General features: G+C 37.5%; 2 protein-coding genes across 5 annotated transcripts; one reads left to right on the forward strand and one right to left on the reverse strand.

Annotated features, from left to right (window-relative positions):
- Positions 1-5010: 5010 nt before the first annotated feature.
- Positions 5011-33813, forward strand: PITRM1 (pitrilysin metallopeptidase 1). The gene is made up of 27 exons (XM_080339511.1): positions 5011-5065; positions 5500-5602; positions 6824-6930; positions 7899-8050; positions 8416-8530; positions 8631-8727; positions 9108-9268; positions 10725-10851; positions 11041-11129; positions 11677-11805; positions 14026-14139; positions 14552-14648; positions 17475-17609; positions 19585-19723; positions 20812-20928; positions 23327-23459; positions 24085-24205; positions 25012-25088; positions 25395-25560; positions 25685-25785; positions 26806-26926; positions 27733-27804; positions 29014-29126; positions 29655-29780; positions 31034-31179; positions 32773-32875; positions 33464-33813. Exons 1-27 carry the CDS (start codon positions 5019-5021, stop codon positions 33555-33557), a joined length of 3102 nt encoding a protein of 1033 aa, XP_080195637.1. The 5' UTR covers positions 5011-5018; the 3' UTR covers positions 33558-33813.
- Positions 33814-34697: 884 nt separating this feature from the next.
- Positions 34698-83683, reverse strand: PFKP (phosphofructokinase, platelet; the record flags this gene model as incomplete). Of its 4 annotated transcripts, XM_080339826.1 has the most annotated exons (23): positions 34698-35073; positions 35593-35698; positions 36348-36447; positions 37839-37950; positions 38890-38951; positions 40074-40238; positions 43983-44135; positions 50323-50475; positions 51411-51498; positions 51923-51993; positions 52855-53001; positions 58014-58083; positions 58783-58847; positions 59422-59547; positions 59920-60012; positions 61468-61563; positions 61998-62106; positions 62201-62245; positions 62973-63138; positions 65684-65873; positions 68213-68290; positions 74954-75027; positions 83599-83683. In XM_080339826.1, 23 exons carry the CDS (start codon positions 83681-83683, stop codon positions 34920-34922), a joined length of 2508 nt encoding a protein of 835 aa, XP_080195952.1. In that variant the 3' UTR covers positions 34698-34919. The 4 variants fall into 4 exon arrangements, with proteins under 4 accessions (XP_080195952.1, XP_080195954.1, XP_080195953.1 ...); XM_080339828.1 differs by lacking the exon at positions 50323-50475; XM_080339827.1 differs by lacking the exon at positions 43983-44135.
- Between the last annotated feature and the right edge of the window lie 60496 nt (positions 83684-144179).

A 144179-nucleotide genomic window follows, 5' to 3' on the forward strand; every position in this document is an offset into this window, starting at 1 on the left:
ATAGCATTAAATTGCAATTTGGAGGCACCACACAAGTTGTGCATGAAGTTCTGCTTAACCGCTGAGAACTGAGGTGTTGAGCAACTTTCCACTCCTATATTTGTGATATTCTGTAGCAACAATTTTCAGTTAATGATAACCCTTTGTAATATCCTGTTTCCTAAAAATAATACTGATGTCTCTTTAGGTTTCCTCACTTATGTGTTTGCATAATATTACAGAACAATGTAATTTTTGCCAACCTTGATCCAAGCACTATCTCCTTTCCATCTTCCTCTCTCCTTCCTCTCCCTGAATTCCTCACAATATTAGTAGGGGAAGCAATTAAAATATTTAAATCTTTTGATAAAGATGCAGGAAAAGATGTGAAGAAGGGAAGTAAAATAATTTGAAATGTAAACTATTAAGCAAGGTTTTCATCTTGACTGTAACCAGGCGTTCTAGTTTGAGATAATCCTACAACATGGAAGCACTTCTGATGCACTGCATCATCCCAGGCTTTTAGCAAGACACGCAATTTGCCTTTTTTTCCTTCTCTTAAATCATTGGTTCAGAACAAACCTGCTCCTGGCACTGTGGCACTGGGAGGTGTCCTCCTCTCTGACAGCACAATACAAAGCAGGGTTTGCACACCCCAGACTCCATCCTGCATGGGGTCGCACAGCCCAGTGGAGAGCTTCTTTGTACCTTGTGGGATCTCTTTGAGATAAATTGTCCAAAGATCACCACACTGAACATTGCCTTCAGTTTCCATTCCATTTCCTACTGTAAAATCTTTCCAAGGAATATTTCCCTCTCTTTTACGCTACCATATATGCATTTAATAATCTTCCATCTGCCACCGACAGGAGTCCTGCTAATGAGCAGACAGTCTCTGGGATACCCCAAGTCTTGGTTTCAAGCCATTTGTGAAGGTGGGAAGGAAGCAGAAAAACAGCAGCAGCAGAAACATCAGCCTCTGTCTCTGCCTTTTCCATGCAATCTTGTCTGGAAAAAAGCATGGACAGATAAATTAGGAGGTGTGCTGAGACCTGACGAACTTTTCTCTCCACACGGCTTTGTAAAATACTGATTTCAGTGACTCACTCCACATTGGTTGACACCTGTGGTGTAAAACCACTTGCTTACTAATCTTTTCTTATTGAAGAGAATACACTCAAAAGCAGGAGTGCAAATAAATAATTTTGGGAACAAAACTGGCACACAAGCAAAGGATACTGGTAGGGCTCAGTGATGTTCAAGGTAACAGCTGAAGCAGGGGTCACGCTCATGTCCCCTCAAAACCTTACTCCTACCAGACCCTCTCCCATGAAGATGATGGGTGGTGATGGCAGGGAACCAGGGAAGGGAAGGGACAGCATCTGGGATGTGAAAGTTCTTTCTTCTCAACTCAGTGGCTGCCACCCCGTTATTGCGTACTGCCTTCATAGGCCTTCAGAAAAGGGTTGACAAGCAGATAGTCCCCTCATTATTTTGTCCACTGACAAAGCACAATTTCTGAATACCAACTGTATGCCCTTGGAATTTCTGTCTTTCAGTAGACCTTGAGCGTAGCCTTTTTTCCTTTAACGTCTGCTGAATTTCATAAGGAGTTTTATGTTGTTTTTGACAAGTAGTACAGAGCTGTGCAGAAAATCACTGGTCTCTCCCCTGGGAGGGTGAAGCAGACACAGAGGAAATAATTTTTATTAACTTTAGCCCTGAGGAAATCCTAGAAGAAAGGTGCAGGCACAGTCTATGCTCTGTGCAGGGAGAAATGATGAAATTCAAGAATGCTTGGTAGGCAACAACATAGAAAATATAGTTATCCAACTGTAACAAGCATCTGCTATGTATTTTTCAGAGATTTCAACTTGGCAAAATTTGGGCCTTATTGTCCATAAGAAAAGACACACTTGAAAAGCGGGAAGTGAAACATCTTAGTTAAACACACAGCAGCATTTTCATTCCTAAACAGTTTTAGTTGATTATTTTCTAAAAGAAACAGCTTGTGTATGCATGGGAATCTTTAGCCCACTTATTTAGTTTAGATAAACTTGTGATTGAAAACAAAAATCTTTTGAAGGAAAATAACACTAAGTAAAGGTATCTCTCCAGTCAAACACTGAGGACTAAATTGTCCTCTCATTTTCATCGGTGGAAAAGCTCTTTGAAGTAACTACAGTTACACAGAATTTGTTGCTAAATAACTGATAGCAAAATCTTGTCACAGTAATCCAAATGCTTTTATGTGATTTATCAAAACAAGTCGACCAAGATCATAATTTAACTTTTATACTTTTACATGGCAGTAAGGTTTTTCTGAATTATCCTTAAGATGCAAAACTTATGTTTACAAAATTATATATATTTATGCATGTGTGTGCCTGTACATTCACAAAGAATATAATATACTAGTCTTACATTACCAGCGCAGCACTAATCTTACACAGTGAGAAAATGAAGAAAAAAAGTATAACAGATCAGTTTCTGTTTCATTTCCCATAAGAAAAGCTCTGATGTACAAAATACATCAAAGACAGTAGGTGAAAGAAAAATGTTTTTAAAGTTGTCTAAGGGATAGTATAAAGACTTCCATTTTGTGATTAAATTTAAGTCTAGGAATGATGTTCGATATATTTTGAAACTCTGCCCACTTAGATTGGTTAAGTTTGTGAAAGGTTGCCTGTCAAACGCTATGTCAGTGATAAAAAACAGACAGCCAGTAAATCATCTTTCCAATATAAACACCATCTAAAAATAAATAAATGTCTGCAGCAGAATGCCAGCCTGATGTTCCATAAAGATGAATGTTATAAACCATGAAGCAAACTAAATATTGATGACAAGATATCTGTAAAAAGAGACAGTAGCTTATGGTCAAATTAGTAAACTGTTAGTAAAACCAGGGAACTGAACAGTCAACAGAAAAAACAGCAGAGTCTTTTAAGTTAAAAATTGCAGCAAGTTAACCCTGCAGTGACCAACTATAAACCACTGAAAAATATCTAGAGATATTTGAAAATTGCACTGTGCAGTGCAAACTCACTCAATGTGAGTCTCAGAAGTACTTCTTTTCATATGTTTATTCTTTTGAGAACATTGTTCAGTATATGTTTGTCATTGCTTGTTTTTAGCTTGGAAAAAACATAGAGTTCCCATGAGGACTGTTTTTTTTCATGATGTTAGAAACATGTAGTTTCTGGAAACATATACTGAAAAGAAACACATATTGGAAACAGCTCCTATCAAAGTGGTGAGACTTGGTTCTCATCTGAAGCAAATATAGAAAAACAAAGGACAAAAAGGAGGTGAAGTGGTAGAATGCAGGGAGGAAATAAGGTAAAATGAAAATAGGGAGCAAACAAATTGCATTTGCTAGTACACAGCATCTAAGCTTTGCATGAAAGTTACTGGACCTTTTCACTAGCCTTAAAAAAGAATGAGAAAGATATGTAATTAAGATAGATGACAGGTGATATAGGTTAACGCACAACATCCTGGTTTTAACTACAGCAAGTTATTGGCTTTTTTATTCAATTTAAAAATTAATGAAATGGGAAAATCACATGGAAAACACAAATGAGAAAAACAGAGGAAATGAAAGGCGCTGGAGCAATGAGGAGTCACGCAGTGAGCAGGGAGGTGGAAGCTGCACGGCAGGGCCGGGAGGGCAGGAGGGCTGCGAGAGGGCTGAGTCACGCAAGGATGATAAATCCCTGACGTGACGGATGGCAGGCGGCAGCGGGACGCAGACAGCTGCACGGCAGACAGCGACGAGCAGGAAGAGGTCAGAGATGGTAGAGACAAAAATTCCCGGGATACTTTAAATTCCGTTTTTTTTTTTTTCATTTAGCATCATAGCCAGAGATCTGAAGACAAGCAGCATGAGATGTGTCAAGCACCTGTTGTTCACTCTGCGTTTGTTTAAAATCCCACATAGTCTCCACTTTTGGCATCAGGCCTCTTAGGTCTAAACAGGCTCTCAGGTTCAGGAGTGAGGGATCTGCAGTTTGGTGGCCGCACCTCCCAGGTTCTGGTCCTCTGGGAAACCTCATGAATACGCACTATGAGATCACTTATCAAGCCACTATCTAAAAATCATTTTAGTTTGTAAAATGGAAGCAATAAAAGCCTAGGCATGGAAGTACAACGTACAAGCACTTTTCTGGTGGGTACCATGACATCCTGCAAATCTTCATTGGGGTCCTCGCTATGACGTTTACTGGGAGAAGATCTGTGCCTGCCAGCTTATCTAAACTGTGCTGCCCTGTGTGAAACGTCTTGTGCGGATGATAAAGGCTCTCTAGAGACACCATTGCAGCATTAAAGCCCAGTTTAGTTTCCCTCTTACTGCTGGTTACTTTGCTCATCTTCCTCACAAAATTTTTGCATAGAAATGTTAAGATGCATTGGCCAGGCATGGACAAGGGGAGATGCCAGCCATTGAAACACATTTATCTCAGATTCTTTTTTGTTTGGTTGGTTGGTTTTTTATTGTTTTGTCATTGTTGTTGTTGTTTGGGTTGGATTGGATTTGTGTTTTGTTTTTTGTTTTGTTTCTTTTTTTCTTATTATTTTTATTTCAAAAGGCAAACAACGGGCTCCACCAAAAGTTCATCCCTTTACAACCAACAGAGCTTTTGATTTCCCTGGGAACTTCCTGAACAAGCAAAGGCATTTCCCAAAGGTCCCACTCCACCCCCAAGGTCAACCCTCCCCAAAACTAGCATGCTTTGGGGTCGTGTTCCTGGCCTCGGTCCCCTCCGTCCCTCTTTGGGTCCCGCCGCCCCCAGGGTCTCTCCGAGCAACCGCCGCCCCTGCAGCTCGACAGCTGCTGCCACTGCTGCCACCGCGCCCCCCGGGCTGTAGCGACCCGGGCCTGCCCCACCGCCGTCCCGCTGCCCCGATCGGCCGCCGCAGCGCGGGGCGGGCCCGGCCGGGGCGGGCGGAGCCTCCCCCGCCGCCAATGCGGGCGGGGCCGCGGCGCCTGCGCCGGTCCGGTCGTGCGGCCCGTCCCGCTACCGAGGCGCCCAAGCATGTGGAGCCGCTACCGGGCGGCCGGGGGGCTGCTGAGGCGCGGCCGGTGAGGATGGGGAGGGAGCGAGAGGGAGCGGGCCGGGGTCTCCGCCAGTCTTTTCCCCGCCGGTCCTTTCCCCGCCTTGCCCGGCCCCTCCGCCGGGGAGGCGGCCCGTCCTCCGCTGCCCCGGAACCCGCCACGGGCCTGGGCGGGCTCCGCGCTGCAGCCGGCTCCTTGGCGCTCAGCCGAAGGACGGTAGCGTTGTGCTGTGTCGCTGACGGGGACCAGGAGGCCCCGAGCGGGCAGCTGGGAGCCCCCGCTCCCCAAGGGCCCCTGGCTGGAGGCCGGCGGGACGCGGGGCTGGGCGGTTGTCCGCCCGTCGTCCCCTCGCTGCCTCCGTCCCAGCGCGGGGATGGGGGACCGAGCGGGACGGGGTCTCGTTCGCGGCTGCAGCACCGCTGGTGGGGGTGTGTTTGGTTTTAAGAGAAATGTTATTTCAGGTCTTTAGTTCAGAAGTCATGGAGGTGGAGGAGCGTTCCGGCTGACGAACGAGTGCTGCGGTACCGGGTGGGCGAGCAAATCCACGGGTTCACTGTGGAGCAGGTGAGCGTCTCCCTTTGCTTATGTTTCCTTTATGTTTGTATAGATAATTTTCCCTTGGTTGGAAAGGGCCTGAGTGAGGCCAGGAGTCTCCACATTAAATATTTGCATAGCAGCTCTGGTTGGTCAGTTAAAAAATGATACAGTAGTTACTTGTAGTTATTCAGGTTGAGAGAGTTGGGGTTGTTCAGCCTGAAGAAGTCTCTGGAGAGACCTTATTGTGGCCTTTCAGTACTTAAAAGGAGCCTATAAGAAAAATGGAGACATGCTGTTCTGAAGGGCCTGTTATGACAGGACAAGGGGTGATGGTTTTAAACTAAAGAGGGGAGATTCAGGTTAGACATGAGGATGAAATTTTTTACACTGAGGGTAATGAAACAGGTTACCCAGAAAAGTGGCAGATGCCCCATCCCTGAAAACATTCAATGCCAGGCTGGACGAGGCTCTGAGCAACCTGATCTGGTTGAAGATGCCCCTGCTCATTGCAGGGTGGCTGGACTGGGTGAGCTTTAAAGGTCCCTTCCAACCCAAACTATTCTATGATTCCTCTGCAAGCGAATTCTTAAGGTAACAGTAACACATATTTCTATGGGGAGCTAACTCTCCTAGCGTAAATAATGCACCCCAGGATTTTGTGTCTGCTACAGATGTTGAGCATTCACTGTGGTCTTCTAGAAATCCTGACAGGTAACTGAACTTCACTGTGTGCTGTTTTGTGAAAAACATTCAAGTAATAGTTTGTTTCCTAATCTGCTTTTGATACCTTTGTTAAGAAGCTGCAATGGAAATATTATGTGAAACTTCTTTTTACTTTTTTAAAGAAAAAAGCAGAAGCAGAGAGTCAAGATAATTTGCAAAACATAATTGCTAGTGGCAGAGCTAGTGGTAGAACTGGTTTCCTTGGTTTTTCTTTTGCTACCCAGAGCACTGACATTTGAATATATGCCTTTTCTTTGTATTTCTGATCAAATTATTCTGGTCTTAATGTCTGTACCAGAAGAGTATAGTTCTTTGGTTGTAGTGCATTTGAATTGTGTGTTTTTTTCAAACTTTATTTTCCATTTACATATTTTATTTCCCCCACAAATTATAGGAAGAAAGAATTTAATACTGCGTATGATGGTATTATGTACAGAATCAACAAACTGATCATTGCTATATCATCCATGATTTATTTAACCTAGTTGCAGTCACACTGTAACACAGATGTTTTCCTCAATGCAGGTGACAGCTGTTCCTGAGCTGTTCCTGACTGCAGTGAAGCTTAGTCATGATGGAACAGGAGCCAGATATTTACATGTGGCACGGGAGGACTCCAATAACCTGTTCAGGTAAAACATTGATGTATGTATATAAATATATATATATAGCACATTCCATCTCAGCATCACCTTGTGGTTTCTAAATAGTAATCCAGATTCATAACTGGATTTTTTCTGTGATAACAAAGACGATTGCACTTCCTTTGTGAGACTTCCTTGGAGTTTTACATGTTGGAACAGATATCATGAGGTCCGTCGTTCAGTCTTCTGCTCAAAACAGGGTCAGCACTTAATTCAGATGAGGTCTTCAGACATTTGTCCAGGTGAAAATTTCCAAAGACTGAGATTCTACCACCTCTCTGGGCAACCTCTACCCAATGTCTGGCTGTCTGTATGGTGTTATCTTTAATATCAAGTTGGAACCTCCATTGTGTCAATTTATAAACATTGTCTCTTGTCCTTCCCTTGTGCATATTTATGCAAAGAACCTGTTGTCATTGTAAACTCCTTGTAGGTATTGAAAGGCAGCTGTTGAGTCCCTTCATCTTTCCTTCTCCAGGCTGAATAAGCCCAGTTTCCCCAGCCTCTTTTCACAGGGCATGTGCTCCAGTCTCTGACCATTTTTGTGGCTCTCCACTAACCTCCTACGAATTTATTATCATCTCTTCTGTATTGGTGAGCCTAAAATTGGATGTTCCAATAAATTGCCTTATATTTGCAAAATATGAACCATTTCTTTTAACCATAACCTTCCATGAAGTGGTTTTCTGAGCCTTTTGGCTGAAAAAAGAAATGTGTTTAGTTATGTGCTGAAAACTGCTGTCCCATCTCCAGAAATAGAGGTGCAGAGGTTGTGCATCCTCTAGAAGACTGGCTGCACATTCAAGAGTCTAAAGAACTTGATAACTCTATATCCTGCTGCAAGCCATGTTAGTTAGACAGTGAGAATGTTCCCATAAATCTCAGCTGCAGGCAGGAGGTGAGTAGACTTCTCAGCACTAACAGCCATGTTCCTCTCTGTGCTCTCTATCTTGCAGTATCCAGTTCCGAACCACTCCACTGGACAGCACAGGGGTCCCACACATCCTCGAGCACACTGTGTTGTGTGGTTCTCAAAAGTATCCTTGCAGAGATCCATTCTTTAAAATGTTAAACAGGTCACTGTCCACTTTCATGAACGCGTTCACAGGTGAGCGCAAAGTAAATAATACAACTTAAAATGTATGAGTTTTTACTGCAGCAGAGCTGTCTGTTGTCTCTCCTTAATTTCCCTCTGGAGAACCATTATTATTAAGTGTGAATGTTGTGAGTGAGAGATTAAAAAACTAACAAGGCAAAGCAACAAAATAGATCTTGTTCATTTGGCAACTACAAAGTCCCAGTAGAGCTGGTTCTTACAGCAGTGCATTTAGTTATTTATATGTATTGCAAAAGCAAAATTTTCATGGTAAAATAATTGCAGTGTTTGAGAGATGAGAGATTAGATATAAATGAGGGCAAAATGCGTCTCAGACTTTCTAAAATTCTGATCTTTTTGTGTTTATTTATGTGCAGCTAGTGATTACACGCTCTATCCATTTTCAACACAAAATCCCAAGGATTTTCAGAATCTCCTCTCAGTGTACTTGGATGCAGCTTTTTTTCCATGTTTGCGTCAACTAGATTTCTGGTAAGATGTGGACAGGTTGAGCTGTATGCAAACCTTAAATTAAAAACCAAAACCAACCCAAAACCTTCAGACTCCCAACACTTCTTGTTAATTTTTGCAGGCAAGAAGGTTGGAGATTAGAACATGAGAACCCATCTGACCCCCAGACACCCCTCGTCTTCAAAGGAGTTGTTTTTAATGAAATGAAAGGGGCATTTGTAAGTGTTGTGAATTTTGTTTCAAGATCTTGTACTTGGTGAAGTGGCTGAAGCTGCAGGTTATCAAGAGTATTATTGCACCAGAGATTTCCATTTATCCTTTGTGAATTTAAGTCCTTAGTAAAGTCAGCAATCTGTTACATGTTTATTCTTAGCCTGTTGAAAGTTTGTTTACATTTATGAAATCACCTTTCTAATGGATTTTATTGTATAATTTCCTTTTAAATTGACATACTGTAGGTATTTTTAGCCAAGTGCATGGGACTACACAACAAAATGCTTATATGAAGAGGGGCTCTGAGATCTTATTATTGAAGACCTTTTATTTTTAAAAGGTGTTTTGATGACTTTTACTGAAATGTATTCTTTTTCCTCTTAAGACAGATAATGAGAGGATATTTGCACAGCACCTGCAGAATAAAATCCTTCCTGATCACACTTATGGTGTAGTATCTGGTGGAGATCCATTATGTATTCCTGATCTCACATGGGAGCAGCTTAAACAGTTCCATGCTACGCATTATCATCCGAGCAATTCCAGGTATCTGGTTACATACCCTATTTCCCGAAAAATAAGACAGGGTCTTAACATTTTTTGCTCCAAAAGATGCTTACTTTTTTACAAGTATAGCTGCCTGGACCCTATTTAAATTGACTTTTTTTTAATGAACTGTAGCTAGGGCTCTTTTTTTTTGGAATAGGGCTTACATTTTGAGCATCCTCAAAAATCATGCTAGGGCTTACTCTTGGGATAGGTCTTATTTTTGGGGAAATAGGGTAGTGAGTTAAGAGTCTGTTGGTATTTTTGTGAAGGAAAACCAGCGATACAGTGTTTCCACGTGTATTTCCAGCAACTTCAATAACCTATACACTCCAACAGGTAAGACAGCATTGAAGCAAGGAATTTGCTCTAGGGAGAGAAGTGAAGGGTGAGCTGAAAACCAGGGGCTACAGAAAGAGAGATGGCTGATTTTTCTAGAGTACGTCTGCCTGCTTGCTTATGGGGATTTGTTTTGGGGATTTTTGTTTACAGATGATTTGCCTTTAACTCATGGGTTCAGGGGAAGTGGAACATATTCATAAGTATTTGGCAGTAATGTTAGGGAGTTAAGGTACAAGTAATGCAGATGGGTCTGGAGATTCCTGTTGTCCTTGAAGTTAACACAGATTAAGAGTTATAAAAAGAAGTTACACATGAATGGCTGCTTGCTCCTGAGTCACACATTACTGTATCAGGTACTAAATAATGGATATCCATTAGACTCAGATACTAATTCTGTTAATACTGATAAGGTCTCTAAGCTAAAATTCAGCTTGCTTGAAAATTTGAAGGTGATATGGAGGGAAGTCTATAGTATCATTGTTTCTGTTAATCTGGTTAATTCACTGGAATATCAGCTTGTGTCATGATAGTGAATTTATCATTTTTTGTTTTTCTTGTCATCCCAAATATTCTGTTATACCTATGTTTATATTTTAATTGGGGAATAATATTTACATGAGACATACCTCATCCTCATATTTAATCCAGCGAAGCCAGTGACATTTCTTATAGATATGGGAGTGCACTTTGGTAGTCTGACCCACAGAACCAGCTATGTTTTATAGATCAATTGAGATCATCACATTTTATGCATTATGTGTGAGGCTCCTAAGAATTTCATCTTCTGAAACTTTAAAGCACTGGGATTCTAGCTTCAACTACCAATATTTTTTCTTGGAACATTGTGTTTAGTTGCAGCAATATACATTCTTTTTGTGGACTCCAAAGCATGAAACAGAAGCTGAAAAATGTGGGATTTTACCAGCAGATCTAGGGGGTTTATGTGTATGGCACACTGGTAGGCCTTTAACCTAGGTACCTTACAAAGCATGTTCCCTTCTTGATCTAACTGAATCACTGGAAATCACATTAAATTTGGAATATAATAAAAGCTTTTACTGTAAATTAAATGTAAAACCTGGCACTTAGTCCCAATCTTTCATTTGAAATGCAGATTTTTCACTTATGGTAATTTTCCACTGGAGCAACATTTGAAACAAATACACGAGGAAGCACTGGTAAAATTTGAAAGAATTGAATCAAATACTGACATCCCAAGACAGAAAATCTGGGAAAAACCTGTAAGTAAAAGCTGAGCTATGATGATAACCTTTGTGTATTTACTTATGAATATTGAACTTAAGAGTATCTGTAAAATTATTTGAAATCTTTGGAAGAAAGATGATATGAAGATGCAAGCAGTCATTTTTTTATTTGTAACTTGTGCTCTGAATTTAGTCTGCATCAAATATATTTATTATACTTTACAGAGAGAACACAGTGTAACATGTGGCTTAGACTCATTTGCTGCCGACCCTTCCAAGCAGACAACTGTCAGTGTCAGCTACTTGTTGACAGAGTAAGTGTATCAAAATGAAAGTTCAGAATCAGAGTCTCATTTTAGAACTTTTGACCAAGATACAAGTGTATTTTGTGTCGCCCAATCCCTCTTTATAAATGTCATCTTGAAGTTAAATAATGCCATGGGAAAGCTAGACAAAGCCTCCTTTAGTAGGTATAAGTTTAAGTACTACGCAGAATTTTTCTTATCTTTAGCAGATAGTTACAAGGAAAATCAGCCATTATCTTACAGAACTGTTCTGTGAATGCCAGCTTTCTGTATTTCAAGATCCTGCCATGTCCAAGCTTTTCTGTATGACCCTACTACTAACTAACTATCTATCCTTGCAGCCCAATTTAACTTGCTTTACTGCTAATTATAATTAAGTTGAAGACTCAGAACCAGTTCAGTAAGGTTTGGTGCATTGTTCATAATTGGCAATTATTTCTCCCATGCTGCCTCTCTATTGTTTTGTAGCAGTAATTCATCTGAAGTGAACTTGGTGATGTTGGGTGTCATATATTCGTAGCTTGATGTTTTTTAAGGACTATTAATTTTTTTCCAGTATTACAGACACTTTTGAAACATTCACGCTAAGCTTGTTGTCTTCACTGTTGGTTGATGGGCCAAATTCTCCTTTCTACAAAGCCTTGATTGAGTCTGGTGTTGGTACAGATTTTTCTCCTGATGTTGGGTAAGTGTTGAAATTTATATTTCATCCCTATAAGCAATATTAGAAAAGTTACAAACCACTATTAAGTTGGGAGAAGTCATCTCTCATACAGGCAATTTATACCAGAATAGTCTTATTTTAACATTAAAATATCTTAAGAGTTTCTACTGATGAATTGTAAAGCATTCCGAAATGTAATTTTGGCTTGTCAGAATAATTCGATAGAAGCTATGTTAGTTTAAACAAAGTTGTAGTGTTTAAAGCTTATCACCACAAAAAATGGGTAGATGAAAAAAACATTGTGCCCTGACTTACCTAGGGTTTCCATTTTGGCCATTTAATATTAGTCAGAAGAGTGTGCTAGCTTTTCTCTGTACTGTGTTACCTTTGCTTTTTTGATTTAATTCCATGATGTAGTAGTGGGTAAGAGTTGTGGTTTAACCCGGCAGGCAGCCAAGTGCCACACAGCTGCTCGCTCATCCCCCACCCTGTGGAATGGTTGAGAGAATTGAGGGGAAAAAAAAGTGAAACTTGTGGTTTAAGGTAAAGACAGTTTCATAGGACAGAAAGCAAAAATAACAATAAGAGTATACAAAACAAGTGATGCATGGTGCAATTGCTCATCACTTACTGACCGATGCCCAGCTTGTCCCCAAGCAACAATTGCCACCCTCCAGCCAACAGTTTATATAGTGAGCATTATGTCATATGGTATGGAATATCCCTTTGGCCAGTTCAGGTCACTTGTCCTGGCTGTGTCTCCTCCCAGTTTCTTGTGCACTTCTTGCTGGCAGAACATGGGAAGCTGGAAAGTTCTTGACTTAGTGTGAACACTGCTTAGCAACAACTAAAACATCAGTGTATTATGAAGGTTATTCTCATGCTAAATCCAAAATACAACACTATACCAGCTACTAGGAGGAAAGTTAACTCTGTCCCAGACGAAACCAGGACAGTATGTTTGGCACAGATGTGCTTTTGTTTAATTGGGTGCCATTAACTTGCCATGGCCTTGGGACAAAAGGGTATGTATGTCTGCTAAGGCTTATTCGAGCTGCAGCTTTTGCAGCCAGTCCTCTGAGCTGGCCCTGCTCTGCAGGCTGAGGACAGAGGTGGATTCTCTTCACCCAAATACAGTCTCAGCTGCTCATTGTAGTTTGCCTTGATTATGTGCAGAAAGAGGCACTTTCTGGACATGATTCATCTGACTGATTTTAGACTTCAGGGTGACAAAAATCGTGCCTTTGTCTCTACTGAACCGTCTCTTTGTGGAGACACAAGCCTCCTGCAAGTCCTGTGTCATGCATGTCAGTGCCATGCAGACATCTTGATATCACAGGTCATGGCAGTAGAAATCCATGTTTAGACACTGAAGGAGTGATTCAGTTGTTGGATGTTTTGTCTGCTGAGCCTTTTCTGGGTTGACTATATTAATACGCTGTTGGACATACAGTGAGTTTGCTTTAATTTGCCTTAGTGGCTGTGCTGATGCATCATTCTAGAAGAATAAGTTTCAGTCCAGAGTCCAGAATTCAACACCTGAGTCTGCCGTTGAATTCCTTCTGTCATTTTTAAACATGGAATAGTGGATGTTTAGAATAGATGAGCACCTCTATTTGTTGGCTTTGGTTAGAATTGCTACATGTGTGCCGTATTTCTGCAAGTGTCAATTTGTCTCTCTAAGGATGAGCTATTATGGTTAACCCCATTTGACAGTTTGAACAATATTATCTTTCCTTTTTTATTTTAAGTTCTGTTGAAAATAACTGCAACAAACATGGAACACTTCACATTCACCACTTAGTTTGCAAATACTTCTTCAAATGTACAAATTTAAAAGTACCGTTCCACTCATCTGCTTAAGTAGAATGTATGTGTTTGGTGTTACAGACAAAATTTTCACCTTAAAGAAAGAGTCTTCATTACCTGAAAATACTCGCAGATGAATAAGAAGATGGACAGAAAAGACTGGTTTTTCTTCTGTAACTGCTTTTCTTTCTCTAATACCATATGCCATGTGTTCTCTTAACAGTGGCTACTACTACTGGAATTGAAAAAAAAATGCTTTTAAGTTCCATTTCTTGCCACTTTGGTAATTATTTTTCTTTCTATCTAGCTTTTAAAATCCTGTGTGTGTGTATGTGGAAATGACAGGTGGTTTTCCCCTTCTTCTGCCTTTGCTGGCAGGTTTAATGCTGAAATTCTAGTACTTGTCACTGAGTTGAATATGTTTTATTCTAGATTTAATGGCTCAACAAGAGAAGCTTATTTCAGCGTGGGTCTACAGGGTATTGCTGAAAGAGACATTGATACTGTGAAACAGATAATTGCTAGAACCATTGATGAAGTTATAGTGTGAGTAACATTAAATTTTTGAGAATACTTTTAGTTCTTTCATAAAGTCTTGCAATTAGATATTAATAATATAATAATATACAAGCATTTATATGCCTTAAAAATTTAGTGATATTAAAATAAATGCACCAAATAAGCAGTAATATTGTTCTATACTCTTAAAACTTGCATCTGCTACTTCCTCTGTTGCAATGTGTTCAGCAGCATAACCTTTGGGAGTTTAATGATATTAGTGCAGTTTCACTAAGTGATACTTCGTGATAAGATTATTTCATATCAGTTTTAATTCAGTGTGGAATACATTATGTTGTAATTCTTCCTTTATCAAGGTTGTAATTAATTTTCATAACTTCACTCTAAGTGATCAATGTTAATGGATATGGTTTCCTTCTCTCCTGTCCCCTTCTCAAAGGAAAGGATTTGAGGAAGACAGGATTGAAGCTCTACTTCACAAAATTGAAATCCAGCTGAAGCATCAGTCTACGAGTTTTGGACTTGCCCTGACATCTGTAAGTCTGTATGTGTGCCTGTTTGTGGTGGTTTTTTTAGGAATGCATAAGAAATCTACTGTCTACGTCTTTACGAAATATGATATTGATATGTAACACTTTCACTTAAGGGCTTTTCCTTTGTCATCTCATGTACATCTTTCTTCCTTTTTTTCAGTAGCCTTCAAACTATTGCTGGACTCCCCACTGTAGGACTTAATCAGACAGTGATCCTGTTGTCTTTACCTGAATAGTAGCTTTGATTGCATGAGCAGCGATTGCTTCTGTAAGAGAGGCATGCCATACTGGCTCTTGGAACTGTATGTTTTGGCAAGGTGCCTGTGTATTTTTAAAAGTCAAATAGGACTGGGTTTTTTTGTATGGAATTTAGGGTTGTACTGCTGTAATGAAATGTTAAGATTCACAAGTGAAATATACAGTAACTCAATTCTTGGACTCAAATTTTGGTATCAAAATTTTTATACGGAGCGGTTACAGAAAGCACATTTCACAGCAGAATGTGGTGTCTGAGAATTCTGCAAAGCGTAACTTTGGGAATGAGTTAGCCACAGTATTTACAGTCAGGCCTCACTGAGAGATCTTGATAGAATGGACCGCAGAGCAATCACAAGCTGTATGAAGTTTAAGAAAAACAAATGTGGATTCTGCACCTGGGGTGGTATAATCCTGGATATACATATAGACTGGGGCATGAGGCTGGAGTGCAGCCTTGCAGAAAGTGATCTGGGAGTTTTGGTTGATGGTAAGCTCGATATGAGTCATATAAAGCCAAAAAGGGCCAACCATATCTTGGGATACATTAAGGACAGTATAGCTAACTAGTCAAAAGCAGCGATTGCCCCAAAACACTCCATGCTAGTGCCGCCTCACCTCAAGTGCTGTGTGCAGTTTTGGGCTCCACAATGTAAGGACATAAAAATATCAGAACATGTCCAAAGGAGTACAACAAAGATGTTGAAGGAACTAGAGGACATGACTTATGAGGAGCTGCTGAGGATACTGGGTTTGTTCAGCTTAGAAAAGAGGAGGTTGAAGCCTCGTTCAACTCTCTCATGATGGGGAGTGAAGCAGGCAGTGCTGGTCTCTCCTGTGTCCAGTAATAGGACATGAGGCAAAGACTTCAGGCTGTGTCAAGGAAGTACAGAATGGATATTAGGAAGAAATTCTTCACAAGACGAGTGGTCAAGCATTGGAACAAGTTCCCCAGTGTACTGGCAAGAGTTAAATCTCTTTATAGTAGTTTGTATGGGGCTGTGGTTTTGATTTCTGCTGATTATGGTGCAGATAACACAGGGATTTTCTAGTTACTGCTGAACAGTGCTCACACAGCCTCAAGGCTGTCTCTGTTTCTTATCCCACCCCACTAGCAAGCAGGCTCGAGGTGCACAAGAGGTTGGGAAGGGGACACAGCTGGGACAGCTGACCCAAACTGACCAAATGGATATTGCATACCATATGATGTCATGCTCAGTATATAAAGCTGGAGAAAGAAGAATAAGGAAGGGGGGACATTCCAAGTGATGGTGTTTGTCTTCCCAAGTCACTGTTAGGCATGATGAAGCCCAGCTTTCCTGGGGATGGCTGAAGGCCGGCCTGCCGATGGGAAGTAGTGAATGAATCTCTTGTTTTGCTCTGCTTGCCCACTGCTTTTTCTTTACCTGTTTAACTGTCTTTATCTCAACCCACGATTTTTCTCACTGTTATCCTTCTGATTTCCCGTCACGTCCCACTGTGAGAGGGGTGAGTGAGCTGCTGCATGGGGCTGAGCTGCTGGCCAGGGTTAAATCCTGACACCAAGGACATGGTAATGGCCCTGAGCCTGTCTGTATTCAAGAAGCATTTGGACAACAATCTTAGATATATGGTTAAACTTCTAGGATGTTTACTGAGAACCAGCACTAAGTTGCTGTACTGACAGAATGGAAGCCTCAAATAAGTGATGACTACTTTTATTTCAAGAAAATTAACTCAAGCATATTCTAAAAGAATTTCATTCTTTAAAACACATTAGGGAGTTTCCACAGAACAGATAATAATAGATATTACTGAAAAAGTATGGAAGATTTGTGATACCTGCTTGTAACTAAAGAAGTAAGAAAAGATAAGGTGGTCTTGATAGTTCAAATACATTTGTTTTCTACGCACTTTTAAAGGCATTTTCTTCTAAATGTCCTGAGGTTTTTTAAATTTCCTTTGGTTTATTTTTGCCCATTCAGACAGAGTAGAAATGGAGAAAGTTTTGACATCTTGCCCTGTGGTGTATTTGAAGAACTTTCAGTAGCGACTTAAGCAAACAATTGTCTCAGACTAGAGAATAAATCTAGAATAAAAGTCCTTCCAAAAGAAGTATTCTGGGAATATTTCTGGTTATTTAGTACTTTTTCTCCAAAGTTTCATCAGGGTTACATGTTTGACATACAATAAATGGATAGACTATAAAGTTTATATACTACTCTGTCTCTACCACCTGTTCCTTTTTTCCTTCCTTCTTGGGCTGAAAAATGGTTTTATTTTAAATAGGAGGGAGGAAAGAATATTAGAATAGATTTCCAGAATACAGATATACACACCTATGAAAAATAAAAAAAGTTTGGTACAATAAAATTAGAGAAGAGAATGGGGAGAACAAGGAACAGAAGATGATGGAATAGTCCTTCAATCTGAACGAAGATTTCAGCTTTTTTTCCCTTCCAAGTCTATTAGAACTACTCATTATATGTCTACTATTCAAATATAAATGGTAAGGTGGTTTTGAAACACAGATGCTGGCAGTTATAGAAATGCAGATGGATTGTCCTGCTTACCTAATTATTTTTTCCCATTCAGTATATAGCTTCCTGCTGGAATCAAGATGGGGATCCAGTGGAGCTTCTGAAGATTGCAGATAAAGTGTCTCGGTTCAGGCAGTGCCTTAAAGAAAATCCCACATTTCTTCAGGAAAAAGTTAAAACATATTTTAAGGTAGGAAAACCGATGGAAAAATATCTGTAGTATTAATTTTTAAATCACAATTTTGTATTTAAAATTAAGCTGAAGTCTAACTTTTATAATCATACTACCTATTGTAAGTTGTAGATGAACAGCAGAACTTTGGAATGAAGCATGTTAACTATAAATAGTTGAGACGAAAACTTGTCAAAATGGGCAAAATTCTGTGGCTGAACATTTCAAAACATACATATCAGAACATGGATAAAATACTAATGTTTTACCAAACTGATGCCTCATGCTACAGGGGGACACATGGGTGTCTCCTAATGAGAAACCCAGATATGAACAGAGAATTCTAGACTTAGTTGTGTGTTCATTTGTATTGCCATAGCACGATGTATCTCTTTTTCCTTGAGAAGACTTCGGTTATAAGTAAGATTGGTCTGGTGCTCCTCATGTTCACTGAACTGCTGTCTGAATTTTGCTGTCAGTGTTGGCTGATAGCTTTCTGCTCTTTTTCTTCTTTTCCTCTCCGTAACTTCTGCTGGAGTTCTTCAAGAACCAAAACCAGTAAAGGCAGTATAACACTGAATAGTTCTGAAGCCTCAATTACCCAGCGCCAAAAAGAAAAAATCCAGTGATAACAGTGTAAAAATGGTTTTGTTTTGGATTTTTTTTTGGTGTGTGTTTTCTTGGTGTTTTGTTTTGTTTATTTGTGTTGTTGTTGTTGTGGTGGTTGGTTTTTTTTCTTCTTCCATCAAATAGTTCAAGTTGTTTTGAAGGGCAGATCTATTACAGGTAACTACCAACCTGATATAATAGTGAGTAAATGCATATACTCAGAAGCAAAAAAAGACAGTGGTGTCAGTTGAAATCTGTATTTCCTAAATGCATTATTATTGTCTGGATGTAGTAGGGAGCTCTTAAGCTTTTGGTTTTTGTAGGGGAGAAAAACAGGTGCAGTATTTTTCGAATGTCCTTTACCATGCATTTCTGCTGAGAGTGCCAAGGCAACACCTTGACTCAATAGGAAGTAACGAGAATAGCTGGATATTCTTGTATCAGAAGGTTATGCACTGCTGTATGTCATGCTTAGAGGTTAATAAAGCAGGAAGACAGGGAGCATGGGAAGGAATGCTGTTCATCCTCTCCATTTTACTATGCCTGGTTAATTTTGCATTTCCATCTTCCCTCGGTAGGCAATCGGGTTTCCAGAGTCTTTTCACATAAGCAGGGGGGAGATAAAGTCATAAAACAGAATCCAATTACATTGTCGCAAACTATTGGCAGTGTCTGTCAGTGACAGATGTTGCTTCTTGACTCCTACTTTGAAATGGGCAATTTTTGAGGTCACTATCTTTTGAGTAGCCTCCCAGAATTACATAAAATGGAAGCTGCTTGAGTAATTTTGTTATTAAAATTCCACAGTCTGGTGTCAACAAAGAGAAATTCAACAGCAGTTGTGACACTTGCATAATGCATGGAGTTCTCTGGCAGCCAGACTGATGTAAAGCGTTTCTGAGCAGGATAAGGCACGCACGTTTGATATCGTGTGGGATCTCTCTGCACTCAGGCTTGGGCAGGTTGAAAGAGATGTTTAATGAAACCCTCCTGCATTTAACTAGATTCCTCATCTTGGAACAGTCTCCAGATAAAACCTGCGGCATGCTGCTCTATAGCATTTGTACAGTTGTTTAACCTTGATTTAATTAAGCTAATGAGTACTGTGTGCTGTTGAGGGATTCTTGCTCTATACTAAAATTTCACATAAGGTTGTTCATGCTTGTTCTTGTGGTAAGTTGCTCTTTTCCCCACCCTTGCAGCAGACTGTTCTGTGTGAAATGGAGAGTTTAAATTGCCTGTTTGTCATACTTTCGATAATATGCAAGCCAAATGATGCATAGACTGTTTGTATCTACTCCTGCTGAAGCAATAATCTGAGGCAAAACAGAAGGAAGTTGCCCTCAAAATTAATATTGCTTTGTTTTGGGATATATTTCTGCAGGATAATCCACATAGACTGACCCTGTCAATGAGTCCAGAGAAAGACTACCATGATAAGCAAGCAAAATTGGAAGCAGAAAAGCTGGAAAAAAAGGTCAATGCTCTTTCTGAAGAAGAAAAAACCCAAATCTTTGAGAAAGGTTAATGTGCTTTTTCATGTTTTTATTTGAGTAACTGCTTAAGAACACAGCCAGTTTTTTAGCTGGTGTTCTGTAGAATATCTTAAATTCTGAGGCATTCTCCAGAATTTGCTCTGAAAGGGATGATTTTTTGTTGAATGTTTGTGGTATGGGGCTATGCAGTGCAGTGTTTACACAGCAGTGTATGACTGATATATTCCATTAGTTTTAAGACTCAAAAATAGAATGATCATTGTCTCCAGTAGGGCAGAAGAAGGGAAATTGTTTTAAAATGTTGATCTGCATATTCTTTTACACTAAATACAAGATTAATTCCACCATTTACCTTAAAGCTGTTTATTTTTGAGTGTTTGAAGTCTCCTTTGTGCTCCTATAAAACTTACATTTTTGTAAATTAATTTCTTTTATACTTAAAAAGCCAACTATAAATATAATGTTGTGTTCAAATTATTCTGGACAAAATCTTGGAGACCCTGGGCAGTCATCTAATTTTGTGAAAACAGTGATCTAGTCAGAGAAATCCTCCAAAAAAGTGACATTAATCTTCTGAAGCTTTGGTACTGGGTGGGAGATAGGGGCGCAGAAAATAAGATGAGGATTTCTACTCGGGAAGATAAATTTGAGAGTGCTTAGAGGTGATCAGATAGAATCTGAAAGGCTGAAATGTAAAACTAAACACAACAATTTAGCTGCATCAGGGTAGTGAATGAACCCTTGAGTAAGAACTGGGGGAAATGAGCTGGAAGGAAGCTTCTTACCTGCAAGGTCTGGGTTACCTGGGTTGGCCTTCACAGGGCTGGGTGACAGGACTGACAGATGTCAGTTTGTCAGGGTTTAAATTGCATGTTACTGTAAACACGATGTGAAGGGGGAATGGAAGGAGAATTTACAAAGACAGTGTTCTGTTTGCTGTTGTGATGTGATAATCTCCAGAATCTGTTTCAGGAAAATATTTGGAAGAACTGTTGATAGAAAATTCTAAACTTGAAACTCCTGTGTTTGTCCGATCTGCATCACCTCAGTAGGTTCTGACAGCACTTTCACTAAAAGCAGAAAATGACAAACTGGTATTCTGTTCTCCTTACTAGGTTTGGAATTAATTGCTCTTCAGAGCAAACCTCAGGATACCTCTTGTCTCCCAGCTCTAAAAGTGTCTGACATTGAGCCCAAAATCCCATTCACTGTCCTGGAAACAACGCTCGCAGGTTGGTTTAACTACTAATTCATCCTCAAAAGAGCAACACTGTTGGCTTGAGTGAGACTTTGTTGTGACCTATGCGACAACCTTATTGTGGCTTATGAGAAAGATGTGGACAGGCTTCTTAGTAGGACATGTAGCAATAGGACAAGGGGTGATGGTTTTAAACTAAAGGAGAGGGGATTCAGGCCACACATAGAGTCTTAGAATGTCGTGAGTTGGAAGAGACCCACAAGGATCATCAAGTCCAACTCCTGTCCCTGCATATGACAACCCCACAGTTCACGACACGTGTCTGAGGGTGTTGTCCCGTCTTGAACACTGTCAGGCCTGGGGCCGTGACACCTCCCTGGGGAGCCTGTTCCAGTGCTCCACCACACTCTGGGTGAAAGAAACATTATAAAGTAATTTTTTTATAATAAGGGTGGTAAAACACTGGCCCAGGTTGCCCAAAGATGTGGTAGATGCCCCATCCCTGGAAACATTCAAGACCAGGCTGGATAGGGCTCTGAGCAACCTGACGTAGTTGAAGATGTCCCTTCTTGTTGCAGGGGTTTGGACTAGATGAGCTTTGAAGGTCCCTTCCAACCCAAACTGTTCCATTATTGTGATCTAGCTGCTTGCCCAGCTGTTGCTCTTTTCTTTCCTCTTTACGAAGTGTATGTACTCTCTGTTGGACATAGTTACAATGCTTTTCCTCTCGTGCACCGCTTCTGCAGTGGACAATTTGAAGTGGATCTGCAGGTGCTCTTTGTCATGGCCTCTGTGGGGCAATGTGGAGCTGTTCTAGATGAACCCAGAGCTCTACCCTGTGGTCAGAGCGCTCCATGGTGACGTGCTCTTGAGCAATCTCCCCACTTTCCAAACACTTATCCAGGGTGCAGCAATACTGGCAGCTCATGCAGTAAACCTTCTTTACTGCTCTCTCTCCCTACATGTTTTTTACAGAACATGTACAGGAGCCACGGTGAAAAAAATAAATTGTCATTCTTCATAACTTCAGTGCAAGTTTCTCCCTCCTTTGCCAGTGGCTGCCGCACAGATTGATAGGAAACAAGAAATTGTAGATCTCAATTTTGTTACAGTTCCATCAAAATCTTGCAATACTGCTCTGTAGTATATTTCTAACAGACGCTTTCCTGCAAAAATCAGCAGCAAGTGTCAAGTACTTTATAATTCTGATATTTAAATGACCTTGTTTTGTGAAAATTCTAATGCATGTACTCTAATGGCCTAGCTTGGAAGAGAATGTACAGTGTGAGAACCTGTTTTTCTCAACTTTTGAGGTGATGGAAGCAAAAAGTAGGGGAGAAAAACTTACTGACTTGCTCAGAAACCAATACCATTCCTTCATTTGAATGTTATCTCTAAACCGTGGCCTCTTTCAGAGTAATTCTCTCTTCAGTTTGTCCTGGTATCCATTACCTTACTATGGACAGAAACAGTAAAACCTCTTCAGTCCAGCATTCAGTGTGATGAGGAGGGTTCAAAGAAGAAATGAGTCTGAAGTACCAATAGAAAATAGTCCTTAATATGAAGTTCTTGTATCACAGTATGTTTGGGATTGGAAGTGACCTCAAAAGATCATCTAGTCCAATCCCCCTGTTGGAGCAGGAACGCCTAGGTGAGGTTGCACAGGATCATGTCCAGGCGGGTTTTGAATGTCTCCAGAGAAGGAGACTCCACAACCCCCCTGGGCAGCCTGTTCCAGTGCTCTGTCACCCTTACTGAGAAGAAGTGTTTTCTCAAATTTAAGTGGAACCTCTTGTGTTCCAGCTTGATCCCATTACCCCTTGTCCTATCATTGTTTGCCACCGAGAAGAGCCTGGCTCCGTCCTCATGGCACTCACCCTTTATATATTTATAAACATTAATAAGGTCACCCCTCAGTCTCCTCTTCTCCAAACTAAAGAGACCCAGCTCTCTCAGCCTTTCCTCATAAGGGAGGTGCTCCACTCCCTTAATCATCTTTGTTGCCCTACGCTGGACCCTCTGCAGCAGTTCCCTGTCCTTCTGGAACTGAGGGGCCCAGAACTTGACACAATATTCCAGGTATGGTCTCACCAGGGCAGAGTAGAGGGGAAGGAGGACCTCTCTCGATCTACTAACCACCCCCCTTCTAATACACCCCAGGATGCCATTGGCCTTCCTGGCCACAAGGGCCCAGTGCTGGCTCATGGTCATCCTGTTGTCCACCAGGACCCCCAGGTCCCTTTCCCCTACACTGCTCTCTAATATGTAATTTCCCAACCTATACTGGAACCTGGGGTTGTTCCTGCCCAGGTGCAGGACTCTACACTTTCCCTTGTTAAATTTAATTAGGTTATTGTAAGAAATTTTTTGCTGTTACGTGTTTATAGTAGGAAGCTGCTGACTGTTCTTCACTTCTGTTTTTTTATCCCTAGCTGATGAAATTCCTGTCCAGTACTGTGCTCAGCCAACCAACGGGGTAGTTTATTTCAGAGCTGTTTCCAGCTTGAACACGCTTCCCGAAGAGCTCAAGCCATATGTGCCGCTCTTCTGCAATGTTATCACAAAGTGAGAGGTTTACTTTATTAAAAAACTAAAGCAATAAGATGTAATACAGCTGACTGAAATAATATTGCTTATAGTAACTTCAGCAACTGTTCTTGTTATAGAAGGGAGATGCTGGTAAGTTGGTGTCCTGCTGAAACAGTGGTCTTCCCTCTTCCCCATAGAGATGCCAGCTCCTGTCCCCTTTCCATCAGTTGCTGCATTGCCTTGTTCCCCAGCATCCACACAAGCATTCCCTGAACAGATTGGAAAATTGATATAAATGGAAAATAGCCTAGCAGAAACTAAAGGAATAAAGCATTAAAGAGGAATCTGTTGGTTTTATTGGTGATAACAGTTTATGTGATGTTATTACTGTAGTTCCATATGGATGTTGGTAGCAAGCCTGTACACAAAGTACACTTTTTAATACACCATTTTGAATTAACAGGATGCTTTAACTGCAAAACTTGGTGTATTTTGTTTTTTTCTTCCGTAAGGTGTGAAGTATTATGTTTGCTTGATAATGCCCCAAATTGTTTAGTTGCTAAATTAGTATTGACTTAAACAGCCGTCTTTGCAGATGGCATATGGATCCTGGTTTTGGCATACACTGAAAATGGAAATAAATCTCTATTGTTTTTCACAGGATGGGATGCGGAGCCCTTGATTACAGGGAACAAGCCCAGAAAATCGAACTGAAAACAGGTGGGATGTCTGTCAGCCCACATATAATTCCAGATGATTCACACCTAGATGTGTATGAACAGGTAAATTAATCATAAGCTTGAAGACATTACACTTGCAGTAATAGCTCTGTCGTTAAGGGTCAGTCAGGGCTTCCAGGTGGGGAGTCAGGTAATACGCATTGAAAACTTAGTGTATAAAAGGACTCTTGCCTTTTAGTGTAAGATGTAAATTTGAGAATTACAATAATGTAGTATTTTGTTTTAAGGGGAGTGTTTGATGTGGTTATCCATTTTATGGCAGTGCTTCCCTAGCATCTGTCACCGTATTTTTGACTGCCGCAAAAAATTTTGGAAGCAGAGGGTAGAGGACAGAATAGTACAATGTTCTCAATGCAGATTGCTGTTAATATGCATATGTCACTGTTAGTGTGGTTCAGAAACATGGGATGTACCTTAGTATTGGGCATAACTATCCCGGCAATGTCCTCTTGAGATTTTTTCCAGACTTGCTGATGTGTGCTGCTGTGGTTTACTCCCCATGGATCCTGGAGTTGAATTAGGGAGACTCCTTTTCAGGAAGGTGCATCTCCAGTACAGTTCTATTTGTACTTAATGTGAAAAGTGAGAAATTCTGTTTCTGAACTGCTACTTACTGTTGAGAAGGAGGAACTGACAGGCTTGTTTTGTGTGAAGAACAATCATGTTTCATGTCTGCTCTGATTTTAGTAGCACAGCCTGCATCAAAGTGACTTTGTGATGTGTAGCATTAGGTTGACATCATCACATCACTTTCATAAAAAGTTGTGCATTTCTCAGGCCATTGCTTTGGTTATCTTGTGTGAAGGGTTTTTTGTTTTGTTTTTCTTCTTGTTGTTTTTTTCCTTCAGGGTGTGCTCTTTTCATCTCTCTGCTTGGATAGAAATCTACCAGACATGATGCATTTGTGGAGTGAAATATTTAACAAGTACAGTACATTAGGTTTTGTTTGCTTGTTTGTGTTTCTGCATGTGTTTTGGGGCTCTCTTTTTCCCTCTTCCCCCAACCATTCTCTTCTTCCTAGACATCCTACTTTGGGATATCTCTTTATGACTGTATCTTTGTCTGGCTTCCAGTTTCTAAACCTAAGTGTTCCATCATTTGCATGGCTATATTAAATGGAGAACCAGCAGTCTAAAAGCTTTTTGAACTTGGAATGATGAATGATTCAGTATTATACATTCCATTGTTGTGCTTTTACATGACCTAGAGACCTGCTTCTACTCTTTTTCAGCCCCCGGTTTGAGGAGGAAGAGCATTTCCAAGTGCTGGTTAAAAAGACTGCCCAGGAGCTGTCAAATGGGGTTCCGGATTGTGGGCATTTATACGCCTCTATTAGAGCCAGCAAAAACCTTACGCCTTCTGGAGAACTGCAGGAAATGTTCAGTGGGATGGATCAGGTGGGAAATTGATGGCATCCCTCAGTGAGGCCCAAATCCTTGACTCTGCAATTACAGTGCTCGTTTTTGCTAATTCGTTTTATTGCCTAAGTCTGTGGTCTTTCTGCCTTCCCTTCCCACACAGGTGAAGTTAATGAAGAGAATAGCAGAAATGTCCGATGTTAAACCAATACTGCGCAAACTGCCACGCATTAAGAAGTATTTATTAAACAGTGACAACATCAGGTGAGTTCCAGTTAAAAAGAAAAGGGGCGTTTTGGTTAAAAAGAGGCCGTGGATTCTGAATGTGCATTTCTCAGTGTGCTTCATGGAGTGCTGGGGTTTAGTGAAATGGGAGTTCTGTGGAAACACTACACAAATCTTACTAGTTTAAATTCTCTTTGCTTACAAAGAGATAGCTATGGCTTATTTTATTAGTTATTTAACAAGTATGAGAAATTTATGGCAAATTTCGTACGTAACATTTGCACCAAAAGTGTGTAAATGGCCTGTGGGATTTTACAAAAATACTCAATATTCTGCTTGTTGGGGTTTTTGTTGTTGTTTTGTTTGGGATTTTTTGTTGGTTGGTTTGGTTTTGTTTATTTTTTTCCTTAAATATGGCTAAGAGACAAACACTGTTATATTGTATTGTAATAGTAGCATGCAGTTCGGTTTGGATTTTTTTTCCTCCTAAAATGAAAGTAGCGACATTCAGGAACCTGCTTTACGCATCTATTGGAAACAGTAAGAGAACGCTTTAAGGTGTTTAATTTCAAGTGCATTATTTCAAAAAATAACCTGTTTTGAAGTGACATAATTTGCAAAGTTTAGTTTTGCAAAGCATGAAATGATGAATGAAATTGTGGAAATACCTATACGGTTCAAAACCATGGTAGGTCTGCCTGTGAACAGAGAATACAGAGGACATTAGTTTCTTTGTGAGACGTTTATATTTTGCAAAACTGATTAAAAGTCCTGTCCTGTGCACAAAAGTAATTTGACAGCTACTGCTGAAGTTTAGGTCTGAGGGTATTTTTGGGCAAGCAAAAGAAAAGGAGTTGGACTGTGACTTCTGGTTTTGGTGTATCAAATGCTGGATTATGAGTATTTTGCTTTTTTCTGTGGTAATGATTATCAGTGACTGCAGATCTGGCATTTTGATGAATTAATAGAAAATGTTTAGGAAGACAGAGTGGTACAAATATGAGAGACTGTCAGAAAATACAAAAACATGTTTAAAAACTTGATATGTATTTTTAACAGGTGTTCAGTGAATGCAGCACCTCAACAGATATCAGAAGCATCTAAAGAAGTAGAGAAATTTATAAAAAGCATTGGTAGAAGTAAAAAAGAGAGAAAACCTGTCCGTCCCCATGTAATTGAGGTAAGAAATTACGTCATTTGTGACTAGAGCATGAAATGCAGTTGGGTTTGATGTTGTGTAAAGACCACTGTGCAATCAGGAGAAGATCATTTGAACTCGGATACCACGTCCATGTGAAGCTGTCTGAAGAAATGTGCCAGAGCCAGCTCTGTGGTAAACTGCGCTGTGTTTTGCCACAGAGGCTGTCTGCGCCTCGGTAAAACAGACCAGAGTAATCCTGTACATCAGCTGTCAAGCCTTACCCTCGGGTTATGGCTTTTGTGTGGGATGTGGAAAAAGAAATTCTTCCTTTCTCTGTCATGTGAAACTGTAATTTCTTGATTTAGCTGAGCTTTACTTGAAATGCTGGCCAAAAGGAAATAGGGCGTGACATGCAGTTTCTCAGTTGCGTAGGAAATTGTTTTATTATCTGGATGTTCAGGACATTTGGCACAAAATGTGTTTGGCTCAATAGAGTTGACAAAGGATTTGCTCTTTCAGCATGCAGATCTGTCTTAATCTCTGACCAGACTGGAACAGGCTGCCAGTTCCCTACCCGTGGGGGAAATGGTAGTCTGAAACTGTCTGGCTGCCATTTAATCTCTGTCTTGGTGTCTTTCGATGCCAAATCACTCTTGAAGGGAAATTTATTTGGCATTTACTTAGAAATGCAAGTTTAAAGAAGTACTAGTGTAGCTTGCTTATGTTTATGATGACATGGTCTGATGGTGGTTTCAGAAAGGTTTGAAGGGCAGAAGTTGCATTTGTAGTGTTCCTGGACTAAATTGTTAAATCATCTTTTAATAAGAAGGTTGGGTCTCTTGTAGAAATCTTCAGAAGTCAAACCCATGGGAAGAGAAATGCTCACTGGCTTGCAGATCACAAGGAAACTGGTTAATGTAAGTACGTTATTGGTTGGGGATATTGGTATTAGAGGACTGTTACATCAGTTCTGCCCTCAGACTGTTGTGTTTTTGAAGTAGCCATCAAACTTCTTCATCCTTCAGTGTCATCCTTTTTGGTCCTGGCTTGAAGGTCATTTAGCCAGCTTCACAGCCCTGTGCAGGCAAATACCTGCTTGTGCTGTGTCTTGTAAGCAGTGCTTATTTTACTTTCGGCCTTGTTTCAGAACCAGACTTGTGTGGTGTCGCTCCCAGTTTAGCCCCTTCCTTTCCTTCCTCTCCTCCCTCAATCATTCCGAATGTGATGACACCTAACAGAAGAGCATCAGTGACAATTCAGTAAAACTGAAAATCTGTATTTGGTGTCAGGAGAGAGAAACAGCTCAGCACACCCTTCTTTGCGAAGAAAGCAGGGAGAGCTCAGCCCATGGTTTTGCTTGCTGACCAGTCATGTGTGCGCTGCTATCCTTGGCCCAGGCAGCCAGAGGCGTGCGAGGGGCTGCGAAGCCTGTCTCTAAAATTAAGAAAGGCTTGGAAACATTGAAATGGGGTCATAAAAGCCACTGGAGGTGTGTAAGGCTCTGCTCATGCTGAAGTAAGCGCACAAGCAGGTGTATGTGTGAAAGGGACAAAGAGGCGAGTGCTGCAGGGGCCTGGAGCTGTGAAGAGGACTGGAAGTTTTGAAGTGGGGTTGTAAGGAAGAATTGAGTTTATTGCAGGGGATGTTTGAGCAGAAATTCATATAGCTGCTGCTGTTCTTTAATAGTTTGCTTTTTTGTGTGTGTTTCAGTTTCTGAATCTGTTTTCAATATCTAAAATGAAGTAGGTGGATTGAAATATGATGTGGTGACCACGTACTTATGTGGACAGCAGCGGAGAGTTACCAACACTTGTTTCAATCCAAGTAAAGACTTGGCCAGTCAAAACTCATCATAACACAAGGCCTGCACAATGAGAAGCCGGTGTGCAAGGATGGGCAGCTGATGTACAGTGCCCATGTACTTTAGTTTCCCAGGGCAATTCTATGTACTGGATTGTTAATATGGGCACAAGTGAAATGTCAGTGATCGCAGTGTAGGTCAAGCATTTAGCATTTGTGTGTCTGTATGTTTGGCAGAATTTTACAGTTCTCAAAAAAACCCAGTTCTCAAATGGATAACTGGTCTCATCTCTGCTAACTGTGACAATAATGTGTTTTTCTCCTAGGATCCTACTTTCAAACCGTGCCAGATGAAGACCCATTTCGTACTGCCCTTCCCAGTGAACTATGTCGGGGAATGCATTCGAACCGTTCCCTACACAGCTGCAGACTATGCCAGGTGGGAAGCAGAATCAGCAGGACCTTTCTACATATGTTGCAAAGCACAGAACAAAATTGAATGTGTTAGTCTGATCACAGAAAACGGAGTGTCAATAGAAAATGCTTTGCAGGGCATTTGTCACAAATTCTTTAGGGAGCAATCTTTGCATGGCTAGGTCCAGAAATGCCCTGTTTCAGTAAATACTGAGATTAAGTAACAAGGGGCTACTGCCCCCCAACTTCCAGATAAACAGCCCTGCCTACTTGGATGTGTCTGAATTGAAAATCCCATTGCACATAGCAAAGTTTAGGAGGCTGCTTTTGTGTTTCATTACGATGAAATAAATGGAAATAAGGAATGTTCCAAAGCAGTGCCAGTCTTACAATGATGTCACATTATTCAGTTACTAGAAAATATTTAGTATTGTTACTGTTGTAAATTACAGGAAACAATGCATTGCAGGTGCAGGGATCTTTGTGAGCTTTAGTGGAAGTTGAGAATACTGTTATCCAGTTAATGTCTTTGTTGGTATTTCTTTCATTACAGCCTTCGAATTCTTGCACAGTTGATGACAGCTAAATTCCTACATAGAGAAATCAGAGAGAAAGGAGGGGCTTACGGTGGAGGTGCCAAACTTAGTCACAGTGGCATATTCACTTTCTACTCCTACAGGTAACAGCAGGTTCATTCTTTCCTGTTCACACTGACTGCGCTTGCATGTATCTTATTTTTGACTTAGCTGCAGCTCTCTTTCAATACTAAGTGAAATAAAAAGCATGTTGAATCAGAAGAAAGTGATTCAGTGCTGATGATGTTAAGATTAGTTGCTTAAGGTATATCAGTTTCGTTAATAAACTCCTCCTTATTTTCTTTGGTTTCTGTCCTTGGGAAAGACGAACTTATCTCTGCTGGAAGCAACCATTGTTGCATCTCTGTACTTAGGTGTTTGTTGTCTCGGTACCAGATTTATGTAAAACTGGCTTTCACTTGTTTCTTCATGAGTTGAGGAAGCCCTAAAAAAGGGATTGAAGACTATTCTAAATCTGAGACCAGGAAGCAGAATAATGTTGATCCCTAAGGTCCTGGTTTTGAAAATACGCAGCCTCCTTTTGGTGACTGGCTGGAATCATCAGGGGCTGAGCGGAAAGCATTGCTGCTCATGAGCTACAATTGCTTTCTCCTTTTCTTCTTTTTTTTGCCAGTCCAGAACAATTATCTCACAGTGGTCTTACCAAAACACTTTTAGGTGAAATTTGCACTGACAGTATTAAAGACTAGTTATATTCCCCCCTAAAAATATAATGTGGCTGGAGCACTGGCTTGAATCGTTTTCGTAGACCGAAGGCAGTTTAGCACAGTACTTGACTGAGATTCATAGCTAAAACTTGAGCAGCTTTTCCTCTCTGTGAAGCTTCAACATGGTAGGACATGTCCTGGTGAGTATTTCAGTAGCTGTTAACCTGTTGCACCTGTTTTGCAGGGAGCAGGAACAGGTATAGCAGGAAACACAAGAAGATACGGGATATCATAAATATTACCGTTGTCGATATTAATGGCAGTTACATTTACTAAGCTGTTGTAGCAAATTGATAACACGTTGTAAAAATAGGGCTGGTTCACCATCTTTTTAAATGCCAGTTCTCTACGCACTACCTGGGAACCGCTTTTAGGCAACTGAACTTGCTGCATTTATCTAAAATTCAAAATATGCCTGGTTTGCAACGCTTCTTTCTTCTGAAAAAAGAAACCCAAACCAAACCTCAAAACCTCTTTTTGTAAACAAAGTTTATCATTCTGTTTAATCCCCGTGTATGTATGTTTGTTTGGCATAGCAAACTATGAGTGAAATTAGAACAAAGCAATGACAGTATTTAATTTTGTAAGACTAAAGTAATTAATTTTATTTATTTTTTTTTCCTTCTAAGAGACCCGAATTCCTTAACGACCTTGAAAACATTTGAGAAAGCAGTTGAATGGGCCAAATCTGGAGAGTTCACACAGCAGGATATCGATGAAGCTAAGCTAGCAGTATTTGCTGCTGTAGATGCACCAATAGCTCCTTCAGATAAAGGTATCTTCTCACCAGCCTCCCAGTGTGGCCAGTGTGGTTTTTTTATTCAAGTTTAAAGTGAATAAGATAGTTTGCACATAACAAAATTCGTTGGCCGATGTAAGACAATTGCAATTTCAACAAAGCAGCCAATTCCTCTTGTTCCCTTTCAGAGACACCTCATGCATTCAGTCTCTACTGAAGTTTTTGTTTTCATGCTGTTCCTTATCGTCAGGTGAATATAGATGGAGATAGGAGATGGAGGTAGACTGAAGAAACAACTTTAGGCTTGGAAAGGGCATTAAATGCAAGCAAATAAAAGGAAATATTGGTCTTTTGATTAAAAAAAAAAGTTGGAAAGATAATTTTCCTGACATAGGTCTATGTATGAATGTCTCTAACCTTTCATGTGTACTTTTTTTGAAGAATTATAAAAGTCTGTCCGCTATGGCAGTGAGTGTTATCTTTACATATCTGCATTCTTATGATGGCTTGGTAGCATCTTCACACCTTTCTAGTTTGCTCACATGTTCCTTTGTTTTCTTTGCTTATTCCTCTGCTATTCTCAGCTTAATTTCAATCCAAAACTTTCTAAGCTATTATTGAATACATTCCCTTCCTATACATAAAGGAATTATAAGGTTAAAATTAGCATGATTTTAATATGTACTTATATTAACACTAACTTATTAAACAAGAAAACTTAACATGAAGCTTAAGGAACTTGGTTTTGTTCTGGGCAATTAAGAAAAGAGTAATCCATTTTAGATGCATACGAGTGAAATGTGTGCATATTGAACGCTGATGTTTGAATGGAGCTATGACAAATTCAGTGACCCACTGAACAGAGGAATGTTGTTCAATAGGCCTGGATGCTGCTGCAGAAATACCTGCCCCTTCCTACCACCTTATTGTCATCCCTGGGCCCTCCCTAAGGGCTTGAGCTGCCATATCCAGCTGTGAAGTGAGCCCCAGTTGGCAGATGTCCTCCCAAACCGCTTTGTTCCCCCTCTGATTATTTGCATGCCAGAAAGTTTTTCCATTATTATTTTGGAGTTCTCTGGTTGTTCATGTACCTATAATATTAATATTGGAATACTGTAGGCAACTGTTCTAAGCATTAATGCATTTCTACGTGGATTTCTGTGTGTAGTACAAAAAGGTAATTAGACCTTGCAGGTATGTTACAGCTGATAGCAAACTTAAGAGTTTGTTATTATAAACCATAAGAAGATTAGAAGCTTCATGAAATGCAGTTTGGCTGAAATGCTGTTAAAAACTACTGAGACTCTAGAATGAATCACATTAGGGTGTTTAGGTTTTCCAGACCACCATTATGTTTAGATTTTTGACAAATTATATCATTTGCCAGAATAGAATATGAAATTTTGTTTTCCTAAATAGGAAACTCTTACTACCTCAGAAAATTATATACCTGGTTCTGACCTTTGAATAACAGTCAGATATTGTCTCAGAACAGTGGCCTAGTGGTGGTCTCTGTTTTTTCCTCTCCAGCACACATCTCTGTTGGAGTTTGCACTCCTTCGTGCTTTAAATAGTTGTAATTGAGGTTCCAGTCACCAATGCAGCCTCTGGTTTTGTTTTTTTTTTTAGGAATGGGTCATTTCTTGTATGGGATTTCTGATGAAATGAAGCAGTCACACAGAGAACAACTTTTTGCTGTCAACAGTGATAACCTGGTTGATGTATCAAACAAGTAAGTCAGTTCTCAATTTAGGAAAATGTTTACCTGAAAAATAGAACAAAACTCTAATTTGAAGAAGAAAACAGCTTGTTAAAGTTGTCGTAATACAAAGTTCTTGAATTTCCTCCCTCGGCCTTTTGTACTATTTTGATTACTTGCTTTTGTAACCGAGAACAAGAGGTGTTAATTATATCCTGCTTACTGCATTTCATCAGATGTAACTTCCTACATTCTGAGTTTGTGGGAGATTTTTTTACTTTTGAAGGGTCCAGAAACTGTCTGGACAAACAGTAACCTCAGCCATCCAGCTCCTGGCTATGTGAGCTGGTTCTTCTAGGCTTGTAATATTTTTTAGACTTAAGGATTCCACTACTGAAGAATACAAGGTTAAGGAAAGGCTAGTTAGGGCTACAGCTTAGGAGACTTGTATTGTGACTGGGGAGAAACCACTGCAAATCCAAAAGATGCTGTAAAAGCAAACAGTGGGTACATATCAAACAGAATTTCTTCCTGAGATGGGATTATTTTTAACTTGGATAGCAGAGTTACGGATACCTGAATGCAGCAGCTTCTCATTTGTTACTGTTTTTTTTCTTGCAGGTATCTTGCAGCTGGGAAGAGCACTCGTGGTCAAGCTGTACTTGGCCCAGAAAATGCAGATATCACCAAAGATCCCTCATGGGTCAAAAGATGAATTGCTGCTGAACATGCACGCTAATACAGAACCAGCGAATCTGTGTGACTACGTCATTAGTTTTTTTGTAGTAGCTTTTAACGTGCTATGGTCCAACTTCTGTGTCCATTGCTGCTTTTAACAGCGACCAACAGAACAGTTAAAAGCTGTCCGTTAAACAACTATGTGAAAAATCTTCTGACCATCCAGTAGTTGAGAGCAAGAATGATTTGCTGTTACGGCAAAGACAGACTTGATATTTTACTGAAGACTCACTCCCCCAGTTGCATATGAATACTATATAAATTAATATTTTTGTATACATAAAACTCTAGAGTTTTAAATGGTGTTTGTTTGAAATTATGTCTGCTGTTGGATATATAAAGAGCTGTCTCTCATACAGATTTCATTCTTCAGTGTGATGATTCCAGCCTCCTTACCCTGAGCCACAAGGTAGAGGAGCTTTGAGACAGCATAATTTACTCCCCATCAAGCCAAGTTTGTAGCAAACTGCAGCACAGGCCACAAATCACTAATGAATCAGTGTACAGTGTATTTTATCTTGCCAATCTGGGCAACATTCAGTCGTGTTTTGATATGACACAGTCTAGTATTTAATTTTTGGTCAAGGTCCAATTAACAGAAACTGGCATGGGGAAACATCTTTGGCTGTGTTTGTCAGACTAATTTGAAAAATCAATTTTACCCTTTTTTGTCATTGAGTTTATTTTAATAGGTTCGAAGAATCTGAAAGGAAACATGAAGCAAAGACCAGATTATGCCCTTCTGAATGTCAAGAAGTTTTTTGTTTTTCTTGAAAAATATTTTTATGAGCCATGTATAAGGGGAAGGGATTCAGAGCAACAACAAAGAGCTTTCCCTGCATGGTTACTGAAAGAAAAGGGTAGGTGCTTTTTTCCTTCCCTGGACTGTACATACTTCATGAAGCACTAATCCCCCAAATTGTTCAACAGCAAGTGAATACAATTTCTGACAAGTCACACATGGTGTTTGCAACAGTACTTTATTTCACTTCAGATACATTAAGCACATCCTGTAACTCAACACAAAGCTAGCCATCTACATGTATTTTTGGGGTGTAAGTACTCTGAAACAAAGTGCAGTAGATGAGTAACTTACAGAGTGCATAGAACCGTGTTGCACTTACTGTTAAAGGGCAGTATCAGTACATGGTGCTTCTCCATTAGATGCTAAGGGTTTGTTTCAAACATAACACAAATACAGGACAAAATCTGTGTGACTGTCTTGTTTCACGTAAAGTGCTGGTACAATAATTTAAATGTTACAAAACAAAGCTGTAACGATTCTAAAGCATTGTTACTCACAATGTGCATCTATGACAGTAATCTAAAAGTGATCTCTTTAGATGGCTCCGGTTTCTGCTTCCTTTGGGCTGTGCATAGCAACATGCTCCAGCTGGCCGGAATCTGAGACATCATAACTAGTCTTGTATTTGGCCAGGATTTTCATCAGTGGTCGCAGCTTCAGCCACCATTGCTCCTTGGGAATCCTGTGTCTGTGTAAGACCGGTGTGTGGTGGGAAAAAAATAAAAAAGGTGATTTACTTGGTAGCTACAACAAACATATTTTGTAGGTCATTTGACAACGCGAACAGTAACTGCATTCCTTATAAACAGGATTAGATACGACATTTATGGTGGGATGTAAACACCCAAAATGAATACTGAGAATACTAAAGGAATTAATAGATTTTACTGTCAAATATGTTCTTTAAAGGTAAGTAAAATACCAAATTGTTGCCCCACTAAACAGTACCCCAAGTAAAGTAATTCTAGGCATTAGAACAAAGATAATTATGAGAAAGTTATTTAAAAACACCAAGATTTCCAAGTATAAGGAAGAGAAAGCAAGAAGGGCATTGTTAGAAAAGTGAACATCCAGCGGGAATTACTGGCTGAATGCAGGCCAAAGACAAAAGTGGGGTAAACCAGTTGGCACATGCTGTGTTGTTCGTTTGATGTGGTGAAAGAGAGCCTGTGTTGAGATGTTTAAAATGTAAGCAGCGTATACATACACAAAGTCTGTTTCAGTCTTAAGCTCAGCCACGGGTTGGAAAACAAGGTTGCGTCTACGCATTCCCAGCAAACAAACTGAGTCTTCAGTATTGGCAAATACTTTTCCTAAAAGAATGAAATAATTCAGGATCTTTCTTACACTTGTAAAGGCAAACACTCTTTTTCTGTAATTAAACTGAATAGGAAGCTTATGGTAGCTTAATTCCAATTACTGAATACTTAATGTAATGATAAGACATCAATTAGTACTTTAATAGGGTTAGAAGATCCTTGTTTGTTTGATTTGGCTTTGGTGATTAGCAATGAAAATGCAGTGCAATTAAGTAACAATAAAACAGAATTTTAACATCCAATTTTAAATTAGATTTTAGTAAATAACACTTTACAAAAGTTCCCAAAGAAGATATATTACCTTCTTCTGTCTCCCATGAAGCCACCATGAAACAAAAAGGAAGAACAGATGTAACTATATAACCATCAATTCCTTCATGCATGAAAAACTGCAAACACACTGGCATTTTTTAAAAGGAAGATAAGAAAACAGCTATCTGAATTACTGACTTCCCTTGAGGAGAAATCATCTTACAGCAGGAAGCACAGCAAGGCACTACTGAGTAATAAAAACATAGTCGCCATACTTCTTTCCCTCTTGATTAACAAACAAATATACATTAGTTTACATAGTACAGTAGTCTTACATACTGATAGACAATGAAAGACAGTACTATCAAGAGAGCACCAAATATTTCTGTACCTTTTCGGTAGGTTTCTTTCAGTTTTTTGGAGATCCACTGCATAGCTTTTGCAGATATTTTTGTCCCAAAGTTTCTATCAAATGGTGAAGGTGCACCACCCTGTGTGAAAATTTAACTGGGGGTTAGTTTAGTTATCGAACCAGTATTTGTGTCTTTTTATCAGTCACCTCTGTTAATGGCCTGCTCTACCTCTTATTTCCATTTCCCCTACTGAGGAAAACAAAGAAACCAAAAACCACACTGCACGAATCAAGCTAAAACATTTAAAATTCACGTTAAACACCTCTAGAATTCTCATGGAATCAATGACTCTTTTAACTTAGGTAAACAGGGGGCTGCCCAGCTGCCATGGGGCAACCTGGGTTCAGCAGAACATCAACCGGGAAACTGCAGCAACACATGTGCTGACTCTGTCAGCGGGGACAGCTGGAAGGGGGACGCCCATAGTGCCGTGTACATAACAGCTGCACTGGGACTTTTAGACTAGTAATTGCATTATTTCTTTTTTCTTTTTTGTTCTTCTTTCATTCCAAGTATTACAGCACCCTTTATATAGTTCTGGAAACAAAAGTGTTGTTATGAGGGGTTTTTTTAGACCCTCTGTCTATATTACATACAGTATGACTTTTCTATCCATTTTCTATGCAGCAGATGGGACTGAAATCATATGTGAAGTGGTTCCAAATAGATTCTTTGACTAATGGCTGGTCCTGACCTTCAAAATAAACTTTGTTACATTTTATGCAGAAAGTGCCAACCTCAATGTTGAATAATCTAAAAATATGTAAGCGGAATATACAATATAGCTTAAAATGACTTTAAAGGTAAGACAGTTGTTTCACTACTAGTACTTGAGAAATTTGGCTCCTCATAGATTTTTTTACTCTACCTCAGTCCTGGTGGTTACTGTAGCCAAATTAGAAACTCATTATTTGCCTACTAACAAGCAGTATAGTGAGATAAAGAGATGCAAGGTACAATGACCACAAGGAGTAGCTCACTACTGTTTCTTCTACAAGAACAATCTACCTGCATGTATTTTCTTAGTGAAATCTCATATCTTCCAGGGTTCAAAAACCAGATACATTACAGATGGGCAGGTGTGTTCTAATAATATATCACAATAATAATAAGATAGCTGTATTATCTATTAAAAAATGTAGTTGTTTATTAATATAGACAGGGAGGAATAAAAATGAAAATCATTAAGAATCTAAGGCAGCTTTTTTTCCTAGATTTTTAAGAAGGAATTGCAATAAAATACAATCCCAACAAAAACTTCTGAGTAACCAATGAACAGAAATCACAGTATCACAGTATCACAGTATGTTTGGGATTGGAAGGGACCTCAAAAGATCATCTAGTCCAATCCCCCACACACTTTTTTTTTTAGTTTAATTCCTAATCAGACTGGCTTGAAATGCTTGAATAGTGTGTGATATTTGTTTATAGAAAGTTACTTTTGTCTGTAATTTTAAGTTCATTCTCACCTGCTGCATGTGGCCCAAGACATTTTTTCTACAATCAAACACTCCTTTTCCTTCTTCAGAATACAGCTGATAAATGAAGTCAGTTGTGTAGTTCTCATTGCAGTTCTCATTTCTGTAACAATTAAGGCCAGATACAGTTAGGAAATTTACTGTTCATTAGTGGATGCCATTACAGCTACTGAATGACAAATGTTTTCACATTTTCTTGATACCAGTACTGATGGCTTGGATATTTCCATCTAATTGCACACATTCACTTTTATGTAACATGCTCATGATTTTTAAGTCTGCATTACTTGTACTATACTGACATCACTGGTAGGTCACTTGGAATCCTTTGTTGAATAAGGTGCTGAATAACATTATTTTAGGTCTGACATTATGCAGAGGAAAAACTGCATTAAAACAAAAAGTCGTTGACATCGACATCCATTTTGCCCTTTATAAAAGCATGCATAATGAATAATACCTTAGGCTGTTCCTTACCAATATCATATATGCAGCATATTTTTCACTGTAGTCATATAACTAGTAGAACAAATACAAAGATATCCTCATACAATCTATTTTGGTCTCCATTCTTTAGCCCTTCGCTACTCGGCAGTCAAATAAATGTTCAAGAGAGAAGCTACAGTCTGATTCCTCCTGCCTAAGAAGGTTTAATTTCAGAACATGCTAATCAACATATTTTAAATGTTTTGATTTTTGAAAGATATTTTATTCTGTGTTATTTCCTAAACTCTAATTAGGATTTTCATACTAAAGGCCACACAATATGTTTACGCATGTATGCTAACTTTTAGACTATCTTTAGTAAGAAAGAATCTACAAGACAAAGCCAATGAGAAAATAGAACAAAATATTAGATTGTAGGGCATCCAGACAGCTCCCAGAATTGCATTCTGGAGATACAGCTTTAGCAAAAATCTCATGTTAAAGACATAATCAAGGAATATAGACTTAAGAGTGTTTTCAAAAATGGCAAAACAGCCTATTTGGCTGGAAGTGCTCAGCATCACTGATGCCATCTATTCAAACTACTTTTGCTTACCTCAGCACTAGACCACGCTGGATACTGGTTTTCATTTTTTCAGTCAGGTGCTCCACATTAGCCTCGAAATAAAAGAAGTATTTTTAACAAGCCATACAGAACTCTAAAACAACTTTAAGGCACCTGCACATCCTGAGAACTTCTGTAACATATTCCTCATCAAATATTATGTGCAAATTCAAATAATCAGCAGGTTTTTTGAGATCCAAGACAATATACTGTGTATGGCGATTAATCTAGGGATAAAACTAACTTCTTCCACGTCACAAATAACTGATTTTAATAGTAACACAAAGTTGATTTTGTGTATGCTATACTGGTATAGCACCAATTTGGATAACGTCAATATAGATAAAAACACAGAAATTGCCACAAAAGGTCATATCTTGCCCTTGGTCTCAGTCCTTGACTAAGTCCCGTTAGGGACACAGTGATGTACTGCATGTACTGCTGTGCTGGTGCTCCCATATACGACATGAAGAGTACACACCCCTGAGAAAAGACCGGGGAGGGATCAATTTCACACTTCTTTTCCTTTCAGGAAATTTCTATCTGTTTAGCTTGTATTTGTCCATGACTGCAGCCAGCACCAACTGCCTCAGAAGTGTAAAAGCCTCATAGTAGATAAGTTCCATATCATCTTACATCCTAATCCATAATCCTTAAAGTCCAAGATCTTTATTTTAGTAACATCTCCAAACATACTCTGAATGGTTGTGATATCAAGGTCAGTATATAATACACCTTAAATATTGTTAACTCCTGACATGAATAGCCATCTAACACAATGGAAAAAGGTATTTCTTATTTTTCTCTATTTTTGCTGCCCACCTCCCCTTTTCCCCTTTTTTTAACTGCCTGGGTCTGTTCATTTACATGTAATTTGAATAAGAATAAAAATGAAACAATTCACTTAGTATTGTTTAATAACTAATACAATAATTTTGTCAGTTAACTGAATCTGATGCCAAGAATAAGTGGTATATGTTCCTTTATATAATAGGGCATAAGAATCAGCATTATATGAAAGTGCCACTGAAAAATGTAGCTTTTAGATACAATCTAACCATTTATGGGTTTTTGTAACATGAACCATCTACTTCAAATATACACATTATGCTGTATTTGTACAACCATTTTAGGATCTACTTAAAAAGAAGGAAAACATTTCTAATGCTTTATACCTGGAGCTCTCGAATATCAAACTGTTCTTCGAAGATATAAGCAGCATCAGCTCCTGCTGCAAGGGCCCCCATATTAGCCAGATAACCACAATAACCACCCATGGTCTCGATGATGAACACACGGCGCTTGGTACCACTGGCCGACTGCTTGATGCGATCACACGTCTAGTCAAAGATGAGATATTGCAGGTTTAAACAAAAAAAGTCTGAATTTCTGGTTTTATAGGTCATGCAACTTTATGTCACTTATTGGTAAAAGAGTTTAAGGAATTTATAAAAGTACATCCTTAAAAACTCCAACATATCATAACCCATATAACTATAACAATAAACAAATAAAGCAATTCTTCTAAATCATACATTGAACGCCATAGTCAAAAGGAAAATGTTTTGCTATCATCAACTCTTTTTATTTGCTTCCTGCAAATACTAAAGCAGGAATTAATTTTGGTTTGTGCACAGAATTAAAAGTTGTGATTTTTTTAACACAGATACAAATGTATATAAAGGAGCTTTTTAACCAGCTCTGGCATGACTAAGTTTCTCTTCTTCGCTTTAACTCTATTAATTACTGAAGGGTTTATTTCTTCTTAGCAATGATTTCAAAATCCACCACATTCCCAACCACACTTAACAGTTATAGTTTCTTAAACTTAAGTCCTGAGCATGTATTGCCCTATTGCTTACTTTCCAATAATGATATCCACATAAAAATAATTCTTTCTGGAATTTCTGCAGCTTTTTTAAAAATGTTTTTGGATTTCTATTAATAAGTACATACTTACTATAAGGCGACTGCAATCTCCACTTGCATCTTACTCTGAGCAGCATAAGACATGCTCTCTACCAACAGACCTGTTGCTTACATGCCATCAATTAACACCAATATTTATCAGAGCTGCCTAAGAGACTTAGAAAATAACAGGTAAAATCTCCAGTGTGGTAGGACTGAGGAAACTTGGGAAAACATAGAAACTTAAGAAAATGCAGAAACCTAGGAACTAGGTTACTATGCATCTCCAGGTTTTAAAAATACTCAGGAAGCTATTTGACAAGCTCTCACTTCTTAGAATGAATTTTTCTACCCTTCAAAGTTATTTTGAAGTCATCAGAAAGCAAATAATAGAAAGACACTATTTCCTTCTTTGTCTTAAAAATAAATAAATACATTTTACCAGACTTAGTGACAAGAAGAAATGTGCAAAACTGATGTCCTTACACCAGGTCTGTTTAGTAAAAATGGGAAATAAAAATACCCAGGAAGTTCATAATCTTGAAACCCAAATTATGATAACGTTAAAAAACCCCTATGCCTTAATGATTTGCTGAATGAGTAACTGCAGTTGCTGTAATATTTGAAGTATTTCTGTTTCACAGATATTTAAAACCAAACCTTCATTCAGCTACTAAAAAATAATACTGGAGGCTGAAACTAATACTATGAGCAAAGTGGTTTTTAAAAATACACCTAAGAGACCACAGAATAATTAATTGATACATGAGAAAACTTAAAATAATAAAAGACCAGAAATTCTAACATCATAAGGTTTAATGTACTGAAGGACTAAAAACAGTATGCATTTTTTAAGTCCAGCTACCAAAATACAGATGTAATTTAAATTATACATACTTTATTTATGTATTTGAATATGGGCATGTTATGTGTATACACACACCCCCCCCCATATATATACACACATAAGAGCAGAAGTGACATGAATTTATTCAGAATATGGATTGACATTCTGTTTTCCTTAAGCAGGAAGTATCCCCGTGAAAAAAGTACATCACAAAAGCTGACATTAAACTTCATCAGTTTTTCAAGATGACACTTCTTTTTACCTGTCTTGGATTTTACAATGTCCTCAAGCATTTTACCTTCCCCTTCCAGATGTGGTTTCATAAGATTATTTGCACAATACTAGCATCTGGCATATGGTAAAAGGTAAGAAATTTATAAAAATCCCCATTACTATTAATAGTTGCAAATGCAGCACTGAACCTATTTCAACTCATTTTAAAAAAGCTGCCTGGAACTGGATGGATACCATGTGTTTAGCTTAGGATATAAAAAATCTTGGCTTTAGACACAGAAAAGATAAATACCCATTAGAAGGATTTCCTTAATTTTGAGAAACTTAAAAGTTCTGTACATGCTAAGCTTTCTAAAAAAGTTTTCCAGCTGCTAGTAGTAGAATGAAATGTTCTGCCTTTTGAAAGACTCTAAGCAAGGATGGAAATCATTAGATGCTTTCGAGATTACTCACTTTGGATTTATTCAGAAGGATTTCTATTCTTGACCATACAAGAGACACGGTATAAGCTTTCTACTGTTCTTACTCTCTCGGAATGACTATGACAGAAATACCCAAATACAAAAATGGCAGAGATGGATTTTGAAAAATCATTCATTCATAGACTACTGCATATGTTAGCAAGGCCAAAGTTCAAATGCCTGATGCACGTTTCAGAAGTTCTAAACATGAAGACATGGTGGCTCTTTTTGGAGTACACTTTGGAATTCCGTTGCCAGTTAAGCTTTCATACAAACTTAGCCAGTATTGTGAGAAATCTGATATTCAAAACTTAACCATAACAACAGTGTTCTATTTTTAGCACATAATAATAATAATAATAATGATAATAATATCGATACCACACTTTTTTTTTTTACTGAGAGCATTATTGAAGCCTGTACAAATTGCAATTAAAATTAATAATAAAAACAGTGAAATAAGAGGAAGCAGCAATATATATGTTCATTTTTTCCCACTATGCTTTCATGTGTTCACTTTTACAGGTGTATCCCTGATAGAAGTGCTGTCAGTCATTATTAGCAGATTTAGTCTGACATATGTTGAAGTAGGAAACAGGGAAGCAGCTAACACAGGGGTAAAAGTACCTGGGTCCTGTCTGTGAACTTATTCCTACAGTTTACCCACACTACATCTTAGGTCGTCTTCCCCTCAAGGATGCTGTATTGCATCACCCAAAGACCAAGCCATAATATATCCTAACACAACTCTTGCAATTACTGGAGTTTTTTCACTCTATATAAACAAACAACACTGTATCAGAGCAGGAAAACAAATTGGCGTTTCTCAACCCCCTGGATCTCTATTTTGACTTTTATGGCTAGTTACTTCATAATTAGTTATGTGGATTAATAATGAGGGGTTTGATAAAACCCAAAGCTGTTCAGAGGTTTGCTCATTTGTTTGCGTTAGACCCCAACTTGGTTTCCTTTGCTGCAGCAAACTCAATAGGATCATAAAGAACTTGGAGAGTTCATGTTGCAATTCTACCCAAGGGAAAAAGCTATGGCAGACTAAAACTAGAAAACTGTTCTGGTTGAAATGCAAAACTCATTAATAGCAAGTGTTGGCCTCAGACTAGTCAGCATCAGTGACAGATTTAATTGCTTATACTATGCATGTATTTATAAACACTTAATATATGTTAAGCCTAATGCAGTCTGTGGGATTATTCATGTGTTTTATGTTAACCATGTACTTAAAATGCTTTGCTGCACTGAACTCAGTTATTAGCCCATGCAATAATGTGGCATTTATTTATATAGTATGTGCTTTCTTCTTTCACCTAAGCAATGTTGAAGAGCTATGGATGATTAAAAAAAAATTAAATAAATAAAAATCCAAGCAAGCAAAATATTTTAAGCTCAAGAGCAAATGTCCTAAGCACTAATGCAAGAATTAAACTCCCAACATAATCAATTTTTATTAGGTTAATCTTTAATCAGTCTTGGAAAACTTCTTAACTATAAAACATTAAAAAAAAAAAAACGCACAGTAAATTAATTATTTTAGAAAACCAGACATTTCAAGGTCTTTAGAAATCCTCATCTTAGGCATTCTATCATTTTAACTTCTAAAAGATACACAGTCTTACCTCCACAATAGCATTCAAGGCAGTGTCAGTACCAATGCTAAAGTCTGTCCCTGGCACATTGTTGCTAATAGTAGCAGGCAACACACAGATAGGAACGCAAAACTCCTCAAAGCGGGAACGTGCCTCGTGTAGCTGCAGACAACTTTCATAGGCCTGGAGCAGTGGTACAAGTGTGAGTGATACAATCCTTCTATTTGGATCGCTCTGCTAATGACTCCTTGCATGTGATGGTAAATTTGGCTGTCCATTGGCCCAGGTAAATACAATTGGTGAGATTATTTGGGGGGGATCTCCTGCACATACCACAACAGTGCACTGGGGTTGCATTGGCACAATGCTCTTTGAAGAAATACAGAACATTAGTACAAGTTAATACAGAGTGAAGGTGGAGTGTGAACAGCACAGAGGTCTGCGGCAGTTAGACAGAAAAAGACAGAAGAAGGGTAGACTGGAAATCATTCCACAAGAAACCACTTAAAGAACAAAGTTTGATATATATTAACGAGTTTAGAAAGTTAACTGGTAAAACACCTATAATTTGAAGGAAATGCTTAAAGAAAGTGGCTATTTTTAAAACTATGTTAGCCTATAAAGTCAAGACACACACCTATTTCCACCAAGAAAAGAGAAAAGAAGTTTTTGCCTTTGCCTTCCAAGATTCTATCAACATCACACATCTGCCTCTACATACACAGACTGGACACAGGCCCAGAAAAACACAGAAACTTGGATGAGTTAATAAAGTTTGCAAGTATAGTTCAACACTACAAAATAAATAATTATGTGAAAAGGATTAGGTGTTTCTAATAATACTTAAAGGGTACAAAATAATACTTAAAGGTTAAGATTGTGCAGCTGGTTTGAGTCATTAAAAGTATTTTTTAGTTGCGTTATTCCAGTTCTTCCTAATCTGAACTAATTATCATCTCTCATGATGTGTGGCAATTTTTCTAACTGCCTATGTAATGACTCTCCACAAGAAAGCCTGTTTACATAGTATGTTATGTTTTTCTTTATCTTTTTCTGCCAGAAAGGACTGATGCTCACAGAAGTCTCATCTTTTCAATTTCTCAGATCAGTTCAGAGAAGCAAAAGTACTGGAGATCAAATTATTAGATGGCTATTACACTATCTCCACAAGTATCTATACAGTGACTGACGTAAGTAATAATTTGGGATAAAGTGATGGGAAAAAAAATTCACCTGCAAGAGTTCTGCCCTCTAGACTTTTTTCCTAAATAAAACAAATTCTGTTCAGTGAGAGGACAAGACATATGACAGCAGGTGCACAAAGTGCAATCTGACTTATAAAGTCAGTCTCTACTTATCTATTTCATAAGTGCAACTTTCAATTAAGCTCAGTGCTAGGATGCATTTCCAGTTTAAGTCTGAAATTCATTCTAAAAGACTGCAACTTTCAGACCTTTAGCTCTCACAAGCTGTACAGCCATACGGGCAACAAATGGATGGTTGGTTTGTTTAGGGCTTTTGTTTCTCTTTTGTTTTTTGAGTGGATGAGACTTCACTGAGAAAACCTCACTAATTGCCTAGTCCAATTCAGCTTTGAACTTACATTTCTACTAAAAAATGAAGGCATACACCGGCTTGCAGTAGTTTGGTAAAACCACATGACTTCCTGGAGATCTGCAAAACATGACTTTCTCTAAGAAGTTTTATATTGAGACTTTTGGGAAATGAAGTTGAAAGGAGATTTAGAGCAATAACTAACACAATTGGTTAGTCTGCATTCATGATATATTAAGATGCAGTTAAGATATGTTTTACTTGCATTAAATATTGCCATTATATTTGATGCAAGTGATTTCAGCAAACATATCCAAAGACTGTACCTTCACCAAGCATGAGCGTTAGATCATTGTACGCAACATCTTTGCATCACTGCAGCAAAATATGGAAATGCTTTCAATAAAGGGCCACTTAATAATTTTAAAGGTTAAACAAGTGACTGGTGGTTTTAATAATTGCTTTACATTTTTTAAAAATAAGTACTACTGTAGGATAAGGGATACTGTACTGTGTCATTTCACACCCTTTTATTACATTTGTGTTATTAAAAAAGGTATTGCTGTAACCAAAGATGCAAGCAAAGACTGTGGTTCACTGACTTTATGCTGATCTAAATGCAAATGGCCATTGAAAGGGATGGATTTACTGCCCCAGCTCCACATCCAGCTGTTGCTAGGACTGAACTAGATTATCTTTTAAATCAGGCAGCTACTTGGCCAGGTTAATTTTCAGCTTCCTAGTTCAGACTGATGTGGAGCCACATTTGCAAGCACCAGTACTTGGAGGGTACAGGGGTTTGTAGCTTCATTCATTCCTCAGTGAAAAAGGGTTTTCTTGTGGCTGTTCACTCTGCTTTTTCTCACAAAACCAATTAATCAACCTGTATCTCCTTCTCTTTGATGAAAGGAAAAGGAAGATTCTCAAGGAAACAAATTAGAGAGTTCCAGCATCTTCCTTTTTCAGGTTCTATATTTCTCCACCTCTAGCTGATACCTTTTCATTTCCCCATTTACTTCCACGTCTCCTAAACCAAATGAATATTCTTCCATACCTTGTTCTGGTTTATGCCTCTTTAAGTCTTCTTTATTCCTCTTTAAAACTTCCTTTAGCCCATCAGTAGGCTCAGTTTTCAAATCAAGTTTTCATCCCTTCCATTCTCTTTCCATGTTCTGTAGCTAAAACAGTCTAACTTTATATTGATCCCGCTTAATTACAGAGTAGGTTTCTGCTTTTTACTTCCACCTGAAAAATGTATTGCTAATGCCTCTTTTTGATCAACATTAAGTAATCCAACTTTATTTTAAAAAGAAGTTTCTGTCCTTCATGGTTATGTAGGAAGAAAACTAACATTCCTTTGCTGCCACATTCCAGGGGTCTGCTATCTAGAATAATATTCTATTCATTTCACTGGATTAGAAACATGAAGTTGAGAATATAGGTATTTTTATTATGGTAGTTATTTTACTGATGTTTCTTTTCACAGAAAACTCAAAGTTCATGTTCTTATCCTGCAATCCTTAACAATTTATTTATATATCTAGATATACAAGCCTTAAGCATACCCTTTTCACGTACAGAAGCCTCCAGCTTTCCCCAGGTATTTTAGATTGTGGAGTTTTCATTGACAATTTTTCTCACTAACATTCTGAAAACTGAAGTGAAAAACACAGCATAAGGTAAATTTAAAACACTCTTCAAAAGTCAAACCAAATTCTACTATTTAACTGATTACAAGCCTGTATTTTAAAACAAAAATGGAAAAATGGATTATTTCAAGAGGGTCACAGAATTTTATTTTAGAATCTAAATTCTGATTATTGAGAAATGTACCATCCACTACCTATGACTTAGGGAAATCTCTCATTCAGAACTTATGTATCTGTTTGGCTGCTTTTTATTATTTTCCTCTCTAAATACAGCATCTTAACACATTTTATCTGCAAATGTCTCAAGGTGCCATTAACACCCCCCTAGACTAGCTTCAAACAATCTAACATTGAGAAGTATCTTGTAATGCCAAACACTAACAAGGCCTCATCACCCAGCAGAAATGTACTTACCTTACTAAAAGTTGTGAAGAACACAGAAGTAAGAACAGTACCACAGAAAAACTAAGTATGATGACATTTTGGGTTTTGTAAGCGGTACTAATCCAAGAGCACTGAAAACTATGATGCATTTATTCACCTAATAATGGCAACAGGAATAAAAATGCTATAAACTACATAAAATGGACATTGATGTCCATTTGCTACTTCCATTTACCACAGTCAATTATATGACTTGTATTGAGTCTCTCAGTCACATTTAATAGGGGGCATCATCCCTATTGCACCTGATCTGAACACGCAACACAGGAATTAAAGGATAAATTTTTCATTATCAGTTTTAGTGAATCAAGTTCAAACAATCAGAGCAAAAAAACCCAAATGATTCTAAGCAGAAATGTTCCCACAACACATAGTCTGCTCCTTCCCCCAAAAAAACTGAACAAAATTTAATTTCCCATTGGATTGAATCTAAATCTTGCAAGGCTATTACATTTCATATTTATTCCAGAGAAAAATCTAGGCAAAATAAAACACAAAAAGAAGATGAAAGTTATTAGTAAAAAAAATACTAGTTCAAAGATTTTCCACTGCTGCATTGAAAATATGGAGATACTGATGGATGATATCTGGAAATCTAAGTATAAAGCAAAACACAACAAGGAGAGACTGACTATGATACGTCCCACTCTACAGGAAATAACCTATAAAAAGAAGCCAGTTAGGTAAACAAAGATTAAGAAGAAAAGAAAAGAAGAAAAGTAGGTGTTATGCACAATCATTTTACTCACCTTAATTTGTGACCAATCATTTTGGAGAGATATTTTTATATACCAGAACTGGAAACATCAAAACGCATAACCTACGTTGTCTATAAAGAATGTGTTCAACATAACTGTTAGTTAGCTTACAATCTTTTTCAAGGCAATAGTTAAGGAAACTGAAATTTCCTAATTGAAGGGCTTATTTTGCTGAAGATAAAAATATTGATGCTGGCACGGTAAAAAAACAAAACAGGTGAAAACTATGTTTCTGCTCTTGAAGTTGGTAGTATTTGAGGAATCCTTCAAATTTCTGAAAAGAATATCAAGATCTTCAAATATATCTAAGTGATAGAACTTACATTTTGTTTTCAAAAGCAACTTGACATTTTTTTCCCACTTTACATAAGCATCATGCTTGTTATTTTTCAGTTCTTTAAATGTAGCTCAATATGTACAATCAGTGAAAAAATTCTATATTCTGGCTCCAAGATGGCTGAAAACAAAAATCAGGAAGTGGAACTTGTAATATAATACGGTAATTCACTGTAATTCAGTAAAGAAGTTATGAAATAATTCTGTTTCTTCTTTATAAGTGAAAATATAAATTCAGTTTTGAAGACAAATGCTTTATTAGGTCTTTGCTGCTTTTTCACAGAATCACAGACTGCTAGGGATTGGAAGGGACCTGGAAAGATCATCTAGTCCAATCCCCCCGCCAGAGCAGGAACACCCAGATGAGGTAACGCAGGAATGTGTCCAGGCGGGTTTGAATGTCTCCAGAGAAGGAGACTCCACAACCTCCCTGGGCACCCTGTTCCAGTGTTGTCACCCTCACTGAGAAGAGGTTTCTTCTCATATTTAAGTGGAACCTCCTGTGTTCCAGTTTGTATTCACTACCCCTTGTCCTATCATTGGTTTTGACTGAGAAGAGCCTGGCTCCATCCTCATGATGCTCACCCTTTACATACAAACTATGGACACTCTGCAACTGTACTTGTACAGGTCGAGGAATGTTCTCCTCCCCCTCTACTCTGTCCTGGTGTGGCCGCATCTGGAGTACTGTGTCCAGTTCTGGGCTCCCCAGTTTAAGCAGGACAAGGAATTACTGGAGGGAGTCCATCAGTGGGCTATGAAAATGATTAGGGGCCTAGAGCACCCTTCTTATGAAGAGAGACTGAGAGAGCTGGGTCTGTTCAGCCTGGAGGGGGAGAAGGCTGAGAGGGGATCTTATCAATGCTTATAAATATCTCAAGGGTGGGTGTCATGACAATGGGACCAGTCTCTTTTGAGTGGTGCCCAACGATAGGTTCAGGGGCAATGGGCACAGATTGAAACACAGGAGGTTCCATCTGAATATGAGGAGAAACTTCTTTACTTTGAGTGTGCCAGAGCCCTGGAATGGGCTGCCCAGAGAGGTTGTGGAGCCTCCTTCTCTGGAGACATTCAAACCTGTCTGGACACACTCCTGTGTGACCTGCTCTGGTGAACCTGCTTTAGCAGGTGGGTTGGACTGGATGATCTCCAGAGGTTGTTTCCAACCCTAACCAGTCTGTGATTCTGTTACAATCTCTGTTAAAGAAATAAAGATGTTGCATATATAAACAAGGATCTCTTTCTGAAAAGAACAGCAATCATTCTTCACATCTGGGTATAATGATGCATATAATAGGGATTTTTTTCTCTGCAGTGCATCAAATGACCATCAAGTCTCAGCTTTAGGTTTATTTCTTAGATATATAATCAATATATGCCATCTGATTTTATAGTTTGCAAATTCACAAGTCATTGTAGTTTCAGAGAAAATCTAATAGGAGCATTTAAGATTTTAAACCTTCTCTTATTTAAAAAGGTATCATGAATGTGGCTATATTAACTAGCTATATAATTTACCAGATTATATTTCCAAAGTTCTGGTCTATAAAAATATCCAGTTCTAGCCAATTTTGTCAGTTTTAACCACAACTGCTTTGTTAGTAAGCGCACACACCAGAATAGACTTACATCAGTGATAGTGTTCAGAGCAGTATCTGCACCAATGCTGAAATCTGAACCTGGTACATTGTTGGATACAGTGGCAGGAACCATAACCATGGGAACACAGAATTCGTCATATTTCTCTCGGGCAGCTGACAATTCCAGGAGTCCGAGGTAAGCCTGTTGGGCACAGGCATTGGGTGAAAAATTAGGATGAATAAAATAAGAGCAAAGTAGGAGTGATAAAATGAAAAGGGCCACGGGGGAGCCAAATTCTACCACAGCACACTTAAGCAAGTCAAAACAATAAGGAACCACTAAAATCTAACACAAATACATAAAAAAAGAAAACATTAAAAACAGCTAGACATTTGAAAACAAACAATAAATAGAACATTCATTTTCAAGGGACTATATAATTTAGACAGAACAAAGTGCTTTATACAACATAAACATACTGCAAACTTCAGGTACAGTTACTGCTCATTTAAAATTTTACTATTCCTGAATTAGGGCGATGCCTTACATGTTGGAAAAAAATGATGATTCTTTCTTTTTTATCAAGAAGTATTAAGTATCTTTTTCTCTGAGAAGAGCTGGTGAAATACTTTCCTGAATTAAGATCTCAAAAATTAATTATTTCGGTAAAATTAAATTAACATGAAACATGGAAGAAAAAAATACTTCTCCAGATCAATTAAAGCTTTTGAAATGCACTATGTGAGAAAGAGTGGTTTAAATGGGGAACCACAGTGTAGCTACTATTAAAGGTCAAAGACTTCCAGAAGTATGTTCTAAGTATTGATAGAGTACAGATTGGAGCTTGCACTACTGAGGCCAATATATTTTTTTTTTAATATAAAAATACCAACACGTTATCTCACCTTATTTATTCATTTAGTGTATCCTGTTTCGCAGTTAGTAGTCACTGTCTTGAATGTCAGCTTTTCATAGAATCACTGATAGACAATATTTCCGATCCTAAACACTATTTCTGTTGTGTATCAAATATAGTTATAACCAAATGCACTGTACCTGAAGATTGGGTAAAAATTAAACCATCTAATCCTTTTGTTAAGATTTCTACTCAGACACAACTAAACATTTCAGTGTACCTCAAATCCACCAATAACCATCAGGGCGTTAATGTTGTTAGTGCGCATCTGGTCAGCAATCTTCTCCAAATATTTTGCAGGAAGAGTACTAAAAATTATTAAATCAGAAGAAAAATGAAAACAATTTACAGATTCTGCAGCAATAAGAACTGATCACAAGCTGAAACAGAAAACCGAGCAGGCAATGCAATATTTTTCATTTTACATATTTATCCATACAAATATTCCTGACAACCAGTAAGGAATCATGTCAACTGTAAAGAAGCTAAAGGTTTGCAATCCTGTTAAGTGAAAGGACCCCAGGAAATGTTCAAGTTGAGGTTCCAACTCCCATTTTCATTCTCTCTTCAGAGCTCGTACAGTACTATAAAGATAACCCAGTTAGACTGTAACACTTTTTTTTTAAAAAGAGCACTTAAATATTTCTGTAGAAGAAAAAGCACATGAAATCATATATTGCTTATATAAAACACTAGAATTCATCCTATCAATTGGCAAAATACTGACATTACCGTTTTGTACCAAGAATTGATCCTCCTTGACCAGTCCAGCCTCCAACATCTCCCCAGCTGATTTCCTTTATCTTTGAATAAAAGTATAAAAGGAGATAGTGTTAAGTAACTATCCAATTGCATCTTTTGACATGCAGCAAACATCAGGTACTACTTTATGTAAAGGTATTGGAACAAATTGTTGGATACAGACACTACCAAAAATGAACTTAGCAAAGAAAGAACACAGCACCAAAAGGTTAACTGAATTTCTCTTGAGTTCTTACCAATCCCTTTCCACTCTATTTGTTCGTTCCTCCTCCAGATCACGATGAACCCTGCCTGACTCTTTGTTTCATATCATGATCCTATTTTCACATCCTCTCCTACTGAATGTGAAACACAAAAATCTAGAACTAGGTCTCTGAAGTTAATTTTGGGACCTGCGGCTCCAGCTAGGCACAGAAATCATAAATCTTCTATCCAGTTTCTCCTCAGCATACCGACAGATGCTTAGCATTTAAAATTGGGAAACAGAAGAATCTAACCCACTTTGGGGAAAAAAAAAAAGCTTCCTTCCTCAACGAGCTGCACTGCAAATTGTCTTACAGCAAAGAACACAGATGTAACAACACGGAATCAGCGATCCTCCTGTTATTCTGTGGAAAACCTACCATATGCTAAACAACGACTAAAGTTTGAAGGTAAGATTCAGCTGAACTGATTTTGTAGCTCTGCAGCATGTGATCAACAATACTTCAGATAAATTAATCTATAGACCTGAATGGCTGAGAAATAGTTACAATTCCAGTTTTATAGACTGGAATAAAAGAACTTAAGAGAATCAGTTTCCACAACTGTAATGACAGAATATACCTTCTAAGAACATAAACAAAGGTGGTGATCTGGGACGAGGTACCTACTACTACGTAATCCACACAGGTAATACTGACCTTCCCTCTAGCAAAACCTTCAAATCCATCAATGACTGCAAACATTTTATGGCCTTCAGTTATGCCAACTCTCACTGCAGCTCTCACTGCAGCATTCATTCCAGCTGCAGGAGCACCAACATTTAAAACTGCCACATTAAAATTAGTCTGCAAGAGAAAAGAATGTTTAATAAGCACTTTTATTTCAATACCATCACTAGTTTGTCCATCATACACAATGCTAAATGTTTGAATTTAGGAAATGAAATTTCAAAGCCACTAAAACCAACCAAACTTTGAAGTTAACTAGAAGATACATGCATATATTTCCCAATTTGCAGAATATAATGTAGAAACAAACAGTTTAAAATAAGAATGTTTGTTTGAAAGTAAGACTTTATCACATTTTCATTTGGCTTGCAGGTTAAGTTATTCAGGTTTTTATATTCTAGCTCAGCTAGGTTCAAGAAGTATAAAATACTCTGCATTATTCAAGCACTTTCATGTTATGAAAGCAGTACTTTTTTGTAAAAACATCCAAAATAGCCAAGAACAGAGCAGGAACTGATTCTAGCACACTTGCAGTTAGGTGTGTATCATCGGTACCATGCAAAGCAGAACAGATGACAACTTTTAAAGTATTGGCCAGGTTTTAAAAGCAGCTGACAATATAGCAGTAAACAGGAACACTTGGCATCTTTCACAGTACTGTACATTTTCAGATTATGGCAGTTTTTTAAGCATTTCCCAACAACTCAAAGTTATTGAGCTTATATTCACTGTCTTCCCAAGAGAATAGAACGGAATGGAATGGAACAATTTCGGTTGGAAAAGACCCTCAGGATTGAGTCCAACCATAACCCAGCTCTAGTACTAAACCATGTCCTTGAGAACCTAGTCTAAACACCTTTTAAACACCTCCAGGAATGTTGATTTCACCACTTCCCTGGGCAGCCTGTTCCAATGCCTGACAACCCTCCCATGAAGAATTTTTTTCCTAATAGCCAATCTAAACCTTCCCTGGTGCAACCTGAGGCCATTTCTTTCCTCTTGTCCTATCACTTGCTACTCGGGAGAAAAGACCAACCCCCTCCATGCTACAACCTCCTTTCAGGTAGCTGTAGACAGAGATAAGGTCTCCCCTCAGCCTCCTTTTCTCCAGGCTGAACAGCCTCAGTTCCCTCAGGTGCTCCTCATCACACTTGTGCTCCAGGCCCCTAAACAGCTTTGTCACCTCCTCTGCACTCTCTCTAGTACTTCAATGCCCTTCTTATGATAAGTAGCCCAAAACTGAACACAGGATTCAAGGTGTGGCCTCACCAGTGCTGAGTACAATGGCACAATCACTTCTCTGGTCCTGCTGGCCATACTATTCCTGACCCAAGCCAAGATGCTGTTAGCCTTTTGGCCACCTGAGCACACACTGGCTCATGTTCAGCTATTGTCAGTCAACACCCCCAGATCCTTTTCCCCCAGGCAGCTTTCCAGCCACTCTTACCCGAGCCTGTAGTGCTGCCTGGGGTTGTTGTGACCCAAGTGCAGGATCCAGCACTTGGCCTTGTTGAACCTCATACAATTGGCCTCAGCCCAATAATCCAGCCGGTCCAGATCCCTCTGTATGGCCTTCCTACCCTCCAGCAGATCAACATTACCACCCAATTTGGTGTCATCTGCAAACTTACTAAGGGTGCACTCAATCCTCTCATCTAGATCACTGATAAAGAGATTAAACAGAACTGGCTCCAATACTGAGCCCTGGAGAACACCGCTCATGACTGGCCACCAACTGGATTTGGCTCCATTCACCACAACTCTTTGGGCCTGGCTCTCCAGCCAGGTCTTTATCTATTGAAAAGTACACCCACCCAGGCCATGAGCTGCCAGCTTCTCCAGGAGAAAGCTGTGGGATACGGTATCAAAGGCCTTACTGAAGTCTACATACACAACATCCACAGCCTTTCCCTCATCTACTAGGTTGGTCGCCTTGTCATAGAAGGAGATCAAGTTGGTCAAACAGGACCTGCCTTTCATAAACCCATGTTGACTGGGCCTGATCACATGGTTTTCTTGTTATGTGCCATGTGATGTTACTCAAGATGAACTGCTCCATGACCTTCCCCAGCACAGAGGTTAGACTGACAGTTCTGTAGTTCCCTGGATCCTCCTTCCAGCCCTTATTTTAGATAGGCATCACGTTAGCCAGCTTCCAGTCAACTGGGACCTCCCCAGTTAGCCAAGATTGCTGGTAGACAATGGTAAGTGGCTCAGTGATCACCTCTGCCAGCTCCCTTAGCACCCTTGGGTATATCCCATCTGGCCCCATAGACTTGTGTGTGTTTCCAAGTGTTGTAGCAAGTTCACCAACCATTTATCCTTGGATTATCTGGGCTTCATTCTGCTCCCCAAGTTATCCCAATTAAGCAGCTAATCTACTCAAATGGAAAAGTCTGAGATATCAAATATACATTTGTAATTTAAACCAGAGACAATGTAAGAAAGAAAGTTCTATTTAAAACAGAACATGAAATAGTAAATATTTTGATATATAATACATATTCCATACCTATGCCTTTAGTACCTATTTATATGGCTTAGTTATCAATTGTACTCTAGATAAAACAACTACATCTAAATGGATGTGTTACAGACTGAACAACTCAGGTGGAAAAAATCATACAAGTCAAAAACCACACAATTTAGCTACAAAATACTATTAAAACCTCCTGCCTTGTTACAACAGACCCAATTCTAAAACCACAACATTTCTCAAATTAAAAACACTTTCTTCAACAGAATTACTACTTTATACTGATAAATCCGATATCATCCAGATGATTCTTTCCCAGAGAAAAAAACTTCAATACTTGAATTAAGAAGAAAAATACAAGAGAAAAATTACTCATAAACACACACTGTAAGGGTAAACAAAGCAAGAGTGCTACTGTGTGTAAAAAAGCATCTTTGGATTAAATTTTAAGAGCAAAGCATGAAATGAAGATCTTCTGTACATGAAGTGTTCCTTGAAATAGAAGGGTTTTTTTCCAGATAAATCACAGGCCACTGTCTTTGATTAAGAAACCCTCAGCTTTTATAAATCAATACAGTTTCTCTGACATCAATCAGTGTTGATATACACAGATAAAAATATAATCCTTTACCAAACAATAAAGCAGGCACTGCAATTTATTGCAGGCACTGCAATTTATTATTATTATTTTTATAGCTTTGAGATGAATACTTTGCGCAAAATATATATGTTAAAAAATTAAACTTTATATGCCTGACCTTTGGGAAACTGAACCACTCTGTATGAATTTAGCAAACAGAATTTACATGATAGCGAACTATGTAAGAAAAACGCAGACAACAGCCTGAGCTTATACACTAAAATTCATCATGGTTTAGGTCAGCTGGATGACCTTAAATAGTTTTCAACTGTTAACATGACAAATTTGTAACAATGTGGTACTGCAGAAGAACTATAAGTTGTTATTATAGCTTTATCCTAGAAGATGGGAATACAAACAAACAAAAAAAACCCAGAACAGTTGTTTAGATCACTTCCAACCAAAATAAAAAGACACCTAAAACAGAACTTACGTAGTTTTAGTGGGGTTGGTTTGTTTGTTTTTTTAGCTCTGTCACAATCAAAGGATTGTAGAAAAATGCAAAGCACACAGAAGGAACAAAATATCTGCATGCTGCTGCACTGCTGAAGCAGAGCATTTAGTAGCTGCAGTGATCTGATCAGCTTAGCCTTTCCTCAATTCCTGTGACATGGACATTTTATCTGCTTTTTAATTCCCATTTGACCCCTTTTATAGAATACACAGATTTGGTTACTGTGGTCAGATTCAAGTTGTTAATAATTACAAGTGCCCCACATTTCCTTCTAACATCATCCATCACAAAAAGATACGGCAAAATTATTTTAAAATCCAATATAAAAGCCCAATGCTAACAGTACTAAATTTGCATCGGTATATTAAAAACAAACACACACCTGATCTGGCAAAGTAAATGCTGAATAACTAATCTCTTGAAGTTCAAACTTAGGTCCTTATTTAAAAAAAAATATATTATTTTGACAGGTTTATTTGAAATAACTTCAGTCTATATACTTACTTTTAATTATGCTCAGGCAAAAGTAAAAGTCCAATTTAAACTAGAGTTATTTTGTCATAGTGTCCTTGAAAGCTTCTACTATGACTTTTTTGTCAACTAAAATGTCTAGTTGTAATTATATTACTTGCTATCTGCAGAACTTCTGAACACATGTCAGGTATTCAAACAAACTTTTCCTATTTTCGCTGCAATTTTTATACTTAATAATATTGAGAAGAATATCTAATTGGAATAAAATAAAATCCAAAAAACATAACGGTAATATAATCATACAAATAAGGTAACAAATCATCACAAACCACAACTGAAAAAAGGAATTAACCAGTAAGGTGACATAGTCACCAACCGTGGTCAAAACCAGAATTATTCAGTAAACCATTGATGAAAACAAACAAAAACATCCTGTCTGAAATTTGTTTGCACACATTTAATGCCTGCTTCCTAATAAATCTGCATTCCCTTTTATACACAACTTACAAACTACAAAGAAAAGAAGAACTAAATGTCCACTGCTGTGTTATGAACAGTGACTCATTAGATCAGGTAAACGTGAAGCATTTGTCTCCACTATTCCATTCCATGAATTCCTGAGCTCATTCCTGTTCTTGAGCAGTTTTGCCCTTCAAAAGGAAGGGCTAGAAATCTTTTATCTTGAATCTTCCTTCTTTATCCCGAGATTTTCAGACAATCATGATTACATCGCTTATCCTTCTCTCCATGTTATGGAACAGAGGACATAACTAACTATTAGGAGCAGACACTACTGCAATTGAGACCAGACATAAATCCTAGACAGAAAGAAACTGTCTAGCAGGAAATTTTTAAAGTGAAATACCATTCTAACTTGAAAAATTGGTATTATTAGAATAAAGTTGTGTGGTACAAGCATCCTTCTGCCATTATAACATTTAACTAATTTTATAAAATATCCTATGGCACAGGTTTGAAGAGGGTATTAAGGCAGGATGAGAGGGAGAGAAGAAAAACAAAAACAGTATTTGTTGAGACTACCCAAAAGCAGACATGCATTGCACACTCCAAAAAAAATCCCTTACCTTTGGAAGCTCAGCATCTGGTTTTTTGTGTGACAGTAATTTGTAGGTGTTAAGGTTGTTTTCAAAGCTCCTAAATAAGTCAATAAGATAAATAAAATAATAAGTTTTTCAACTTACTTAAAATAAATACTTGAGTTTGTCAGAAATTTTTAAAAGCAGTATGTAATATCTGGACCAAAATTATTACAAATGCCAAATGCAACAAAATGTGAAAATGAGAGAACACTGGAAAATACTCCATCCTGCAAGATAATAGTGAGAAAATATAAAATAACTATATAGCTGGCAAATGAGTTTTACAGATTGGTGATAAAGCATTTTATTATCACGTGACTTGAAAGAGAAAATGCTCTGTTGACACATAATAGTGCAGAATGTCTCCCTCCAACATTACTCATGGAAAACTACCAGCTACTCACAAACAAGCTCATGGGATCGGCATTAAAATCTTGAATAAACAAACATAGTTGCTCCCAGTCAGCTCACAAAACACAGCAGCTCTTTCTTTTATGACTACTTATCCTGGGATTGGTCATTAACCTGACACAGTACTGAACAAGAGTTTTCTGTGTTTTGCATGTTTTTATGCAGATAAGAATTTCAATTATTCTATTTAAGCAACCCTTCTTCTGTCACCTCTATTATTCTCAAATACATAAAATCATATGGATATTAAAATTATTTAAAATAAAATTTTGAGTGCCAGGGGAATAGCAGACCAATTCAGCTCATCTAGCACAAACAAACTGATACAAGTTATTGGCCATACCTTCCACGCAGCCTCACAGCCTCAAGAAATCTTCCCTCATCCATGGCTTTCTGGACTTCTTGAGTCTTGAAAAAACAAGTTGATTAACCAATGTGTTTAAAAAACACAGGAAGCTGATTATTTAAATAGATCATTCTCAAAGAGCTTTCAAAAGTGAAAACAGAAATATCGACATTTCATTAATTTACGAGCTACCTCTTATTATAGCACAAATTACAGTGGACAAGAGAAGAAGAAAGTGCAAGGGGACACATAAAGCCTCCCTAGGGAAAAAAAAAAAAAATGTATATGAATGTATCTATTTTTCCAGTTTAAGTTGAACAGTTTTAGTGCAGAAAGCAGACTGTTGTGTGTGATGTTTAAATGGATGCAAGCATCTGAATAATTTCTAGCAGCAATAAAAAGAAAAGATCTGAGGATAAATTTAAAAACAAATTAAATATATATTTCTTGTTTGTTGGGTAGTTAACAAATAAGTAATAACATGTAGAGAACACACATGAAGTTCATTACTCCCAAATGTGAGAAACTGCTGCACACATTCCCATGGGTATTTTAACGACAACAGACAATTATTGTACACAGCGGTCTGTTGTAGTTAATGAATAACTATAAATTGGCTTTTTGCCAGAAACTCACCATCTGCACACACTCCATCAAAGGCAGACGGACAGCCTGGTTTCCAGATAGGGACACGACACAGGCTGGGGTAGCTGGAGTAGCTTCTAAAAGGGCAAGCACAGCTTCCACACCCATACGACTTGCCTGAAAATAGATAATATTTGAGTGATCAAGCAAACACTTAAAAATAAAAGGCTTTTAGTCACAGGAATTGCCACGATTTCTCCATAAATCAAGCTGAAACCAATTATTCCTTGGTAGGTGAAAATATCGCAGGCTGTTTAACACCCTGAAGTATGGAAGATTGACCCTGGACCTTTGCTTTTTAATCCTAATATAGATGACTTTACACAAAGTGCTTCAATATTCTGAATTTTAGCTATTCAGACAGTTAATTTGAGACAATAATTGGATTTGTCAAGGTAATCAGGTAAAGAACTTCCCCACCCCCAAATAAATAATCAAAATGTAGTTACACCATGTGGTGTCGTGAGCAATTATTTTAGGTTCACTCACCAAAATTCTGTCAAAAGCTGAAGGGGTTCCACCTCTTTGCACATGACCCAGGATAGTTACTCGGGTGTCAAAACCAAGCCGCTGAACCACAAGCTGCACAGAATTTCAAAATACAGTGGGTTTATTATAATCATTATTTTGTAAACATATGTATTAGAATTACTCTGGTTTACATACTATTGGAATAACAAAATTCTACATACATTATACATGAGCACATCAACAGAATGAAAATACTACAAAAGTTAAGCAAGCCTTTAGCTTATTCCTAACCTAGAACTAAACTCCAGGTTCCTAATCAAAAGGAACATTTCATTTTTTAACAGCAAAACAATGGCTTACATTGCAATGCTTTAACTGCAGTTATAATAGCTTCATCATACACAGTCCTCAGCCTTATAAAAACAAGTCTACATATTATAATTAGAATACTTGAAAGAAGCTCAGTTACAGTGTTTTATTCACACCATGTTTCATCTGTGTGAAATATTACACACTTCAAGAGACTCTGAGTAAAACTTCAGTGAAGATGACTTTTAACCTTAATTCACAAAGCTTCTAAAACTTGCAGTAAAAATCGTAATAATAAAACTATTTCTTTCAGTCAGGCTTTCTTTTCATTTCCTCTGTTACATATCAAATATAAAGTCACAGAAAGACATGGTTATTAATACATCTTCAGTGAGCATGTAAGGTTAGGAATAAAGAATGGATACCATAAAGCAGAAAAAAATTGTAGAAATTATTTACAAACTCTTATATCCCTTGTATTTATAATTTTTGAATGTTTTAATTGGCTGAAATTTGTAGCATGCTAGTAATGTTTCTTCCATAAAGATATAACATCTATCTGCTGTATGTACCCTTAAGACCACTTGGTGCTAAATTTTACTTTGTAAACTGCAATTCCGAATTAAGAGTCAAAGATTACTCTCAAACTGACAGCTAGGACAAAGAAAACTCCATAGTCACAGGACACATAAACCCCAGGTAAAGTCCAAGTGTCATAGCTCCTTCCTGCCAATGATAATCTTTCAACTTATTTTCTTAAGAGACCCTTTCCAAGAAAAGCCGAATAATTTCAGCTCAGAAGTTTGTCTTAATCTTAGACACCAATTAAATTCTTGGCAAAACAATCATTTAGAGAAAATTAACAAGACTTTGTCCAAATTAGACAATATTATTTCACAGTAACTGAGACAGACCATTATTAAAATTTTACAAGAAATATGAAGTAAATAGGATTATAATTACTGATTAGAGCTGGCTTAAGACCCTCTATCAATTAAGGCACCCGTGAAGTATGTGTTTTGGACTGTTGTCTTATTTTATATGGAGAAAAGGTTCTAATTAACAGCCACTGAAATAATTGCCCCTTAAGTGGACTATGGATTCAGATAATAAAGCATAAATACAATATACAACCAGCAAACTCTGTGATAAGCTATTTTACAGGAACAGATTTACTTTACAGAAATGTTACTGTTAGTAACAAGCCCCATCTTAAGAAGAAAACCAAAAGTGCATCAAAAGGATGTTGACACTTACATCCTTAACCTTCTCTGATGTTATAGGTTTGTTGTGGCAATCAATAGCTCCTTCAGCTACAATAATAATGTTCAGCCTTTTCTTTCGTGCACGATTCTATAACAAAAATAAAAACATATCCATGTACTAAAAAACCTGAAAGAAATTTACAGAGCCATTTTATAATCAATTGCTATACATTAAGTTGCTAGGATTTGAGGAAATATTTCTTACACTTGAGCTCTTCAGTGTTCTCACACATTTTATCTTTATATAGGTCTTTTCATTTATGAACTGTCTTATATGAAATTAATGAGGAAAGGTACATGCACTGTTTGTATAGGAATAGTTTTATGTAATCCCTAGAGTAGGTCATATCATTCTTCAAAACAATTGCAGAATGAAGGAAAAGAACTGTTTAAGATCAAATAGCACTATATGTGACACCAAAAACAAAGATTTGCTGAAAGGCATGATCACATTTTAAATCACTGTTTTCAAACCAAGATCTGCAAAGATGTAAGGAAATCCCAAACATGGTAATAGATTACCTCTGAAAGCTTAACACACATTGAATCTTCCCATCCTTCTTCTGGTGGGTATTCAGGAATAAACACCCAATCTGCGCCACAGGCTAAGGCACTAACAAGAGCTAGATACCTAATAAACATAACAAATGATTAGACATTTATGGTTCAGATTTCTTGATCTTTCATATCTGTATGAAACACAAACTGCTGAAGACAATACATACCCACAGTGTCTCCCCATAACCTCCAGAACAAATGTCCTCTGATGGCTGTAAAAATAAGAAAACGAATTAACTGTAGTACTGCAACTCAAAAATGCAGTCCAAATTCTTGACATTTCCTCATATCAGGAAATAGTCTGTGCTTACCATGCTTACTAAACACAGAATTCATTAGCAAAACATAGGTAATTTTAAATACATGGTTTAATACAGCTTATCTTCCAACACATAATTCATTTTTACTACTACTTCTATAACATGTAAGGACAATTAGGAGAAGTGAACATTTACTAGAAACTGAAATGATACAGATTCATAGCTAAGAATTGTAATAATATAGTTATATTAACAAAAAAGACAAATCATTTAATTGCTTAAACTTTACCTAGAGAAAGCTTATATACAAACAGATGCTACTGTGTACTAATAAAGATATATCTGGATCTTCTGTAAAAGAGATGTCTGGGAAAAAGTAAAAGCATACTCAAAAACCAAAGCCTGGCCCCAAAGCTGATGCAGTCCCTACAATCAGATGCTTGAAGTGCTGCCATGACAGAAATGATGGAAAAACCATTACCAAGAAAAAAAGAAACCAAGACACTTGCAGCTAAAAAGTTTTTATTCCCACTCTACAAATGTAAAAAAACCCAGTTACCTAACTTCTGTTTAAAATTAACTTATATCCTCCACTATCATACGGCAATAGGACACTTAAAATTTGAAGTATGAACAACTGTATATTTTGTTATAGTTTTCTATCATATGCACAATTTACCTTTGAGCAGTGGTCATGATGGCATCTACAACTTCAATGATTCTGTGCAAGGCTGAGTCAGTACCTATGGTCATATCAGTGCCACAGAAGTCATTGTCTATGGATCCAACCATTCCCACAATGTTAAGATAAGCATATTTCTTAACAGCCTCTTCATCAATCTTTTCTGTAAAGAAGTATCCAGAGAAAGAGCTATAGGTTATTATTTAAAAACAGAACGAACAAAATATATATGTATTTTTTAGACATAATGCTTGGGTGCTCTATTTTGTAAATTAAACATATCCAAACATTAGATTATGTTTAGATATTTTAGGTAACAAGGTTAGTCAAAACTACAAACAAAAGCCAATCAAACAACCAAACAAAAGAATCCTGCATAGAACTCCTTAAAATAAGGAAGGAAAAAAGAGCTTTTCAGTTCATTTCAAAGTGTCAACAGATTATCAAGTTTTGTAACCAACCTTAAAGTTCACGGTTTGGACTTAAACAATAGCAGTCAAATTGTAGTCTCGGTGTTATGATATGCAACAAAGAAGCAAAAGGATGCAAACTGGATGTGATTAAGAGCATACATAAACAATCAAAAACCAGCATTCAACTTTTGAAGACTTCTCTTCTGCAACACTGAAAGGCTCTGATTTCATTATTAATAAGCAAATAGAACAGAAAAGCCCCTATTTTAAATCTTAGCCTGTGTCTCCCAAGACATCAGTGAAAATGCTGAATCATCCAAGAGTTCTGAAGGATCTCAAGGATGAAATACCTTAGTTGCTTAAGTGCCTAAAACTACCATAGTATCTCTGCATGGTATGGTACTAAATATAACGGCAATTTTTTAATATGGGATTTAAGAACTTATATCTCACTGTGTTTAATGTCTATACTAGACGAAATAGTAGAAACCATAATTAAAAATATAACTCATGTCCATAAAGATAAATACAGAATTCTGAAGAAGAGTCAAAATGTTTTCTATGAATGTATACCATGCATTACAAACCTTTTCTAGAGTTCCAAAGGTGACTTAATCATCACATGAATAAGGAATATCTGGTAGCTGTATTCTACTTAGATTTCCAAAAAGCCACTGACACAGTCTGCCCTCAAAGGGTTTTGAGGAAACTAAGTAGCCACAGCATAAGAAAGAAGGCTTTTGCATAGAATACATAATGTGAAACAGAGGGTAAAAAATATGAAAAAAGAGGGCAGTAGTAAATGCAAGTTCTTGTATCTGAGAAAGGTAACCAATGGAGTTCTACAGGGATCTGCGCTGTTCAACAAACTCAGCAATAACCTAGAAAAGGGACCGAGCAGTAAGGTGCAAAAGTTTACTCATCAAACTGTATGATTTGGGTTCTAAAGGTGTGGGGTGTCTGAGAAGAAGTGAAGAAGGCTAGCAAGACACAATGAACAGCAAAGCATCAGATGGGATTCACTGTAGATAAACTAATACACATGAAAAATGTACCCTAACATCACAAACAAAACAATGCCATTTTCAGCATAACAATATAATAATGCTGTTTTAATTAATAAATCAGGTTCAATGCTCAATAGCAGTCAAAAAACCCAAAATATTAGAAAATATTAGAAAAAGAATAGAGAACAAAACAAAGATCATTATACTACTGTGTAGATCCATGGTTTGCCCTCATCTTGAATACTGGGTGCAGTTGTGGTCCTCCCCACCTCAAAAAGGACATGGTAGAACTGGAAAAGGTTCAAAGAAGGGCAACAAAGACGATCAAAGATATAGAACTTACATATAGGGAACAACTAGGCAAACTAGGACTCTTCCATCTAGAAGAGATGATGAGGGGAAAATAAGCCAGCTGTAAAATCTCAAGTGGCATACAGAGAGGAAACAGGATTGATCATTCACTGTTTGTTCTAACACAAAAAATTATAGGACATTAAATGAAACTAAAAGCCAGCAGGATCAAAATAAACAGAAGATCCTCCACAAACTTAATCATCCAGTGATGCTCTATAACTCCTTGCTACACAATGCTTTCAGCAAAAATCTGTATGCTTTCGAGGAGACCATATACATTCGTGAAACAAAGAAATTGATTAAGGACTGCTAACAGCATCTGGTCCAGGAAGTCCTGAAGACAGAAATGGATGGAATCTACAAGAGTATTTCTATATTATGAACAACATATAGCATCAACACAGCATTTTTTAGTCTTGTTCTGCTATTTTACTTTTTCCCTTACATCCTCTTGGATGCTATCAAAGACAGCTACTGGGCTGGATGCAATTACAGCAACAGTCACTTCATGTTCTGATCTTAAACAAACAGTGACATATAGGCAGAAAAGCATCAGAATTTAATAACAACCGAGTACATAGCTTGTTGTAGGAAAAGAATTACCATGTCAGTTTGGATTTGAGGGCAAAAGGTTTTTCAAGCAGAAGTTTAAAGTTCAGGCCCTGAAAACGATTCATAATGGGGGGAAAAAAAGTCACACAGATGGTTGCCTAGTAACTTACTTGGCATGTTGATCCTTTAAGGTATAGAAGAGAGGAGGTACAGAAACTAAAATCTTTTTATTTATGAAAAACCATGTAATTTCCTAGAATGAATGCATTTGATTTTTGACTTAAGAAATATCCTATGGGTATAGTTTGTGTATGTATAGTTAGGGTATATAAATTGCCTGGAGATCGGACTAGAAGTCTAGAGGATCTAAATACGAACTTACCTTTTTGTGCCAGTTCTTCTAGAAGTCCACTCCATTCTTCACGGAAAAGATTGGCCCCAGTTAAACTTCCATCTCCGCCAATCACACAAAGATTAGTGATTCCTCTCTGAACCAAGTTGTAGGCTGCCTGCAGGCGGCCCTCCCGGGTACGAAAGGATTTGCAGCGTGCACTTCCAATAACTGTACCACCCTAGAAAAAGGAAGTGTAACAGTTTTAATTTATAATATAGTATTTTAATGGATTTTTTTTAAGAGCGATTAATAATGAATGGTTATTTTGTAGCATAACCTCCATCTCTAATTTTACAATGAGTAAAAAATAACAAAAAACAAAGAATCATCAAACTTGCAGGAAATTGTGTTCTCTAGAGCTGATAGACACATCAGAGAAAAGGGAAAAAACACTCAAAAATGACTGGTAAAGAACTACTCTTGAACCAAAATGTTAAATCATTTGAGATTAATTTCAGTAGTGTTCTAATTAGCTATCTAATTGTTACCTACATGTGATAGCAATAGTAAAAGTGATACAGCACTAAGTGGTTAAGAATTTAGATGAATTTGCTTCAAAGCACAGCACTTTTCCCTCTAATAAAATTATATAGATAAACAATAAGAAAAAAGATATATCCCTGAAGCTCAACATTAGCATTTACTGCCATGCCACAGAATTATGGGCAGAACTGCATTCACATTTAATGCCTTATAGATAAGTTAAATTTTCTGTTTTATTAACTTATCTGATGTTTTTACTAGTATAATTCAAAGAGCTTCCTCCAAAAATGGAAGTAATTAATTTCAAAAAAAGCTGAAGCATCTCATCACTGAAATCTGCTGGGCATCTCGCTGAAAACAAGTTACATGCTTACGTTGTTCTATCAATCAAGAAAAGTCTAAATTTTGCCTTATTCATTGTCATAGTAAAAACTAAAATTAATTGAGACTGCAAAAACTTTTTTTCTCCTGCAAACAAATCTGGAGACAATTACCTCACTTTTGCACAAACATTTCCTTCACTTTAACTTATGATAAATCAGTCACGCCAATCCATATTTGATATTCAAACCTACAGAGGCTGTACTGATATGATTTGCCCTATCAATAGGTGTTTCAGCTCTCAAGTCAGTCCCAGGCACTATTTTACTGTCTACATTGTAATACACAACAGCTGAATAGAAGCAGTTCAGCTTTCTCCATAATTAAAAAGTAGAAGTATACATATAGAGATGTTCTAAAAATAATAATCAGGACTAGAAAACATATCTAAAATAGGTATTTTCATACTTCTAAAACACAGTGGTAAGTGGAAAACAGACTTTATTTGAAATTATGTACTACAACTTCTTCTGATTTAAGAATATAGGTTCAGCTGAAAAATCTTTAATCAAAACAACACATTTTTTAAGACACATCTTCAGCTTCACTATCGGTCTGTTGAATTCCTAGCAATCAGGTTCAGAAAGGTGTTTTTCTTATAGTATGTATGCTATAGACACATATAGGATGCCTACATCTTGCTCCTGCCTATGCTCTTATGTGGCTTGGCCATGACATTTCAATTTTCTCTAAATCATAAGATGAGCCTTGATGATGCTCTTAGTCATATGGCTTAGTTTTAGGTAGCCCTGCGAGAAGCAGAGAGTTGGACTTGAGGATCCTTATGGGTCCCTTCCAACTTGAGCTATTCTATGAGTACAGATTCTACAAGATAGGCAGGGGATTAAAAAAACAAAACATCAACAAACAAACAAAAAAAAAAAAAACCCACACCAAAACCAAAACACCTACATAGACAAAACATCTCAAAGTATTCCAGGATATTTGTTTGTTAAAAAAAAAAAAACACTATTTTTCACTGTGCTAACTGCTTTATATTATATCAGCTTTACAGAAAGCTCCAAAGAAATCCACCTGGAGGTAGTTTTCAGAAAGCCTGGCAAGCAGTAAGGCCTCTTTGCCAAACATAGCATCTGCTCTGTAAGAAGTGACAACATTACCATGCTGAGGAAAAGTGTAAGGAGATCCAAATGGCCACCCTGCAGAACATCATTGTAATATAAACATACAGACAAAGTTCACTGGTATTAGCTGAGCTCTAGAGAACTGTACTGTAATTATACCCATTACTATAATTCTAAATCCACTTACACAAGAAGCCAACAGGATTTTGTAAGAAAATACTTGCCTTACAAAACACAGTTGTCTGATATTTTGGCCCTATGATGTCTTTTTTATTAAATATAGGCTTGTCAGTATGGCTGTCGGAGGGTAACGACATGCATATTGAAAATCTAGAACAAAGATTTTCAAGATCATTTCTGTTCACCAAATACAAGAACACACAGAGATGTTTAGGAAGTGTCAAACATCCATACTATAGCAGTCAGGATCTGCCAAAAGTGGTATGTGCTGGTCACTCAGTCATCACAGAATTCCAATTCATAATTACAGTTGTTTTCTGAGATGTAGAATTTTGGTTCACTGTTTAAAAAGAGAGAGTTTGGGTCCCACCCCCGCCCTAACACTTACCACTTGCAGGATACTTGAAACACTTTCCCATGAAACTTCTACAATATTATCACCTCCATCAACCATTCCCTGGTAACCCTGAAAGAGAAAAAATATTTTAGAAGTCTGATTTGAAAAATTCTGTCACATTCCCCCTGCAGTAATACTCACCTTCTTTATTTTAATGCAACTTTAAGTAATTAAAAACATTTAATATAAAAATACTCAATTTAAATGAAATGACCATCAAGCAGGTATCACATTAGGGAAAAAAAACAAACCAAAACAAAAGAAACCCAACAAACTCTGTTCCTAAAAGATCCGTTCCAAAGACAACTTCAAGATAAAGTAATACTTCACACAGATTACACATCTTATAAACTGGAATGGCAATGTGTTTCTCCTTTATTAGGAATAAATATTGTTATCTTTTAAAAACTACAAAGATGGAAGAACTTCAAAAAGATTATAAAACATGCTTCCTAAAAACACAATCTCAGTTGAGGTCAGGATCTTTGAAAGAAAAAAATCTACCTTTGCAACACTTTGTACACTTCTTCCCCCACGGCAGGTGGTAAGCAAAACACAATACAGAGCAACAACCAAATATTTTTCATATACAAAGAAGAAATCAGGTTGCATAATATTTATTCTTTTTTTTTTTTTTTTGGAGGCAGTTACACAATAAATAGGTTAAAGAAATTTAGTAGAAAACTACAATTTTCAGTGATGCATTTAAGAAATCCTCAATACCTTAACTCAAATGGTTTTCAGAAACCAATGCCTGCTGTAATATGGAGAGACCTACACTTAGTTGAAAGAAGGAAAACTATCCAGTGAGCAGCTGAAGGATTTTATGCCTGGCTTTAACAGGTCTCAGCATAAATATCAGCAGAAAGATAGTGGCATGTACAGATTCTTTTCCATTACACAATATTGTGAACATTGATTTAAAAATCAAACAAACAAAAAAATACAGCGAAGTTCAAACCTGGAAAAACCTAACCGACGTAGACACCAGAATAAAACTGGTGTTACCATTCAACGTTTTGACATTTATTTAAATCTCAAAGAAAAAAAAAAATGCTGGGTTAAGCAAAATAAAACAAAAAACCCCTACTAAACAAAAATAAACATGACAATGTTTATGTCTCCATTTTTAGATTATGTGTACATATGTATAATCATGCTGAGGAACAATCAGTTAACCTTCTGTATGCAGTTTTTGCAAGACTGCGCATAATTTTAGGGTTGTCGATAACAAATCAGGTGGAACTAGAAACAGAAGGGAGTTTAGAAGACAGAAAAATTGACATTATAAACTGGAGACATTTACTTTGGCACGATCCAGAGTATATGTAGGTTTTTTCCAATATGTAGTAACTTGGAAATGTACTAAGCCTACACTGGTTTAAAAAGCCTTATATATTCTATGAATACTATATCATCCTTGAAGTCTCCCACTAACATGATAAGATAAAGATAACCTGGACTCCGCAAAAGTACAAGTTACTCGAATTAAGCTTTCTAGGATTCTAGTACAGATTCTAGGGAGAAAACATAAAAGTTTCTGCTTAGTGAGACTTGACTAATGAATTTACATCTGAGATGATCAAGCAAAAGTAAAGAAACACATAGAAAACTACCTATGTCTGTAATTTCTAGCATTCAACAGATCTTGTCAGTATTTTGTATACTCTCCAACTTACTTTAATATGTGACTAACATATATACATATTGTCTTGTATACTAATGTATATTCCTAAAGACTTGACACTAAGACAATATTTGCATAGTTCCTTCAAAATTAGAGCAAGTTGGAAAAGACATAATGCTTAATCTACATATCAACTCTAAATAAAAAAAATTCTGTCTTAGATAAAGTGCAAAGACATTCAGACAGAAAAATTCCAGTGGATCTAAATGAGTTTGATGCAGGCTAATCAGTTACTGAGTTCATTTATCACAGACTTGCTCGTTTGTTTGTGTTTTGTTGTTCCTGTTGATTGTTTGTTTTGGTTTGTTTTTTTGTGGTGGTGTTTTCTGTTTGTATGTTTTGTTTTTAAAGTGAAGAATACAATGTTCCTTATAGCACTCAGTAATGGACTGAAAACTTTCCCTATCGGTGCTCCTACTGGCAACTACAAAAGAATAGTATGATGTTACATCCTAACTCAGTTTGTAACACTGACTACAGCAAGCTGTGCTACAAGCTGACAAACATACATACAGTTCACATATTTGTTCCAATCATTCATCTTTCACTTTTACTTGAGAGGAAAAATAAAGTGCATCCAAGAAATTATTATACACAGTAAATTTATACATAATTATATACATATCATAAGAGTCACGGATGAAAATTCCTAATTAGTATTTTATTAACAAATCTAAAACACAGAGAAAAGCAAAGCTAGGCTAAGGATGAGCTATGAGCAAGTCCTGCACCACACATCTTTAAAGCAGAAACAGCTCATGCATGCTGGTCAGGAGTCCACATCAATTCTCTCTGTGTATAGAAGTGAGAAGACGGGCTGTATTACAATAACAATTCTTCCTGCTACAAGGGCAGGGAGCTTTTGGAACAGGTCTAACCCATTTTAACTGTTCCATTAGATTTTCCTAACTGGGTTCTGCTTGCTATGTAATGTAGATAAGCTACCTCTGAACAGTGTAGCTAGAATTGCCACACTGCTTTTCCATAGCATTAAGAGATACAAAAGCCATAGAATTAAAACAGCTTTGTAGAAAAGCCACAGGAAAAAAAATGACTGATTATAACTGATAATGATCATGATTTCCATTTATCATTTCAGTTATTTAAATACTGTTGCTAACTTGTGGACTGGGCAGTCCATTTTAAAGGTGGAATTTAACTTGAATTATTTTATCAAATAATGCAACACCATTAAAATAGTCTGGCAGATGTGAACACAGACCTTAAGAAGAAGATGGGAACCTAACAATTTACATTTAAAAAAAAAAAAAAAAACAAAAAAACAAACAGCAACAAACCTCTGATTTAGTTTTTAAAAATAGCAGCTTGGATACAAGAACACTAAAGCTATGGGACAAGAATGGAAAAAAGCAAACTGTCAAAAATACAACAGGTACTATACTTGAAGATCAACCCCATTTTATACTTATTCCTTCCTCTACCCAAACTCTGAATATTCAAAGATGAACAAGAGGAAATTTCTGTGGGCCTTACATTCACAGGGTACATATACACAGTAACTCCTGGAGAGAGAAGCAGACAGAGCAAACCTTGCTTTCCTGTCTTAACTATAAAACCAGAAGCCTTCGCAAAAGAACAAGCCATCTTCTCATATGTTACATGCGAGATATTTTGGGCTTTAACAGTTGATTTAATTTACTTACTGAGCTTTTTTAGCTTTTACTCGACAACGTAAAATACTAGCATCAGTGAGTGCACAAACCACCACAGAAAAGACATGAAGTTTTCCTCACAGAAATCCGTGACTGCCGTACCATTGCATTTCCAATGCTGGCCTCTTGAGAAAAAGACTCTTAATCAAGATGAAGAATCTAAAAGTTCCACAGCTTAGTAGTAAGAGCACGCATCCACTGGGAACTATGTGCTTCAATCCTGGAAAAAGGGCAGGTTATTTGTATAAATATTTAAGACCTCAGTTTCTAAAACGAATTGCGATAAATGAGAGGCATCACTTTTTCTTCTCACTCTCAATTAGGAAAAACAAAAACAAAAGCAACACAACTTAAATCAGTTCTGATTGGTGAAAAAATTTAAACTAGCCTCCTAGAACAGCCTGGTACTTTAACATGTACTTCCATCTGCAAGTTTTCCACAGCATGAGTGAAATAAATCCACAAGTATTAAAATTTTAATTCAGATTGGAGTAGATTTGAGGAATAATATGATGATAGTCAGTGAGGGTGACTACAGACTGTTTATATATTAAAACCAATTACTAAAAGATGTTAACATGAATAAAATACGAAACCACGGCAACTGTATAGAGTAAGCATTGTTTCCACAAATTAAAAGCAAAATTTTCAAATGTGCTAATTTCAATGAATTAAGATGCAAGGGGATTTTTATAGATATAAACTAAGATTTTTTTATATAAACTATATAAACTATATATAAATATAACGTATTATAGTTTTAAAATAAACTATTTTATAGTTTAATTTTCACGTTATTTTTTTTTTCCTTGCAGAACCAAAGTATGCCCAAATAGCCCATAAATTCCAGTCTTCGGTCTTCGGTAAACCTGACTTAAAAAAGGCTAGAAAATTACTTATAGCTCGTTCATCATCAATCGTTGTTTATTTATCTTGGTAATATCTACCTCATCATAAGATGAAGCAAAATGTGGGTAGGAACCAAAAGAAAAATAGTTATTGTTTTATTTAAAATATGGAGGTAGTTTTGGCCACAGCTGTAGAAGACAGAATATTTTACAGCACAAATAAAGTTCTTAGAGCAAGTTACGGAAGAAAAACAGTGTACGACAACTAGAGCAAAGCAGGTGTGAAAAGGCTGAGACATTTAACTCCATTTTTGGCTCCAAATAAGAAAACATTTTTCATCTTTTGGATGTCTCCACTTCAGGTATTTTAATCACTTTTTCCAAGCAGCTTCAATACAAGGATCACTTTACACATGTGCCTAGTTAAAGTGCCTACTCAAAATGTAGGTTAAAAATATACTATTCTCATTGTTTAACAAACTGAAGACTGCATGTGATAAACTGTAATATAGAAGGATCTTATTAAAAATATAAAATAACTCCAAGTATATACAAAAACACATCTCCTCAGTATAGACAACGCAAAGGCTTACAGTAGGGACCATTAGTGACAAGTCTTGCCCTAAGATTTTTGTTTGCTTTTTCAAAGTGCTGAACTTAAATAATTGTTTAATTTCAAAGCTTGCAATAGTATTTCTCTGAAATACTTATGTGCATTGCGAAAGAAAACTGACTTCATATTTTCTCCTCTCTGACTTCATGTCAGAGAGGAGAAAAGGTCAGCACTCTGTACTTCTGAAACATGGAACTGAATGGACTCATCTAGAAGCAAAGATCCCTTTCAGAGCTATTTCCCCTACAGAGTGAAATGTGCATTTTTCTCTCAGACTATACTGAAGACGGAATGACTATATAATGGAAACACAAAATTCCAATATTGACTTTTTACAGTCAATTTTCATTCAAAAATATCTGTGACTTCGCAAAGGCAAACTCTAGCAATTGTCTGAACAGAGGAACACTATAACTTAGATAGCACAATTTTGCCAAGCTCAGAACAGAAATTTTCAAATTTTGGAAATTTATCATTGAATACACTCTGTGATACAAAACAGTTTTCAGAAGGTGACAAGAGCAAATATACTGTAAGATGAACTAGAAAGATGGCCGTTCTTAAGTTAAACAAATCCAACTTCTGGCCTTTAAAGACAGCCAAAAAATCTCTTCATTTCCACAAAAGTATCTGACCCATTTCAGCAAGCCTGCAAAAACAGCTGAACACTGAAGCAATTCTAGAGATTGGCCCTGTAATTAGCACACACTAGTATTCAGAGCTACTTGCTGTAGCACTGTAGTACAAAAGAAATTTGGAGCACAGTGCTCTGCTTATTTGCATATTTGCATTTCAATCCACTTCCCATCTCTTTAGTAAATGAACTCTAGGAATAGGGAGACAGAGAAAGAAAATTGATAAATAGCTACCTTTTACAGCTAAATCATATATTTTGCATTTGCAGAACTAAAACTACTTTCCTATAACTTCTATTAATTCTAGTGCTTCATATTTTTATATTAAACATTAAAATTACATTTTCCTAGGAATATTGCCTACAAAGGTTTGCCCCATATCAATTCTTTATTATGATTTGTAATCACCTCAAGCTTTTAAGAAGTTGTACATGAGTTCCAGCATGAACAGAATGACTTCTTGCTAAATATGTTTCCCGTATGGTTTAATCCACAAATTTTATAAAAACTGAAAGTGTCCTCCAGGTGGAAGTCTAACTATAACTTAGTCTTCCAGTAAGACATACACAGATAGTATTATTTTACATGGAACTTGTCTCATCATTTTTTCCTATCAAATAATTGTTACAGAAATAAACAACCTTTATGCACATGCAGTCATACATTTCAACCACAAAATTCCGATGTCTGGACACGCTACTGATGGTGCAGGTTTTTTGGTCGGGTCTTTTTTTGCTTGTTGCTTGTGGTGTCTTTCACTTACAACTTTCTATCTATAAGCCAGGAAAATGGCACCAGCCTGACAGCATTCTCAATCAAAAACAAGTTGTGCAATCTGTGAAATTAGGGTGATGGCTCATCCTTATCATACCCTAGGAAAATGGACTGGGGGAAAGTCAAAGCATTAAAAATTAGTAGGTTAACTATGTTTAGGAAGCTATTTGTGGAGTACAATATTTGGGGTCAAACATCTAACAAGTACACAAATACACAGCTCACTGCTGGGTGACAACCACCTCTTTTTTTCAGTATTTTCAGGCTTCTGGTGGCACATGAGGAATTCTTTATATTTAAAAAATTACTTTTAAATAAAATAGTTTTAGCATATACATCGTGAAAAGTACTTTCCAGAAAAAGAAAAATTATTAAATAAAATACTGATATGATGAAAGGGAATGACATCTACATCATTTAATTTACGCTATTCACTCTCCATGAGGTTTCCACAAAAACTCACATATAAGACAAACACAAAATTAATAAAACAAAAACTAACCTCATAAACAAAATACACTTTGGCTTTTACATAGATTCCCATGCGTACTACTGCGCGCACAGCAGCATTCATACCTGGGAAGAAAAAGAAAAATCACATTGTTATAGGTTATCCAATATTTTTTGAATACTATAAATTTTCAGTGTCTTTAAAAAAAAGGGGGAGGAGAGGAGAATATTAATTCATTCCTGAAGAAAGACAATGGTCAGCATCTATTAAAACAGAAATATGCGTAACGACAATGCAATCAGCCAATGATTATGAAGGGTGCAGAACTATTGGCTTTGTTATAATAATTACGTGGCTGCCAGCATGTATGTTAATCAGATATTAAATTGCTGCTGATTGTAAAACAGAATTGTAAAAGTAACAACTACTAAACCAGAAACAGAAAGTAAATTCATTTCACAATCCTTCTTAGATTTCTGTCTGAAATGTAAAAGGTTAGACAGTTAAAATTTAGGTTCTTCAAAGCAGAAATTACATTGTAACTGTTCTTTTTCCTAAGCTTTCAAAAGTAACACAGAAGTATATACAGTATTTCCAGGGGAGTAAAGTCAAAGCTGACAAAGATAGGTGCCCTCTTAAAAAGATAAAAGTAGCAGTAAATTAACACTATAAATGCTGCATGGACTCATTTGACAGAAAATTTCCTAAATGCCACTTTGCTTCCCAGAATTGCAAGTGCATGTTGGAATTCCCTCCTCACAGACAAATTATACTACTATAAAATCATCCATTTAAGTTCGACGGTCAATTAACTTCCTGAGCAACAGCAAAAGTTCCACTGGTCCCCCTAGATGCATCAAATTAATTTCTGTTATAACTCAACCCTTCAGATATTGTGTTACCTTACTCATTATTTAGGAAATCCCCCAAAGGAATAAATTAATTGCTTCCATACCACTTAAACAGACACAAGAGATTATGCACAGCATAAGGACAGACATAGTTAGGCTACACTGAAAGAAACAGCCTCAGCAGATAATTTGAAAAGGTATGCCAGAGACATGATAATCCAAAATATTAGGCACCAATTCTCCAAATCTATTGCACTTAATATCAAAATAGCACAGTGTCAGGTTAGCTCTGCTGTTCGACATAGGTGCTAAGAGTTCGCTCATCTGGAGATATAAAAAGTTGGTAACTAGAATATACAACCGCACAACACAGTCATAAAGACCTATTCCTAAAATATCTACCATTACTGGAAAAAATACTGAGCTATAAAAGCTTACCTACATGAATAAACAAGACTGAGGTTTTCTCAAAGATTTATTGCTTAGAAACATACCAGAAAGTCCCTGAAGTTGCCCTAACACAAGACAAAAAATTAAGTTTTCCAAAATCCAAAGTTGCTTAGTTGTTTGTACAGATGTCCTTTAGCCTTAAGATTAAAAATAAGAGTAACAGTGTTTTCTCATTCATTATGTATTAAGAAATAACAGCAAGAATTCTCTCAGCCAGAGTCAGCCTTGTGGCAGCGCTGGAAAAAGTTCTCAAAAGCCAAGAGAGCTAAAAGCACATCTTTGGACAATGAACGGGATGATGCCAAAGAAAAGCAAAGAATCTCATGTGACAGGCTGAAAAGCAAGTTAGCACTCTAAAGTCTTAGATCAAAACAGATCTACTACACAGAGCACAGTTACTTCCTCAATAAAACAGTTTTCATAACAAAACACTCCCACCCACCTCACACACAACCTCCTCTAGAAAGAAGAAAAAAAACCTTTAACTTTATAAACATGACAGTTCTTCCCAGCACTGCCATTTTCCTCAAACAGGGAAGACATAAGCATAAGCTACTCAAGGTTCACAGCTTGCCTCCGTTAATGCACAACATGTTGTGTCAGAGTGGGTTTTTTGTTGTTCTTGGTTGGTAGGGAGGTTTTCTGGTAGTTTGGGTTTTTGGGGGTACAGAGAGCTGTTGTTCAGGTTGTTTGTGGAAGGTTTTTTTTTTTAGACGTAAGAACAACTTTTTGTATTATCCATTTGGCTGCAGAATTCTAGAGGAGCAGCTAAAAGGTTCACTAGCTGAAGGAAAAAAGTTCATCTTCACCATATGAGAACTACTCGGAACTGCCCTTTTGAACTTCAAGAACAGAAGGTTCTTAACTTTGTCACCTCTCCCATTTGGCACCTGAGAAGAAACACTAAGACTGTTTCAGGTATCTAATACATGTTCAGTTACAAAGATCATGGTGTCCCATCTACCAGTAGTCTCTGTATTCCTAGCATCTAATTAGAAGAAAGTGTCTGTGATCAAACAGGCAGAATAGTCTTGCCAGCAAAAATAAACATTTAATAAAAACATTCACACATTCACATAAACATTCACTTGTCTATTATCTGTTTCTTGCTCATATATTGGTCGTGTATCCTATCTTTTTACCTTTAGCATGCACCTCTCTTAATCAGTGTATTTTAAAGTAGGGTAATCTGTTCTCATTACAAATTCTCCACATCTGCCACACCTGTGTTATGTACAAATTAGACTACAACTGTTGATTTGTCATAACATGCACACTTCTTCTAAAACAGAGCAAAATATAAGCATTTATTTCTCAAAACAATAAATCCATTAATTTCATGTGAACATATTCATAATACAGCCACATACTTTCTTCATTAATATTTTCCAGTTTCCATATGTCTTATAGGAAAAATTGATAAAATTCATAATTTACCTGCTGCAAGAAAGGGGAAAAGCCCAGGAAAAAAAAATCACAGACAGAAAGCACCTTCTCAGTACCACCACGTGTGTTTACGCAGTACACATTTTATTATTATTTGGTGACGCATATGTTATCTATTTATACAGAAAAAGGGCTTGGGAGTTTATTGGCAAGCTCCTGAAGACGTGCCTTACATTCCAGAAGAGCTGAGGACTGAATAATGTTATAATTTGAAATCTACAAAACACAGTTAAAACATTGAAGCTTTAGACTTCTATGTGTTGGCTATCTAAAAGTGAATACACTGCTTGCAGTATTTCAAGTACGTAAATACAAAGAATTTCATGCAGTCTCTGTAGAACTTGTCTAACAAAATGTTGCTGTATTTGATTATTTGTGGAGCTGTATTTGTAAATTACCACAATAACTATGAAATGTAATTATATGTTATTACTGAAAAAGAGATTAACCATGGCTTTAGTCCTGAATAATAAATGTAAGAAATGTAGCCTGATAAAGACAGAGGATTAGAACAGCAGCTTTGAAAGAAAGACATGAGTAAAATCAGGATTTTTTTTTTTGTAACATAAGAATTATTTAAAATCTTTCTGAACTACCACTTGCTTTTGCATTAAAGCCTTTGGCAGAGGAAAATATTAATTTTGCTCTTTTGGACTCTGTAAAGATTAAGTTATCTGCAACTATCTACGTAGCTTTACATAATGTCTGAAATTAATTTAAGAGTTGATAATTTACTGCACTTCTTTATATTGTCTATTCAACTATCTTTGAAAGTAGTAATTTTCATAGCAGGGTTACAAACAATACTGCAAAAATCTTTATTTTAAAGGCACTCCCTTCACCCGGAAGAGTATTGCTCTCTCCCACCTACATCCTGTTCCACATGCATATGCACCACTACAAGAGAGGAGTGCCAGGAAAATTAAATCAGTATTTTGTGTCTAAGCCAAGTTTTCCTCACTTTAGTCAGCTAGACGGACCTTTAAATAAATAACTGTAATACTAACCATCTAAAAGAAAAATCGAAACTACGCATCTTGGATAAGCAACAAGAAATACTTAAGTACCACCGATTTTAAAGATAAACATTGGCTTTAATGCATGCTTAATGACAGCACATGTTTAAGTGCTTCCCTGAATAAAGATCCAGACTTAAAAGACTATATAGCAAAACACACAAACTAAGGAAAATGTCCAAACATTACCAACCAGAAAGACTTTATTCAAGTGGACATATCTTTAATGATGTAAGAGCCTATAACCATCAAATGGAAAGATGAGAAGAAGCAGTCAAATATAAGAACTCAACAAATCATTAGGAAAATAATTTAGGTTTGTTCCACTTTTAATTACGTAACAGATTTTATTACATATAATCACAATGATTCTAGATACCTGAAGAAAACACTGTACAATTTTTCTAAACAGTAACAATGCATTCAAGTCCGAACATTCTACCACACAAACATATACAATACTATAACATCTCGACTACACACATATCTCCTTCTTCAAAATAAAAGAAAAAAAATCCTAAGAGACTATTTTCAACCACAGAATCCAGTAATTACAGCAGCAGCTACTCCAAAAAGATTAAATGCATTTAAATAGTTACACTCATCCATCTATAACTACATCCTTTCATTTTACATACAAATTATATTTATAACAGCACATAATATGGACACATATATATGTATTTTATACATATGTCTATACACACACACTATTACTTGCTGGAAAAGGTACCTTTTCGGGGAGCCAGAATCCAAAAAGTCCTTATGACTATCTTCAAATTACCTAACTGTTAAGAAATAAACTCTGTAATCTGGATGACACAAAAGGAGTGGTATTTGTTTTTTTCTTTGTTTGTTTGTTTTGTTGTTGTTTTAAAAAAAATTATTCTAATTCCATCATATTCTACCAGGACAAGATCAGTACCTCTGTTCTACCTTATTAAATGTGTTGCGATGTTCCTGAAAAGCCTGTAATGCTTCAAGAATAGAGATGTGTAGATCTTTGCTTCCACAGTCATGGTCTGTGGTATTCCAAAACTCTGGAATCCAAGGTGATATAGGGTTCTTTTTAGCTGTTTCTAAGCTCAATATCTGCTGAAGGTGTGTAGGTTTGTTGTTGTTTTTTTTTTAATTCGTTTAGTGGCAAAATGTCTTCTTCCAATGTAAGTTATCAAGACAAGAGCAATAAATCTACACTACTATATTAAATATGCCTTGGCACGTTGGGAAGCCTGTAATGCTTCAAATGTACGTCAGTAGATCTTTACTTCAGCATTCATGGTCTACAATATTCAAGACCATTACCACGTAATCTGTAAGTGCCTTACTTATGCTGTCTTCCACAACACTGAATCTTTTAGTTTATCTCAAAAATAATGTGGTCACATTCAAAGCCAATAATCTTGAGTCAGTAAATTGGGCAACAGCTCAAAGCAGCCACTAACACATCTTTCCTCAACAGTACGCAATCACCTTCTGTCAGAAGCTTTCAGATGACATTGTTCCTGCTGCTGAGCCACACCTACCACAGTCCGAGGACAACAGTTTGATGGGAAGTTGTACAAAAATAAGTGACCTAAGGCGGTCAAAATTGTCCATGGCAGCCACTGGCAACAGTCTACTTCATGACCTAAAGCAGACCACAGCCAGAGAGTCCCACAAAGTGAAGACAGAATTGTGACTGAAAACCTGTTTACTACTCCAGCTTTCTGAGCTGCAAGTCAGAAACAGTCCAGAAACTGAACAGATTAAGAATCAGTTGTCAAAATTTCTTTTGCCTCTGAAGGTTCTTGTGAGGATGTCAGAAAGTACTTTCTTTAGTTCACAATTTAACAGCTGACTAGTTACAAATGATGGACTGCCAAGCTTAGTACTTACATACATTAAGTATACAAAATATAAGTATTTTTCCTGTGAAACAAGTCACTGATTAATCCTTTAGCTCAACAAAAGAATATACCTGTGTTTAAAATACATTCACTCAACCACAATAGTTCCAGTATGACATATACACATTTTGTAGTCTTTAATATTTCACAGCTAGTAAAAAGGACAAACAAAAAGACCTTCCAAAGAAATACCATAAATGTAGTGAAGTAATTTACCCAATGCTACTCCTAAATTATTAAAAAGTACAATAACAGCAAAGGCAGTAACTTCTATTCTAAAGAAACTTCAAGCATATTTAGTTCTAGGCTAAGATATACAGACCAGCCTAAATCAAGGCACCTACTGATACAAAAATTACATGTTTACTGCAGCCCTAATAGGTTTTCTTTCCACTCGGTTTCCTGTGAGCTTAGTGTGCATTTCAGATATTCTGAAGATTTCTGGTGTCTAACAAGTCTAAAAAAAACCCAACAAAACAGGCGTCTAGACTTCTTTTTTTATATTAGTACTTTTTTTTTTTTGCCTACTTCAAAGTTAGTAGTTTTGCCTCATCTACAGTTTGCCTGAACATGTATTTGCAAACAGCTCTGCAGTAATAGCAGCATATTCCCTTCTGCTTATACTCCACAACTTCACTTCTCTTGCACATTTGCCCTACAGAGCGCAAATGACCTTGACAGGGCATGACTCATTCTGTCCTTTAACTCCTAACCTAGCATGCAACAGAACTGAGGTTGCATATTGTACACACCTACACTGCTACCAAGATAGTAAGGGTTAGGAACCTCAACTGTGCTGTATGATTCAGTTGAAACTATCTAAAATGTTGTGTTGAGTTTTTTTTTTTCCTTGTTCTTCTAAATTAGGACAATGCCTACAGAATTATTTGGAGGGCATACAGTTTACTTTGTTTGGTCTTCGTGACAATATGAATCCACAGACATCAACTGTCACATGCAGTTACTTCTTATTTCTCCATGTAAATAAGCTGCAGTTGCAATCTGCCAGATAATAATCTAGACGTTACCCATGGATTCTGCGAGTCCTTTAAATGCTTTAATTCACATAGTGGCAAGTGTAGATTAATACTTTATAAAAAGAGATGCATCTGCTGCTGCATTATATAATCTCCAGCCACGCGGAAGCAAGTAGCAGGGCTCAGCCTCTTGCGGAGCACGCTACTGCTGCTTGAGGCAGTGCCCTGCCACACTTTAAAATTAAAATGGCGATTTGGCAAACAGACCATTAAAACACAGATGCCCTGATTCACAGTCCCTCCTAGAATCATTTAGTGGTGGAATTTATGACGCTGAGAGCTAAGTGTGGATAAAACTTGAACACTTTGCCCCCACCGACGGGCAAAAGAGAAGCCATTTACAGGCATCAATTTGCATTTTCTCCAGAACTGGAACATTTTCCTCTTGGATTGGTACCAAATCCCCTCCACCCCTGATTAGAAAGAGTTTCGGATAATCTCAGGTAAACTCGGGGGCTCCCCGTTATTCCTGCGGGCAGAGAGAGAGAGGATGTTTCTCCCGCCCCAGATGACGCAAAGAGGCGGAATCTGCAGCGACTCGCCGCGGATCACGTACACACCGGCGGCGGGAGGGAGCGCGGAGACACCGCTCCGTGCGAACCCCCCTCCTTCCCGGAGCCGCCGGGAACGCGAGGGGAGGGGAGGCCAGGGCTGCCCCCCCCACACCCGGGGCAACCGGGCAGAGCGGCCCCGCCGTGCGGGCTACTCCCCGCGCCTTTCCACCTACAGCGCCGGGGAAACTGCTCATTAAGCTACCGAGCCCACGCAAAACGGAAAAGGCTTTTTCTCCCCCTCTCTGTTGTCTTCACAAACGCAAACATGAGTGCCGTTTCTTCTTTGAGTAAAAGTACATTCGAGCCGCTCCCGAAGAAGAAAAAAAAAAAAATCATTTAAGGAAAGAAGCTAAAAAGCCATCATCACTAAACAACTCTCCTAGCAGAAGCAGAGCAACAGTCCTCTGAAAACAGCATGGAGCATTGCATATATAAAGTCTTAATTAACTGAAACTTCCTACTATTAATGTATACGAGATCTTCTGGCAGAAAAGAGGAAATGAAAGTGCAGGATTCCATGCCTTCATGACTAAGAATACTGCAATCAAGTCTGTTTCCTTTCCCTTCCCTCCTAAAATCTATAGGTCTTTTGTTTGCCCTGTCCTGTAGCTAGGTCTCCCCCTACACTTAAGAGATTTAAAGAGGTGAAACACGTTTCCAACATAGTCTTACGGGGCTAGAAACCAAACTACCGTATGAGCTTTCTAAATCACTGGCAGGAACACAGAAGTGCTCCTGGTGCCAAAATGAAGTGGAAAGCAGATGAGGCGAGGGCTGGCAGAACCCCAGCAGCCAGCCAGCCAGCCTCCCACCCCCGTGCAAGGCAGCACGACCTCTTCCCCGGCTTGCCGCAGCCATCCGCTCTCCCGCCCCACTCCCCCCTCCCCACCATCTCCCGAGGGGTGAAGACATTTTGGTGCTACAAGTTGTTGGAGCGTTTCTACCTTCCTCCCTGCCACGGCAGGCTCAGAGGGAATGTGATGAGAAAGGGAGGGAGGAAGAAGGATGATGGTATGTCTGCAGCTCAGGCGCCCGGGCGATGCAAAAAGGATTTATCATTTAACTGATCTTAGCAAGATAGACAGCTCGAAGGCCAGCACGGAGAAAGGAACCCGAGAACCGCGGCAATCTCGTGTGCCCCACTCACAGAGCCCCATCTCCACTACCTCCATGTGCCACAACCGGCGCGGCTTCCCGCAGCCACCCCAGGGGCTGCCCACGCTTCCTACTCCCTTCTCGCAGGCGCTGCTACACCCGCCGGCGCCTTCTCCAGCCTCCCACATGGGCGCCCTGCCTGCTTGTGAGGCCCTCCGTGCTCCTGCCTCCCTCACACCACCCCCAAGGAACCTCTCACCCTCCCTCTCCGCTGCCCCCATTCCACACCGGGTCCGCAGTTCCCCTCCACACTCCCTCCTCCTCCCCCCGCTCCGGAGCGAACGGCGTGAGCAGCTACCTTGGGCATCGCCGCCGCTGGTCAGCACCCCGATGGCCTTCCCGGTGCCTGAGAGGTTCTCGAAGAACTTCGGTTGGTGATCCATGGCGCTGCGGGGCCGGCGCCGGCGGGCGAGACGGAGCGAGGTCGCTGAGGGAGCCCCTGGCCGCGGGGCTCTGCCCTGCTACACGAGGTGCACACTCCGCTGGGTCGAGTATTTGGCCTCTGCGGGAAAAGAAGCCGAAAAAAACCCTCAGTGTAGGTGTGAATTTACAGACAGGTATATCTCTGTAGAAAAAGTGAGAGAAGGGGGCGGCTGTGTGAAAAAGCCAGGGGAAGAGAAAAAAAAAAAAGTGCAGAGATGCAGCGCTCACATGGCAGTGAACCACCCGCCTCTTCCCCGCCGTGCCCGCCGCCGCTTCCTCTCCCCGCTCCCGCTGACAGCGCTACGCGGCACCGCCCTCCAACGCCCCTGCTAGAGCGGCGGCTGACGGGCGGGCCAGGGAGCCAATGAGAAGGCGAGCTGCCGCCTCGAGCGGCGGCCGTTGCGGCGGGCGGGGTGGTGCAGTTACGTTCGGAGGGAGCTGGCAGGTGGGGGGAGGAATTGGCGCGCGGCTGAGGGAGCGGGCGGTGGCGTGGGCGGGGCTCCAGGTGGGGGCGGGAGGCCCCTCGGCGCCCTTCGCCCAGCGGCGCCTGGGGTGGGGGCGATGCGGAGGACACGGCTGAGGTCTCGGCAGGGAGGCGGCGGTCAGAGTTAACTTATCCTCTCTGCGATAGCGACTATGTGCCCCCGTCACGCCTGTGGAGCCGCGGGAACGAGTTCATCGGGCAGAAGCTCTCTGGCGGTCACAGCCTTGCTGGAGCCGCCGCCGGAGCCCCGCGGCGTGGGATGTGCCTTACGCTGGTCGAGAGCGCCCGGCCCGGCCGTGCCGTGTGGTTCGTGCTGCAGGCCCGGCGGGGCAGCCAGGGGCTCGAGTGGGGAATGTGCCCCCAGCCTGGTGATTACTTGCTGCCAGGTTGATGTAACGCGGCTTGGCCTGACTTCTCACACTCAGCTGTTGCTCAGGAGACTCGCCCCAGTGAGGGAAGAACACAGCGCCTGCTGTGTGAATGGAATAAGCGAAGAGAGTTTCTTCTGCCGCCCGGCCCAGTTTGTGTCACAGGCTCTGGCCCGCGTCTGCAGGGAAGCCTGAAGGCCTAGAGCTCCTCTCGTTCTCTTTTTGTCTCTCTCATCCCTTCTCAGGGTGTTTTGCTGCTGTGGCACCCTGAAACTGTAGCACGTAGGAAAAGGAAGCTACTTACTTTAAGTATTTACAGCTTAGAGACAAAGGTCTGAGGGAGCAGCAGAGGTAAAGCAACTGGTGGAAATTACTCCAAGTAGTAATCCCAGTCTTTCTGTCTGCCTTTTACTCCTGTTGTGCACTGATGCTTTTTCTTGAGTGTGTTGTACCAGTAAAGAAGCACTCTCTTAAACTCGCTGCATTGGCGTACAACAGAATAATTCTGTTGATCTGAGCAATGTATGTAGTCACAGAAAGAGCTTAAGACCCCGATTAAGCAAATAAAGCTGTATTATCCAATTTACAGTTCTTTGTGGTACTTAGCATAAGTAAAAGTATTTGCAGAATCAAGGGCTAGGTTACTTTCCCAAAATTATAAACCGAGTCAGGGAGAGTCAGGAACAGCAGCAAAATGCTGACTCAAGTTTTATATTTTAATTGCCGTAATAATTATTGTTTTTATTCAACATCTTCATCGCATTTTAGACTTAACTCACATTGTAAAAATACATGTGCTCATCCTGTCAACTTTCACACAGGCATGCTGAAGTACAGTCATTTGAGGAGTTCAGTCAAGATTACTCATAGTTGCATGTTCTAAGAAACCATACCTGCAAACAGATATCTATATGTAGTATTTGTGCAGCTCATATTTGCAAATCTGCTCAGAGGCTAAAATGAGTGCGTGATTTAACAATGGAAAAGACACATTACCAAATAGTTTGCATACTATGAACAATAGCAATTCTACAGGGAATTTACTGTATTCTTTCCTGAATCTGAGGAGAGCTCTGAGTCATAGATTGTAAGGGTTTGATCCAAAGCCTGTGAAATCAGTTGAAAGTTCTTTGGCTGATATAAACTATTATGTCTACTTTAAGATCATGAACCAATGGTAGTTTGTAATGTGAACAAAGCTTTGCGGAAGCTTTGCTTTGGTACTCTTTGGTTTGATGCGGTTACTCAGTCATTCTTTAGAATTGGCTTACTTTGTTTTATTTGCTGTAGCTAAATCATTCACACTTTGTCTGGAAGTGGACTTGTCCCTATTGCTTCCAAATACAGCATTGATACCAAGGCGCTATTATTTTCTGGCAGAATTTTTTTTTTTTTTATAATTGCCTTTTTGTTACATAATGAACTTATAAGTTATGTGTTTTTTTCACCCTTGTATATCTGAGAAGCTGCCTATAATTTCACTGTTCGTATCATTTATTGTAGCTACTCATTGTTCTTCAGCAGAGCTCACAGGAAATATTTGTATTTTGTCCGTGTCAAGTCATTAAAGTAGAGGTGGGAGGAGAGGAAAGCATGTGGAACTGTTTGTTCCTGGGGCTATTTTGATGTACTTTAATATCTTCCAGCAATACAATTGCCTATAACCTTACAAGGAGTGACTTCTTGGCTTAAGTATTGAAGATTGTTGGAGGAAACAGTCTTATTTAACCTTGTGGGGTATAGTTGCAATGCAGCTAGGTACGTTTGTATAAATCATGCTGACACTAAGAGAATAGGCTCTTTCAAGATGTGCAAACTGATACTAAAGAAATGGCATATCTGAATAAAACCTCAGCAGGTAATTTGCACACTACATTAGGCACTCTAATCGTCCTCTTACTGTAATAATAAATAGAATCAGTTTACAGGCGATAGGGAGGGGGCAGGTGAGTTTTGACTGTTCCCTGACACTGACCATTGCAGAAGCTCTGCTACATCCTTTTCTCATTGCCTGTTTGTTCCTTGTGCCAGCTAGATCAAGCCTATCTGCACATTTTTAAATCTTATGACTGCCTAAGAAATCCTGATTGACCCTTTAGAAATACTTGGAATTGCTGCACACCTCAACTTACTGTGCCAGTATTGTTACACATGCTGCCATTGAACTATAAATGGTTCGTATCATGGATGTAATACAACAGATACATCTAGTACTTCATCTGGCACAACATCTTCCATTGAAATAAAGTTTAACTGGGAAGAACAAGTCATGTCCCAAAAGGATGAGATTATTGCATGAGTAGCAGAGCTGAATGAATGGATTTTTCAGCCAACTGAAACTGTTTTCTACAGCTAGACCTTTCATATGTGAATTCTCTGGCATCCAGTGGTACGTGAGCCCACACTTCAAGTTTGTCTGAGGCACTTACAGGACCTGTCTCTTCTGCCCAGCCGTCATTTTTACATGAGACTTATGAATCATAAAGACAATTAACTTTGCATATTCAACTATATAATGTTATTAAAAACCAGACAGAACAGAGAATGAGATGGAAGCATTTACAGAAATTCCATCATTTTAAAATGAAACAGGCTCGTCATGTAACACACAGATTAGCATGAAAAGAAGGAAAGAAGTAATCACAGTATCATTTCTGGGCAGAAGGTGCCAGTGATTTTTTTAAAAGAACTGCTTTCTTCCATTAATGCTACAATATTCCCTGGCCCTACTTGTTGCATGTAAGCTCTTGTACTACAGTCTATTTCCTATTTGTTTTCACCCTTCAACTGTGTCATTCTAACAGTATAAAATCTGTACTACAGGGGCTGAATTCTATGAGTTTCTTTTCCATTTCTCTCCTGCATAATGACAGTCTTAGTGACACTAATATACACAGGGTTTGCTTTATGCTAGAAATGTAAGGTGTAAATGAGAGGAAATACAGAACTAGTGTGGGACAGGAGGTAGAGGAAAATCTCCAAGAGATTCAAAGGACTTCCTATTAAGAATTGGATGAGGAAGGAAGGGAGATGAGGGCAATGGAAAGATAACACAGATTTGAGAAGGGCATGTGATTGTATCCAGTCTTTTAATAAATATTCAAACAATATTTTCTATTGTATTTTTCTTGTTTTCATCTCTCATTGATACTGATTTTGTTAGGGAGAGAACAGCAATTAACATAGCCTTGGGGAGAAATTTACTTAAAACTCTGACCAATATAGGCATTATGGAAAAGGTGATAAAAATATTAATGTTATTTCCCAGTTGTCATATAAAATGTATCAAATAATTTTCCCTGTAAATATGGATAATGTCCTGAGTCACTGTAATATCAACTACTAAAAGATCGTGAGTCACATCAGTTGTCTATGAACATGCCCATTTTACACAGGGACAAAAACAGTAGCATATTGTAGGAAGTGTAAGCCATTTACACTGCCCAAGTCAGCACAAGAAACAGAAGAGGGAAAAAATGTCAACTATAGAGGATATTTGATTATTTTCAGTGAGGGATGATAATGTAAAACATTACCATATTCATTATGAAAGAATATCACGTAGTGAATATCAGCTACAACTTTTTCTTGACTTTAAAATGGCTGTTGCTTTGAATTTGCTGTACCTGACTCTTCAATTGAGAGTTCGGGTACCAGTCTAAGGCATTGATGAAATTACCACTAAAATCAAACTGCAAGACTTTTTAATGATGCTTGAATAAGCCCTTGTATAAAAGAAAAACACAAGTCTAATCCGTATGTTTACTTAATTATAACTCTATTTAAAAAAAAAAAAAAAAAAGACAATGATTGAGCTTTTTTTTTTCTTTTCCTAGCAGTTATTTGTAAAACAGGATAAAGCACTAGCTAATTAATCCATAGCCAAAATATTTGGAGTGGGAATGTTGTTATATAACTTCAAAACCAAGAAGTATGGTTCAGCTTGTACTAGCTTTGACGCTTCCAAGTTTTTATGGAAAATGTTCTGAAAATAGTTATATGGAAAATGTGTCAGTATGGTCTTTAGACTTGATAGTTATTTCTTCCACCAGAAATTCATGTATCTTTTCTTAAATGGCACATACTAAAATTTCTAATTTGTCCTCAGCATGTTCATTATGTGGCATTTTTTCTTCCTCCTGCTGCCAACTACTAAATTCACTGTTCAGTGCCACCATCAGATACTATTAACATGCTATGTTTTTCTAGTTATGTAACTTTCACACTATCGTTCTTGAAAAAAACCAGATCTAAGGTCCTAAAAATGCCTATTTCTGTGGTTTGACTTACCTGGAGTTCACTTCTCAATTTAAAAGTATGTTTTTCATGTTTTCTTGGGTGGGAAAATGCATGACTGAGCTAAATAACACCCCAAAATATTGCGAATCAAAGAGGATTTGCGTTATTGTGAAAGGTATGTTGTGTCAGATATGCTAGGCTTGGAGTAATTGAGCCATGCTAGTCATACATGTATCATAATTACTCAGATGTTTAAAAAAGTTAGAAAAAACTGCTTAAGACGCTTCATTAAAAGGAAATGTTGTGCTAATTAAAATATTAATGAATCATGCAAATGACTGAATTATTTCTCCTGGTTCGAGAGAGAAAAATATGTAAGCCTTTCTTTCTCACCTAGAAAACTTCTGTAGTGAGCCTTCGTTTGATGCCACAGGATAATTTTTAAACTTGCTGTGCTGTGACCCACAAAATATATGTGTGTATATATATATATATATATATGTGTATATATATAATGTCTACTTGGGGAATGGATAGGAGCATGTATACATGTTCATAGTCTGCATTAAAAGGATCTAGACTAATCCTAGTATTCTCAGAATGTAGTACTCCTGCAGCTTTCTATTAAGTAGTGCAAATGATCTTAAGATATCAAGAATTCCTACTGTTTATGTGATTATATTTGTTTTCTTTAATGCTCAATATACAAATATGAACACTAGAATATTGTCTAGAATGCGGAACTTCTTTCTTATAGATGGGTGCCCTAACTACTTGATTATTAGATGATATCATTGTAACAGCTTCAGCAGGAGTGTTAAGAGAGTCCTTATCCAGAAAAATGTTCTCCTGAGTGACAGAGCAGGTTGTGGAGGAAGAGTTCAATGTACTTGGGCAAAACTGATCTCAGGAGCATTACTTTCTGGTCTCATGCGGTAATTGTCAGGCAGTATTATATAAAAGGTGAGCACTGTTGAATTTTCTGTGGAAGTCACTTCTGTTGAAGCATGAATAAAATGAAGGAGTTCTCTGAAGATTTATTGTATCATATTCCTCAGCAGAGTTTGGTTGAAATAATTCTTGGTCTTTTGCTTCCAAAAAGGCATAACTACAGGACACATCAACTAAGTGCTTATGTGGATTGGGGCCAAATGGAAAATTTGGCCTGAAGCTGTCTCTGTCTTCTTCCCTCAGCAGAACTGATGGAAATAACTGCAAAGGAAAAAAAATTCTGAAGGAGATAAAGAAGAGTTTATGTGATTTGTGTAACTTAGGGTTTCTTAAGGAACGAGTAACCTCTTCCCCTCTTTTATGACCTTAGGGATCATTTTTATGTGGAAAAGAAAATCAACCAAAAAACCACAGAAATGTTTTTCTACTTAAAATTGTGTACCTTTAATTATACTTGAAGAAATGGTACCTTTAGTATATAATATAATATGAACCTAGTTACACAGTTACTGATACGATGAATTAAAAATGCAGTTTCCCCAATTATTTGTCTGTGAAGCAATTCCTCCAAATATGCAGCATGATACTGGAGAATTTTCATTTATCTAAAACTAAAGTAATTTAAACTATGGTTTATGATCTGCAATCTTTACATGTTTTGTAAAACATGAGAGTTAAACAAGGGAGTTTGTTCTCCATTGCATTGTAAATCCTCAACTTCCTACTTTATGTTTTTGCATAAGTTATAGTATTTCTATTAACTTTATAGGTACTGATAAGACGGTGGATTAGATATATATTTCTCACAGGATTTTTTTCCCTTTAATAGTAGGTTTCACCCTTTACAATAGAAGTTATGTATATTTTCTTTGCAGTTTTGTGACTTGCCCAAAAATGGAAGCTCCAGCAATGCCTAAAGTAACCTGGTTGATGAGACTTCAGGCAGCCATTAGTGATAGATTGCTCAGACAGATCGAATTATATACGACTGCATTTTTTTGTTGTAGCTGCTATGACCCTAGCCCTTGAAAGGCTCTTGTTATTCAGTGTGGTGTCTTACTATTGGACTGAAAGAGGATTCAGTGTTCAAAATGCCTGAACCTAACGGAAACACTAATTTGGGGGATTGTGAGGGTGGTGGTGGGGGAGCATAACTGGTCAAAATGGAATGTATTCCAGAGTGAACAGGACGTCTTTGTCTCTTCCACAAACTCTCTGGGGAGTACAGTGCCACAAAGTTGTGTTTCTGAAGGAGTGAGGAGACTGGAAAAGCAGTTTGGGTAGTAAAGCAGACAGTGGGGCCCTCGTTAGAGCTTGTGTTTTAGCAGCCAGTAGTTTCTGAGAAAGATTACAAGCACTTAGAGAAAGCAATAAAGTTTGGTATTTGGTTCAAACAACTTGCACTTCAAGCAGCAGTCTTTACATTTGTGGTTGTGGTTGTTGTTGTTGTTATATTCTGTTATGGCATCATGAATAATATATAATGGCAAAGATCATTTCTTCGAGAAGATGTATTTATTTTTACTTTCTCTGTTTCTTGGTCAATCAATACCTCTCATTTCCTAGCAGTCACTTGCTCTCTCACTCTTCTCCCCACTCCAGCCTTCCTTTTCTTCCTTTCATTTATTTTGCTACCATCTATTTTCCTTTGCTCCTCCTTGTTTTCCCTACTTGCAACTTCCTTTCTGTCTCTTTCTTTCTTTTTTAATGCTGGAGGGAAGAATAATGTCAGGAGTTTTTTCACTCCCGTTGATAGTTTTAGTATAGTAGTTAACTGGTACAAATTTAATATTCTGACCACAGATTTGAGATCATAACTGATGATGAAAAACATGGAATGTTTCCATTTGTGAAATAAAATAAATAGCCTTTAATGACTAAGCAGAGTCATTTTCATTTGCGACATGGTGTGTTTTCTTCCTGTGAAGGGAATTAATAACATCTTGTCATTTCTCCTTGTCTGTGAAATTTAAATAGTTAGCAGAGACGTATTTCATATTGATTTCTTGTAAAAATGCCTTTGTATGCATCCTCTGCTCAGAGTGACACCAGAAGAAGTCTTATCATACATTATGTAGAACAAAAAACAAACAAACAAACAAACAAAACCTCAAACAAAAACCATATTGCATATACCAGAACCTACAGTTTAGAAATACTTTGACAGGCATAGCTGAGAAGTTAAGTAGCATATTTAAAACCAGTGGAACAGAGCAGGGGAAAACAAACAGCAAACAAAACAAACCCAAACAAACAAAGCCAAAACATTACCCCAAAACCACCACTAAACAACACCAATACAAGACTGGTTTAGCTTTTTTTTACAGAGTTAATAACGTAAACTTATATGAAGTGTAGTATTTAAGAGTATATGCTAGTACTAAGAACATATTAAATACCTGACTTCTTACATGTTGATATTTTTCTTGTACTTGCATTATAATTCCTTGGCATTCCGTAGAATTCTGATAAAGAAAACATTGTTCATGCACGTGACTGAAGTCCTTTTATGGTATGTTTGATAATACCATTAAGGTCATGATGTGAAAATAATCAGTATATTGTGAATGAATGGTGGTGGCCGGGGTCAGACATAGATGGAACACATTTAATGTTTAATGTTTACAGTCAATTAGATTAGGCTGCTTATTGCCCTTCCAGGAAGCCAGTCTTTCTTCGACGTTGAATGCCTCTATTTGCATCTCTAGACTGAATGCCTCATATGTCTCTTGTCTTTGAAATATGAAGGTTGTGTATTAAATAGTTGCTTAAAAAAAAAAAAAAAAAGCTGCTGAAAGAACAGGTACAATAACAACAGCTTACTGGACACATTCAAAAGAAAATACTTCTTACCACAAAAGAAAAGGAATATTCTACATAGATTAAAAATTCACTCATTAATTAACATGATATAAAAGGTTATCTGTCATGGTATTTACTTTTCATTATCGCTTTAGTGAGTTCATAACTTGATCAAATTAAATTTTACTATCAAGACCAAGATGTAAAGTTAGCTCACAGCAGCAGCTCTCTCAGTTTCGTGACATGCTGGAATGGATTCTGAAGGAGTAGGCAGGAATAGGAGAGGTCATTGAGAGTTTGAGAGATAATCTGATGGGCTAGAAGGGGAACTAAATTCCAGAGCAGGACGGGCCCCATGAAGAGCTAGTATTTTGGCTACTTCTGGGAAGCCATGGTCCAGATCTTCTAGTCTTCCCCCCCAATACACTTGTCCATAGTGAGTCTGATTTCTCCATGAGGTCAAGATCTGCTTCCATGAAGCTTCATTCCATTTGAGTGGCACAAGGTGATGCTCACCAAGCCAGACACCTGTGGCAAAGTCCTTCCATTTTAATAGGTGACTGAGAAGGATAAGAATTCCCATCCTATCCCTGAAACAACTGTCCTTAGATTGAGACCTTGCTAGTCCTTAGGGTCACGATGTACCATTGTGAGCAAGCAAATCAAGCAAGTGGCTGTCTTAGGAAACTCTGATACTTTCCAGTTTGTAGAGCCAGACTAGGGTGGATTACTGGAAGTTAAATAAGCAGAACAGGGGACAAAATTAATCACATAAGGATAAGTAAGACAGGAACCGACACAGTAGAGGTAATGTCTGCTAGGCAATACATTTTAATGCCTTCTTAACCTTTGTATTGTACCAATAAAATTAATTTATTAAGAATCACAAACTAATGTGAACAGCTATGAGGAATATTCACTTTTCTTACAGCTTCTACCTTGGAAATTTTCAAGACCTGACTGAACAAAGCCCAGAATTCAGTGTTGATACTGCTTTGAACAGGAGCTTGAATTTAGGTCTCGTGAGGTCCCTTTCAACCTAAATTATTCTATGATTCTAAATTATGCTCAATTTTGTAAATTGCTAAGACCTTGAATGTGTGCACTAGCTTCTTATTTATATGGAATAGGAAGGCAAATATTCTTGTATCTTTAAGTGCATTTACAAGCAAGCAGATGATATAAGTCATACATTTCTGAACAGTTTTTCTTTGAGGTTGAAAAGATAAAAGCTTTGGTTAGTAAAAGTATTCAGAAGCTATTGTCTTATTCTTGTTTACAAAGGTCATTATGTCCAAGTGCTAGCATGAAAAAGTAGCTGTAAAAAACAGTGGTGCAGAAAATTATTTCCAAGACAACCAGAAAACTACTGCTTATAGTCATGTTCTTTATGCTTCTTGCTATTTGTACTTTCCTTCTGAAAGCAGTTTTATTTCTGTTTCACTGGACTTTAGTCTGTAGATGTCCCTGGACTCAATGCTTTCACAGAAAAATTTAAATAGAAATTTTTTGTCAGAAGCAAATAAATGAAGTCCTCAGTCCTATACACAAGATAATTAAGTGCTGTTTTGTGCCTGTAAAAGTTGGAAGCATGGTTGTAGTAGCTTGCTTTAACAGTAGTGTCCAGTGCCATGGATCAGGTCCTGTGCTGCAACCTTGTAGCATGGAGAAACCCTCTTTAGGGCAACACAGAAAGAGGTTGCTCCCCCACCAGTGTCACAGTTTTGCGGTAGTCAAGCTTTGACTTATTTATCTATCTATCTATCTATCTATCTATCTATCTATCTATTTATTTTTATTATTATTATTTTTTATGATGAGGGAAGTTTGGCACAGACTTTAACACTCTATCTCAACATTGCCATGCATCTGAAAGAGGTTGTGCACACGTTTAGACTGCCAGCCAAGTTGCAGTTGCTCTGAAAATATTTTTGTTTCAAGAAAAAAACAGTGTAGTTTTAGAAACTTGGGATCGTGAGAGGAAAGTCTTACTGTGCAGCCGACATGAGTCAGTGCAAAACTGTGATTAATGAGCAAACAGGGAGCACTTCATAGTTTGAAGAGAGCCAAACCCAGGGAGGTCCCTTGATGTCCAGGATAAAGTGTCGTTAGAAGCGTGGAGATGCCAAAATAACTGAAATTGCAGTTATTTTCTTTGTGATTTCTAGGGCCAGAATCTCCCTGAAAGCTGCGCACACTGGCAGGAGGCTACAGTCTGTGCTGCTGTGGATGATGTGATCAAGCGATGGGATGTGGCTGTAGAGTCAGGGCAGTAGTGAAAATGAAACTGGAGGTCTGTCAGTAGCATCCAAGTCTGGAGCAGCAGTGCCTTACAGGAAACCCTCAAGCAGCCCTTGGTTGGTGAACACTCGGACAAAGTGTCATAACTGTCCTTAAGAGGAAAGAAGTAATGTGGGTGTTGGAGGGAGACTCAGCTCAGGATGTGTCCAGCACAAGGATGACAGTCTCCTGGCACATGGCAGGAGGTTGTACTCTGTTCCTTCATAATGGAGCTAATTCAGTTTTATAACCCTTTCAGCCTTGTAGTGAGTTGACATAGTCATGTTTGCAGCACGACCTTGGTTCTGGCATGTGTTAGGGCTTCAAGTTAAACTTAGTTTGTGTGAGATAACAAACAGGTACTTGGCAGTTATAAAGTATTTATTTCCTTTTTCCCATGCCATCCACAATGGAAGTGTGGTTTAATAAGATGGTAGAAGTTTGAGGTAGAAATGGTTGCTAGGCCACCAATCTTATACCACAATACAAAGTTATTTCCTAAACTTTATTTTCTGGTAACTTAGAATTTCATTAACAAGCACAACTGTTAAAAGTGATTTATAATAATCTTACATCTGCACTATTACTGTTGGTTTGAGATGGCTGTGAATAGTAACAGTGTTGTTATCAGTGCTAAGTTAGGGATTCTGGTTTTTTGTGTGTTTTGGTTTGTTTGTTTGTTTGCTTGCTTGTTTTTGTTTGTTTGGTTTTTAAGAAAGGCTGTTTTTATCAGTGACTTAAATATATGCATTTAGGTTCTGTGTTACCGATACTTACTTCTTCTTGTATCTAAAGCTATAAAATAATTTATATTAATCTAAAAGATTCAGCTCTCTTCGGTCTTCATTGCTCTTTTGTTGAAGAGTACTTATGCATTTTAAGCACTATTTCTAGGGCACTTGACCACCACTGTTCTACAATTTTTGTGTCAGTGACCTTTACAGGCATCCGCATTCTTAACTTGTGGAATCAATCCAAGGCAGGTTTGTTTTCAAGTCGCATTGTTCATTTGTAGTGCTGATTGTATATTAAATGTGGCAAGAAGTACACCACTTCCTTTATAACATATGAATGTAAACATGGAAATTGGATAATAGTATCACATTTTCAAGTTTTATTTGCTTTGGCTTCTGTGTTATGATTGTGACTGCCATTTCCAGTAATAATTCATGGCATGCACATGCATGTTCTAAAATTCTTGTATGCCACAGCTTTATGGTTTAATAGACAGTCTTGAAATAGTTTCCAAATAATTAACCGAAAGTAAGTAATTTTGCCATGTAGATATTGTACTTTAAAATGAAAGTTGCATTTTGTTTTCTCTTTCGAGGTCTTGGGAGCCAAGAAGAAACCTGTCTTTGATCAGAAATCAGGAATTTAGATGTGAGAAGGTGCCATATGGCAGTTCAGTAAAAATTAAAGTGGTGCAATGTTGTGTTTTTATGCATAATGCACATTTTGGAACTAAGTTTGCTTATTTAAAAAGCAAACACAAACTTTTCCTTCTGTTCACATTCACAGGAGTATATTTGAATTTTAACCTACTAGAAAGTTAGAGCAGGCTGTTGCTTATATTAAGAGTGTAAATAATATTTACGTATAATAGGTATAACATTCACTGACAATTTTACATGGATTATCTATAATGTTTCTGAAGAGGCAGCTGGGATCCACAAAACGAAAACACAGACATCAGGAAGAATATCTGAAGTCATACTTTCCTTCCAGCAAGCAACATTTAACAGCTCCATGACAAAAGAAAGGAAACTCTTATCTGTAATTTTAGTGATACAGACATTAAGAGCCATGTGTCCAGTTTCAAGTCTGGAAAGAATTTGAGAATCTGCTGTGCTCGACAAAGGCCAGACATGGTTTTCTGCTTTAGAGCTCCTACTCTAGATGGAAAAGCTGAGGTTCCAGGTAAACTTGTTATTTCTGATGAGGCTGTTTTATAAACTCAGATCGCAAGTGATCAGTGCTGCAATAAAAGCCTTCCTTGGGAAAGGTATTGACTTAAAAAAAAAAAGCTGGACTTTTCTAGGTTTTCCTGAGATGCAGTTGTGGTATGTGCAGGGAAAAATGCAGGTGGAACAGGAAGAAAGAGAAAAGCACAACCAGGCAGGAAAGAGCTTTTACCATAAAGTACAGCCTCTTTACTGCAGAACTGCTGTTCAGTTTGTCAGAAACAGCATTGTCTATCAACAGTTGCCAGCAGAAAGAAACACTTTGATATTCCAATCTAGCTACAATGGGGCTCTTAACTTGTACTGGACTTGTGTATTTTTTCAAGTGGAAATTCAGTAACATCGTAGTATCACAGTGAGTGAAGTAGTAAAAGTAAATTGGAAGGAGCAGCATGTTTCTTATAAAATCCTTGAGATCTTTTTCTGTGAAACTTTTAGAAATATCTAAAGTAAAGTAAACACTTTGGTTTAGGTTGATTATGGCAATAAGGTTGTCACATAAAGTGTGTATTGTTAACAAAGTTCAATAAAAAATACAAAAATTATCCATTCACCATAGAGTATTAGAGTTTTGATATGTAATGTGGAATCTGACTCATACAAGCTGAAGTTCCTTAAGCTGAATGGCAAAATCTCTGTTATGATTGGAGAAGGAGGAGGGTTCTCTGGAGAATAATTCAGACCAACTATTTTTTTCTTATTAGCTACAAATAGCTTCCCTACTTTGTCCTTGCTATACCATTTTTTTTTTCACTTGTATGTCTCAGAATCAAGATCCCAGAAAAAGGCAATGCAGGCCTTATTTCTTCTAACACTGTGGTTTAGCTCAGAATGCTCATAGTACCACATAGGGCTTTAAAATGAAAGCCAGGTATTCTCATTAAATCATAGAGATTGATTTATGGTGCTCATTTCTCCTTGTTTTCAACTGTAAGTTTATGTTAAAAGATGATACACTACAGTTTTCCTAATGTTGCCTGAATAGCTCAGTTGCTGTAGCTGGATAAACTCAGCAGTAGGAAAAAGTCTCCTATTGCTGACTTGGTCTTATACTGTTCTTCCACATCCCTCTTGAGATGCCTCTGTGCAAGTGGAATGTTTGAAAACTTCAGACTTTAAATAACCAGTGTGTATTTTGTTTGTCATATGGTGATAACATAAATATCTCCATTTTCACTTGTTCCTGCTCTTCTTGCCATTGCTGTACACCACCAGGTCCTTTTCTCCTCAGTAACAGCTGGGTCGAGGACAGGTACAGGCTCTCAACATTTTGGGTACACCGAAATACACACACTGAACCCAAGTGACAAATGCAATGATGTAATGTGTTTCATTAATTTAATTAGTTGAGGCTCTAAGAAGGGTGCCACTAAACTTTTAATGTGGTGTTAACGGATACAGAGTGAGGAAAAAGTTAAGATCAAATTACATAGCACAACATCGGAAAAAGCCCACAAAAATAAGAATGTGGGCATTCAGAGTCATCATGGAGCCACGTGCATATTGGCAAGAGTGACAACTCTCTTGTCACTTCCGTAGGTTGGAATTGGAGACTCAATAAATCTAGTCTCAAGAAAAATGCTATTTAATGCAACCTCTGACTCAGTATTATCCTTTGAAATATGTTATTTACTTAAAAGATTGTGTTTACTACATCTGAGGTTGTACACACATCTTTTGTTTGTCAAGACTACCACACAGGACTGATTTTACACCGATGCCTTAAGATGAAATTTGGAGTGTGAATAGTCAACTGGTGCAAGAAACTATTCTTGAATTTTGCTATTATGGATTCCTATTGGCAGATCAAATAATCAAGTTTGCTGGACTTAAATAGCCGTGATAGAACAGAATATTTTAAAGCCTGTGCATAGTAGTGACTTCAAATGGAGGAAAAAAATAAATCTAGTCTATTCCAAAAGAGTTTTGTAGTGTATACAGCTTGTTTGCTTTATTTATATTCTGAAATACTGTCATGTTTAAATACTTTGTAAAAATACACTGGGACAATATATATTTAATCCTGTATCTCCAGCTTTCTGAGACAAATTATAGGCTGTTTTACACAATCATTCTTTCATATTTTTATGTCTCTTCCTTTTAAAAACCTTTCTCCTCCTACCTCCCCCATTTTTCCTCAATACATGATTAGTGTTTTTGAAGATGCCGAGTAACTTCTGTCTTTTTCCAAAGCATAAAAATCTTTAGCATTTCTAATGCTTTTTTCCAGGAAAAAACCAAACCAAACCACCACCAACAAAACAACAACAACAAACAAAAAACCAAACAAACAAAAAAACAAAACAAAAAAACATTCATGATAGTGAGTTATGCATTGTTTTGTTGTTTTTTTTTTTTACTCATGTTATACTTCTGCTGTATAAAGTGAGGATTGCTGTTAATCTGCTCTTCACTGCCTATGTGAAAAACTGATACTATTACATCTAGCCTAAGGTTTTATCATGTTATGGCCAAGTGTTTTAAAGCCAGCTCAGGTATTTTTGTTCTACCTTGTACTCTAGAGAGGTGTCCTTGGAATGGTCCTTAATGGAAGCCTCATACTTGCTAGTCCAAACTTGTCACTGTCTGGTATACACAGTGTATTGTGGCCATGGTTTGTGACACTTGTCTCCCAGACAGAAGTTTGAGAAATAGAGAGTTCTTAGTTTCATATATTGCTTTAACTTGCCCACATATGTGCAAATACACAGAAAAATATGTTCCTATGAAGGGAACGCAGATTGTTTTAATCACTGAACATCTAAGAAGGTTAGAAAATGCCCAGCTTTCCCAGCAGGAATTAGTGTCTGTCTTTGGCTCCTACATGAAATACACAGTATCACTGCTAGATGCCTAAAGAGTACCTAATCCTAGTATACCTTCTTCTATGGTAAAGATTGAGATAGATATTGTAAAAATGATTCATTCATCAAACGATTCATTAGCTTAGACTTTAAAGCCCAATGCATCTCTTTGCTCCTTTATTTTTGCAAAGTTGTTTTAGTGTGCTCATATTTTCTGCATTGAATGTTTAAAATAATTGGTGTCCTTTCTAATTTGATTAAAATGGGTTATGACTGTTCTTAAAATAAATACTCAGACATATTAGCATAATAATCCTACCCTAACTCAATTTACAAATGTGTACATGTTAAGGAATAAAACAGTATATATATATATATTTTTGAAGTATATTCAAGGGAACACACCAGGAAGGTAAGGGTAAGACAATTTCTTTTTTTTTAATATAATTTCCTTTTTAGGTTTTTCATGCCATCAGTATATAAAATGTACTTATACTGGCAATGTACCTTTTATGATGGAAAGGCTGGATCCACATCCAAACTGCTGTAATGGATATCAATATCTTCCTTAGAATGCGGTATATGCAAAAGCACTTCCTTGGTTCAAAGATGTGGCAATTTTGTTCATTATTCTAGTTTATTATTTGTCTCAGTTGAATTTATTCATTGAAGAAGTTTGATTCTTGTATTGATAACTGTGTGACTTCGAGAGGTTATTTTTTCTGTGCGAACACTGTCTGCACTCTCTTTGCTCACTGATCTGTGATACAGGTTTCAGCTGAGTGAACAGCTTGTGCTTCCGATGATGCATGAATACGACAGGGTAATGAATATGCCATGAAAGGTGATCTAAACATCAAAACTGGATTTGTTCTTAGGCTTGGTGACAAAGCAGTAGATCTAAAAAGGTTAATATTGGTTACCTGGTTACTCTTATTTTTCCTTGTAAATTATAAAGTATTTTTTCCTAAATCATTTCTGAAAGAAGAGATGGGAGGATCTCAGGGATTTGGGAAAGTCATACTGAAGTGAGGTGCCAGGTTGCTGTGAAGACTTGAACCAGAGTAAAAAAAAGTTCAAGAATGGCAAGGAAATGAGACAGATATGGTATTACAAATATTTCTACTCTTTTCATCCTTCTACAATCTAAATTAAGTTTGAATATTAGAATCTTGTGCAAAGTCTCCTTATTTCTTTTAACATCTATGTTTCTCTGAAGAGACAGGTTGAAAACCAATGCCTAGAAATCTGGAACCACAGCAAGAAGACTTATCTCACTGCTAAAAGATGTTATGAAACACTGTTCATTCACAGTACCCCTCCTTTCTCTTCTTCAGAACTGTCAGTTCAATAGATGGTATCTTCTTTTATGGGCTTTCAAAAACCAGCGAGCTGTTTGGAAGAATGTGCCAGCATGCAGTGCTGCCAACGCCTATTAGACACCGTGTGAGCATTTAGAGGTGTTTCGCTATGTAGGGTCTTGTCTGTGTAATGGAATGCAGAAGTTTCTGTTTGGTTGGTTCATTGCTGGTTTCATATATATATATATAAAATTTACATATAGGTGATCAACCCGAAATCTCAAAATTCTTCATGAATTGTTCCAGAAGCCTGGCAGCGTGGCATTGTGTAAACAGGGCAAATCTTTTCACACATGAATGGGTAGGTGGCCTTGTAACTGCAGTGGCAAAAGTGCAGCAGTGCAAATGTATGGTATGAGATGTGCCATGGAAAAGCATTAGGCTGTCACAGGTTCATATTCCCATAACTTTGTGAATGTACTGTGAAATCAAGTAGTGTAACTGATGTGTTCATTTTTTAGCCTGAACGCGAGGTAAGGAGGGCCAGATCTGATACCTATTTTATAAAAAATGTCCTTTTATTTATTTATTTTTTTGGTGAAACAAACACAAACTTATCTACATGCTATTTTGCATCCTTTTTATTAAGGCTAAAATTATTATAGTAGTTCAGAAAAAAATATCTTGACAAAAATAAATTAGGCAGCTCATAGTTTTAAATAAGAACTATGTGTACACAACTTCCTTTAATTTTTAGAAAAACAAGGTAATTTATCTTGACACGATAGCAGATCCTCAAAGTGATGGAAACTGACTTTGCTAGTATCTTGCCCTTCTCCTGAAAGAGTAGTTTTCAATTCTTTGAAGTATCTCTCTGAATTGTGCGTGGATCTCTTGCCAAGTGCAGTGATCATTTGACTGTGAAGAAAAGATTATTAAGAAAGGTTTATTAGCTGTTTTGTAAAAAAGGACATCCAATATTATGGCAAGCAAAATGTCAATTGAGAACAAGCGTGTAATAATTTATTCAAAAGAACTTTAAGAAAAAAATACCAATAGTTTTAGGAACTCTATTAAGATTCAGTTTTTTTTGGTACATGAAACGATCATTGCTTTTTCATATCCATGGCTAATCCTGACCCATGATATGTAATATGTTTCTGAAAAGGCACAGACTGCTATGGGGTTTGATGCTAAATTAGAATTAAATGTTTTCTAAAAGCCTGTGATGTTATGATGACCTTGAAATGGATGTGGGCCAAAAGATTTTGTGTGAGTGAAAATCCATAGTGCTTGGTAATGGGCCACAATCCCACAGCTTCGATGAGAAGTGGGGCTGCTTGTATAAGAAGCTTTTCTATATATTTAAAATTCCTTAAAGTGAGCTTGAAGTAAGGAAACAGCCTACTTACTTTGGCAACGAATTTATCCATTTTTGTGAAGCAGTCTTTCACCTTAGATTCATGGATGTTAAGTCTGGGCTTCAGCTGTTATTTTAATGGAAAAGAGAAGAAACTGTTGGTTTGAACAGTGAGAAGTAAATAGAATTTCAACATGACTCAGTAAAACAACCCTCTGATTGACGTGGTCATGACCGAGAGCATTGCAGCGCTTCTATCCTGTGCAAGCCTGCTGAATGTGTTAATGTTAAAGATAGGGTAGCACGCACTTGCTAAGTCTACAAAGAGATCAGGGAATTGATATATCAAAGTTCAAAGCAAGGTAAGGGGTCTGTGGATGTTTTTTCCACATATTTTTAAGTAGTTTACTCTGCTGAAATAGACTGTATGCAGATCTAAATATTTTCCTGAAGTGTTTTGAATACAATTTCCTTGTAGTTCTTTACGTCTGCTTGTCTTGATGAAGTCATAGGTAGTTGAAGAAAAGCACATGAAATCGATATTTAGTGAGAATAATATATACTTCTGTGTAGAACTAGTGCAGCCTTTAAGGAGGAGCAAGTTAAATGTTGGCTAAGCGACATTTTTGTACATCCCATCTCAAAATAAGCCCACAAATATATATATGTGTGAATTTAAAACTGATTGTATCATACAGGTCAGTAAAAGTGCTGAAAGATGCCTGTCATTACTTGCATATAGACATTTTAAGTGCCGTTATTTGAATATATAGTCTTTGAAGTTTTCTGTCAGATTTTCAATATACATGTTATCAGATTTATTCACCATGAACGTATGACTTGAATATAATGCAGTGTAAAAAACAAATTATACTTACACAGTTCTTGAGCTGAGCATGGGTTTCATACATTCCTCTTAAAAAAAAGTTCTTATTTTGGAAAGGAGTGTCTGTCCTCTTGAAAAACTCAGCAATTTCATGCACTATATGAACAATGGCTGCATCATTATATTTAACCTGTGATGACAAAAAACAAATATAGATAAATTTAGTTTCTGAAGTTTGCACTTAAGTTTCAGTTAATGGTACATTTTCCACTGCCTAGGTCCGATTAGCATAAGTTCTTAAACAATTTTAACCACTTACTTGTGCTTTTCAGATTTTTTTAGTATAAAAATTACAGAAAGTAATACTCATTGCAAAGATGGTATTTATTTGAAAATTGGGAATTGTATGTGCAATTTCCAGTTGCAATTTTTGCTTTCATAAGGTGGTCCCCTATTTTGTAATGTAAATATACCTTACATTTTTGGACTGCATTGATATTCCTGGGTATATACAATGTATGAGGAATAGTCAACGAGAGGCCAAGACTGAAAAACAGATATTTTAAAATCAGATGCAAGACAATAGACTAAGAATGTGCAGCTCTTTCCTCACAAGCACAGTGTGTATCTGATGAAGGGGAGCTCCCTCTGTCTCAGAGAAAAGGGAAATACAAGAGAGGCTGATGATGCGTCTGTCTCTTTTGTTCCATGGTTACGTTTTGAAGAGATTAGCTGGAAGTGGGCTAAATGAATCGCAGTAGTACACTCCCAACCCCGTGCCTTCATATTTTGTGGCACTGCAGACCTGCACTGGACATGAACTGTCCACACAAAGTGCATGTGTGTGCTAAGTAGTACAAAAAATTACCCCTGCACTACTTTTATGAGGTCTGTTGCTGCCTGACACTGAAGCTGACTGATTCCAACTCATTTTCCACTTTAAACAGCAGGTCTAACAAAAAAGCATCTAACTCTTTTATTGTAAAAGTGGTATCGTAACTTAAGTAATAGGAAAAGCAAAAAATGGTTATTTCCATACGTAACCTTTCAGGGAAAAGAATTTGGACTGAAAAGTCAACAGTCAGACATATTATTTAAACCTGTAATTTACTCTGTCATAATTCTAATGTGAAAGTCTCATGACAAGGTAGAGCTGTTACAATGAGATAATGTCAAGTACATATCTTTTTCTACTTACGGCTTTTAGCATCTGCTCAGGGAAACACAAATCTTCCTTGCTCACTTCCTCACACTCCAAAGAAAAGCCTCTTGTGTTCTTAAAGAAAACATCAGCATAGAAATTTTAAACATGTGCAAAAACAGTTTTATTATGGAAACAATCATAGAAGAGTTCACTAATCAGTTGTTCTCTTAGCAATGAAGTCTATGAATTAATACATCAGTATATGTCTCATGAGGTTGTGTGAAGAAGATTAGTTTGCTTTCATGTTCCCAAGCCTATTTAAGATGGAAAAAATAGCTGCTTGTTACCTATTTCACCTTTTCTGAAATGTTCCAGGAAGCTCAGTCTGCCTGGTGTTGAGGAAAGGGCAGGCCTCAAAAGGAGCCAAATTGGGAAAGGAAGCATGCTTCCCATATAGCTGGTTCCAAAAACACCTTCAGAGAGTATTTGTTACTGTAGATGCTCATTTCTTTGAGTGGGATTATGTCAAGTTATTTATGGTGTTATGGTTTCAGCTGCTATCAGTTATCAGAAATCAGAGATGACCATGTACTCTAAAGTATGTGACTTGTGTGGAGGACATGGAGCTCTTTCTGGGAAGACACATAAATGTCATACATTCAACAGGATGAGTTTGAATTGAAAAATATAAATCTAACTTTTTTTTGCTTTGTAGAGAATGGACAACTGGCTCATAATTTTTAATAATGTAAAATAAAATGTGATCAGGCAATTATTACACATTTGAGGATTCCTTACATCTACACTGAAGAAAGATTGTAAATGACATCTATAGCTTGTGACAATATTTTACACATGGACATACCAGTTTCTCAATCTCCTTTAAGAGCTCACTCCAGTGCACACTTTCAAAGCACTGATGGCTCTTGCTTTGGCGATTCCCAAGGGATGCAGCAATAAGGGAGACACTGAGGAGGAAGAAGAAGCTCCCAGGGTAATACATTGTCTAGTTCTGGAACAATGAGAAGACAACAGAAGGCTTAATAGAATCAGGATGGTTTTACAGTTTTGTAAAATCACACAAGCACAGTTCATCATTTTCTCCCGCTTGTTCACTTTTACTCTCTGTTTACTAATGTTTAGTGATAGGCCTAATGAGTTCAGATTTTATGCTGGAACAGTTGGAAGTTAAATATGTTTATCCAATGTATAAACAGAAAAAAAATAATACAAAACTCCCTTCACTATATTATTCATATAGTATGTAAATGGTTGTATGTAGTTTTAAAAATCCAAATCTGATTTTCTGGAGTACTTATTTTCCCATTGTTTCTACATGGATAAATACATACAGTATTTAGAAAACTGGCATTAATTGCTATAGTAAATCTGACTAAATGTAAACTATTGCCTACCAAATAATGAATTAAAAAAATATATATTTTTTTTCCCCAGAAATTTGCTATGTAGTAATACCTGTAACCTTTTTATCTCCACCTCATAACATGGTTTGAAGCAATGACTTCAAAATGTAAGGTTATATTTTAGTCAGATATTTTTCATAAAACTCACTTGATGTTACAATAGTAAAGGAAGAAGGAAAAATGAAATGAGTAAATTAATCCCACCTAGAAAAATCAGAAATAAAATCAAAGAAACCTACCTTGTGGTTTATACTCAGTTCCTGGCTGTGCACTTCTATAGGATTCCTGGGGCACCATTCTGTCAGCTATCTCAGTCCCTTTTAAATGCTCTTCTCCCACATTTACAAATCTAGGACCACCTCCTCTCAGCAGCTGATGCAAAGTGAAACTTCCTTCTTTCAATATTCCATCTCTTATGTTGATTTCCAGGCAATAGAGAGGTTTTATGTGGGTGGCATAGAGGCCACATTTTAAAGTTTTTGTTTAAGCAGATAAAACCCAGATAGGCGAAGTCTGTAGAACAAAACGTTGATTTTACTTGACTGCACATCAACTTTATAGTTAGCAGTTTGTCACGTACAGGTGATAAAATAGAAAACTCACTGTTCTTCGTTATGACAAATATTTTCTTCTGTATTTACATTATTAATGTACAATTTCATATCATATATGTGATTTATGCTTGGATGCATAATATTTAACATAACAGTAAAAAAGTGTAACTGTACTCATCCTTTACGAACATCTAACTTTATAAATATCTTATTTACTTTGAAATGTAAAATACAAACGCATATGCACACATATATGAGTACGTCACATACATTTACATACATATGTCTATGTACTTAATATACACATTACTTCCCGAAGTTACCAAGTTCTATGAAGTAATCAGCATAAGTTTTTAGTAGACTGTAGGTTGGAGTATTCAAAGGTACCAAAGAGAAATAACTTCCAAGGGAGATAATATTTGCCAAAATAGAAAATGTTGTAATTATTATATTATTTTTTCATTAAATTTTCTCCCTGCGGCTTTTAAATCCCATTAGAACTTCAAGTAACTCTAGCATCCACATATGCTCTTCTTCTAATTTCATACCTGTCTCAGCTCCTTCATTTTACTGCCTAAAGTTTCTTTACAATTGTTTGTCTAAATGTTAAGCACTGCATTACTTGTAACAGGTTTTTAAAGGTGGTTTTTTTTTTTTTTTTGGATGGATTTGCTTGTAGTTTTAAAAGTTCCTAGATATCTAAAATCCAGCTTCTGGAGAGCTCAGTAAGATCATATTTGTATCTTTCATCTGTAGCATTTTGTCAGTTTATTGCTTTACAGAATACCTCCCCATCTTTACTAAGTTTACTAACGGTAGTGGATGTCTGTTCTCTGTATGGCATTCATAATGCTTCAGGAATTGTAATAAGAAACCTAACATCTGGAATTAAGGGCAATTTTTGCTCTTTTCTGAGAATAAGTAGCTAGATGGGTGTGGTAAGACAGGCCTCGTTTTATCTTGCCTAGGAGATGTTTCATGAACATCTTTTCAGCATTAGATTTTGGATATAGGACAAATATTTACCGTAAGATACCTGCAGTTGCCAGAAAAGGGTAAAATTCATGGTAGTGCTGTTGTAGCATAGTGCCATGTCAGGACTGAATAGAGAGCAGTGGGAACAGGACAAGGAACATGAAGGACAGTATAGTGCAGAAGCTGGAATGTTTTTGGTCTTGCTTGCCAATTTCAGTGTGATCACACCTTTCATTGTGAGCTACCTAACATGATGCTACATATGTGGACCTAAATCTTAGGGATTCATTTATATTCAGATGTGCTGACTTTTCAGTGCCTAAGAAAAAAAATTTAAAAGGTGAAAATTTACTGATTACTGATTTAAATTAAAATAATCAAATTTTAGATGGTTGAAGTTGGGTGCAGACCTTTCTCTGTATTTCTTAACATTCAGCATGTAAAATTGCTTACCAATTGTTTACTCAATGGTCCTAAGTATATATTACTCCATGTATGGGGAACCATGCTGGTTAAGGTTCAGGTTCTAACGTACTTATTATGTATCTTGAAGAAAATATCTTTAAATAGTGGTACCCTGAATTTCGCATGTGATATCTAGTCTCAGATTTGTTTTTGATTGAACATCAGTAAAAATTGGAAAGTATACTTTATACAGTAAATCTTCAGTGGACTTTCTATAGGCCTTTTGGAGGTGGAGGAGAGTTGCATGAGAATTGCATGTGCTCCTTATCTTTATCTTCTCATTTCTTCCTTTACCCATTGAGGCTTCTTGAAAGATAAAGATTGCAGAATAGAAGATGCACAATGATTGCTGTGTAGTATCTTGTGACTAAATCATAACTATTCTTCCTATAATTTTACTGTAGCTATAATGAAATCAAATTTAGTTGGACCATTTTGGAGAGAATGTTCAAAGAAAGAGTGCAGTGAGACTGCAGCTAAGACAAGTCAGCTTTCAAAAGATATTTATTTATGTCATGTTTGCTAGTGGAGGTTCTTTCTCGGAAGACTGATGAAACAACTGTATTGTGAGCCTGCAGTTTACCTCTGTGAATGTTTGTAATCATTTCTCTGGCAGAGAAATTAAAATATCTTCTTTAGAAAAAAAATAGGTGAAGAGAGGAAAAAAGAAGCCATGTAAATAATCTTATTTGAACCTAAACTCTTTCAATGCTAGATTTAAAAAAAAAAAAAAAAAAAACTCTGTAAAATTAGACTATCTTAGCGAGAAAAGCATGGATAGTACTTTGTTGTTAAAATGATAGACTTTTCTTGGTCTGAAAGATGTCTGGCAGATGTCTGTGTTTGAAAATATGTCACTTCTTTTTTTCCATCCTGCTTAGCTATCAACATTAGGCTTAATGTTTCAGGATAAAGTTGCCATTTCCTTTTGTGCACTGAAACCCCATGACTGACCAGGGCTGGGCATCTGAAATGCTTTAGCTTTTTTTTCCTTTGATGTTTTGTCCTGCTGTTGTGATTTTCCTTTTACAAGATGCTCAGCAGTGATGTTGTAAAACTTTTGCTGTGTTTCAAATTAAAGCATTTGCAAAGAAACATACAAAGGCCTATAAAAGAATTAACCGAAGAAAAATATTTCACAGAATATTTAGTGAACATAAGGACCTCAAGCATCGATGTGATTTGGCCTCTTTCTGCTAGTTTGCCAGTGGAAACAGCAGTTACTTTTCTTAAAGCAAGGTAATTGGATACTGTCAGTATTGCTATGTAATGGTAAAAATTCCTTACAGTAGAAGTTCCCGTCTCCATGGGACTGATGTATGCGGGACACGTGTTACCACCCCACCCTTGTTTTTTAGTGTGGGTGTGAACTAGGTTTTTGGAAAAGACACACCTTACTGTATAAAGCCTCATGTGCAGAAAGTGAAAGCCACACGTGAAGAAAAGTCATTTCCTGCCTATCAGGAAAAGTAATCCAAACAGTTTGGAAGTTAAACATCTAGCCTCACCCCTTACCATTTCAAACTAGAGAACTGTAATGAAATGACAGCATTGAAGCTCTCAAAAAAATTTACTTTCACTAGCTCAAGGTGGTTCAAGTGAAGAAATTATTAACCCTTGTTAGGCCTTGTTAGGTACAAATGTAGGTTATAAATCATCTTTAAGGTACCAAAATGGTACTTGAAAGATCTGGACATCCAGATCTTAGCACATTAATTCTTATCTCTAGAAGAGTGTCCATAGGGAAAGGTAGGATTCTGTTATTTTGAGGAGTTTAACAGAAGGCCTGACTGTCTGCAGAAAGCTACCTGAAAATTGTTGCAGGGTAAAGCAAAATCCCAGGTGAGAGCTTGTATTAGTAACATAGCCAGGAACAGCAAGGTCTCTGGAGACTCAGCGATGTGAACATGGATGTGCTCTTTCCTATCATCATTTAATCATTCCTACCATTCTTAGAGGAGACAGCTGCAGCAAGATGTAAACCATGAGCTCCCTTACATCATATGCATCTTTCTTTTTAGTTTCCACAAGGTAGTTGTCCTGCAAATTTGTCATAGCTCAGAATGACAAATCATTAAACTAAAATATTTACCATGAAAGGGAGAGAATAATAGTGTTTTGTGACAGCTATAGGTACCTGATGCTTCATGGAAAATAAATTCTGGTTGCTTAAAAAAAAACTATTAAATTGTCTCACTAGCTTAAATGAAATTTTGTAATGGGTTGTAATGTTTTCTCGCTATTAGGACATTAGATATATAAGAATATAGAGGGTGAATGGAGAAGACCAATGGTGATTTAATAGCCTGCCATTAACATGATGGGGTTTTAATTCTATTTTATTTGGCCATCAGTATTGTTTTGATTCAGCATGCTACATTTTAGTATAGAAGAAAAGGCAGATGTGATTAAATTTGGATTGAATGGCAATGTTTTATTTGTTTTCGTAGAATCAGAGAATGTCCTGAGTTGGAAGGGACCCACAAGGATCATTGAGTCCAAGTCCTGTTCCTGTATATGACAACCTCACAGTTCACACCATGTGTCTGAGGGTACTGTCCATTCTCTTCTTGAACACTGTCGGGCTTGGGGCTGTGACACCTCCCTGGGGAGCCTGTTCCAGTGTCCAGCACCCTCTGGGTGAAGAACCTTTTCCTAATGTCCAACCTAAACCTCCCCTGGCACATCTTCCTGCCATTCCCTTGGGTTCTGCCATTGGTCACTAAAGAGAAGAGTTCGGTGCATAGCCCTGCTTCTCCCCTTGTGAGGAAGCTGTAGCCATGATGAGGTCTTCCCTCAGTCTCCTCAAAGCTGAACAAACCAAGTGACTTTAGGTGTTCCTCATATGGCTTTTTCTCCAAACACTTCACCAACTTTCTGTCCCTCTTCTGGACACTCTAGTAGCTTAATATCTTTTTTATCCTGTGATGCCCAGAACTGCACACAGTGCCCCAGGTGAGGCTGCATCAGTGCAGAGTAGAGCGGGACAATCACCTCCTTTGAGTGGCTGGCAATGCTGTGCTTAAAACCAAGGTATTGTTTAAATACTGAAGCTCTGAGTATGTGGCATCACTAGGTGGCAGGGATAGGTTATGGATGGTGACAGTTATGGACATGGCCTGAAGTTGTCACTCCTCAGATCTCAAGTGAGGTGCCTTCATATTTGTGGGAAGCTGAAGGAACCTTCCTGTATTTAGAGAAATAACAGAGAGGACTGATGGCTTCCTGATTTCATTAGGGCCAGGCCTTCTGGGTACTTAGCAAAGCTGTTTTGAGAGATGATCCACTATAGAGGGACCATTTTAAACACACTGATATTTAGTTGTCATTCTGAAAGTTCCCCACATCTGGAGCTCTTGAATTCTGGAACAATTTTCTAATGGGAGTATTAGTAAAGTATATTTGTATTAACATACAAGCTTTGTCTGTTGATAAAAAAATGTGTTGTAATCCAATGTGTGGCAGAGCAGGAGGCTGAATTTGGTGATTTTAGAAGTTGGGTTTTTTTTCGTTTTGTTTAGTTTTTAAATAAGGTGTGGGCTAGAGTAAACATCCTTCAGAATGTTTTAATACAGTCAGAGAGTAAACATTCTTCAGAATGTTTTAACTCAGCCAGATTGAATTGTGATCCAAAAACCAGAAAATGACAGTAAAAAAAAGCTGCCTCTTTTTCAGATATTCTTGCAGCCATGTCACCCCCTAATTAAAATAATTGTATGAATTATTGAATTAGTTAAACATTATGTTTGGGCCTGAAACTCATTTGAGAATTGTTATTCCTTACTGCTTTTGGTATCATTTCCTTCCATAGCTTTGAATACTCACTGCTTTCTATTCCTAAAGTTTATGCATCTGGTTTAGAATTTTCACTCATTTCTTTCTGTGTACAATTTTTCGTGCCAAATATTCTCAAGTTCTTGTTGGAAGAAGTTTGTGGTTTGTATAATCCCTTTACCAATATCGCAATATGAAACATTTTAGTCATCATTTTTTTAATATCTGTACTGAGGCACTATGAAAGGGCTTGGCTTTCTGGAAGTGCTGGTCATGCACTCTCTGAAAGTTATGGTTTTAATAGTTAAAATGTCAATAATTATAAATTACTTTGAAAATTTGGATCATGTCTAATCTTGCACCTTTGAACGCACCCTGTTCATATGAAAATGTACATGAAAGTAAGTCCTTTCTGGCACTTTGTTTTCATTAATTAACTGAGTTCTGTCTGAAAATAATACAAAAATGTTTTTGGAAAATCTATTGATTTGCTATACAGTTCAGCTGTTCAGTAGAATGTGACAGTTCAAAATTTAAAATTCAGCTCTTGTTCAATTAACTGTTTCATTCCCATCAAATTCAGTAGAATTTCTCACTTACTTAAAGGTAAATACAATTAAAACACAGAAGGTTTTAGTCATATACTTGAAAGCTGAAAAGAGAAATGACTGGCATTTGTGAAAGTATACATGAAAAACCTATACCAGAGTATAAAAATGGTGGAAAACCACTAAATTCTCATCAGAAAACCTCATGTTTTTTGTTTGGCAGATGAAACTCCTGCTTTGGAAAAGACTAAATAAAATGGTAGAAAGGCTAATCAAATACAGAAACAGAAGTAAATCTAGGAGGAAAGCTATTCATAAGAAAACTACCAATTTTCAATTCTTGAGGCTCGTCATGTTCTTTATCTTTGCATGATTCCTAATTGAAGTTTGGGCTTCTAAGCTGGGCAGAAAGGTTCTAGAAATGGGACCTGAAGAAGCCAAATGCTTTAAAACAGACCTGAACCACTAGGTACACTGAGAGACTAAGCTAAAATGGAAATATGTGATGTCTCCCTTGAGATGGGGAATGTCTGCTACTTACTGAACTCCGGCGATTGGAGGATGGGTAGATTCCAAGCACACATCAAATTTAGGTGCTTTCCATTGAATAAAAAATGAAATAGGTTAATATAAGTTGAAAAGAGTCAGTTTTTAGAATCTGTGTCAAGGATTATGAAGACTTGGTAGACAGGGAGGGAGCAGTGCATCTTGTCTACCTAAACTTCAGTAAGGCTTTCAACACTGTCTCCCATAATATCCTTATAGAGAAGCAGTTGATGTATGGTCTGGATGAGCAGACAGTCAGGTGGGTTAAAAGCTGGCTGAACAGCCATGTCCAGAGGCTGCTGGTCAGTGGTACAAAGTCTCATCATAGGCCAGCAACTAGCAGAGCACTTCAGGGGTCAATATGGGCTTTACTTCTGTTCAATATCTTCATTAATGGTCTGGATGATGGGACAGAGTGTACTCTCAGCAAATTTGCAGATGATGCCAACCTGAGAGGAGCACTGATATGCCAGAGGGGTGTGCTGCCATCCAAAGGGACTTCAACAGGCTGCAGAAATGGGCCAACAGGAACCTTGTGAAGTTCAGCAAGGTAAAGTGCAAAGTCCTGCAGTCAGGGAGGAACACCACCATGCACCAGTGTATTCTGGGTGTCCCCAGCTGGAAAGCAACTTTGAAGAAAAGGACCTTAGGGTCCTGGTGGACACCAACTTCAACATGAGCCAGGAATGTGCAGCAAAGAAGGCCAGTGGTGTCCTGGGCCGCATTAGGAGCAGGACTGCCAATAGGTCAGGGGAGGTGAAACTTTCTTTCTACTCAGCACTCGTGTGGCCCCATCTGGAGTACTGTGTTCTGTGGCTCTCCAGTACAAGACATGGACATACTGTGTAGAGTCTAACAAAGGGCCACTAGGACAATTAAGGGACTGGAGCATATCTGCTATGAGGAAAGGCTGAGAGAGCTGGAAATATTTAGCTTAGAGAAGGGAGTGGTTCAGAGGGGGATCTTATTAATGTATATAAATACCTCAAGGAAGTGTGCAAAGAGGATGGAGCTGGGCTCTTTTCAGTGGTGCCCAGTGACAGGACGAGAGTCAATGGGCACAAACTGAAACACGGGAGGTTTCCTCTGAACACCAGGAAACACTCGTTTACTGTGAGTGTGACTGAGCACTGGCACAGGTTGCCCAGACTGTAGAGTTTCTGTCTTTGGAGATATTTAAAGGCTGTCCTGACACGTTCCTGGGCAACAAGCTCTGAGTGATGCTGCATGAGCAGGGGTTTGCACCAAGTGATCTCCAGAAGTCCCTTCCAACCTCAAGCATTTGATGATTCTGTGGTTGAATACAGGGGCAAATTATTGGGAAATAAAATTATTTTACTTTGCAGTGTAGGTTACAAACATAAAGGGCCTGTAGGGGTGGACATCACTTGTCTTTTTTGTCTTCTCTCACTGGTTATCAGTACACTTGTATTCTGTTAGTGTGTGCTGGTGCTGATCTTGGACATCTCCTGAGACTACCATGTCCACATAGAGAAGAGAATGAAGGTTTATGACTTGTTCTGTGTTGTCTGCTGGCTGACTGATGTGTTCACATTAATTGATGTCTCTCATTCATTGTGATTGCATTATGGTAAATGAGATGCTGTATGCCCACACAGTGAAGGCCCTGCAGAGGTGTGTTGTATGCAGGGCACAGGACATTAGGGCTTGATGGTTGACGTGGTAAGTTAAGTCTTCACATATGACTGTAGGATGTGAGTTGATAGATTTAGAAGAGTTAAGACAGAGTCCTCCACAGAGTGGGCTGTCAGTGTGGCTTATGAGCTTCCTTCATCAAATGCTAGAAAGGCTCAGTGTTCCTAAATATTCCCCTTTGGTAAATAAGCCCAGGACCTGTGACAGTGAGACAGTAGGGATGCTCAGACAACTTGACCCCAAGTAAACTGTTGAAGATGCTATAACAGAACTTCACCCTCATCCAGGTAAAAATGCCAACTGTTATGTTAAATTGATATCTCTGTTCCAAAGAAATGTCTGTCTATGGGGGAACAGCCAGAAACATGGATGATGTCCTCGGTTTAAAATAAACTATGCGCTGGTGATTACAGAAGGTTGTGCTGACTAGGGATGAACATAACAACCATCCAACCTGCATTAACTGTTACGTATAGTTAAGTCTTGTGCCTGCCCTGACTGCTTACTGAGGCAGTTATAAGAAATGTGAGAGATGTATAGCTTTCCAGTTCAAGAATAAATGTTTCATTTATTGGCACACAAAGGGGAAGAGGCATTATGTTCTTTCTCAGACATGCTTTAAAAGAAAACTTCATTGACCTCTCTAGAGAGCTGATCCATTTTGTCTTCCCAAAGTAGAGCTGATCCATTTTGTCTTCCCGAAGTACTAGACTGACTCCCTTGAGTGTTTCAGACCCTGGATCCATGCTGTGCTCAAACATGAGATAGATGCTCAGTTAGAGTACAGGAGAAAAACATTAAATGGCTGGAATAATGAATGTCAAAAAGCTGAGATTCTGTTAAATTCAGGTATCTCTAAGACTCTCAGAACTGAAGTTTTGAATGTAAGTGTATAATGCGTATATCCAATATTTATTCAATCCTTTTTTTTTCCAAATAACCCTTTTTATTGAAGCAGACATTACTGCCTACTGTTATAGCTACTTTTTTTGCCCTCCAAATGTATATGTTATGTACACTGTAATCGCTGGACATATGCATTAATCTATAACTTGAAAAAAACACAGCATTATTCACAAGATTCGACTCACCTGCAGGAAAATTTCATTATGTGTTTTCTGACGTTTAAACAGTGAATGAAACTACAAATGTCCAGGGTACTATCAGCCTTTTAGAAGCTGGTAGTTAATTACTAATTGTTGCATGGAAAAGCTTGAGGATTAAAAAAGGAAGGAGGGAAACCAGGAAGAATCAATTATATAATATAAAAAGAAAAAGTTTTTCCAGTGAAAATTTCATGTTCTCAGCTCACAAGTACATGTCCAGAAGTGAGGGGGTTTTTGTCTATAAAAATATAGCAGAATGTATTTGAAATGGTTTTTGTTACAATGACTGCTGCTTCTGTTTCCCATTCTTATCTGTAGATTTGACAAACAAGCTGCGTGTGCGGTAAAAACAAATGCCCCATTTTTGCTGCCATACAGTGTAATTGAAAGTCTCCAGAGACTTAAGAACCTTCATTTTATCTTTTTTTTGAAAACGTAGAAGGACTCATGTCTTTAAAAATTCATAGCAAGTCACTCATACTTATGTAAAACACAGTGAATAAACTTGTGGCCTGAATGCAGGAGACCTGAGGTCAGAACTCTTGTCTGCTTAACATAGTGCAGCCTCATAATCCAGACAGTACCAGCCTCATTTGTAATAAAATATTCTAGGTTTACAGTACTTGTGCAGGTATGCTTAAATTAAGGAGTGAGACATACAAGGCATACATTAGTATAATAAAACAGATTTTTCACAATATGGTAAGTGAACCAATGTAGCTTAGGAGCTGTTAATACAGGGTTTTGGACTACCTCTACCCATTCATTGTATAACAAGACTGCATCAAATTAGTGAGATTTTCATAAATATTAATGTTGTTAATCATTTGCAGATGGCAAATTTATAGAAAATAATATTAAAGTTCCTACACATATTAAGTACTCTGCAGTTTCTGTTTCCTTGTAGTCATTGTACTTTAGTAAATCTTAACTTCAGTGCAAAATGAATGGGAAGTGCAGGTAACAAATGTGGAAAGAATAAAGCCAGGTTATTTTCAATTCCCAGAAACGGACATTTAGAAAATATGTATAGTCTACTTAATATTTTTAATTGGCAATACTAAGGAGCTCTGTCTTGACTTGCAGTAACAGTCACAAGTTTCAGTCATCTTTTTTTTTTCTTTTAAATGGGGTACCTGGGGGAAAATGCACTGTCATTACAAAGGCATTTTATAAAGTCTGCCCTTAGAAAGCTATATCTGACTTTTCACACAACCTAGAAACATAAAAGTATGAAACTTTTAGTTCTGAATAGAAAATATATAACAAATGTGTTTTCAGTGGATTTAAATTTTTAGCATGAAGTTTGTGTTTTTTAGAAGCAGTATTTGAAATAGCATTTCATTATTAGGTATTTTTGAATCTTTGTGGTTTTCATAGTTTACTACAAGTACAATTTTCCCCAAATCCCAAAATTTTTCAAAGCACCGTAAAGTAGCAGATTTATTTAATAGAATTTCTTAATAGAAAATAAAAGGACATCCATTTATTTTCATTCTACCTGTTATCAGAATTCACAAAGATCTTTTAAATAGTGAATGTATAATTGTGAGATATTCTAAATTGGTGTGTATGTATATAACTATATACATACACATAAAAATATTATTTGCACTGCTGATTTACTATACAGAAAAAATAAGTAATTTGCAGGGAGATTTGAGAATGGCATTTGCTATAATTTTTTAAACCAAACTTTTTTACTCGTAATTTTTGAGCTACAGCTGAAAACGGCACCATTAAAAATTGTTAAGTCATAACTTGTTGATAAATGCAGCCTGAAGCTGGTAAGAAAACCAATAAACAAGTTGCCAGTTTTTTTAAATAAAACCTTAATTCTGTGTAGAAAAACTTATGTCTGTGTAATGAATGTTTAGTAAACTTCACTGTGGGCTTTAAAACAGTGGCACTGGTGTGACATGGATAGTTATATGCAATCTGCCTATATATATAGCTAAAAATTTTATGTAGCAAACTTTCTAATTATGCTTTAGGTGATTCCAATTGCCTGATGGACTTTATTTTTCACTGTGCAAAATCATAATGTTCAATTCCTGACTTTCATTTTGGTTGTTTGGAGTTGCACTGAATGGCTTCACTTTAACCAGTGACTGGAAAATACTCTCCACCCTTCCTGCAAATTAGGCACCTCACTTTAAAATAACTTGCAGAAGCTTTTAATGCCCAGCCCAGTTTCTGTTTTGTTTTATAGTTCCATTTCACGAAATGGACAATTGTTTGTGCACTGCTTTCCTACCAATCCCAGACTGGGTTGATTTTCTTTTTTTAATTCACTTATTTCCATCAGTGAGTTTCCTAGCAGTAACTGGAACTTCTCTGACCATGACATAGCAGTGATTTGGGGAATTTCACAGCTACCTCATGCTTCATGGCTCTGCATTGGAGCAAAGTCTGACATATTTCGTTTCCTTTCAGAGTAGCCCCCAGGCATTTCCTTGCTATACACTAAGTTCAACAGGTAGGACTGGGCTTTGCAGCCCAGAAGAAAACCTTGTAAACCTCAGACCAGCTGCCTAATTTGGTCTGTGAAGGATTCAAGACCCCAGTGAGTATCTTTTGAATAATGCCAAGGTGTTTCATTACGAGGTACTCATAATTTCTACTGATCGTCTCAATCTTGGTTTCAAGGCTACATTCCAAAATGCTATCTGCCATGTAAGACTAATGTGTTTACCATTTGTTGATCTTGCAGGATCTTGCAGGTTGCAATTGATGACTATTTTTCATATTCCTGGTGTATAATGGAGTTGAAAATGTAATTCACTTAGGTTTTACTTTCCTAAGGCACAGGACCTTGAGTAGCCTTCTCACTGGCCTGTGTAGTTTGACAGAAAAACTCTTACAATGTCTAGCACTATTGCTGTGTATACTTTCCACTGAATACTAAAAGTAGCCACCAATACATTTTTAAATTATGTCATGGTGACAAAACTTAGCCTGTCTTTATTAAGTGGAGTTATTTTGTTTTATGATACAAATTTATGATACAGTCAAGATAAAAGGAACACCAGAGTTTGAATAAACCTTGAGAAAATGAAGAAAATGATAACCAAAATATAAGCAATAATTAAAATATATACATATATAAACATACAGCAAAGTCATATGGAAATTAATTATTAAATACATCACCAGTGACCTCTGCCCCCATCTGTTCCCTGTCATCCACCAGTGAGATTTCCAGTAAGTAAAATTATTTTGATTAAACCATTTCATTTATCATCCACTTTCATCTGAATTTTATATCAGGATTCTGTGACTTTTGAAACTCTGTTTAAAGTCTGGTAGACGTGATTGACTGGTCCTCCCTGAAGTGAAGCTTAATCATCTGTGTAATAGTTCATTATAATTATTATCATGCCTACAAGACAGGATCTCACTAAAGAACATGGGGTGCTAGAGAAGCATTATCTGTCATAGGAAAGTTACTTTGTTTACAGATTCCCTGTAAAGTAGGAGACATGACAATTAAGAACTCTTGAGAGGGAAAAAGAAAAAAATACTCCTTCCCCAAGGGTTATCTGGGAAGCAACTGTCTCTTAAAGCCCATGTTAAAATGACATTCCTGGGCACCTTCCACATGTCAGTAGAATACTTGTATTTTAAATACTGTGTCCTGTAGTATTTACAAGTTTTTCTGTCAACTTTTCTTAAGTCAATGAATGAAGACAAATTCTGATTCACAAAATCAATTGAGAGCTTCACTGGCATCTGATTCTGAAAACTGGTAGGTAAGCTGTACCTTCCTAGTGAAATAAATGAGTAGTCTTAAACATGAATGTTAGTGACTGGATTCCTAAAATGAGATTAATCTCTGTTAAACATGTTGGTCTAAAATTCATTCATGGGCTATGGCTTCATTAGAAAACAATGCAAGCAATAGGAATGAATCTGTAGAACCAAAACAGTTGATTCTGGCAAGTGGAGGTCTACACTGTGCAAATTTTGGAGGGGTTATTCCTGATTAATTCTAGTCTCATTCTGCCAAATAACAAGCAAAGAAGTATTCAGTTGTGATCCTGGAATGCATTGTCTGGTTTATTTTCTTCACAAAGGAATACAGTTCACATGCTGCAGGATGACTCTGTGATCCAGAGAAAAGCATTGTCCCCTCTTCCAATCAGATCTGTTTTAGAAACATGCTCCTGACCCAAAACGCTAATATGCCTTTCCTCTGAGATAGTCATCTGAGGTTTCTTTAATGATTGATGAAGGTAAATAAGCAACTTCTGATGGTTATTTATTAGTACTTAGACACTCTCTCAGGATTGATGTCTTGAAATTTTTATTTGTTAATTAATATAAAAGGAATATGCAATGAGTAGCTCAGGTTTAGATGTCTAACAGCTAAAATTGTAGCTTTGAGCTAGGATCAAACCTCACTAATATATAAATTATATTGGTCTGCTTAAAGTATCTTTTTTAGTTGCTCCAAAAAAAGATCACCCAGCAGTTAAAATAAATCTATTACTCTCAAACTGATCAACATCAGTTTCTTTGATTGCTCTTGATTGTCAAGTGTTTGAGGTTTTTAGCCAAAGTCATCTCCTAATGGATCTATTCAAAAGCTTAAGTGTCTAAAGAAGTCATTGTTGAGTGCCTCTGTAACACATATATAATTTCTGGTATGTAGACTGAGTGTAGCTTATGATTTTTATTAGGCTATGGATTTGAATATCTAAACTGAATTCTGTACACAAAAAAGTATATTTTAATAGAATTATTGCTGCTTCATTATCCCAGTCTTCATACTTGTCATCTAGGTATTAGTTTGTTTTTCTCCAGGATTTCTTTTTAAAGTTCATAGATTATTCTAGGCATTAAGTAACTAACAAAATAGTTGTGTAGGGTTTTGTTTTGTTTGGTTTGGTTTTTTTAAAATGAGCGATTTCCTCGATGAAGAATACTAAAGGATAAATTTATTTTCTGTAATATTTAACAACTACAAGTTAGCAGTTATATAAGCAGTTTTCTATGCTGCTTCTCTAGGGAATGAAGAGAGGGGCACTTAGAGTAAGTCACTTCATCCTAGAACAGATAAATTGGCATATAGAAGAATCTCTCTTCTCAACAGAATAAAATAGATTAAAAAAGACCTGTGGAGGTCATCTGGTCAAACTCCCTGCTCAAAGTAGTGCCAGACTTAGGGCAGTTTTCACAGAGATACGTCCAGCTGAGTTTTGAATATCTCCAGTATGAAGAAATACAGATTCTCTGGACCCCCTTTTAAAATTTTTTTATTACCTGCATTGCATTTTTTTTTCTTACTAGTCAGAGTGTCCTTTATTGCAATATGTGTCCATTGCCAATTGTCCTGTCACCCTGCACCTCTATAAAAATTGTGATTCTACCTTCTCTGTACCCTCTCTTTAAGCATTTGAAGATCTCCCTTTAGGTTTTTCTTTCAGGCTTATGAACCTAGTTCTCTGAGCCTCTGATCATACATCTTGTGCTCCAGCCCCCCAAACATCTTGGTGACCCTTTTGCTGAACTTGCTACAGTATGACAATATCTTTTTTTGTGCTGGGAAGCTCAAAACTGGACACAGTACTCCAGATGAGTTCTTACAAGTAATGAATAGAAAAGAATAATCATTTTGCTGGACCTACTTGCCAACTCTTGCTAATAGAGACCAGTACGTTTTCTTCACTGGAGGAGTGCAATGCTGACTCATTTTCATGCCCACCAGGACCACAGGTCCATTTTGCAAAGCTGCTTTCTAGCTGGTAGCACTCAGCGTGTGCAGCTGAGCAGGGTTATTCCATCCAAAGTACAGGACTTTCCATTCGCCTTTGTTGAACTTGAGATCAGTCCATATCTCTAGTCTGCTGAAATTCCTCTGAATGGAATTCCTTCACCCTCCAGTGTACTGACCCCTTCCCCCCAATTTGGTATTTTCTACAAACTTGCTAGAAAGATATTAACTTTCATTGTTCCAGTGATTTAAAAAGACATTGAAAGTACTGGCCTCAGCACAGACCCTTGAGGAATGCTGTTGGGAGCTCACTATCAGTTGATGCTGTCAATAGCATCCCTTTGAGTCTGCCCACCCAATTTTCCACCCATCCTATAGCCCATGTATCAAAACTGTATTTCACCCATTTGACTAAAGGCTACCTTGGAACACAATGTCAAAAGCCTGGCTAGAATATTAAAATTAGTTGAACAAGTTGCAAAAGCATGGAGAAATAGTTTTTAGTCAAAGATCTGGGAATCTGCTCAACAGCGTAATCAGAGAGAGCTACAGAATATGTGGTCAAACGTTTAATTTTGAATGCAACTAGGCAGAGTCTGAAACTATCGCATAGTCGTTGTGCTTTTTGCCATTTCAGTATTCTAAATAAACAGGAATACAATTACAAAGGCTCAGCAAAATATTCCTGGTGATTCATCTCCGTACTTGTCTCATCTTGCAGCTCCCAATATTTTCTCTGAGTATTATTCCCTTCTCTGAATATGCTAAAGGTGGAATATGCATTCCAGGTGAGTGCACAGTAGTTTCAATCAGGAAATAATTTTCTTTTGTATTTGGATCTAGTGAATTAGGGCTTGAATCTCACCACGCTAGGATATTCTTATTCTTATATTTAATTAATTTAAAACATAAAAATGTCCTTTCTGTTTCAGTAAAGGTCCTCAGATTAACTAGCACTACAAGACTGAATTTACAAGCCAAAGCTTTAGTATTTACAAGGCCTATTCTCTACAAGTGGATATATTTTCCATTGAACTCATTCTCTTCTTTCTCTTAGGCTGTGTTCTGACACCTCAGAGCAATTACTTTCTATTACCTCGTAGTGCCTGCCCTAACCTTGTTGGAACAAGAAGTGAATCTATGCTGGGATGAGGCAATACCATTTCCCTTCCTGTTTCTCTATTATTGTAGAAGAAAATGCATTCACGGAAGCCAAAACAGCATTAAAAGCCAGCTGAGGATCCAGAATGCCTCAAAACTGCATTTATCTGTCCTATTAGGAACCTGATCTAGTTGAAGATATCCCTGCTCATTGCAGGGGGTTTGGACTAGATGATCATTGAAGGCCACTTCCAACCCAAACTATTCTGATTCTATGATTCTATTCTATGATTCCATTAGTGCAGTGACATTAGCAGGCCTCATGTGAGTGATGGTGTATTGTGGTGGAGCATATGTTCTACTCTTTACTTGACATTTTTAACTCTAAAAGGCCAAGTTCTGAAAATTTTATTCCTCAGTCTAGGAAGACGTACCAATCCTGTTGTACATAGCTGTAAATTCACATATATAACCACTAACCCATAAGAAAGTTCAAATATATTTTTCCCTAAAGTGGTACTTAAAGCTAAGTTTTCCATGTCTTTTAGGGCTTTATTTCTTTTATTTGTTTGTTTGTTTGTTTTGTTCTGTTTGATTTTTTGTGCTTTGGTTTTTGTTTTTGTTTTGTTTTGTTTTGTTTTTTTTCAATAGTTTAGGAATATTTCAGAATGGGTCTAATAAAGTTGGACTGGACTATAATACAAACCAGTCTTCCTTAATATTGCAAAAAAATATGTGGGAAAAGAAGTAACTTGCAGTAAACCTCAGCAGATACACTGGTAATAGTTCAAATAAGAACTGCCCAGCAAAGAGTCAAGACTGTTTCTGCAATATGTTCCTTTTGACACTTTTGTAAAATTCTCCAGGAAATAAGATTTCTTATTCTCTAATCTAATCCTGTACTGCATATCCTAGACATAGTATGCATTGACCTAAACACTTCTCCAAGCTATTTTTTGCTACAAAGAATCCAATTTGAATCCAAATATTTACTCTAGCTGCCCTACCCCGAAAAGGGAAAAGGGAACAGAAGACATTTTCTTGCTGAATAGGAACCAGGCAAAATGGTTTTTTGAAAGAATAAGCTGTGCTTAACTGGCGTTTTCTCAAGGAGTTTGTCACCAGTGACAGAACAGAGCTATTCCCCACATGCACTGTGACTCCTAGAAACAAACTTATGTTGGTAACAGGTTGATGTGAAGTTAACAACTCCATAAAAAAAAATCAAAGTGGTACTAAATTACGGTGTTTCTAAAGAACAGGTTATCCCTGAAATGACATGATAAAACACAGAAAACTAAACTCACACTGTTGTACATATATGGAATGAGCTGTACATACAAAGTGAAAACCTCAGCCTAGTATGTTAAAACATGCAGGTGAAATCTGATGTTCCTACTACAGCAAAAATTTATGGAGAATACAAGACCTGCTCTAGATCAGTAGGTTTTTCTGGAGAAGTACTTCAGGAGCTATCACTGTGTGGAAGAACTCAGATATGCACAGAAAAGTTTAAAGATTTCCTCTCAATTCTTTGCTTCAAATGCCTACTTTTTCAGGGTTTTTTATTCAATGTACACTTTCAGGTACTTGTCAGTGCTAGCAACAGATCCTCACTAGAGGGAGTCCATCAATTCTGTGCTGTACCTGTGTTAGTCTTAGACATCGAACAGTCTCCACTATAGCAGTCGGGCTCTGCTCAGCTTTTCTGGATTGTTGCAAGTGTATTCCTGACCATTACCAGAAACTACAAGATACCTCCATGCTCAGGCCTCCAAAGTGGAGTTTGGCTAATTCAATGAACTAATTTATTATTTAGAAATAATATTATTTACTTGACTACTTTTGTTTGTTCTTTCTATTATGTCTTCTTGCCTCCCATTGTGATATAATTCTCAGCAGAATTGCTCTATTTGATGGCATTCTGGTCAGGATATCACTCTGTTTCTATTTTCAATATTGTGTGTAGCACTATGCCAGGAGAATCTCTTTTATGATTCTGCCTAGAAAATAATTTTGACACAGATTGGCTTCACCCGTGTTACCTTACTTTGCTTATTTTATATTTTTTCTGAAGACTGCATGTTCTTACAGATCCACGTTCCAGTTATGATTCCTATTTGACCATTTCATACTTTCCTAAGTTTCTGCCATTTTGTTGCCAGAACTGTTTGGTTTAGCATCATAATATTGAAATAAATAGCTTACATTTTTTCTATGGATAAACAACATTTAATCCAATTCCTTGTATTCCTTAAACACGTGCTCATTAGAGCATAAGCAAAAGAGCGCTGGGTGCGCAGGGGATTTGCTCCGCCCAACATGCACACCTTTAAACTATAAGAAGTGTGCTTAAATACAGTAAGGTATTACATATTCATAATGACCCCAGGAACGCCTATACATATTCATAACCTTTCCCGGCTTCTGATTAAAATGAGTCTCAGATAACCATTTCCATAGACCCTCCCCTGTTGCACCTGCGCAGTGCCACTTGGTGAATTTGAGGAGAGGTCTTTGGGGGTCTTTTGATGAAGGCTCCTTCAGCTTCGTCACAGTGAACTTTTTACCTTTGGCCCATTATGTTGAATTGACTGGGACCCAAGCTGCCAAGTCTATTGAAACCAGACTGGCACCCCCTTTTGCTGTAAATCTTTGTTATCTTGTCTCCTCAAGTTTACAGCTAGGTGCAGTAAAACTTCTTATCTTGGCATTCAATGGGGTTCTGTTCTTCTTAACATAAAGCTCTAAACTAAGCATTTATTGTGTGGCTAAGCCTTAAAGTGTTAATTCATTAGTAGGCACCCATTATATGTTTAATTAACCCTTAAAATGTTAGTTCCCTCTGTCAATATAACTTCATAAGCAAGTTTCATAACTTTTTACATAGAACTTAACCACCTTTTCCTTTTTCCAGGTTCAGAGCCCGTGCCTCATTTGGTTATATCTGTAAACATTAAACATCTTAGCACAAATCACAACTGTATTTCTCACAATATTGAAATTCCGTCTGGGACTAAGAGTTTGAAAGGAATCTTTGCAGCTGAGCCTGTTTTACTATAGATTTTTATAACACTGAAAAACTGAATACTAAATCGCTGACTGGTGTATCTTCAGTGCTCAAGTAGCATGGACTCCTTGAAAATTGTAACTTAGAAGTAATACAGCTGGTATAACTTTTTCTGAAGTTAGAATCTAGATGCCTCTACAATAGCTTAAATGTACATGAATGTGGCTGGTACATTGTCCTCAGAAATGGCCGTGATATGGTTTATTATTTTCCATACCATTCCACATTACAACAATCTAAGAATCACTTTAATTAGATTAGCGCAAGTATTCATTTCTTTGCTGTGTGCTTCAGAAATAGTTTGAACTATGCTGTGTGAGCTTTTGTCTGCATTTTCTCTCAGGACTGGAATAACATAAAATTCCAGCAGAGGGACCCCTCATACCTTGTAATGTATGTTTGTGTTTGCCTGAGTCTTTTCTTCCTGGATGATTATTTTATTCTCATGGAAATTTTTGGCTTTTCAGTCTACATAAAAAGTCAAGTCTGGGCACTTTGTTGGCTGAGGACCCTGTCTATTGTCTAAGGGTCCGAGATCTCCTGCTCCTCTGGCTCCAGAGTTGAGAAGGGAGGAGGTGTAGGAGACTGGAGTCACCATGCCCTGGGAGGGTCGAGTGTAGGTGAGGACATGCACAGTGGGGCACAGAAGGTGCTAAAGAGCCATCAACTACATCAGAATGTGTGCAATTGCCACACTGACCATTGATGAATTGTCTACATCCCTGACATCTCCAGTGCTACTCTGTGGCCTCTTTCTTACCCATGTCTGTACCCCCTACACCATACTCTGTGTTCCCACTACTGTCATACCATCCTCGTGCTGCTCTACTGGCACATCATTATGCTGGGGTGGTAAATATTTCACTCTACACAGAAGAATTACTTGTTACTCTATCTATAGAAAACCTATGGTTGTACCAATCGAAAGATAAGCACAACTAAAACTAATTAGGCATAGCAACCTGTTCAAGTAGAAAAATCGTTGTTACATCTAAACAAGCTAAATCAAAAGTCCAGGCAGGCCAAGTTCAAACCAAGCCTGCTGAGCCTCAGTCCTGGGACACTGAAAAAACAGTTTAAGGACTGAAACCTGTTACTGGCAATGTCAGTGATATATTTATGTGGCTGCTGGACTACAAGGACCTACCCTTTCTAGATTTTCAATTTCAACTTAAAGGCTAGACATTCAGAAACATGACAAGAGAGAAGAGTACCAACAATACCCAGTGAGAAAAGGATTATACAGGAGGTACAAAAATGTGTGACCTCCTTGGTCTGCCAGGTGACCACCCAGCACATGTATAATGCATGCACAGCTCTGAACCGGCCTCTGGGCACACAGATGCCAGCAGCATGCAGAAGAAAGCTCACGCTTTGTGCAGATGTCCGTACTGCTCCAGAGAACTGGAGTTAGGCTACTTGAGCTGCTGCCTGGAGAAGGGGACATAGGAAATCAAACACTTATCAACAGGGAGCTGGGCTACAGCAGCTTTCTCTGCAAGCATGGAAAGTGTGAGGCTGAGACTCAGATCACCTCATGCCTGAGGAAACTCATGGTAGCTTTAAAAGAGAATTTTTTAAAAATAATGTCTTTCAAAGTTCTTGCTTGCCTCTGGAGTGGCTACATCAGCCATCTCAAATACAATATAAGGTACTGATTACAGCACTATCTGATTGCTTCATCATCATCATCAACATACTTTCTTTTACATAATTTCTGTGATAGAGGGAAACGCTATTATTCTGATTTTAGGGATTTGTATCTTAATCATGGCTCCTCAAAGATACATCAGGAGTGTAACTAGCTGCCATTCTAAACGAAATAGATACCTAGAGACTTTTGACTTGTTCAAAGTCATGTGGAAACTGAACCTGGATTCCACATCCCATGTTAAGCACTAAATGTCTTCTTCCCACACACAGACCTCTCTCCTTATGTTCTTTTAGTTTTCAGAGCAACTGCACTTCTTGGGCTTTCTCCTATCTTTGTTTGCATGGGCATGCTAGGGGAAGGAAATTTCACAGCTCCATACAAAGGATAATAAAATTTCTGGCTGTCAAGTCTCTTCTTGTATAAAGGACTTCAAAAGACTTGGTTTGGAATTTTTTTTTTTTAATTTAATTTTATTTTTTTTTTTTTCCCCACAAGTTTGTGGAGAAGAAAACCTTGTTCAGTTAAGAAAACAGTACAAATGGCACTGGAAGCTGGATCCTCCGTTGAATCTTCCTCTGAAAATAGCAAATTGCTAATGAGTTGTTCCAAGAGCAACAGATTTAAGGAAACGTGATCATTTACAGATTTTTGAATTTTCTTTTTCATAATGACTGAGCTCTTCCATTACACTTATCACTTTCTTGCCAATGTTCTCTAGTACCACATTTTTCTGCCATATCTCTAGTTACTCATGTAGCTACTGTCTAGGCATCCATGGTGTCTTTAGCTCTGGATTGTATGTGTGGATTATTTGAAGATATATTTTGAGCTGATGATTTTGTGTGTCTCATGCATAGAAGTCTTTCTTTCTACAGGGATATTAATTTTTTCTCTCTTTTTTATTTTTTTTCAAGACACTGATTATTTATAAAGCTTGCAAGTTCTTTGTATCTTTTAGACATCTCCTCCCTGTTCAATGTGTTCAAAATTAGGTTGAAATTATTATCAGAGGACTGACACATGGACAGATGGACTGACACATGGTGCAGTCAGACAAGCTTCATTTACTGAAGTGAGGAAGAAGCAAGTGTTGCTTTTAAAAAACCAGCCAACGAACCAATCAACCAATAAAACCCAACAACCAACCAACAAACCCACCCCACCCCCCAAAAAAAAAAAAAAAAGAAAGAACATAGGAAAAGAGCAGTAGTTTGTTTTTTTTTTTTTATAGCTCTTCATCTAGCGCACCTTGCACTGTGCATTTATAGAAAGATAATGTTTATAGAATAACTGAAATTAGTCCTTCAAAAGTTCTGTTCTGAAACCTCTGAAGCCTGCAGTGGTATTTCTAAATCTCAGTTGAATCATTAAGAAGAAAAATATTTCCTGAAGTTGTAGGCTCTCTTTTGCCCTTATTCCCTCTATCTCTCACAGCATCATACCCTTGAGCAGATAAAACTTAGGTACTTGAACTGGGACTTGAAATTGCCTACCACCTCTTATATCCATTTTCCCATTTTTCAGTTGCAATGGCATTTGTGTTTTATGAAGCTCTGAAACTTCGCTATTTCAGCAAGTACAGGAAAATACTGACTTCATAAAATTCCCTGACTAGTACACAAAGAAACAGGAAAGGCCAATAAGACAGAAATGTGTTACCTAAAGGCAAGTCAGATTTTCAAAGACATTCTTTCTCTCTTTCTCCCACACACATCCACACATACATTCATCACAAACTTGGTATCTGTAGACTATGACTTGAAGGAGCACTATGATTTAAAGAACCTCAGTATGCTGGCTGAAAACTCCTGGGAGGCTAAATAATCATTAAGATAAAGGAGGTCATAATATATATGGCTACTGTGAAGACTGTAGTATTCAAGTGCACAAGTGTATTTTGCCAAAGCACATTTTGCAACTGAAAATTATAATTTTACACAGTTGAAATTTTCTGCTAGAGAAAAATGTTCATTTCCAGATATTTGTATTTTCTAAAGGGAAAATATAAAAGTAATAATTTCCTTTGACTTTGCTGACCTGATTTGGTATATTTTTCAGCTTGTTGAACTAAGCCAGTACATTTAATTATGAGTCAATTCAAGAAAACAATTGCAAAATACACGAATCAATTCCATTGCTCTGTCAGCAAACTGCCTTTGAGCTGCTATGAACTGTGCTTACAGACTGGCGTGGCTGGCCAGTCCTTTTGAAGAATGACAGCTGAAATAATGCACACAGATACTATTCTGAGTTGCATGATTCTCAATAACAGTTGTAAATAAACATGGAAAAAAGTGGGACATGGAACTTCCAATTAAAATTCAGAGAAAAGAAAGTGTTAATATGGAGCAAATAATTTTGTTATGTAACTGACTCAAAGTGAATCATTCCAGGTCAATTCACGGCTCTATCTATCTATCTATCTATCTATCTATCTATCTATCTATCTTTTCCTGAAACTGAGTAATACAGAGAAATTAAAATAATTCTTCTAGTTTGGTTAGCACGGCTGTTTGACAATCTGACTACTTAACTGTGCTATATACAATTGCCTATGTTGTTAATTGTATCTATAACTGTATACTAAATGATCTCTACAAACTTAGTTTAAAATAATAAAGGGAGAAGATGCCACCTCTCTGTTTGGCATCACTGAAATAAAATGGAATTAAAAAAAAACTAAAAGAAGGAAGCAAAATCATTTAAAAACAAACAGAATAAATAAATAATGGTCAAATTTTAATATGAAAACTGAGATATGAGAAGGCAAAAATATTACATTAAAGTTTGGTGAGTGAAGGATTTTAATCTAGGAAACTGATCCTATATTATCTTCACCTGTATCCTCAGGCTGAAGTATTAGGTAAAATTAGTATGTAACCACCAATGACAATTAACCTAACTTAATTCATACCCACTGGTTTTAAAGATTAAGTGTATGTAATGTATGTGGACACTAGAGGGAAGCCCTTAACTGAGCTACAGCAGTTTATGACACTGAAAATTCGAACAGCCGCTGTGCTGATTGTCTCTTTTTCTTTTAATGACAACATTAAAATTTTTCAGAGAGAAAACACAATTAGTGGACTAAGGAAATGAATGTAGGTTATGATGCTTGTTCTTTCTGTGATGGATATAAATGTACTCTAAAACTTCAGTTACTGTTACGGATCATGGACAACCAAGAAAATTGTATATTAAACTAATCTCAGGTAATGCCTATATGTCACGGTTTCATCTTTTCTTCCTGTCTCCTTCAATTGATGTTTCCTAATTTAAACATGTTCCTTCTTTAGTACAAGTAAAAGGAAAAAAGTCTTTAGGGTCTGATTCACTACCTTCTGTAGTTTTTATTTCTGGCCTGACATGGTAAAGGAAAGTCTTCTCTAAAGAACCTTTTTTTACTTTGTGCCAGAGTTAATGACTATAACATATTGGATCTCATGCACGTTTCATGAGGGCTGATTTAGCATTAATATAGGTGCATAGAATGGCTGGAGCTGTTCACCTGCTCTCCCTGATGGAAGCAAAATGCTGCCATGATTTCTATCAAGGTGAAACTGGAGGAATGAATCAGGGAGATAAAATATATAATGTATATATAAACGTGGCTTAAAATGCATTGTAAGTGATTTGTATGTAGCTAGTCAAATACGTTTCTCTAGTGGCAGGCTAATCTTCTAGTCAATGCTAAAACACAAGGCTGGATTGTCAGCCTGTTGGCAGTCTTATGAAGCAAATTAGGACTTAATCCTTCTGCCAGTGGAATCGTTGGCAGGCAATCATATGCACAATATGCTGCTTCAAGTGCAATCAGAGAAATGTGCATTTGACTTAACTGGGTAAAACTCTTCACCTGATAATCGCTGCTAACTTATAATCACTTGATAACTTGTCACTTCTCTAACTAACTGTCTTGTAATACGTAGAAAAAAATTCTAGGAATATAAGACTTTTTGTCCCCATGCTCATTGAAAATAGATTTTGGTCTGTTGGTTCCAGTAGCCTTCAAAACTGCTATCAAAATTGGTTTTCTTTTAAACTGATCTTATTATCAAGTTATTACATTTATAGGAATGAAATTATTTTCTTCCAATATTAATACTGACAGGCATTTACCTTTCCTAAGTGCAGGAAGCCTGGACAAAGTGCTCAGTCACTATTTCCTTTCAGTTTCTTATTTCAACATTTTAGGTTTTGCCTTGCTGAGGAAACACATTAACAGGGAAAAGTAGGCCTAAATATTTGGTGGCTATATGGCTTGCTTAGACTAGAAGTATATATTTTAGTTGCTAATATTAAGTAGCATTCCATTCAGTAAAGGAGGTTCGGATGGGATCTTAATGAACACAAATACCTGAAGGTAGAGTTTAAAGTAGGTGGAGCCAGACCCAGTAACAGGACCAGAGATAACAGGCACCAACTGAAACAGGAGAGGTTCTCTCTGGACCAGAGGAAACACTTTTCCACTGTGACAGTGACTGAGCATTGGCACAGGATGCCCTGGGTGGTGGTGGAATCTCTGTCCTTGGAGATATTCAGAAGCCATCTGGACATGGTCCTTAGAAACCCGCTCTGGCTGACCCTATGAGGAGTAACAGGTTAGGGCTACACACTCATGAGAGATTCCCACCAAGCACAGCTACATTGTGATTCTAAGATTCTGTGAAATTTGGTAATAAATTGTCACCTAGAATCTATTTATAGATATATTTATACATGAAAAAATGTACATTATTTTGAACTGTAACCTATATATGTCATATTAGACAATGATAAATTTTAATAGCAAATAGCTCATTATTCCTTCTAAAATTTCATATGGAAGTGGTTTGCATGGTTTTAAAATTTTCAAAAATGTTATAACTGTATTTGGAATAAATTTTAAAACTTTTGCTATAGGTTAGTAGGGTCTTTTGTCCAGACTCAAATTTTTTTAATGACTTAATTTCCCTGACTACCAACTAGTGATTCCAAACTTGCATTTGATGCCCTCAGTTATGTCAAGTGAGCAAGCAGATCAAAAGATTCACACACCATCCATAAGCCACATTACAGAAACTGTTTTAAAGCCATCAAGTAACTTTTCTGTCTGTCTGGAGTGTGCATTGATACAGCATTGCCAACTAACTTTGTTTTGTGCAACAGATGATGCTACAGATCTATAGAAGTGTGCTCTCTCAGAGAGCACGGATTTGTGCAGCAAATTTGCCCATGATTTGCTGTACAAGTGCAACTGTGCTGACAGCTGGAGAGGTGTCAGAGAAGGCAGAAAGAGGTAGAAATTTGTCACAAGAAAATACACTATTTATTGGAAACTCTAATGGACCCAGAGGATGATAAAGCATTGTTATAGTAACATCTAAAGATGTTTAATAGAGAAAGCAGAACATACGTACTGGAGGTCAGTGGTAGTAAGATCTAACTTAATCTTCATGATCTACATGAGTCCCACATAGAGGAGGACATTTTAATAACATTACTACTGTGACTGTGACTTCCATTATCTCTACATCATTTTCCTGGGCCAAAAAAAAAGGTGTGAAGGTCCAAGTTGATGTCACCAATTTGCAAGTTCTGAGCAAGTCCTGAAATCTTTATTTTGGATTCTGACTTCATTTTCTGGAGCACAAGTCTTATGAGGAGAGGTTGAGGGAGCTGGGGCTGCTTAGCCTTTAGAAAAGGAGGCTGAGGGGAAACCTTATCACTGTCTACAACTACCTGAAAGAAGGTTGTAGCATGGAGGATGTTTGTCTCTTCTCCCAGGTAGCAAGTGATGGGACGAGAAGTGGCTTCAAGTTGCTCCAGGGAAGGTTTAGATTGGATATTAGGAAAAAATTCTTAACGGAAAGGGTTGTCAGGCATTGGAACAGGCTGCCCAGGGCAGTGGTGGAGTCACCATTCCTGGAGGTGGTTAAAAGGCATTTAGATGGGGCTCTTAGGGACATGGTTTAGTGTTAGAGTTAGGTTCGGTTATGGTTGGACTTGATGATCCTGAGTGTGCTTTCCAACTGAAATGATTCTATGATTCTATTCCCTTCCAATCAGTTTAACTTCTAATTCCATCTTACTGTTCTTCCATATCTTAGTTTGCTTCTGTACAATAAAACTTAGTCATCCAAACAAACAAAGCTGTATTACTGTTTGCTCTGACCAGGCTGGTAGCCTGAAAGTTAAGTTCTGCCCAGCCTGGTCTGTTGTGAAAGACTAGGAGGGAATTGACAGTACTTTCTACAGTCAGGACAGTAAAGAACTAGCTTAAATGTCAGGCTTTGGCTCATGCACCAAATGTTTTAGGAGACCATGTCTCACCTAGTGACAACTAACCTTTATTCAGGAAAGAATGTTACATTTCCCCACTTTTTGTTTGTCTTTCTCTTGACACCCTATGCATAGACTGAGCTTCAACTTTGAGGTTTCAAACTGAGATTGAAATGAATAACCATTGTGCACTTGATGCTTTCTTGTTCTCTATATAGCAATCAAATCAAGTGAACAAATTAAGAGGGTATCATTTCAATCCATGAAGCCTGAAATTTCAAAACCTGGATAACAGAGTCATAGCACTGGAGTTACGTTAGAGATGACCCAGCTAAGGGTCCTGACACTGCATTACACAGGCAACACTATGCTCATAATATGCTGAGGAAAGTTCTATGGATAGCCTAAAATAATTATCCAAAAGTAACTGTCTATTTTAGGGTTGACTGAATAGATCTCCAGGTTTCACTAAATTTATCTGATTAGGTCTCTATTGATTGTAATAGGAGCTTAGCTTTCATGTAAACATCTAAATTTAGATGTCTAAATCTGTGAGCAGTACCACTCAGGATGACTGTATTGCAATGAAAGACACCCAAGACAGCTTTAAACTATATGGCGTGGGTAAGTCCAATCTAATTTCACAGCAACATAGAATTTAGCCCAGAAGAGTATCCTGCCATGAAGAGTGACTACAGTATAGGCTGTTTTGGAGACCTGCAGTAATTTACTTTGGATCATAAAAGTTTTAGCATCATTATTTGGTAACAAAACTGTTTACCAAATTGTGCTATGCAACCTTGATTAAAAAAAATAACAAAAAAAAATAAAAAAAAATTATTTCTCGTGCATTACTGCTGAGAATATAGAATAAATTCAGCTGGTGAAATCCTGGCCACTTTAATGAAAGAATGACATGCTATAATGTCATCACAGTAATCTTTATTTCACTTTTTTTTGGTGTAATATTACTTCATTTGCTTGTGTGGACACTGAACTTGACTGAGGTAATGCAGTAACACATATTACCATGACTGGCTTCTGTTAAACAGTATTCATAATTTATAGTGCATTCAAATAGTCAAAATTATTCTTGCCTTAAATGTGCAACATTACAGTTATAGACACATTTCTTCTGCCACCATGCTTCTTTTTTTGGTAACGTTTCTGAATACCTTTCTGAATAACTTTTCTTTATAATGTTCTCTAGTATTAACTAAGAGAAGGCTCCAGCAAGACCTTTCTGCAGCCTTTCAGTACTTGAAGAGGGTTTATAAGAAAGCTGGAAAGAGACTTTTTACTAGGGTTTGTAGTGATAGGACAAGGAGTAATGGAAGGTAGATTTAGTTTAAATATAAGGAAGACATTCTTTAGTATGACAGGTTACCCAGAGAATCTGTGGATGCCCCATCCCTGGAAGTGTTCAAGGTCAGGCTGGATGGGGCTTTGAGCAACCTAGTGTAGTGAAAGAGGTTCCTGCCCATGACAGGTGACTTGGAATGACTCTGTGATTCTATAATTCTACAAATATGTTTATATTTGAACTCTAAAACGTTAATAATGTAATTTTAGTGATGCAGAACTTTAGGCAGTTTTGAAAATTGACTAAATATCCTTTCATTTTTCGCTGTAGCAAAACTACTTTCTCTTTTATTCAGGGATTTTTCCTTGGGCAATAGTTTAGCTTTTCATTGAATTTTAAAAAGTGAAAGCATTCTTGCAAGTTGTCACTGAAATGTAAAAGTAATCAATTTACAGATATGCTTCTTCAGTGAGCCTCAGTCAGTCCTTTTGTCTTTTATATTTGCAACAACCTATTTCAGGTGACACTCCTAAATTTAATAATTCATATTTATTTTTACTTTCTAGCAAATGAGTTGAAAATAAACATTTTTTAATCTCTCTTAAGATATGATCTTAAAAGCAGCTTTTTTTGTCTAGGACATCATTTAAATAAATTTGGAATTCTCCAACTTTTACTTTCTGCAGGTTCTTATCTTTTCTGTTACTGGTGACAGGATCACACTACACTCCCAGACTTCATTGGAGGGTCCATTGGTGGCCACTGTTAGGGACAGTTATGCAAAATGCTTGCAGAATTCTGACACTGGGCAAGCATGAGAGGCCGGGAAGAATGTGCACAGAGCAGGCTACCACTGTGCCCTGATCTCAGACCTAGAGTGCTGGTCTTCTTCTTGAATTTTCAGAATTTTTGGACAGTATTACTAGTGACCAACTAGTGACTAAATTAAGGTTCTATTAAAAAAGATTGCAGTTCAGTCTAAACTGACCTCTGTTTTTACCAATGTAGGTTTTGAGGGTTTTTTTATGAATTTAGCAATCCTCTTCAAAATATGCTTTTCCAAGTGTAAGTTTAGGCAGGGTTTTTATATAATGCCTTTTTCTGTTATCCTCGGGTAACCTGCCCGTGAAATTTATATTCACTGTTGCCTCCCTACTATGGCTGGGGATATAATGTGAGGCATTGAATTTTTCTTTTATAACATAGTGAAGAATAATGTGAGGTATTATTTGATTCCCATGGCCTGCTCTCATTAGCTGGTAAGAAGAATTTTCTAACCTCAGATTATGTAAATGAGAGTTAAAATTCATTGTTAACTACCTGTGTGACGTTATGCCAAGAGACACATCTGATAATGAGGTTCTATCCTGTTGCATCCTGTATGCAGAAGTGACAGTTCTTGTTTAAAGACTATGTAGTAAATATACAAAACAGAATGGGAGGGAGAACAATGGTACAAAAAGACGAACGATGGGAGTCATCATGAATAAATATAGATGTCTGAAACGTACAGATACTGCCTAATAAATGTCATCAATAGAGTAACGAAGTCTAAAATATCATTTTCTTGATTTTTTTTTTTTTTTTAATATCATTTAGACTTCCAGAGCCATACAGCAGGTCAGCAGGAAAGGCAAGAGCAGAGTCTAGGAATAAGAGTCACCTCATCTTCCTTAGACAAATGTAACACAGAGAGCTATTTCTGAACCTCTCTTCATATTCATTGTAGAGAAATAGAACTTTTTAGGATTCAATCCATCTGATGTATTTAAAATGTCTGTTTTAGAGTCAGAGGAATTCTTTCTTAGCCTTGATAGCCTACAGTGACTAGATTTCTACTGATTATATGTGGAGACCGGGGTGACTCAGATAAAGAGCAGACCACTGCATTTAGTTACATGAATTCCACCCTATATCTTTTGACTAAAGGAACAGTGCTTTTCTCTCTGGACCATGAAATCATTCTGAATACGAAGATAAAGCAAATCTAAGTAACTGCTGTATATTCCACAATAAGTTCAAATAAACCTTTTCCTCTTCTCTTAGTTACGCCAAATATGCCTGCTTTGAAATTTTGGAGATACCTGACTCAACTGACTATTTTGTGTACTCATCATCAATACTGTTCTGTATTCTACCACACCATTATCCCAGACAAGACACAGGATTTTAGAGTGGGCCATCACACAGGTACATTATTTACAGTTATCCTATTTGCATATAAACTACCCCAGTAAACCAGTGTCTAGGGATGGGACGGAGGGACGCAAAATATCAGACATATGCATAGTTTCAGCTACTGACTTCTTATAAAAATCCCTTCAACCAGAAAAGAATTCCAAGGTTTCTAACTTGTAATTTGTATTCCCATTATATTTAATAACTCTTTATACAATCTATCTAGGTCAGTTTAGATGAATACCTTGTTGCTACTTAGGTGATTATGAGTTGCAATTCATTTAATTTGCCCAATGATTCATGTTTAATTTATTGAATTTAATGCAGTATCTGAGTGACCTATGCATGTGTAGTACTTTAAATGCATGCACACCAGCACACACAGCCCTCTGCAGTATTTTGCTTAAATAATCAGCTTATCATTGTGTTAGAGTCTGAGACATTGTGTGACTCTTTATGCCACTGTTTAATTTAATGCTTCTTGCAGTAATGAGACTGTCTGGGTTGACTGGCTACCTTTCAGTAGCTCCATGGCTTTTTATGCCAGCAATAATGGCTTAGATGTGTCCAGTTCTATGACTTGTTGCTTCGGCATCTGGCATAAGCCACTGACTTGTGGTTGCATCTCATTGTATTCTTGTGTTGGAAAACTAATTAATGAGTGCCCTTTGTTTACAGCTGGAGGTATGAATCTTCCTTCAATACCTGACAAGTCAAATGGCATTTATAAGTAACTGTAAGTTTTGTAGAAAAGATGTTTTTGTACGATAAGGCTCTGTAGGGTATACCTGTATGATTCCCTCAGTCTTTTGTAATGAAGATTTTCATTAATGTGAGGAGAGTGAAGACTGCCTCAGGGAAATTTGAGCTCTCTTAAAATCTGGAAGTTCAGGTCACTAGTTTTGGCAGACCTGTATTTTTATGCTGCCTATTAGCCTATTTAGTGTTCTGTTCCTGATAAAAGACAGGGCTTTCATTCGCATTATTATACTGAACCTTTGCAAGACAGGGGCAATGAAATTATTGAGGAAAAATGCTGTTGGCCCGATGAAATCCAAATTACCAGCAATATCTTTTACCTTAACCACATTCCTTTCATATCTCTAAACCACAGTATCAAAGCTGGTGCTTGATATCTGTGATCTCAAGTAAGAGGAAATTCGTATGGCATTCTTACCACACAGTCCCTGAAATTTTAATTCCCTCTGTCTACATGACCAAATTCTGCTTTTTGTGTTCAATAAATCCTGTGGTTTTTTTTGTTATACGCGTTTTTCTGGGTTTTAAGGCCACATAGTAGGATAACTGAGAAGGAGGACCTCACTCTAATCAGCTTTATTTCTGACTTCTGTTTAAGTACCTCAGAAAAAAATAGTTCATAAGCTAGTTATCTGCAAGTTTCTCTTTGTTTCATCTACACAAGTAGACATCGATGTGCACTGTAGTGACTACTAAGATGCACTGGTTTTAATTTCCTGTTAACAAATAGACACCAAACCCCCAAGAAGCAATGGTAATTCCATACTCAGATTTACACAACTTAATTACACAAATTATACCCTGTAATGGGTCAGAAAATATTAAGGGCAAAGTAGCATGGTTGACTGTCAGCACATCAAACACATTCAAATGTAGGCTAGAAAGATGCCTATGCCTAGGAGAGGCATCTAGCAAAAAGGCCCCAGATCAGGTTGTTATTTTGTTGGTGGTGGTGGAGGTTGGTGGGTTTTTTTTTTTTTGGTTGGCTGGGTTTTTTTTGTTTGTTTTTGTTTTGTTTTGTTTTGTTTTGTTTGTTTGTTTGTTTTTTAATATAAGTTTAGTGCAAATACCTTCACTGGCCCCATAAACATGTAGAGCTTGTAGAGCTAAGCTATCAATTTTATAAGAGAAAATTTGCTGGCATAGCAAAATTTTGCAGTGAGTGCTAGTTTACTTCTAGGATCTTTGGAACAGTAATCTAGCAGAGTTAAAATGGCATAGTTCCATTGTTCAATTTATGATTTATGTCAATTACGATGCCAACCTTTGACTTGTATTTATTTCTTTTGATATCCGTTTGTTTTAGACACATTTCAAATGCTTTACACATTCATCTATCTAGATCAAACTGGAGCAACATCATAAACCCATAACCAATCACCTACACATAATCCAAGCTTGAAACAACTCCCTGGTCTTTAGCTGTAATGACTTTGAGAGAAAAAGTGGGTTGTCTTGTAGAAAACTCCTATGAGATTAAAAAAAAAAAAAAGAAAAAAGAAAAAAGAAAAAATTTCTTGTTGCCTTAAAGGTATAATGTAGTTAAAAGATGAGAAGGTAGCAGCCAAGTTTAGTGTCATTCTTGTGGGACTGAGAATTCCTTCTTGGACATCATAATTGATAGCAAAATCAGAAACATATCCCTGTGAAATCTGATTTTGATGCCATTTTGCAATGCCGGTAGTTTCAGGCTTATGGTGACATGGCTCCAGGGCATGCCTTTGCCCACCTTTTGCAGATTTGTCATCTGTTCCCTTTACAATGTCTTAATGAATCTACTGTCATTCCCAAATCTGCGTTCTGCAGATTCTGGACTTCATGTAAATAGAGGGAAAATTTAGGCAAATCCTTAATAAATACAGTAACAATGAGACAGACACTGTAACAATTGACTGGGCAAACCCATTAGCTTCTTCACTGTTTTTCTGTGCTGTAAGGTCTATGAAGTTGAGCTAATCAGTATTAACCATAATGAATTTGCATCTGCTTTATGCAGACTATCATCCAAAGACTAACATTGAAATGCTTTTGGATATGAAGCATCCTACCTAAAATCTGAAATAAGTGGCTCCATTTCAGTTCTAATGATCATAATTCTTTTTGACCCTAGTAAAAGTTTGGATGGTCCTAGATGGTAGATCTTCTTCCTCTGAGACAGAGGAATGTGATAACAGCCTGTACCCCATATCCAGATGTTCACTGACAAGTAAGTAGGGGTTGAGTCTGGCACCTATCCAGTAACTAGAGTGCTAGATTGCTACCTGACTGTATGGATAACATCAGTTGCTGGTTTGTAGATTTCCTGCAGTGTCTAGGACAAGTTCCTTAATTAACTGATATTCTATTTTACATTTATAAAGTGAAGACAATAGTTGTGATGGTACTGGGAAACAAATGAATTATAGATTTTGTATGTCTCAGCTACTACGGTAATAGAAGCAATATAATTTTCAGGATCAATTTTTGCTTTGTTTTGTAATATGATTTATTACAAATTCATGACTGAACCTGATCTTTAGAAGTATCTTTGAAGCGTATTTTACCATTTTTTTTTTCTGCCAGCTCTTGTGAGAATTCTGGTTTAGTTACATTCCACCTGTATTGCAGCTAATGGAGAGTTTATTGAGTTAAATGCATCTTCACTGACAACAAGGCTTCCATTTGGAGTATCCTGGCAGCAGTCTGCTGATTTCAGAAATGATGTATTTCTATTGGTGGAAGAGATGCTCCTCTAATGGCCTTTTTTGATTATGTCAATATATATATTACATGTAGCTGTTAAATTGCTCAGCAACTTTTAGTAATATGTATCCTGTGAGATGTCACTTTCATTTCATGCTACACAGCTTTTCTTTCTTCCTTTAACTCTGCACAATAGCTTAGTTCCCTCTTCGCTTCTATGTGCTGAGGTTATGTGATCAGAACAACAGCAGATGCAATCAAACTCACAGTTAGACCGTGATTCACATTATGTAAAATATTCATCATGCCAATTGATGTGAAATGACATGCGGTCTCTAGGCTGTGATTGCACAAGGCTTTAATCTCTCCGCACACTGAACCCTGTACCTATAGTGGTTCAGCAAAGCTTAGTGGTAATCATTTTTGGACTAATGCCTTTCCATGATTTCATTATGAAGAGTATAACAATGAGGCTTTTTTCTGCTACTTCTTCTAAATGCCAAGGCGTGCTGATTACACAGTTAACATCCTGCATGTAGTTGACCTTTTGGGTATGAATGGTATGAGACTGATGTTTTTTACCATGCAGGGGTTAAGTGTCTGACTAGAGACAGGTGACAAATTTTTATTCTTTATCCTAACATTCCTCTTCCCCTTCTTGGCCCACTGGATCAATCACTTGGAAACTTTTTAAAAAACAAGTACATATGGGTTTCCTTTAGGAGCTCTATCCAAAAAGCAGGCATTTTTGTAGTTTCTAAGATGAACAAAAATCTTAGATGAGATGACTCTTCTAAACATTGATTTTCAGGAAAAGTGACTCCTAACCATAGTCTACATCTTCATGCCATTTTTTGCAGATATCGAAAATTAGACTTTTTATCTGGGCTGCTCTGAAAGAGCACAATTATCACTCCAGATCTCTGACCCAAGTGAGTGACCCATGTATGTGTGTATATCAAGAGCAAGATGTGGAGGAAAAGCATAACTCCACATAATGGTTACTGATTGGAAATGGTGCAGTGACTGGACAGGCAGGGGTTCTCCAGCCTTGAATTCTAAGTAGCAGTAGATTTGTCTTTAATGCCTGTGAATGACAAAGAATACATAGATGCTAATGTGCATGACTAAACTCTCTTTCAAAGAAGTGATTATGACTGAGTGGCACTCATTTTTCATTTGTGAATAATTTATCTAGATGAAAAATCCTTTGAGACGTGTATATCAAAATAAAAAATCAGAAAAATGTAAATTACTATGGTTTTGGTCAATAATTGAAAACATTCATTTCTAGAACTGTAAAAAATTAGTCTTTGGCTATTTTGGAATTCATGCTGTGTCCTGTTTCATTAAGCAGGAAATGCAGATGATTAAGGATCTGCCATAAGCTGTAGTCATTGACTTCTGATAGAATACTTCGAACCTATTTTGCTCGGAATTCTTTTAATTAACTACTTTTTTTTTTTTTTTTTTTTTTTTCCTACAGGATCAAAGAAAATTGGAGTAAAAACCCACTGAAAACAGGAGATCACATAAAGCTTAAACAAAAATTATATTCCATAGTTGGAAATCCCCTCTTTCTATTCACACACATACCGCAGCACAAAAGCTGTATTCCCCAAGCAGAGTTAAGACCCCATGAAAGATGTTCTGGAGATTTCCTGAAGTCCAATAGCGACTTTACTGTTTTTACTGTTTTTACTGTTTTTATCACTACTGAAAACTGCATTCAGCTGCTGTAAATATGGAGGACATAATAAAACTACAATGCAGATGAATTTTTCACAAAAGTTGTGTTGTGTTTTGTTTTGTTTTCAGAGGTAAATTGTGTTTGAATTGATCAAATATGTTCCACCAGATTAAGACATCTGATGAACATTGATACAGATTTAATATAATATTAAGTGTTAATTAATACAGACACTAAATGTCAATGAAGAGCTGAAAATTCTCTGAAACACTTTTGCAGAAAAATATCTAGGTAGTTTATCTTTAAATGTTGTATGCCATATTTTATTCTGCCATAACTAGACCATCAACAAAACTTGGCATGCAAAAAACAGAAATGTAAAGAGAGGTCTTAGGGGGGCAGGCAAATGATAGAAATCTGTCACTTGGCGAGTTGCTTCTGGTCTACATTCCATGTGGGAACAGTGACCAACTCAAAGCCTTTTAGATATTCTTTACATATTCTTCCTAATGGTCCATCCTGCAGTATTTTATTAGCATATTACATCTAGTTTCTTGACAGAGGGTGTATAAGCATAAGAAATATAAGATTAAAAATAAAAAGTAAAAAAATCAGTATTCATATAGAAGCAAATCTGATCAAGATATTTTCTTTCTTTGCATTCTCGAAACAAAAATCGTATGTTGTACTCAGAAGCTATATATTTTGTAGCATTTTGTACTTAACACACACTATAGACTTGGTGTTGCCTGAATTTTGACTCTTGATGACATAGAGGTTTGAGCTTACAGAAAATCAGCTCATCTGCCCTGGACAGAATCTGTGATCCAATTCAGAAAAACACTTAGGCACATGCTCATCTTAAGCACTAGATAGGACTATTGAAGTCCATGAAACTACTCTGATAAAAAGCACTTAAGTGTTTTATTTATTTGGATAAGGAGCACAGAGAAGAGCAGAATGATAAAAGGAATAATTTTGGAGAGCTTCTTTAGTATCTAGAGAGGGATTCTCAAAAAAACCCCAGCATTTGCCTGCTGCAGAATTTATGGTTTGGCCTCTTCAATGCTGTGTAATGCCACATAAAAGGTCTGTATTATGTGTCCTGTTGTGAGCTGAAACTAGCATAGCTTCATAGGCTCTATGCTGTTAACAGGCTTATATATTTCCTTTCCTAATTCTGGTCTTCAGTAAAGGAGGAAGTAGGATAACTGCTGACACAGACAGACTTAAGAGATCACTCAATCTATTTAACACATGTAGATATTTCACTGGTAACATTTAAATTGCCAAAATCTATTCCAAAGGCAATTTATGAGAAAATGTTCAGCTGGCCATTTGATTTTGATAGATGTAATTTCTTTTCTAAATGAGCCTGACGTTCATTATAACAGAAACATATGTCGACAATAACAGTGTTGAGGGCCATGTGCCAAACCTCCTTTGTTGCTCCTGATTGAACACTGGAACTCTGACTATGCTCAGGTTGTTTCCAGCTAGGACTGCAGATGCTGATTAAGCTCACCGAGCAAAAGGCATGTCCAGTTATACCTATCACTAACTAGAGCCTATGCACCTGTAATTTATTTCTTAATCAAAACAAATCTGCCAGTGGAAACTGAGAGAAGAGAATAATTTTTCAGATGCAAAAATATACATTATTACTTTCCCATCTCTATCTACCTGTGGTTTGCCCTTTATTCTCTCTGTTGATTCACAGTGTTGCACCATCACTTCGCAAAGGTCTATCTCTAGATACATAGTGTTAACAAGAGATAAAATTTTCTTAACATTCCGTCAGGAAGAATTTAGAGATAAACATTTAGAAATACAAATTTAAATTTAGCAATACTGTAATTCACTACGGGTCTATGTAGCAGATTAGTATCTTCAGAGTTTTGGCATAACTCAATAGGGCTCTTTTACCAACCTTTGCCTCTGATGCTAGCAGGTCTAATGCTGTTGAAGTAAGTGGAGCGCTTCAAAGAATATCAGCTGGTGATATGGGAGCCCCTGGGGAGTCACTTGCAGTTGTGTCCAAATAGCACCTCAGGAACAAACTGCATCTTAGATAGTGACACTTGTTAAACTTGGAGGATGGTACCCAGCAGCAGGAGTTTCAGGACTTGTGCTGTGGCCCTGAGTGCACTAGAAGACCCTACAACTGAGATGTGGAATGACCTTACAACCCTTGAGGTTATAAAGAAGGCATGTATTTATTTATGATACTGGACACATGGGGAATCATTTCACCTAATACGTGTGTAAAATTACAGTAGCTGCGAGCTTGGTTAAATGCAGTAAAGTGTTACGTATTCATGAAAGTTTTAGGAACGCCTATACATATTCATAACCTGTTACCGAGAAGGTGGTTCTTACTACAATGAGTTTCGGGAGACCATTTCCATAGTCTCCACCTCTGGCCCCTCCTGGTTGCAGCTGCGCAGTGATCGTGAACCCGGGTCCTCTTT

Source organism: Nesoenas mayeri, assembly GCF_963082525.1.
Source record: "Nesoenas mayeri genome assembly, chromosome: 2".
Classification (NCBI taxonomy): domain Eukaryota; kingdom Metazoa; phylum Chordata; class Aves; order Columbiformes; family Columbidae; genus Nesoenas; species Nesoenas mayeri.

Coding starts and splice junctions, on each gene's coding strand:
- PITRM1 (XM_080339511.1), top strand. CDS start 5,019: ATGTGGAGCCGCTACCGGGCGGCCGGGGGGCTGCTGAGGCGCGGCCG. Junction 10,852..11,040: donor AGAAAATCTGGGAAAAACCT/GTAAGTAAAAGC, acceptor TATACTTTACAG/AGAGAACACAGTGTAACATG. Junction 20,929..23,326: donor CCTGGAAACAACGCTCGCAG/GTTGGTTTAACT, acceptor TTTTATCCCTAG/CTGATGAAATTCCTGTCCAG.